Below are 136,380 nucleotides of genomic sequence, written 5' to 3'. Positions count from 1 at the left end.
GTATATGATGGTGAATTTAGTCGAAGGCTGCGGTGAAATCGGTGCAGATAGAGTCGACCTGTTGACGTTTTTGTAATGATTTCAAAATAAAAGAAGTGTATGATACTAGATTCGTGAAAGTTAATCCACAGATAACAGACGTTTAGGCTCGATTTGAATCGTGTGTGAATACCCGCTACTGAGATTCCGAATAAATCAGACGTCTGAAACACGTTTGGCAAACGTTTGTAGATGGCGCAGTGATCGATTCAATGCAGTTAGAGTGCAGCTGTCAAACACGTATAGCAAACAGTTGCGCAGATGGCAATAGTGAAACACGGATTTCCAACGTTTATCAATTTGAAAGTTTACACAGGTTTTTGAAAAAAAATTGTTCTAGCCTAAATGTCTGTTTTCTGTGGTTAATCGATTAGGCATAAAGCCGTGTTGAGTTTCTGATATGTAGTTCAAGCAATTATGGGCGATATTCGAAATATCGTATTTAATCCCCTTTTTGAAGACTGGGAAGATATACGATTTTTTCCACGAAACGGGGAAAGTTCGTGACTGTAGGGAGGTATTGAAGTGCATTGCTAATGGCACGAAAAGGCTACTTGAGCAGTTTTTCAGTACTACGGATGGAATACCTTCAGGTCCAGCGTTGTATCCGTTAAATGGCCTGCGTTAAGCCAAACCGAGCTAAGCGCCATAATTTTTTTCGTGTATTTTTCGTACCAAAATTAATTTTTCGATAACTTATCATTTACATAGAAAGTTAAAGAACACTGGCTTGCTTTCGTTTGCTATTTGGGTTCCCAAAACATAACAGATATTAGAGTTCCTGGTGCTACATTGGATGCTGGAGCGATTTTAGATAAAGTACCTCAAAATGGCGCTTGGTCCTCTTTGGCTTAACACAGGCCAAATATAAAAAAAAATAAAACCGATGTTAGATGAAACGGGTAAGATTGTCGTGACATCAGGTCAACTCTAGGGGCAGATCACTTGTGATGCATTTTTAAAAATCAGCGAAATTAAATGCATTTATTTCTATCAAAATAGAAATTCATAATGTATTTTGCGTTGCGTGCAATGTTGTTTGCGTTGCGTGTAAGACGTCAAAACCCTACAGAAAAACTAGCCCTACATTTAACAAAACGTCGAACAAAGTGGATCAGCGTTTGTTAAACAAACTTTTCTGCGAGGCAGTGGAAAGCTGATGCAAAAATGAAAATTAAATGCATTTTTTCAATTTGATGCAAATTTGTTAAACATTCTTAGAGTGATCTGCCCCTAGGGTCAACTCCTGTTCCTCTTTAAAAAAGCTAAGTAGCATGACATGACCCCCTACCCCCTATCGTCACATATCATCACAAAATACAAAACTCCCCCTCCCCCATATAATGCTAGTCATTTATAGATGGACCCATATGAGTCTCCAAAATTTAACTTCAAATGTTTTGGGTTTTTTTGTGGAAAATAAGATTTAAGAATACTTTTTAAATATCTTTTTATATCTCACTATATGACACACATAAAGCTTCCATATAAAAATAAAATACTAAATATTTTAACTTAGGGATCATTCATAAATTGCGTAGTGCATCTAGGGGAAGGGGTACGACCCAATGTCATATCGTCGCTGTTGTGCTATCTTATGACAAACGCCATTTTGGGGTAAACTGAGTTAGATATGCCACATTACTTGTCTAAAAAATCTCTACAAAGTGGTGTTTACAGAATTTTGAAATTCTGCTTGGTTACTGAGATATAGCGAGAAACGCGCTGAGAAATTTTTAATTTTTTGCTTCAAATGACTGTGTCTGGGGATTGGCTCTACTTATCTTTATGTATGAGATGTTTTTATATGTAAAACTATCTGATAAACACAATGGAATAATCATTTTCGAAACAAAAATGCACGAACTGTGAGAAAAATGCAATTTAAGTTTTAAACTGGAAATATAGCATAATTGACAACACTGTAAACAAAAATAGCTAATTTTTCTAGATTCCCTGACTCATTTCCTTCAAAATGCATCTCACCGATTGTTTATAGACCAAATGAAGCCAAAGAAATGAATAAGAGTTAATAATTGATGATTTTTTTCTATGGAAAATTTTCCATGCACGATTATGACATGCCAAACAAATTTTGTCATCAATACACACCTGACACGTGTGAGACCGACTTTTGTTTACATTTTTAAAGAAAACTCGCAATGTAGTTAACTGATTTTCGTAATATTTGAGAGATTAATGCAGAATAGATAGAAGCATTATTTGTCTTCTTTGAATTGTTTATACCATTTATAAGTTTCAAGATATTCAATCTCAAGCTTTAAAAATCGTTTTTCTCCAAATGTACAAAATGGCGCTTGTCATAAGATAGCACAACAGCGACGATATGTTGTGACCGGGGATAGTAAATAACGCTATGAAACGTAACATTATCGAAGCAAAATCGTTTAAAGAATTTGTTACGAAATTCCGACTGCAGCCACGGTTAACACGTTTCTCGAATTATTGTTTTCTGAAAAGCAGAACATCCGGAATCGAGGCAGCTATTGGTCTACCGTTTTTGTGCACAGATTGACTCAAAAGAGATTATAACCGCTAGAGGTCGCATGCCGCTGTCAACACTGATGATTTATCTCGCTCTTACATATACTAGCCCCATTATTTGACACATACTGCCCATATTGTACACACAAGTCAAAGTAATTGGATACAATATGCTAGAGCGAGACCCCAGGTTTCAGTCCGTTAATACATGAAGACAGTAGCGCTTAGCTCCCTCTAGTAGTTATAATCTCTTTCATTGACTCTCAAACGTGAAACTCATCAGCTCGACGCGCCGACTAGATTTCATTATTGGTACCAGTCAAATGATGACGAAAGTATTCTTGCGTTGTTGATGCACAATGGTTGTTCTATTTTAATTATGTTAGGAGAAACATTACAAAACACTCAGTCGAAAGCGATATTCTGTTGCGAATTATCGAGACCCGGAATTATTTTTGTGTTGTTGGAGTTAGGTTCCCAAGCAACCAAGAACTGCATAAGCTTCCCGTTTTAAGTAATTTTGCAATACATTTTATGTTATAATAGCGGCTTAAGCAGCTTTCAGGTTCCATTAAAGCTTAAGCAGCTTGAAAGTTCGCTATGAACTTTATGTGAACTTTAAAGTGTGCTTTTAAAGTATTCTCCGAACTTCTGGTTGCTTGGATTAGTTGTTTAAGATACGAAAAATGTTCACCTAGAATTTGGATTCATCCAAAGTCCTTATATGGGAAGGTCCTAACGTGCGTCAAAACGAAAACTGCCTCGTATGTGTGACAGGATCAAAGGGCGAATGGTAGCGTCTAAGCCATCAATACTACATTTGATAGGCTGTCTCTGTTCACAAAACTAACAGTTTTGACGCATGCTAGGACCTTGCTTAGAGCAACTTAGGGATTCAAAGGTGGACAACCTCGACTATCAACACCTTCACTCTTGAATACAGTGATTTCGGCCTACTATTGTGTTTTCTATCCCGATTTCAATCTCCGAATTTTAATTTAGTATAACGTGAAACCGAAAGAATGAATTCTTAGTGATGTAACAAGAAATTTACCTTCTATATATTTTTAGGAGTAGAAATCATATTTTCTTCATCGACATTATTTTTCATTAGAAGGGTAGCATTTTGTTATAATATTATTGAGTTCATAAGATTAAAAATCTGCTTTTCGATGCGTTTTGACAGATGTAAATAAAAGAATTATCACTTTACTCTTGTGCCATCTGACGGTCGACATCCAAGCGTTAGATCGCGAATACTTTTTCAGGCATCATGACACATTTTGCTGTGCACCCCAAAAACCTAATGCAAATATAATAAAAATAATTTGATTCTGTGTAGTTCGACACACAAAATCACCGAAAAAATGTGTGAAAACAGACGACCGCCTTAAGCAAATCTAGCAATTGGCGTAATTGTACCGATAAAAATATGCCGACATACGGAGGCCTATTTCAGTATAAATCAACCTCCCTAAATAAACAGAAACAAAAGGTGCAAGAGAAACAAGAAACGTACCGCCCGCGCCGCACTGACCCCAAGTATGAATGGAATGCGTCGGGTTTACATTCGTCTACCGGGAAAAGTACATAAGCACCTTAAAAATACAATAAAAAAATATGCACAAACACAGAAACACTGACAGCAGCTCTGCTTCGCAAGCAGTTTTACATACATTGCATATATATATATAGGTATCTACTACTCGGTGAACTATCCGTCGAGGAGGAACACGTTGTTCTCCCGGCTCCACCCTTTCGATTCTGTAAAGGCAAAAGTGTGCAACTGTGAAAATGTACGCTCATATATACATGATATGCTTCGGTTCCATAGGTCAGCAAGGATGAATTCTGGTAATCCGCTTTGCAGGTCTAACTTGTGGCACTTTGTTTTTATTTTGATCTTGTTTGCATTAAAAGTAGACAGTGCGAAAATAATATTTGAGTACAATAAGGAAAATCAGAAGAAAACCACAAGGGGCAGCCCTATGGGGTTGCACGAACTGTAGACGTAGGACTATAACGCTGCTGAATATACCCTAAGAAATTGAATTAATATAAAATACTAATGCTTGCAAACTAGTGACAACAATAAAAACCAATCAGTGCTTTATCTTGGTCAGATGGCATTACTTTTGGGTGGTCTACCAAGAATTGCTATAGATTAAATCGGCGACTTTTTCAAACAAACTGTAATTACCCTAACATAGCTCAGGCTCCACGCCTACAAAACTATCCAACTAACAACCGCCTTTCAGTGGTCGCAAATCCAGTTGTCAAATGCATTAGTGAAAAAACAAACACGCGCATGTCTATTCGTGAACTACCCGTATTTGATTGAGTCACTTAGGTGCAAGTGTGTGCAAATACCAACGCTACCGAAAGTACAGTCACCATGTTGCTCGTTTGGCAAGTAAGCATCGACTGATGCCAAAATGTAGAGCCGTAGCCCTTATAAATAACCTTCCCGTATGTGATACGCTTGGATGCTTCTTTTTAACTAAATAGGCTTGCAAAATTTGCATTTTCTTCGTCGTTTTCGAAGGATTTCATATACATATTTCTGATAAGATAGTGCAAAAATATTGCAATTTCGTTCAGTAGAATCGATGTTATTCGCATTTAAAAGCTAGGAAAATTTCACAGCAGAAATTTTTGAAGCGAGACCCCAGTATTTGAACGTCAGACGTATTCTACTTCAAAACATGACACAATATGCACGTACCGTTCGTTATTCATAGAATTATGTCTCATCATTTCTCTGATGAGATGGGAATGGGGAGGTTATAGGGAATGTAGAGAAATTGAAGATGGGTGCACAATACATAACCTGTGAAGAGCCTGGATCCTTCACAATAATGAAAACTACTGGCTTTGGAACAATAACACTCTTGGTATCATAAAAATGAAATATGGAAGACGATAAAAAATATCAAAATGTTCCAATGTTCAATTCACAACACTTCGTATGTAAACCCTGAGTGTACATGCTGAAAGTTTTGAACACATTTTTCTCGATAGGACATTCTAAACTGGCCAGAAATGTATCTCGAAATAAACTATTTTTCTCGCTCTAAAAATTTAACAGTATATTTAAAATGGTATTGGTATTCTTTAGCGAAGTACGCAGGAAATATTTTTTTTGTAATATAGTTTTTTTAATTAATAATTTTGCGCCAATTTTAATGACTGTCTACGTTCTTGCAAAGTATGTAGTTCTAATAGTCTGCAACGGTTCTCATATGGTGGCAGGTTCATTCCAAGGCAATTGACGTAAAGCATATCGTATAAATTTGCGCTGGACAGGTTCAGAACCTGCACTCCACGTTGTAATAATTAAAATTAACTTTCATGTGTCCATCAGGTCTTGTTGACACAGCTTGCTGCTGCATGTTGAGATCCTCTTCCGTGGTGGTGAAACATAAGGTGCGTTGCCTGCCGCACCTTGGGGTTCATTCGCTCCATTTTCTCTCGAATTTTCGGTCACGTCCATGTCGTCATCGGTACCGCATTCATGATGCTCACGGTCGGGTTGTTTGTTTCTTGTACTTACGGGTCCTTCTTCATCGGTATTTGATTCTTTATTGGTGGTGTCGGTTGTTGGTTTGGAGGTATTTAGTGTAATCGTTGTTACTAAGCTGTTGGTAATAGCAGTTGGTTTAGTGGTACTGGACCTGAAAGTTGAGCTGGTGTTTATTACTGTTTATCGTACGATGGTTGTATATCGGCCTTGGTCATAACAGATGGAATTTCCTAAGTAGACTCTGCGCAAGGTTTTCCGTGATGTAGCGGCTTATCACAATATTGGCACGTAGGAATCTGCTCTTGGTACGTGACCAGTGTTCGTTGAGACTATCCAATACCTTGAACTGACTTGCATGGGACAGTCAAGAGAGAATAGGTTTTGTCGGACATTCTCATTCAAATCACAAGAACGCCGTTGCTAAGTCCTTGAAAAAAGTTCCTGTAGGCAAGGATGTCAACGGTACTGGTAAACTACATTTTTTCGGTATGTTTACATTTGCACAAGCCGTACGCCCGCTATAGCGACGCATCACTTACGCTAAAAAACGCTCTTGCCAGAACTGTAGCCAAACCGAGTACATTTAGCAGTAGAATACATTTTTGTTTTGCTGCTGTACTCCGACTGCTCGGTGAGAGTGTGATGTAGTAAAGTTTGTTCTCCCGCTTTATACACTTTTCTCTACATAGTCAAAGGGAGAGGCCCGAACACGAAAGCGTTAATGCCGGTCGTGGCGTAAACGAACCGCATTCATTGTCGTCGTTTGTGATTAAAAATATTGAATAGATTAAAAATATTAAAAAGTGTAAAATAAGGAAAGAGAAACCTTTACCGCTCGCGTCTGGTGGATGTACCGGGGGCAGTATTTTTTGTCATGTTACTGTTTTGCTTACAGCCTGCCGTACAGCGCTGGGCGTCCTGCACTAGCGAACGACAGCAGCGTCGAAAGAGAAATGAGAATATAGGCAGAAAAATTACAGCCGCAGAAAAGGTAGGCATTTTGCATCCTTGCCTGTAAGTATCTTCCTTGACACTACCCAAGTAACAATTGAAGCATATAGCATGCTACAAGAGCAACCTAAGTTTTATGAGTCGCTATATAGCTACCATTAAATCTCAATTGTTACTAGGGTATCCACCTCTCCTTATTTAGACATGAGTTGTTCGATAGTGGCGGAACTAGTGCGTGGTGCTTTACATGTGGCTTTACTTCAATTCTGTCATTATGTAGGAATTCTGTATAAAATGTCATTACATTCAACAACGTGTTCCAAGTTGTTTTGCAAAGCAATGACTTCTGCTTGACTAACGTTTTTGAACATAATCAGTACCGCAAGACGTAGATGGTGGAATTGCACAGTATTACCACAGAGAACAGACATCCATGATCGAACAAAAATATTTAAAAAACATGTGTAAACATTTGAATTAATATACGATAAACACTAGCGCCGCCACATCAACTTATCCCAACGATCCGTCAAATCCATTCCGGAACCGGTTCGAAATCCTGAATGGATTCAGTATGGAATCTTGCTCAAAGAAAACAACCGATTCCGACTCTATCGATTGATGCATTTGAGCTGGAATTCATTTTAGAAGTCCGAATCGGTTCCGGACTAGTTTGACTGGGTAGAGGAATAACCGTTGTCAATTCTGTCGAACTCAGCCACAAAAAAACATGACGACAGTAGCGCAACTGGTTTGGATATCCCAACTACATTCGAAACCGTTAGAGATTTTACACAAGTTGAATGCTGAAGATGGACGTCTGTTCACTGTGTTATTACCTTCTGCTACGTTGAGTTTCATGTTCACCTTCAACATTTGCTCCATGAATCCGATGGTCTTACCGGACATTTCGAGAACTCGAAAGCCACAAAGTTTGCCCACAACGGGGTATAAACTTGCTTTGCATTCAACAAACATTGAGTGACTTGTTGACGTTTCACACACTAGGTAGAAGGAATCTATTTTGCTTTTGCAAATAGACCGGGACCGGTGCGCGGGAGAATTTGATTGGGTTTGAAATGGTAATCCACAGCAAACGTGTCCTTCCCAGCCAAATATTCGTGTCCCGATAACTGCTTAAAATCCGCTTTGATGTAGGTCTCATCATCAATCACAATCACTCTACTGGCGAACGCTTCGATTCGGCAAATTCTGCACCTTGCACGTTTTCAATCCGAATCGTTTCTTGACCCCCGAAACTTGTATGACCAACTCCCGCGTCGAAATGTTCGGATTCCGCTTGAAATATGTAATCAGCTCGAAGTTGTTACGCGTTGCTCCCGGTTTTCGTCCAACTCCTGCTTGTGGTCCACTTTCATTCGTTTCTGGAATCTATTGAGGACGTTTGAGATGATCGAATGATGTGTATTTATTAGTTTTCTCAAGGCTTGAAGCGACAACCCAGGATTTTAAAGCTGGTGAACAATATCTCACTGACAACAATAAACTCTGAAGAGAAACTGAGCAAATTATGGTTAATTTCGGTTAAGTACACTGCAAATAATTCGCACATTGAACTCAAGTGTTCTACACTTAATTTTGCCGCATCTGTCCTCACACTTAGATCTCATATGTTATACACTTCTCGACAAACATATGATTACGGCCTAAAAGCCAACTGTCAAAATCCACTTTGAATTGAAATTCCGGACAAACCGTTACTAGCCGAACATAGTTCACAGCAGTTTTTGAAAGAGAAAACTTTTCTCTTTCGTTTACTACCAACATCTGCGATTGGCGTGTAACGGTTTGTCCGGAATTTCCATTCAAAGTGGATTTTGACAGTTGGCTTTTAGGCCGTAATCATATGTTTGTTGAGACTTATTAACATACTTCTCTTGAAACACGTTATTTTCAATATACGCCACACTTTAGTTTCAAATGCATGGCGTATTAAAATCAAGTGCCTGACAAATGGTTATTGATTGTAATTCATATAGAGTTCAAGTTGGAATCAACATGAATGTTATATTATTTCCTATAAAACGCATGTGAAAAAAAGTTAATTTTAAACTGGAGAGAGAATTTTATCAAAATGACTGATACATTCAAGATTTAGCTTAAAATTGTTTTTTTAACAATTGGCGTGTTCTCGCTTGTATTTAGTTGGTCTAGTGCACTTCATTTAGCCAACGAATGTGGGAAGCTGTGGAATCGTGTGTAAGTATAGTGGAACAAGATCTCGGACCTGAAATCTGAAATGAAAGTCAGATTGTGGTAAGTTTTGGTGCGCAATACCAATTTCATCATTGATTCTTCCTATAGTGTGGTGGTGATTACCCAGTATATATACTGTTAAGTTTATGTAAGTAGATAGTGAATCCGAAAATAAGTGTTATTTGTAATGTTACATATTAGGCAATTAAGGGCGATTCAATGGCACGTTCCGTGGGCGATTGGCGGGTAGAGCGGCCTAAAAATGACGGCGGCAAATCCCTCAAATGTTGCATTTGAACTAACCCCCTAATTGCCAGCAATTTACTGCCAAATTGAAGGGCAATTAGCGCATCCGAGTTGGCAAATAGCCCTCCGTTAGTAAGCAACTTGTCCCTTTTGACTGGGAAGTTAACTATCGACCACTCTTTACGCTAAAAAATTAACGTTGGGTGTAAGAACAACACAAGCACATAGTTTTAATTGGCTGGTTTTAGCTCGTTTAGAAGATAACTCTTTTTCGCATTCCCTATTCCAATGAAGTAAAAGCATTCACTACCTTCTTTCACAGGATGTACAAAAAATAGGCCCGCAACTTGCAACGTGGCCGAAATATTATCTAAATGTGAATTCCAAATAAACCTTGAAAGCAAAAAAAAAGTATTATATTTTATATTTACCTTTACATTCAATTTCAATCTTCTTTAATTTATGTTTCCCATCCAGCTCATTAGCTAGGGAGAGAGAAAGAACGATAAACACAAGAAAAAGCATTCAAGTACAAGTTCCCACCATTATTCCCGCTTTCTCAAGCGGAAATGAAGAACTGGCAGAATAATGTTGTTATCATTCGACAACGACAGCGACAGCGAAGAAGTGTTTCATTTTGTAGCAGTTCTTGCATTTCCATTAAACTGTCAGTGAACTCACCCGCGCCGTTTGCCGGAATGGAACTTGGTCGATATAGCAGCAAACGCGGGCCGGGAGTGGGTTTTTCGAAATGGTTCATTCATTGAAACCGGCGCAGGCATTCCCGTTAACGGCGGAGGAGTATGCGGATCAAAAAACCCATCAAAGCCGCCTTCTTCGGGGCAGATTTTAGGACTTAATTAAGTTCTTCGTTTCTGTGCAAATGTGTGACTCTTATAATCAAGTTGAGAAAAGAAAACACGAAGCGCTACTGATTTGGAACTTTTCTCACAGAGTAACAGACCTGCCAATTGGTGCTTGGTGGTCACGTTCGTCACAGGGTGTATGTAAGAAGAGTGAAGACAACTGTCATAAATATCTGCCAGTGTTATTCCAAATGAACAAACAACCTCTCAAAATTCATGAGTTTGACTCATTCGGAATGCCACTGACAAATGATCATTGTTCTATTTTTGACAGCTGTCGTCACTCTCTTCATATTGTACACTCAGGTTCGTCAGTGTTCGTGAGATCCAGCGATGCCAGATTTGAAGATTTTTCTGTAGTTTTGAGAGTCTCGTAGAGACATTCTGTCGGATCCCAAAATCTACATACTTTTGAAACAGCGACAGACTGTTTCGCAGAGTATCACTACAATGGTTGAATTCGAACGTGAGTCATTCCTATACAATTTTATTCTGTTTTCATTCTACATTGTCCTAATTTAAGTAGAATTTGCACAACCATCTGCAGATTTTACAGTCATTGAGGTGTGAGTGTTTTGTCCAAATAATTCTGTGATTCATATAGTATGAAGTTTCGTTGGAAATAACTAGAAGCAGATTTTATGTGTCCATAAACCTGTTATTTTGAGTAGACCGTTCTTTCAGATCCATCCATGCATGGAAAGGCAGAGGGAGAGAGTGTACCTGTAGATTTAGGTTGAGCTGGACAACTGCGAGAACGTAACGGAATGTAATGAGATGCCATATGTCGTGGGTTGAGAGCACAACAGATTTTCTTCGACCAGGATTTTGGCAAAATATTGAGTGTGACTCATATTGGATCCTCTCATCATATTACCACAGAGAACAGACGTCAATCTTCAGTATTCAACTTGTGTAAAAATTTGTAACGGTTTCGAAGGTAGTTGGGATATCCAAACCAGGTGCGCTACTGTCGTCATGTTTTTTGTGGCTGAGTATCGACTGAATTGACAGCGGTTATTCCTCTACCCAGTCAAACTAGTCCGGAACCGGTTCGAACTTCCAGTATGAATTCCAGCTCAAATGCATCAACCGATAGAGTCAGAATCGGTTGTTTTCTTTGAACAAGGTTCCATACTGAATCCATTCAGGATTTCGAACCGGTTCCGGAATGGATTTGTCGGATAGTTGGGATAAGTTGATGTGGCGGCGCTAATGTTTATCGTGTGTTAATTCAAATGTTTACACACGTTTTTTAAATATTTTTGTTCGGTCATGGAGACATCCATGACATCCATCCATGTTCTCTGTGATATTACAGAGCAGTATTGACAGTTTGAATCAGGCAGGTGCTGCTACAAAAGAACGTAGCTGTTGCTGGTTGACAGAGCTCCTTTAACAGAACCAATCTGCCAAAGCGCGCGAGAATTGCAAAGATGTGCCAAAAAGTCTTACCCGTCAAAATTGTTAAGAAACCCTATAAGAACATCGTACAAAATGTTCCCAAATTTATATCTACCATTGATAGGTCAAATTTTCATTATACTGCTGACAGCACTGGATTTATAACATCCTCGTAGAAAATTTGACAGTTGTGAAATTTCCCAGTCGACCGACTAAATCGGGTGCTTCGAGGTCGACCGATTAATTACCCGACTACGTTGGGTTTCGTCGGTAAACAATTCCCGTCAGTATATTAATCGCCAGATTTAATCTGTTTAAATCTTGTTCCAGTTTTAAACTACCAACTAATCGACCTATTTAGTAGAAATAGACCGATTTCAACAGATTTCGTCGGTCGTATTTAATCGGTTGTCGCGTCGGCAGATGCCCATGTTAAACTCCCATAAGAGTTGGTGCAACAATCGATCGATTAATTGGGTGCATATTCGGCCAATCGCACCGACGCGAGCCGACTTAGTCGGTGGGAAAATCGGGACGATTTTCTATGGGGATATTATGACAATGGTATGTTTTATTATAGGTCGGTAAAGGCTGGGTAATGCGTGAGACAAAGCCTCTTCCCAGCAACTCCTATCCCTACCTCCCCGTGGTACTGGCCGGGAACTACGAGCAACCTTAGGGAAGATCGGGTAACCAACCCCGGTGTGAACTTTGGTCGTAGGCTGACAGGGAAGCGGGGGTTTGCTGCTGCAAGCCGCTCCAGGAGGAGCGGCTCAAAACAACGTCTGTTCCCCATGTTAGGGGCGGCTGATCATAGTCCGAGTGCCAGTGAAGGACTCTAAACTCAACTGTGCACTATGGTCCTCCGGAAAGTTAGGGGGTTGATGTCAGGCCCTGCGAGCCAGCCGTAAAAAACCAATTGCAGCGAAAAGTCAACAAGATAAGAATGCGAACCGATACCAATGGCGACTACCACTGCGACGAAAAGGGACTAGCGATTGGAAGCTCGGAACGTGGAACTGCAGATCTATCAACTTCATCGTGAGCACCCGCGCACTCGCCGATGTTCTCAAGGACCGCGGGTTCGGAATCGTAGCGCTGCATGAGGTGTGTTGGACAGGATCCATGGTGCGAACGTTCAGAGGTAATCATACCATCTACCGGAGCTGCGGCAACAACCATGAGCTAGGGACAGCTTTTATTGTGATGGGCGATATGCAAAGGCGCGTGATCGGTTGATGGCCGATCGACGAAAGAATGTGCAGGTTGAGGATCAAGGGCCGTTTCTTCAACATCAGCATAATAAACGTGCACAGCCCTCACTCCGGAAGCATCCATGATGACAAAGACGGTTTCTACGCGCAGATCGAACGAGAATACAACTGCTGCCCAAGCCATGACGTCAAGATCATCATTGAGGACTTAAACGCTCAGGTAGATCAGGAGGAGGAATTCAGACCGACGATTGGAAAGTTCAGCGCTCACCAGCTGACGAATGAAATCGGCCTTCGACTCATTGATTTCGCCGCCTCCAAGAACATGGCCATTCGTAGCACCTTCTTCTAGCACAGCCTCCCTTATCGTTACACCTGGATATCACCGCTACAGATGGAATCGCAAATCGACCACGTCCTGATCGATGGACGGCACTTCTCCGACATTATCAATGCTGGCAATGCTCTCATGATCTTGTGGCTATCTAAGCAAATAGAGAGGCCATGCTAGTGTTGACACTATCCTACATAGAAAGTAGCCCTATTAGCACATTTTCAAATTAGTTACGGAATTTGCATTTCGACTTCGTCTCGTCAGAACCTGACACTAACTTAGAACGCTGGATTGACGCTAGCTCAAAAAAACACTACCTATTTGTGTTTCTGAGCAAACCCCTAGTCCTGCGTGATATCCCGCAAGAAAAGGAGTACTTATTAAGCTGATGAGAATTAATGAAATCGGTTTGGCTTTTTGGTGACGAGCTACCAAAGTTTTACCCTAACGGAGTCAGCTGTACCATTAGATTTCTCATTATTTCAGGACGATGTCACCCTTCCCGATTGAGGGAGCAGGATAGCGCATCTATTACTCCCACATCGTTCATTTTTCTGTGTTTCGCGACCGTTGTACCATAATCAGGATCTTACTGGTTAGTTACTGGACAGGTTAGTTCAACTGTCTATGAGATTATTACCTCTACATTTAAAGTTTGAACATCTCTCAGTTTTCAGTAGCAGTCTGACTACTCGCACTTTGAAAGTGCGGATTCCAGGTTAGTGGAAGTAGGAAGGGCTCAAAAACAAATTTTATTTCTATGCCCCTTGAAATTTAAATTAAAAATTTGTAAAGTTTGCAGTATCTGGATCCAGAACTAAACCTTAACCCTTTTCGGGGTTTTCTCTAACCCTTCGGGGGTCAGAAAAATCAGAAAGGAGCTGCGTACAGGGCAATCGGCTTACAAACCACGTCATACTCGACCACTCTGTTACAAATCGAGATTTGTTGACAGTGAACTGAAAGTTGAATTATTTTTTAACTTCGAATATATTCAATTTAATTAAAAACGTTAGCTTAAAAAAAAATAACCTGATTTCGAATCTAAAAAGACATAACTTTACTCCTGCCTGATTCCCCTGCTGCTTCGCTTCGTTACGAAATCAAACTTTCCGCGTCAATCAGGGCCAACGAAAAACAAACATCATGTGTGTGGAAGGAACTGTGGACTCAATAAGCAATCTTCAACATTCCATTCTTATCAGTTTACAAACACCACCATTATCTCGGTCGCCGCAGCAGCGATAAAGAAACACGGAGGTTAGGTTGTCTATGGTATCACACCTTCGCGGCCTGCCTTTCGCTTCAAATTCAGCCGCGGTAAGGTGGATCGTAAACCCGTTCCATCCGGCACGGCAGCAGTCAGTGGATGGGGATGGATTGTCACATTTAAGCGAACGTGCAAATATTGACCCGCGTCAGTCATGATAATGATGGGGGTTATTGCGAAACTAAGACATTATTTGCGGTCATACACGTTCGCGACGGGAAAGGGATTACGCGCGGCCGCGTTTAATGGTATTTATGCGACCGGGAGATTACGTACAATGCAATACAATATTTCACTGCCAGAAGTGAGTTGCGCACTTGACACTTCTCTGGAATGTGTTTTTTTTTTCATGTAGAAGAAGTGTTCAATTCGAGTTCGACGTGAGACGGCGCACATACGTCAAACTTTTTGCGGCCGTTCTTTTTTCCATTGTCATTCCAGAGTTGAACCGCTGTGACGTTTTCCTTTATCAAAGGATTTGACACGAGTTTAGATATGAACTTTACGGAACCAGTGTGTCTTTTATATATTTGGAATATGTCTGTTAGTAATACAAATAACGAATGTGGGTTTATTAGATTTCAAGCAGGACATATTTTCACAGATATTGCTTGTGGCATTGAAAACTGGATTCTAACCTCACTACGCACTTACCGTTCTTCTCTTAAATGCTTCTTATAGACTGATTAGTTCGACCGGTCTGTCTATGAAAGTCCCATCTCTATCACATGAAATACATGTGTTTGACAGCTCGCACTTTTGAAATCACTCGGACTTGGCGGAGTCCAGGTTGGTGGGAAGTGCGCAACATATCGTACAGAATTATAATAAAACATTCATTCATTTATTTAGTTTAGAATCAACAATTTGCCTCCAAAATACTCGAATTGTAGATGCAGCTCTCCAACGTCAGTTACGCCCAACACTCGCCAAATCACGTTCCACCTGGTCCGCCCATCGTGCTCTCTGCGCTCCTCGCCTTTCTGTACCAACCGGATCATTAGCGAACACCATCTTTGCAGGATTGTTGTCCGGCATTCTTGCAACATGCCCTTCCCACCGTATCATTCCAGCTTTGGCCACCTTCTGGATACTGGGTTCGCCATAGAGTGCAGCGAGCTCGTGGTTCATCCTTCGCCGCCACACACCGTTCTCCTGCACACCACCGAAGATCGTCCTTAGCACCTGTCGCTCGAAAACTCCTAGCGCTTGCAGGTCCTCCTCGAGCATGGTTCAAGTCTCGTGCCCGTAGAGGACCACCGGTCTTATAAGCGTTTTGTACATGGTGCATTGGGTGCGGGGGTGAATCTTTCTTGACCGCAGTTTCTTCTGGAGCCCATAGTAGGCCCGACTTCCACTGATGATGCGTCTTCGGATTTCACGGCTCACATTATTGTCAGCCGTCAATAAGGATCCTAGGTAGACAAAATCCTCAACTACCTCGAAGGTATCCCCGTCGATCGTAACGCTGTTTCCTAGCCGGATCCTGTCGTTTTCGGTTCCGCATACCAGCATATACTTTGTTTGGGACGCATTTACCACCAGTCCGACCTTCGCGTTTCAGGCGGGTGTCTGCTACCGTTCCAAATGTTCGGGCGATAATGTCCATGTCGTCCCCGAAGCATACAAATTGGCCGGATTTCGTGAAGATCGTGCCGCGGCTGTTGAGCCCGGCTCGTCGCATCACACCTTCCAGAGCGATGTTGAATAGTAGACACGAGAGTTCATCACCTTGTCTCAGTCCCCGTCGAGATTCGAATGGACTGGAAAGTTCACCCGAAATCCTTACGCTGTTTTGTACACCGTCCATCGTTGCTTTGATCAGTCGAGTCAGCTTCCCGGGAAAGCTGTTTTCGTCCATGATTTTCCATAGCTCTAAGCGGTCGATACTGTCGTATGCCGCCTTGAAGTCGATGAACAGGTGATGCGTTGGGACCTGGTATTCACGGCATTTATGGAGGATTTGCCGTACGGTGAAGATCTGGTCCGTTATCGACCGGCCATCGATGAAGCTGGTTTGATAACTTCCCACGAACTCATTTGCTTTAGGTGATAGACGACGGAATGATCTGGGATAGCACTTTGTAGGCGGCATTCAAAATGGTGATCGCTCACACTCCAAATGGTCGCCTTTCTTGTGAATGGGGTAGATCACCCCTTCTTTCCACTACTCCGGTAGCTGTTCGGTTTCCCAGATCCTGACTACTAACCGGTGCAGATAAGTGGCCAACTTTTCCGGGCCCAACTTGATGAGTTCTGCTGTGATACCATCTTTGTCAGCTGCTTGTTGTTTGTTGTTCTTGAGCTGTTGGATGGCATCCTTAATTTCCCTCAACGTGGGAGTTGGTTCATTCCCGTCTTCAACTGCACTGACGTAGTAAAATCCTCCGTTGCCTTGGTCATCAGTACCTACATTCTCCTCGCCGTTCAGGTGCTCGTCGAAGCGCTGCTTCCACCTTTCGATCACCTCACGATTGTCCGTCAGCAGGCTCCCTTACTTATCCCTACATATTTCGGCTTGCGGCACGAAGCCTTTGCGGGATACGTTGAGCTTCTGGTAGCACTTCCGTGTATCTTGAGAACGGCACAGCAGTTCCATTTCCTCGCACTGCGCTTCTTTCAGGCGGCGTTTTTTCTCCGGAAGAGGCGTGTCTGCTGCCTCCACTTCTGTTTGTATCGTTCCACATTCTGTCGAGTTCCATGCTGCAGCATGACCGCTCGCGTTTCATTCTTCTCCTCCAAAACCGCTCTGCACTCCTCGTCGAACCAATCGTTTCGTCGTCTCCGTTCCTCGTACCCGACAATGTACTCAGCTACTTTTTTGATGGCTGCTTTTACTGTTCTCCAGCAGTCCTCTAGAGGGGCCACGTCGAGCTCTCCCTCGTCCGGCAACGCTGCCTCGAGGTGCTGCGCGTATGCAGTGGCGACATCTGGTTGCTTCAGTCGCTCCAGATCGTACCGAGGCGGTCGTCGATACCGTACATGATTGATGACGGATAGTTTTTGGCGCAATTTAACCATCACGAGTATCAGCATCATCATTGAGGAAGTCGACACTGGTGGCCCGAAAGGGGACAAAACGAAGATGAAATCAGATATTCGCGAACATGGACATGGCAGTTACCACGATAATAATACGGAAGTGTACGAGATAGAAATGAACGACCACCAAGACGCGTTTGGTTATGAAAAATATTTATCAGCCAGTAAACAGGTCAATCGCACGAGATCTGTTGGACAACCATTAACGTTTTATCATTTTTATTGTTTACATCATGGAAATATATTAAAGACTCAAAGCTTCATTTAGCTAATGCATTGAACCGACTCAAATAACCGAATTATATAATAAAAATTTAGAAGTTTCATAGAAAACTGAGTACAAAAACTGTCCCAAAATTAATATTTATCGCTAGTGATTGCATCTAACAAAACTCATTTTATGCTAGATATTGGCCTGAATAAAGAAAGTTAGTTAAATCATACGCAAATTGGATTTCTGTAATAGATTAGAGCACTGTACGCTTAATATAAACGTCAGGCATCTCACTCAAGCGTGCTAAACAAAAACATTTCAATTAGCTGATGACATAGTTGTAGCCGAGACGACAGTTTTTTTTTTATTTTCGCATCATTTTAATGCAATAGTATTTCTACTGACACTCAATTTCATTTTATGTGGGGAATGCGGTCCGTATTAAAACACTGTTAGTCTGGAAAATCGAACAATAAGCAAGAAAAACGTGAAAAAGTCAACAAACCAAAAAGTGGTAAACCAGCGGTTTTCCGGAGGTGTTCATCAACCCACGAATCGTATATTAATAATTTTGTTGATATACAGAAACGTACACAGTAGCGGTAGGACTGCCTGACGTGATTTTACACTTACTTTCCTTCGGATGTCAATTGATCAATTGATGCTAAACCACATAATGTTGCAACCACCAGCAGCATTTTAGTCGCTTTCAATGGTTTCTAGTTAATGCCTATGTAAGTTTGAAAACGACATGTCGATAGATTGATCAGACGTCAGTAGGTTATCACGGAGAGCGACTAAAATGTTGTAACTAGTTGAGTCTATAAGTCAATAAGGTGGGATTATTGTTTCGATTTCATGTTATCAGTATATGACAGTCTTTGGTTTAATTTTTTGTTTTTATGGAATAAAATGATAGGACATCACGGAGAAAAAAAAAACAAAAAGGAATCAATAAATTGAAATCGAGGGGAAGTAAGTGCGATGTATTCCTTTCCATGTGTCGAAATTAAGAGATGCTGAAATTATTGAGCTTGTTCACGTTTATAGTTTCTAGTTATGTTGTTGGTGTCAGCAATGAAGCATTTAGTAAAATTTTACGTAAATTAGATGATAGTAGTAATCAGTTTTAAGTGATTTTCATTCGATTTGTGGACAATTTTTTTGAATAGATTAAATTCCAGGCAGTTACCTTTAGTTGATTAAATCATTGAAATACATAAGTCATTCCACGTCAGATTTACAACCAGACTTTCAATTCCTTCTAAAATGTTTTCTTGCATTCTTTAGCTAAAAATAATTGACACGTATTTTTTGTTTTGGCTAAATAATATTTTTTTTTCAAGTTATTAGTTTTTGAACTTTTGAGGTCAATAAAATTGAACATTTTTCAATCACTGATAAATCGGAAACGACTCGATATATGGAAAGAATATTAAATAAAAAAGTTACGTTTTCAAATAAGCTTACCAAAAAAATCACATTTTTTTTGTATATAACTAATGAAATTTGTAATTACTTGAAACAAATTGATTTTTTTATAGTTGGACCAAATTTTTTATTTATTATTTTCTTTAAGTATTAAAAATCATGAAAACGACCGAGTTTTAGTGAAGTGGAATACCTTCTGAAGGTAAAAATGCAACTTAGGCTTGCGGCAGTCTTGTACCTTCAGTATCATCATCTTCGCAATGTAGTGTTAATATCATTCAACACGTTAGCACAAGCCGAGCGTTTCGTTTTGAAGAACAATTTAAAACACGTGGTTGAAAGTGACAACGTTGGAATTAAGATTCCCGTATACATTGAGAATGATTATATAGATGTAAGGTTATATGACCTATCACCTCGTACCCCTCCTGAGCCAATTGCAAAATGCATGTCGCAGTACGGAGAAGTAGAATCCGTTACACCTGATACTTGGAGAAACTTCTTCCCGGGTACTCCTAACGGCGTTTTTGTAGTGAGAATGCGGGTCGAAAGATCTATACCCTCCTACTTGGCAATAAAACTCAAAACTCACGGAACTACAATTATGCAAACTACGTTATGCACCCATGAGGGGCAAACTCCTGCGTGCAAGTATTGTAATCAGACAGCTCATCATGGACAACCTTGCGCGGAAGATGCAGAGGAAAATGCATCTCAACTGATTGCCAACTCATCTACGGCAAACCAACCTAAAACAGAATTTTCAATACCAATGCCTGAACCACAAACGGTGGCCACATTTGTGGCTGCTGTTCAGACCATCATGACAACCGCAAAAGAATCATCCAGCACCCCAAAAGCAACTGTAAGCAACATTGGCAACGAATCAGTAACAATGACGACGGATGTACACTGGTCAACAATAAGTGCAAGAAGCAAGGGAGAACATCTGATCCCGGACACCAAGCCAGCTTCGACCGAGACATGAAAAACAAGAGAGAATTAAATGACCCCCCTGACGCTGTTTGCCAACAGAACTCGCGAAAAAAGGTCTCCGCTCGCAATAAAAAGTTGCGCGCACGAGATCCAATTAATTAATTCTTGTTTGTATTTTTACTTTTACATGTATTGTAAACGAATAAGATCCACGGCTCCGTTAAGCTACCGCTATGAGCCGTGTCAAATAAACGAATTAAAAAAAAAACTATGTATATTTTTTTACGGCAATTGGTTAAGCCGTTTGGGAGTCCATAAATCACATACATACAACTATCGACTTTTAATAATATAGAGATTTTTAAAAGTTTTATAAATTTAATAGAATTGGACATTTTTCATTCCCTGATAACTGAGAAACTATTAGATTTCTGGAAAAAAGCATTAAATAATAAAAGCTGCGTTTTCGGATGATCACGCCGGATTTTTTTGTAATATTTGTTTATTTGTAATATTTGTTTATTTGTTTATTTGTTTATTTGTTTATTTGTTTATTTGTTTATTTGTTTATTTGTTTATTTGTTTATTTGTTTATTTGTTTATTTGTTTATTTGTTTATTTGTTTATTTGTTTATTTGTTTATTTGTTTATTTGTTTATTTGTTTATTTGTTTATTTGTTTATTTGTTTATTTGTTTATTTGTTTATTTGTTTATTTGCTTATTTGTTTATTTGTTTATTTGTTTATTTGTTTATTTGTTTATTTGTTTATTTGTTTATTTGTTTATTTGTTTATTTGTTTATTTGTTTATTTGTTTATTTGTTTATTTGTTTATTTGTTTATTTGTTTATTTGTTTATTTGTTTATTTGTTTATTTGTTTATTTGTTTATTTGGAGTAGGGAAAAGCCTCCTGGAGCTGAAATTCTTGCAACCTTCCAATCTCTCCAGGCGGCATAAAACCTCCTCATCTTTTGTATCAACAGATTACACATTTCCAAATGATACATTTCATTGACTAATACTATACAATTAACATTAACAGAACCTCATTTATATCTAAGGACTAGTACTAGAGCTATGACTATCGAGACAGGGAGTTTAGAAATAATTGTTTTACAGCACTACGTGACAGATTAAAATCGAAAACATTGGAGCAACGATTAAATAGACGGCACATGCTAATGAATGGCTGATTATAGCCGTAATTAGTTCTGGCTCGAGGGATTCTTAAAAATGAATAAAATCTAAGAATACGACGATGAATGTCAAAATCCACAAGTTGCAGAAGATCAGAACAATCGATTCTTGATTGAAGCAGATCAGCAATGAAAACTGCCTTAGCAACGTCTCGACGAACAGACAGCAAATCGAGGTCGATAAGTTAACAACGGTCTTGGTAACATGGTAGGTTTAGCGGGTCCCTCCATGGTAGCTTACGAAGAGCAAAGTGAACAAACTTTCGCTGAATAGTTTCAATGCGCTGGGCATCGATTTGGTAATGAGGTGACCAAACTACTGCTGCATATTCGAGAGTAGAGCGAACAAGAGCACAATAAAGTGCTTTCAAGCAATGTATATCGCTGAAGTTTTTAGTAACTCGAAAAATGAATCCAAGGAGCTTGGAGGCCTTTGAAATGACGTATTCCATATGATCCTTAAAATTTAGTTTGGGATCTAGAATAACTCCTAAGTCCTTTACAGAAGATTCACGCTTAATAATATTTTTCGAAATATTGTAGTCGTATGTAATTGTCGAGCGTTTGCGGGTGAACGAGATAACAGAACACTTTGAAGCATTCAAAACCATCCTATTCACTGTGCACCAATTGGTGAATATATCTAACTGTGATTGTAAGAATTCAGTGTCTTCGGCATTTTTGATTAGATGGTATAACTTAAAGTCATCGGCGAATGATAGTTTCAGACAATTTACTCAAAGGTTCAAATCGTTGAGGTAGAGCAGAAATATAAATGGCCCAAGATGACTGCCTTGAGGAACTCCAGAGCTGACAGCGAAATAAGCAGTGGTGCAGTCTCCAATTTTTACAGCCATTTCGCGACCGGTAAGGTAAGACTGAAGCCAATCCAATAAAGATCCACTGAATCCAAGCCTATCCAACTTGGCAACAGTTATTCTATGATTGATCTTATCAAAAGCTGCCGAGAAATCGGTGTATATAGCGTCAACCTGTTGACGATTTTCTAATGATCGAATAATGAATTATGTGTATGATATAAGGTTCGTGGAAGTTGATCGACGAGGCATAAATCCGTGTTGAGTCTCGGATATGTAATTAGAGCAGTTGTGAGTAATGAAATCTAGAACGATTATTTCAAAGAGCTTTGAAACAGCACACAATGAGGCAATCCCGCGATAATTAGAGATAAAGGATTTGTTGCCCTTTTTAAATACTGGGAAGATATACGACTTCTTCCATGTATCAGGGAAAGCTCCAGACTGTAGAGAGCTGTTGAACATGATTGATAATGGTATCAGTAGACTGCTAGAACAGTTCTTCAGTACTACAGATGGAATTCCATCGGGACCAGATTTTGACGATAATTTTAGCTTAGAACATGCTGTGCGTACCATGTCACATGTAATAATAGGATGGGATCCAATTGCAGAACGAACAGGGACGTTACTGGCAGCCTCAGAAACCTGTTCATTGGTTAATGTTTCTTCAGTGAAAACACTGCTGAAGTGCGTTCGGAATAAGCTGCACATGTCGGGCAAAGTAGATGATTGAACGTCATCGAGTATCATGTGAGTTGGTAGTCCAGTTTCATTTCTCTGTTCGTTGACGTGGTTCCAGAAGCTTTTAGGGTTAGTTTTCAGATTATTCTGGATGCGACGAAGGTAGGCAAAATAGAGGGCTTTATTCAATCGCTTGTAGCGGTTGTTAAGGTGCAAATAATGCGCTCTTAAATGAAGAGAGGGATGCTTCGTGAGTTTCTTAAGTGCGGACCGTTTGGCACGTTTATAGCCTTTCAGAGTTTGATTGGACCATTGGGGATGGATTGGTTCACGACGGGTTTTTTTGGTACGAACTGGTCGATAGCATATAATGTTATGTGCGTCCATAACATAGCTGCAGAGTTGTAGTCGCAGTTGGATAATAGAGAGCTCCAGTTTAGTGATGTCAGAAATTGATTCATGGCATCAAATTTTCCATTTCTGAAGTAGTATGTTGTCTCGTCGGCATTATTGAAAACGGCGGGAGTACCTTCCGAAATAGCCATTAGAAGGGGAGGATGATGACGACAAGTTTTAACTAGCGGGGAAGGAGCAACGGTTATGGTACAAGTATTCGATAACGCTTGACTGGTAAAGCATAGATCTAGCAAGCGATTGTTACTGTTTCTATTATCATTCAATTGAACTAGACCGCCAGTGTTGTAATCATCTAGGAGTTTTGAAGTAGCTGGTGCTTTTGTAGAACTATTTGCATCAGGATATAAATAATTTGAAGAGCTGCGGACCCACTTGATACCAGGAAGATTGAAGTCGCCTAATATAATTATCCTATCATTGAAACCAATTTGATCAGTAATCAATGAAAGAGAGTGCAAATGTTGATCAATTAGATCGGCATCGTTAACGCGATCGGGTGGAATGTAAAGCACACAAATATACAGCGTACAGTGTGTAAGTGTGAGAGCGATCCAGGTTTGCTCAACGCTACCGCAGTTAGAAAGAGACACCAGACGGGATTTGAATTTTGTGCTGCAGGCGATCAGTACGCCCCCACCACTCTGTTTGCTACTATTGTCATTGTTTCGATCTTGCCTGTATACCGAGTAGGAGCTACCAAAAATTTGTTTGGATAAAGTATTACTGTTTAGCCAAGTTTCAGTGAATACATACATGTCATAAACGTTGTCAGAAATTGCCAAATTGTATTCAGTAATAACGCCGTTCATGCCCCCGATATTCTGGTAATAGATGATTATTGATTGATTGTTTTTGATGATTTGTAATATTTGTTTTAATTGATGTATTACGCAAATATTAGTAACAAATAATTTTTTTCAGGGTGGAACCAAAAAATATTTTTATCTTTTTCAAATAATTTATAATTATATCGAGAAGATTGTGTACAAATTTCAGAAAAGAATTCGAAGTATTTTACGAGATATTTCAATTACAATAGACCTATCACTAAGCGTTTGGTGTAAAATTGCCTTGTTTTAAGTTTATGATTGTAATATCTCGCAAAGCATTTTGATATCCATGGCATGATTCTTAATATTTAAAGAAAATAATAAGTAAAAAATAGCCCAACTTTAAAAAAAATTAATTTGTTTCAAACAATTGCAAATTTTATAAGTTATATAACAAAAAGAAATTGCAATTTTTTTCAGTAAGCTCATTAGAGAACACAACCTTTTTATTTAATATTTTTTCCATATATCGAATCGTTTCCGAGTTATAAGTGATTGAAAAATTATCAATGTTATAAACTTCAAAAACTAATAACTTGAAAAAAAATCATATTCAGCCAAAATAAAAAATACGTGTCAATTATTTTTAGCTAATGAATGCAAGAAAAAAATGGAAGGAATTAAAATTTTGGTTGTAAATCTGACGTGGAATAACCCATATATTTTGATCCAATTGATCACCAAAGATCCTCCTTCCTAACAGGGGTTCTGACTAGGGACAGATCACTCTAGAAATGTATAACAAATTTGCATCAAATTAGAAAAAAATGCATTTAATTTCCATTTTTGCATCAACTTTGCACTCCCTCGCAGAAAAGTTTGCTTAACAAACGTCCTACGTTGATTCACTTTGTTCGACGTTTTGTTGAATGTAGGGCTAGTTTTTTGTAAGGTTTTGACGTCTTACACGCAACGCAAAATACATTATGAATTTCTATTTTGATGGAAAGATATGCATTTAATTTAGGCGATTTTTAAAAATGCATCACAAGTGATCTGCCCCTAGGGTTCTGATCTGCCAGGCCAAGGCCAGTCTCGAAAATAGTTTCATTTAAAAAGAATATGCCAAAAAATTATGTTAGCATGATGCATTAGAACTGGTAATAGTTACAGGACGCCAGATCAAGAAAATAGAAGTTGAACCAACTACAATTCGTTTGCTAAATCAGAAGATTTTGTGCAAATTTCGACATTCTCTTCGATCGAACATTTTATGGATATTTTTCTACTCATTTCGATTTAGCGTCTTCTACACCTTTTAAACGTGCAGCTCAGAACACCTTGCGTTTTCCAGCACCGTCAAGAATTGTCATATTCGGTTAGCGCATAAATACTGAGAACTCTAGAATATCCATTGTTGCAACGAGAGTAAATTGTAACTTGTAAATAAATAATAAAAATCAAATTAAACATCAATAATTCGTTGATGTATTATAGCCTTTCTTGTGACAATGAATATGGATTGTCTTAGATTTGGCATTGTTTTCATTAAGAACTTTTCAAAATTTCGTTTAGTTTCTAGTGACAATATCAAGTCATTAGAACTAAAAGCTTTATGCAGGGGGCGGGTAAAGCGTAGTTGGTAAATCGATTGCCTTGAACGCAGCTCATCAGGGTTCGTTCATCAATCCCGCACATATATGGTTAGAAGTTTTTCTAAAGAAATTTTCTAACCCGAAAAAAGGCGAATAACCATAAGGTTAAAACCTCTATAATCGAAATAAAAAAGCTGCAATAATTTTTTAAGCCCCTCCCGAAATAAACTCCCGGCTACGCGCCTGGGGAAAGTCTTATTTTTATGTTTTTTTTTAATCTTAGTCCCACCACATATCCCTGCAGAGATGTGATCTAAACTATTTATCTGGAGAATTTATATTTTGACACATGATAAAACCATTAAACAAAAACATAAAAGGGACGGTCCGATTTAAATCTAGCAGTAACACAAGGCAATTCAGAGAAATTCTTATCTGAGATGTGATTGATCAGGAATAGAACCCGAGGTCTTGTTACATATTTTAAAGTAAAAGATCTCCCAACATTGAAATGCAAGCAGTTCAGTGCCTCGAAACAAATAATCAATAACTTTGAAGTTCTCGAATATCTTGATTTTGCGAAAAACCAAAACTGTAAAAATTATATGAAAGATGTTTTAAGGAACTTTGTTGAAGATAGTATAGCAGTATAGCTTATCCCGAAACACAAAAAAAAAATTTCAAATCTTGTAACCTTTAAACCATCCTAGTTATTTTTACATTTCTTATATTTTAAACAATAATTGCCTTTCTAGCTACAAAAACCTTTTTTGTAGCTTTTTAACATTTTTAAAATCACGTAATTTCAGTGAAAAAAATAAATCATTGTTATTTTGGCATTCTGGATCATTGCGAGTTGGTTCCAACATAACATTTGCTGATCGCGGTTTGTTTTCATCGCTCCGTTTGCCTTTCTTCTCTATTTTCCTCTTTCGCTCAAGAATCTCTAAATTATGTTGTGCTGTCCTGCTGCGCAGAATATGTAGGTAGGTAGGCATGTACCGTGTCTGCAGGCGGTGTTTCCGCTTCTTCCAGTTCTTTGCCATCCGAGCCTTTGATGGTGCGACCGGTTAGCAAAAAGCGGCGGCAGCACCGCACACAACCAACGATCAACAGGCCGGGAAGGAAATATAAATTCCTTCCAAGTTATTGACCCGTTTGTTTGGAATATTTTCCAAGTGATGGGATATCAATGACATAGTGCTAAGAATGTACAAGCGAAGACAACGAGGAGTTTAATAGGTAAAGATATATAGCGTGCGCATAAGTGAAAGAGAGAGACCAAAGCAAAACTGCCGATGACGAGCAACGGAAACGTTGGAACGGTGAACCCTTGGAAAAGTATATTATGGATTGTTGAACTTTGCGGAATTCTAATTAGACTCGTTGTGTAACCGGGCGACCGTAAAATATCTTCATACTGGAAAAGTATGGAATGGCGTATTATAATTAGAGGCAACGCTGTAGAATGTGGTTTTGATTGCTATCACACATTTCTGGCTCTGATCGGTTAAAGTTTCATCCGGTTGAGGGATTTATTTCTGGTGGGAAGTGTTCCCTAATACTAGGACAGAGCAAACGGACATTTATGTTCGAACAAAGTCCTTAATACTTTTTTGCGTTTGAACGAATGTTTGTTGAAACACTAGCGCCGCCATGCTAACATATTCCAAACTATAGAGGTATAACTATGTCGGCCATTTTTAAATGTATGTAAAGTAATTCACCATTAAGTCACTCAGTAGCGCACTTGGTGGTGATTTTCCAATTTATTTTAAACGGATTAATTTTTAACCATTTTTAACGCTCGAGATGGACGTCTGTTCTCTGTGACTAGGGTGAATGTGTAAGAAAAGTCACATGAAAAACCTATATAAACGTTATTTAGCATATCTAAGATGCAGTTTTTTTGTTGTTGTCATAGACCTGTAGTGTCGTCCGGTATTGGAAATAGAAACCATAGAATTGGAAATAGAAGTTCCATCAGTATCGGTACGATCAGGCTCTCTGAGTCAGAGCTTTTCGGTAACAGGAGGTTTCCGGTAGCTGATATTCCAAATAATATCGGGTGCCAATAGACGAAGGCTTATTCGTTGGCTTCAAGAACTCTATCTGGCAAGTTTACAACGGCATTGCTTTCCCGCTAGAATTACCTGCAGTTTAACTTTCGACGGAATAAGTAGATAACGCAATTAACACTACACACTACTCCGCAAAATTTGGTGCATTTATTCGAGATAATTAAATAAAATGTAATGACATCAAGCTTCCGATGCAACCGTTAATTGGGCCATTAAACCAGCTGACGCTACAGATACATAATCGAACTTTTCTCACTTTTTTGTAGGCAAAATAACAAATCCAAATTATTTTATAAAATTGAATTATTGCAACCACACTTTCCATTGAACCACCATGATCCTACAGCAAAAGGGCTGTGATAGCTGTCAAAAAGTTGGATTCTAATTTTGCTCGATAGGTAGACTTTTTTCGGCTTCGCTTTCTGCACACGCTTTGCATACCTTTATACTACAGACACTACAGACTAGCGGAGAGAAAAACAGTAAAACTAGCAACCATGAATGTAAACTGGCATCACGGAAGCTCCCATAAGCTTTACATTGGCTTCCTCTTCTCGACAAACATATGATTACGGCCTAAAAGCCAACTGTCAAAATCCACTTTGAATGGAAATTCCAGACAAACCGTTATTAGTCGAACACAGTTCACAACAGTTTATGAAAGACAAATCTTTTCTCTTTCGTTTACTACCAACATCTGTGATTGGCGTGTAACGGTTTGTCCGGAATTTCCATTCAAAGTGGATTTTGACAGTTGGCTTTTAGGCCGTAATCATATGTTTGTCGAGTCTTGTACTTCCCCTCTCAAAACCATCATGCTCGTTTGGCTGCACTTTTTGACACTTCGCTATTCTGTGTGTGAAGTGTCTGTACTTTATACTAAGGCCTTTGGCTCGATAGTGTCAAACGAGGACTTGTTTACATTTTTTTAGAAAATCAATTAAAACCATTCTGCACGCAACCATAAAATAACCTACAGAATAAGTTCTTTTAACTTAAATTTAGGTACTTTTGAGCTGTGCTTTGCTTTCGCACTTATTAGTGTTGTCAAAAACAAAACGTGAGATTCGACTCAGTCGAGGTCTTCCGTGCAGTAAGGTACTTTTGAGTTGTTTGGGGTATACACAAAATTAGGTAAATTCAACTTAAATTTAAGTAAATTAATTTTCAACGCGGTTTACCTAATTTTACCTTCCGGCACGATACCACGAGATTGAGTCAAAAGTACTGAATTTTAGGTAGTTTTTCGGTGGCGTGTAGAGTTTTGAAGGTTGAACACAAAGAGAATAGGGAAAGAGACGAATAGTGTGAAGCCAAAAATACCTTATTGAGCAGACCAATCGTGCAATGTAAATAAACATTACTCATGTCTGAGTTAGAGGAGATAAGTATTGTACATCTATCAAAAAAGAAATTTGAGTTTTCGTCAGAATTTAGTTCAATCGTGATTGTAAGGTACATTCTAGAGTATATGTATGAGTAAAAACAAGCTTTAGAATTATTTCATCTCTTTGTTTCGGAATGCACATCTTTTGATAAACAAAACCAACGATCGACGTACGGTTTGTTTTCAAAATATAATAGGAGTCATTTAAAGTACTGCCTGTGGAAGCGGTTGCCAAAATTCTAGTGTTAAAATCATCATAAAGGGAGTGTTGCCGTTTTGACTGATTTTCACTCTTCGTCTCTTTCCCTATTCTCTTTGGTTGAACATAATGTTCATCTTTAGATTTATATATTGTCATCTTTAGAAAGATGAGCTCTATCGGTTTATGAAATAAAAGAAGAATTTTATTCCTCATTTAATGACCCAATTGTAAACGGAACACGATGCGTTGCGCACCGCTGCGATGGTTGATCCAATCGATGAATGAAATGGTGGTCGATTTTGGAAGATCGAGAAACAGAGAAGGATAGCAATAAGGCCAGCGCAAGTTGGTACGTAGTAGGTACATCACAGCAGGCTAGCCGGCCAGCCAGCCAGGCAAAAAGATGCTGTGGTATGCCAAGGTCATTAGCAAATATATTTTGACTGACGTGAGCGCTCTCCATCTCGTATGTTGTGCGTGTGCTGTTGCTCGGCTTGCTGCAAGGAGGGAGAGGAAGCGGCAGTAGGAGAATTTTGTAAACATATCGCAGCACAACCGGTCCCCTCGACCGACCGGCGGCGGTGATGGTAGCCGCGGCATGTGCGCATTCTTCTACGGCAGTTGTTATTGCGTATATTTTGATGGGTGAGTATGTGCGCCGAAGTACGTGGAGTCAATTATTATGAATCAGCTTTTCGAGGATTCCCAAATTGAAATTCGGTCTGAGGTTCGGCATCGCAAGGGAATGTTGGTTAATGCGTTATAATTTAGCAAAGCAGAAATAAAACTAGCTTTGCTAATCTGGTGGGATGTAAACAGTGTTTTAGCTGCCGTGTCTGTACGCATAAACATTGGCAAAGGCCCGATGAACCGGTCGAACAAAAGTTGCAATTCAAAATGACTGTTTTTCTATGGATCAGGTGGAACAAAATAGATTAACACCGACTTACGTAGTCATAATGGTTGAAAACTTTAAAATAAGGAGTGACGGTGCAGTGGAGACAAGGCCGTTGGGAAGAGCAGTATTTCGTCCGAACTTATAAAAGTCTTGAGTGACAATCTGTACGAATTAGTCAACCACATGTTTGGGATGATCCTGATGAACAAAGAAATACCTTCGAATTGTTTGAATGGTCTTAATAGACCTATTTACAAGAGGGGGGATAACGATCTTCAATACCGCCTATAAGATACTCTTCCGTAATATGTTTAGCACTACACCCACTAGCTGAATTGGAATGTCTCAAAAGAACGAATCAGCTTTTTTCCTGAGACAATGCCTGAATTAATTTTGGAAATAATATCATTGGGTTCACCATTTGTTGCGTTCTCCAAAGACAGTGTACGATCCAGTAAAACGAAATGTATATGGCTTACCGACAACACTATTCAATCTTATTCTTAGGACGCTGCAGGGCCATCTTAAGACCACTCGGGACTATTGAACGAAGGAGCCCCCGTAGTTGAAGAGACATGAATATAATGAGCGTCACATGGCAGAGAAATGCCAATCTTCATTTATAGATGAGCGAACATTACTAGTTTAGAAATATATCGCTGTAGTATAACAATGGAATATACTAAAATCACCGGCTACGTTTACGCATACTAAAACACCATGATTACTAAGTCGCATATAAAAGAGAACACTCTGAAAGACCTCTTGGGCATCCTTATAGACATTATTCCGGTCGATCAAAAATCGAGGATCTACCAAATCCCCTGCAGAGACTGCCAATCATCGGTCTAATCCGCCGAAAATCTAAAGTTCGCCTTCGAGAACACAAGTATGCTGTTGACAACAACAAACCCAACAACTTCAGTATGGCAGCACACACTGTAGCCCTCAACCCAGCCCGGGGTCAATTTGACAGATAATGCTTGTTTCATATAAGTACCACTGATTTGATGGTGGCGCTAGTATACCTTCTCCCTACGAGTACCTACCACGAACAACGAACCGAAATAGTTTCAAGAGAAAAGCGTGTTTCGTTACGTGTATTATTGTGTTTTTCACGGAAGATTAGTATGCGACGGAATCAATTCAAAATAGCGAAAGAATTGAAAATATACCCTGTTAGCTCCATCTGCCCAGTTTAGAACAAACATCTAGTAATATATAAGCCCTTTTGGTCAGGTATCGGACGGTCATGAATTGACAATTCATGAATTAATTCACCCGTTCACTACCTGTTGAGCGAAAATCGGAAATTATTTGTAACTATTTTTTGGTACCCATTTAATTTATTGTTTAGTGTGCCTTTGATTCCTAACTCGATTCCTTTGCATCCTCCTAAGTTTTTTCTTGGTTCAAGACCAATAGTCGCTCGAACACTTTATATAAAAATCAATTCAAATTACATTTTTGTAGCCTTGCGGAATTGAAAAGGTCAAATCTTAAAAATGGCGGTTTCGCAATCTTGTCGCTATCTTGTTTTTCTCTATTTTTGCTAATTTCCAGTGATAACCACAATATGAACGCCGTCAATGCAGCTAGAACTACATTTAGAAAAAGCATATTCGAAAATGTGGATAAAGAAAACTATCATTAGAAAATAAATTTACCACTAACTAGAAACCGTCAGCAAAGTTACATAAATCTTATTATAAATTGAGCTGGAAGTCATTGTTTTTGGCAACCGGCTCTCTTCCATCCTAATTTTTTTTTTTTTTTGTTATCTTGTTATGTGTAGTCAGTAAATCGATGGTGCTTTTTTATCGAGAAATATAAAAGAAAAACATTTTGGCCAATGAAAGTAAATCACCTAGCTTAACAATTCGTGAACCTATGACAACTTGTTTCAAGTCAAGACTTCCAGCAGGAGCCGAACAAAATTGTACATTCCTAGCAGCATTCTTGCTTAAGCCGGTAACAGACGGTTTGCTGCCAAAATTCTGGTAAAATGCACACAAATTCGGTCCAAAATCAATTTTGCTAAATAGGTAGAAAATCCTATATTTCTTGTTTGTATTCCCGACCAAATGCAAACAAGAAATATAGGAATACAAACAAGAAATATAGAATTTTCCACCTATTTAGCAAAATTGATTTCGGACAGAATTGGTGTGCATTTTACCAGAATTCTGGCAGCAAACCGGTCAGTGACCGGTTTTAGCAAGAATGCTGCCAGGAATGTACAATTTTGTTCGACTCCTGCTTGGGTTTTGTTCAACTTTTGCAATAATTCTGTCCGGAAGATATTGCGATGGTTTTGGTACGGATCCCTTCAGAATTCTTCTCGCGTTTTACTCTGCTCCAGTCTGATAGAAACCTGTCAGAACGGCTTCCGCCGGAGGATATCATATCCGGGGAGATGGTAATTCGATTTTGTTGTATTTCCGAAAATCGATTTATTTTATTTTGAACTTTTTAGATTCAAAATGGAATAAATGTTTCTGTTTAGGTATGGTGCAACGAGGACAGTTTCTAATTTGAACAGCGAAATAAATTTGGTGATATAAATGTTTAAATTGTCGATTTTTTACAGATATGGAAAATAATAAATGGGATGCGCCTTTTTTAAATTTTGCTGCATTCGAGCCGCCATGACACCACCAAATCACCACAAAATTTGCTTTTGAGTTCAATATATGGGAGCTGTCAAGTTGTCCCCGGGGTGCCTCAACCTTACTATTCACTGGGACAACGCAAAACTCGTGAAAAGTTATACACTATTAATTCCCACTTAATCACTCATTTTAAATAAAAATTTCTATTTTTCACGAAAAACTCCGCCTTTTCATGAAAAAACACCCCCTTAAGCGAAAAATTATCCCAAGAATTCAACGTAAGGGCTAGATATTTTTTACGTAGAATGTGTATGCAAAGTTTGAAAGAAATCGGTTCAGTAGTTTTTGAATAGCAGATAAAACCGCAAATCATGTTTTTATAGAGACGTTCGACATCGACATGTCAATATTTTTGCATAAAAAATTACAGCATGTTTTTGAAATGACACACTATAATGTACAAAAGTTTTAATAAATTCGCTTCACGCAAAGTTTGAAGAAGTAAAATGAGTTAGACATGCGCGCCATTCTGCAAAATGTTTATTAAGGTTTCATCTATAAAATCAAAATTTTTGAATGTAAGGTGCAAAAATGGCGTCCAAAATGGCGGCTCCAGAAGAAGGTGTTTTCGAAACCAACCTCATCTGCGGGCACGATACAGATCGCAATTTTTCGTCTACAAGCAGAAAATCAAAACGATCTTGAAGATTACATTTCATAGAGGTGCCTTAACCTAATAAACATGAAAAAATTTGTTATAGAAACAAAATGGCGGCCACTTGAAAATAAAGTACCGTTTTTTCGCACGATTTGTCCAATATGGTCGGCTGTAAAAAATCGTTTATGATCAAAATATTGCGATTTTGGAGGATACAGCGCCGGAGAATGTTGTCTTCGTTTTGGCGGGTAAAACGCGAAGTTGATTGGTTGAATGGTGAATGTCCTCAGATTCGAAAAATCTTGTTTCGAGAAAACGCGTGTCAAAGTTTGCGAACAGTTTTTCGTTTACAATTTAAGTTACACGATCTATTTATCTAAGAATAAGTGAATTTACAGGTTTCTAAGGTCACTAAACACGAATTTCAGGTTAGATTTGAAATATTTATAATGGCGGATACAATATGGCGAACTAAAAAAGTAAAATATTTATCAATTTGAATGAAACTTTGTATATATGGGTTCCCGGGGTCGCTGGACACAAATTTGTAGTCAAATTTGACAAATTCAAAATGGCTGAACCAATATGACGGGCTAAAAAGTGAAATATTTTTTTTATCATCAATGAAACTTTGAATAATTATATTTGGGGTCGCTGAGCACGAATTTGAGGTGAGATTTGAAAACATTTAAATATCGGATCCAATATAGCGGCCAAAAAGTGATCTTGAATAATGTTCATGAAATTTCAATCAAAACAAGCGTTTTCGAACAACAAAAAGTGACAAATCACATAAATGCAACTTACGTCGACGATAGCTTCCATGTCCTCGGCTGTTTTCAGTTTATTCGCTGACGTGCTGACGAACTCCGTATCCGTTTCGGCAGTAAATTGATTTCCCTTGAACCGATCTTTTTCCTTCCTCGAAGAACGTTCAGTATCCGGGCGACCATATTTGTGCGGTCTTCCTTTTTTTTTCTTCGAAGACCCTACTCTGCTTTCATAAGATCACTAAATTATTGGTAACTTGTAAACACACCAATAAAAATTACTACCACCTATAGAATTAATGTGGACTACCAGAGTTATCTTCGGTCGGTATAGTAGCTTGTTTTAGAGAGCGCGGCTAACTTTTTTCTGAGCGTCCGGCTTTTTTGCAAAAGTTATCTTGTGAGAATATTTCCTTGTAGTGAAAATTGGCGGCACACCCCGACACCTACCTGTCGGCTCGTTGTGAAGGCTACCGCAACCGCCGATAACTACAACGAATAAATCGCGGCGAAGGGAGGAGCTAAATGGCTCCTGGTATCGTGACAAAACTGGGAGCTTATTGGTTCACGAAATGGATATAACGGTACCGAGAGAAATTTCGTCCCATTCTGTAGTCCTTGACTGACGGCGAACATGGACTGGAGAGTGTGTGAGAAGTATCCCCATAGCGACCACCAGGCGATTCGCTACCGCAACGGCCAATGGAACCCTGCTGCAGTACGGAGAAGGACGACCGGCAAGCTTAAGTGGAAGATGAAAGTCTCTTTGTTGAGTCACTTTGGCGAACAGCGGAATCAAGTACGTTGATGCGGCTAATCTAACAGGAACGATTGTGACGGCTTGTGACGTTACAATGCCACGACAACTGGAGCCATGCAGTAGACGGCATGCAGCTTACTGGTTAAATGAGTAGCTCAGTACGCTACACGCTGCTTGTCTTAAAGCCAGAAGGCGGGCTCAGAGCGCAAGATCGGAGAGTGAGAAAGGAGCGCAAGCAAAGTTTCGAGAAGCTAGGGACGCTTTAAAGCGGGAGATCAAGCTTAGCAAGCCAATAGCCATAAGTAGCTGTGCTGAGAAGTAGGCGCCAATCCCTGGGGGACACATACTGAGTCCTCATGACGAAGATGAGAGCCCGTCGATATCTGCTGAAATATGCCCGGATAAGCTAAAGATAATCGTTGAGGGTCTCTTCCCGAAGCCCGATTCAATTACCTGGCCACCGACACCGTACGGCGAAGAAGAAGGAGGTAACACAGCTGAGTGGCAAGCGACTAATGACGAGCTCAAAGAAGCGTCGATGTGACTAAAATCAAAGAAAACCCCCATTCCGGATGGTATACCAATCGTGGCGCTGAACGTTGCGATCCTGGCATATCCGGACATGTTCAGAATGTTACTGCTGATGTCTTTAGAAGATGGCAATTTCCCCGAAATGAAGAAGGTGCAGAAGTTGATCTTGCCGCCAATGTCAGGGTGTACCCGGGCCATCCAGCCTCGTATAGACCAATGCCGCTACGCTGCACAGAAGAATGAGCTAGATCCTGAAGAGCTACTTCCAGAGTATTGTACTACTGTACCAGACGAACAAAGGACAGAAGGCGAGTCGCAGCGGGCGCTCCTCAGGGCTCCATTCTCTGTCCAACTCAACGAGATGTACGATGGGGTCTTAAGACTGCGGCTGCCCGGAGAAACGAAAATCGTGTGTTTTGTGGACGACGTGTCACTAACGATGATGAGTGAGACACTTGAAGAAATGGAGGTGTCGGTGACGGAGACAATAGATGCGATCGAGAGCTGGATCGACGGGGTTAAGCTGCTAATAGCTCACCACAAAACGGATGTGTTGTTGGTCAGCAACTGCAAAGCGATTCAGCAGATACAGATCACCGTCGAAGGGCATGTGATTGCATCGAAGCGTGCACTGAAGCTATTGGGAGTGATAATCGATGACTGGTTGAGCTTTAACAACCACGTTGATTACACCTAAATGTCACCTAAATGGCCGAAATGTCGGTCTATTATCTAGTGTTTCGTCATCGACTGAGATATGGGGCTCCTGCCTGGGGTGCGGCGCTGAAAACCAAGTGGAACCGCGAAAAGCTGAACAGGATGTTCCGGCTGGTGGTCGTACGAGTTACGATTGCGTACTGGAGGCAGTATGCGTTATCGCCAAGATGATCCCCATCTGCATCGCCCTGGCGAAGGATATCAAGTGCTACAATCAATAAACCGTCAAAAACGTGAGGAAGATGATGAGAGTCGATTCGATGGTGATGTGGCAGCTGGAATGGGACAATACGGAGAAGCGAAAGTGGACCTACTGGCTCATCCAAACCTGTCGACGTGGGTCAATAGAAAGCACGGAGAGATTACCTTCCACCTGAAACAGCTCCTATCGAGCCACGGCTGCTTCAGGAAGTATTTTCATCGATTCGAGTACACAACGTCATCACTGTGCCCGGAGTGTGAGAACGTCGAAGAGACGGACGCATTTGGTCTTTTAATGTCTGAGGTTTGAAGTGACGTGCAATTAGCTACTTAAAGCGGGAGGACCTGATATCAACCCGGATAATGTAGCCTACAGAATGCCAAGCGAGTTATAATGTAGATCATGACCGTCTTATAGCAGAAACGGCGTAGTGAACAGGAATAAGCTAGATCCACCGCCGAGGACTAGTCGAGTAGACTGCAACAGAGCACCGAGTATGAATCGTCAAAACGCCAGCGAACCGGACGTCACGCTCCATCCGGAATCGCCAGACCGCGGCACCCCACCGGTTATTCCGATAGAAAAATAGCGAAAACCAAAGAAGAATCGATATTGGGAGAACTTTTTTCGCCAGGGAACTCTCCGTCAACGTAAGCTAGATTCACCGCTGAGAACTGGACTGAGTAGACCAACGAGACACCACCAGTCGCGGGTCATCGGGGCAGCAGTGAATCGGACGCCCTGCTTCACCACAATCGCCACACTGACCTCGGAATCTAGCTGATTGGCTCGGTTTCGGTAGAACTTCTCTCGCCGGGGAACTCTCTGTTGGAGTAGGCCAGGTCCATCGTCGGAGACTAGACTGAGTAGTTCGCGAACATGTCGAGGAGTTGAATGGCTCATCAAGGAAGTAGTTCCAAATGGCCCAAGAAAAGAACTAATGGGCTTAAAGGAGTTGCGGCACTAAATGGCACCGGTCATGGAGCCAAAGAGCTCAAGAAGTTGTGGTACTGAAACCAAATAAGAATATGTATTGGGAGAACTTCTTTCGCCGGGGAACTCTCCGTCAGCGTACAGTCAGATTCACCGCCGGGAACTAGACTGCGTAGACCGCGACGAAACACAGTCGCGCCGGGGCTCCAACAAACCAGACGCCCTACTCTACTGCAATCACCGAACCGACCTCGGCACCTGACTGGTTGGCTTGCTTTCGAACTTCTCTCACCGGGGAACTCTTCGTCGGAGTTGATTAGATCCATCGTCGGGGACTAAACCGAGTACACCAGTCGGAAGCTCAACGAGGAAGTGGTACTAAATGGCACAAGGGAACTGAAGGGCTCAGTAAATTAGACAGTCTGAAGCTTGCCGCCCAGATTGTCCTCGTAGGGGAAGAGCACTAATTCTAGACCCACAGCTAGCTTTCTCCGGGCAAAAAGGGGCAATATGAGACCTTGAAATTCGAAAAGTAGAGATGATTTCCCATAGAATGTATAATAAGTGATCGTTCACAACTGTTGCACCTGACTGTACAGAATACATTTGTGAAAAAAGAATTTGCAATCAACCCACTTAAAATATATTTGTAATAATATTACATTGTTAGAATCAAATTTAGCAAACATGTTGAAATGATCAACAAAATTCTTTAAATGCCCTTTGAAATAAAAACTAGTGCTCAAATCGGATTAAAATTGAAAGAGTAACAGGTTTTTGAAGTGAACATAGATACTGCGATTTAGAAAATGAATTTCATTAAAATTGTCTGACACAGCAATGTTTAAATTGCCATTAAAAATCTAATTCTCATTTAGTTCTCACAAAAGAAAAATAAAAACATCAATATTTGAAACATAGGTTTTGTCCGGTCTCCGGTCACTGTGTGCCAGGGAGGAATCAGGTTCCGTGCAAGATTAGTTATATTAGCGGGTCGGGTTGTTGGTTTTTGTATATTTTTTTCTTGCTCAAAATGTTTTTGAAATTTTTTCATATATGTACAAAAAATATTCATATCCCCCCCGAAAAATTTTCTTACTACGCCACTGGAATGAGCTAAATAAAATCAGAAGTGTATATGCTGAGAGTTCGTTTGTCTATTCCGTTTTGCCATACATAGTAATAGGCCTGACATAACACTATGACAACCTATGAAAACCAAAAAAACAGCTTTGTAACGAAAGTATTTCACAAAAATTTATCTCTATATTTAGACTACGGTTCTTACAAAAATGTTATTCTTTACATATTGAATGTGTACTGATCACGTTCCTGATGTGATGAAACTGGACATAATGTGGCTTCAGGAAAGTCACATTCTATTTTTCAATAAGCGTTCCACTTCACTACCAGGAGGCTTAGAAATCAATCAATATTGTGATGATGTAAAATCAGTATGATTCATTTCCGAGCATCGCGTCTCTTGCTGCAGGATAAGGTATAGGCACAGGATTAGGATTCTTTGGTTGGTCGAGTGTATGTTGCCGTGACTCATAATTCATCTTTGCGTTCGACATTAATCCAAAACCAAAACTGAAATCAGCAGCCTAAGAATGTTCTACTTGTGATTGGTATATTAATCCAAGAATGATCATTTTATTATTACAGACATAGTGTCTTTAGTGTGTTGAGTGTGACATTCCACTAAAACGCTCAAAACAGTTGTTCAAAATTGAAATCTCACGTTCGAAGGAACGGAATCATAATTACGTTATCACAAATCTTTCTTAGCTTCGTTTATCTGACCACAGTACGGTGCGATGTCCCCGATAAATTCATGTTGATCGATTTTTCCAGAAATAAAATAGAAATAAGAAAAAAAGGAATTTGCAGTTGCGGACTCAAAACCCAGCTTTCCATCCTCAAGAAAACAAGAAAAACCTAAACTGTATACGCAAGAAAGCCCGTGGAAATGTATTGTACCTTTTATTAGGGCTCTCAGAAGCTTAATGCAGCTCTGGCAAGATTTGGCAAGCTACCACAACAGTTGGGAGGTGCTACAGTGGTACCGTGACAATAAAGTGGATTTCGTCCACAATCCACCCAACTGCGCGCAGTTCTGTCCAATCGAAAAGTATTGGACAATGATCAAAAGGAATTTAAAGAAAACTGGAAAGACGACTCAAGATGCTGCCCAAATAGCTTGATGTTGGGGAATGAAATTCCGCTGAAGTTGACCAGTCCAATGTAGGGATTTCCACGTGGATCTGCAAGATGAATTTCTCTTGTCTTTCATCTAGCACACCTTTTTCGAATTTACATTGAAATTTACTGAAGAAACGTTAAAGTTTATTGTTTTTGTATTGTGGCGTAAAATTAGACTTTGTTGTAAATTATAGCAAAATTACTGTACTGTCACAGTGAAATTTGTGGTTGAGTTACTGTACATTTCTATTTTAGGAAACATTTGACCACATTATGCGATGGTTATGCACGATTATCGCTGATGATTTCATACGATTTCCCAACCTTTCTTTATACTCCATAAATTCCATTCCAAGGTAATTTTTGCACCAGTGACACAAAGAATTATCATTGCTCTTTTTTTATCGCACGCTAATCACCTGAGGAATTTTTATTATCTCCGCACATACACGCACAAATTCGATAAGTAAACAAATTGTGCTGTATACGGGTTAAAGCGGGAATCGGTTGCGGCACTAACCAACATACATACAATATCGGTTGCCTGCTGTGTCGGCTCGACTTTCATTGCGACAAGTATATAAGGTACACGAAACAAAAAACACATTGCTCATCAATTTTACCAACAGCTACTTGCACACCAGACCGATGTGGTAGTGTTCGAAAAGGGCACATCTACTAAGTCAGTCACTCGCATGCCTCTACTAGTACAACTACTACTACTACTACCACCACTAGACAAACGAGCAGCGGTAATAAAATGCTTGCGCATAAATATTCCAATTCTGGTTCCTTTAGTTTTTTTTTCTTGCCCACCGCCAACTCCTCGACGTCGTCGTCGTCATCGTCGTTGTTCCACAATTTACCATATGTGCTGAAAGTATGGTGCGGCGAAGGGCCTTTTCTTGCATCTTGCATATCTTGTGTTGTAGGTACATACATGTACATATGTTTGCCCTCTTAAATCATCCGGTAAACCGTTCACTCGCGTCTGTCGGGGGCCTTTTGCCTTCGCCTTTCTCGCTCGCTACGTGTAACTGTTCTTCGGTGGTGAAAATTGCAACGATTGCTGCTGCTGGAACATTGCGAATTGGCGGGAGATCAGAGCTTAGCAATTTCTTGATGGAAGGGTAGTTATATGCACAACAAGTGCAGTACGGTCGGACCATCATCATCACCATCGAAGTAGTAACTTTTTAATGTAGCCTTGGCTAATTTCTTTGATTGAATATACAGTGATTGCTAAATGTTTCGCTCTCATCGTGGGTATCAAAGTTCATAGGTGGATTGAACGAATCGTAACGAGTACGCCAATTTTTTTCGTCGAGGGTTAGCAAAATATTACTGAATTTTGATTTGCTGAAAAGTTCAGCAATTAAAGATTTGAGTTCATCCCATTCGACAGACTAGCTGTGCTGAAAATTAGTAGGTTAGGTGTCAAATCGATAGTGGAATTTCCGAATTAACAGTATTCTTGGTTGGATTACTGTAAATCTGGTAATGAACCTGCCAGTTTGACAAATGCTGAATTTCCAGCAAAGGTCAATTGAATTGAATTGTCAATTGAAGATCTGTGTTCCAAAAGGAGATAACCCACATTTTTTTCCGAAATTGGCTTTTTTACAGTTTTCAACAGTTCTAAGTAATCCATGTAATTTGAAAATAGTTTTCGATTTTTTGCTATTAGCAGTCAAAGTTGACCATGGAGTACTAACTGGCGTCCAAAAGGGGGTAACCCCACGTTGTGTATTATGGAAATTCGAGTTTTCGCGTACGTTTTCTGAAGTTTTAAGAAAAACTCTCTTGATTCGCCATTTGTAAATGTCATGTTGTAGCTCACATATCGGTGAACTCGATACAATACTGATTTTAGTTGTAGTACCTTGTACGTTGACGTTTCGGCCCAAACCGTCGTTCTTGAAGGGGAGTGCTGCTCACATACTGGCTATGTATGGTTATTTTCTATCAAATATATATTTCTTGCTCGAATGTATATTGTTGAGCGTATTTTTTCGACAATTCCAGTGAAAGTGTCATGGCTCTAAATTGAAAGTTGGCCGAGAAATATGGGAACAAGGAAAAACGGTACATTGCGGTCGGAAAATGAAAAAAAGCATGAAATCTTTCGTTATAGAGTTATCGCGGTATAGCACTTAACACTTTTTTTAGTTGAATCACACTAGTTCGGAATTCAGTCGCTAGGGTGGCGCTGTTATCAACTTTTGAATAATGCTAGATAGAAATGTGGTGTCTTCGAGAATGTTGGAAGTCCTATCGTTTTAAATATATCTTCTAAAGATGCAAACTTTGTAGGTCCTCTATGTTTCGAAATAGAGCATGCTTTTGTTGAAAAATTAACTTGCAGATTATGCTTTCAAAAATGCGCCATATTTCAAAACTTGTAGGACCTACAGAGTTAGTATCTTTACAAGATATACTTATAATTGCCTGACATACAATTTTGTCGTAGACGCCACCTTTTTTCTCGTTTCATTAAAAAGTTGATAACAGTGCCGCCTAGCGACTGAAATTCGAGCTAATATGAAATGATCAAAGAAAGTGCTATATGCTATGTAATAAGACACCAAATCTCTGAAACGAAAGATAAGGAAAGAACGTGTAAATTCAGGGTTACTTCCTTTTGGACGCTAAGTAAAAATGGGCGATGCCGTTGCGATTTTTTCAACATCATTTTTTTAATGAAAGATCGTTTTTTGCATCCGATCTTTTGGGTTCGATGTTTGACTACATCGATTTTAATGATTCAATAAAATCGATTTGTCAAAATCGATTTTTATTTCGAAATTCCAATTGAAAAAGACGCGATTTTTTCCACAATCGATATTTTACCTCAAAGGTCGATTTTTTGCAACGATTTTTCTCGGATTTTTTCGAATAAAAAAGATCGATGTAGCAAAATCGCTTTCATTTTTCATAATGCTCATAACTAACGCCAAGTACTCCCGGGGTTAACGTCCTGTATTGCTCGTGAATTGATAAGTAGTACATGTAATATTTTGATGAAATTTGTTTGTGTATTCCTACCGATTAGTTGTTTACATAAATCGCTCCAACTATTTTTACTTTTTGACGAGATTTGTGACGTTTTTATCGTTGTTTGTCGTGTTAATCGACTGAGAATTTTGTTTTTAACATTGATATTGTGCAATGTGAAAGTGTCTCCTGTTTGCTTTTGTGTTGCGAAAAAACCAGCGAAGAACGCAATTGAGTGAACTTCTGTGACTTAACCACCAAAACTTTCCACTGAACGCAGCGCCATCTATATTTCATTGTTCGCATTCTCAGATCGGCGCGCATTATGGCAAGTGCATGCGATCACTGCGCGAAAACCGTCAAATCGGATGACGACTTTATTGAATGTATGGGTTTTTGCAAAAATATGGTACATATGCAATGTGGGAAACAACTTAACAAGCCGTTTTTGAAAAAAACTTGCGGAGAACCCAATTTTTTTTGGATGTGCAATGAATGTGTCAAGCTGATGAAGTTTGCTCGCTTTCGCGACACCATTTCTTCACTTGGATGTGTTATCGCTGGGAAAACGGATGACGTCTGTGCTGAACTAAAGGCCGACTTATCCAAAAATAACCAGCAAATTTTGCGCCTCGCTAGAAAGGTTTCAACATCTACTCCAGTCCGGCCAAACTCCGGTACCTCTCGACCACCTCAGAAACGTCGTCGCGAGGATGGCCCTAATCCGAGCAATATTCTTGTTGGTGGTCGAAAGCTAGTCGATAATAGCAACATTGTTACGGTTTCACCTCCCGCGCCGTTGCTCTGGATGTATCTTTCCCGCTTTCATCCTAGCGTTAGCAAAGAGACTGTCGAAAAAATGTTTAAAGAAGGGCTAAATTGTAACGAGGAGATAAAGGTTATTCCGCTTGTTAAAAAAGGCATAGACGTCAGTACTTTGAAATTCATATCGTTCAAAGTTGGTGTTCACCTAAAGTACCGTAATGCAGCTCTTAACCCTGACACATGGCCGCAAGGCATACTGTTCAGGGATTTTGAAGACAGCCGTACCCAGAACATTTGGAGCCCGCCGACTGATTTTGCACCATGTACATCTCTAATGCAACCCGGCCCATCAATGGTCCTGCAGAGGACGCCGCAACGATTGGCCATGCCACTATATCAAGTTAAACCGCCCTTGTGAAGGAGTATCGATGCCGATCGCATACTGGGATGCAACGCAGTTGGTACTATGGAAGCCCTCGATCCCCCCGCTACAGTCGAGCCCTTGCCGCCAGCGTTCAGCAGTCGTCCCGGTCCTGCATCTATGGGTGGAGAAAGGGTCTTCCAAGCCGCCTTTCTCGGCAAGTATTAAGCCAATTCTAACGATACAACGGTTGAACCGATTCACGCTTCTAGCTCATCGTACGACTCTCGCCGTAAGCTGCTACCACCCCGTTCCTGTTCTCCGCATTCCGCCATCGGGTTTCAACGCATACTGGGACGCACCGCAGTTGGCACTATGGAAGCCCTCGATCCCCCCGCCACAGTCGAGCACTTGCAGCCAGCGATCATCAGTCGTCCCGGTCCTGTGTGTGGGATCGGTGAAAGGGTCTTCCAACCTGCCGCAAATGGCAAGTATACATCTGTTCCGAACACTTCAAGCGCTGATGCATTCTTCGCTTCCAGTTTTTTGCCTTTTACTCCGACATCTTGTTATCAGATGCCAACCATTTACCTCGACGACGACGATAGTCGTATTTTGTGGCGCGACGCAGTTGATTCGGGATGCCTCGATTCCCTCACTACAGCCGACCAAGCGACCGTGAACCGTTCCGATACTGTTCGTGGGATTGACGAAAGGATCTTCCTACACGACAACGTGGCTTCGCTCTCTGCTGTACCCGATCCGTCCTCCAACAACATAGTGGTTTACTACCAGAATGTTGGTGGCTTAAATTCATCAACGGACAGCTATTTGCTCGCGACCACGGATTGCTGTTACGACGTTATCGTCTTGACCGAAACGTGGCTCGACAACCGTACTCTGTCTCGCCAGGTCTTTGGTTCAACATTCGATGTCTACCGCTGTGACCACAATGCTCTCAACAGCCACAAAACATCAGGCGGTGGTGTGCTTATCGCCGTGGTATAAAAGCCCGAGTGATCAACGATGACCGGTGGGCGAGCTCCGAGCAAGTGTGGATATCAGTGAAACTTGCCGATCGCAATCTGTTCCTGTGTGTTGTGTATTTTCCACCTGACAGAATTCGTGATTCCAGCCTGATCGATGTACATCTTTCCTCCGTTTCTTTTATCGCCTCGATCGCCGCCCCGTCTGATGATATTGACTTCAACTTACCTGGCTTGACGTGGTGCCAGGCAAGTAATGGTTTTCTACGATTGGATATCGAAAAATCTGCGCTTATTAACAATGCCAGTTGTATTTTGGACAACTACAGCAGCGCAACTCTTCGGCAAATTAATAATGTCACCAACGAGAATGGACGTACATTGGACCTCTGCTTTGTAAGTGGCCGAGACTGCGCTCCGTACTGCTGCATTGCACCGACTCCTTTAGTCAAGCAAGTGCGTCATCATCCCCCACTGCATCTTGTATTCGCTGGTAAGCTAGGAGTGAATTTTGAAGACGTCTCAAGTTCTATCGTCTACGATTTTAAAAACGCTGACTACGACAGCATCGTTAGCACGCTGTTGGATATAAACTGGGACAAAAATCAATGACAACGCGACGACGCGAACGAAGCAGCGATGACGTTTTCTAATATTCTTAACTACCTTATCGACCACCATGTGCCAAAACGAACAATTAGTACCGATGAACACCCTCCACTGGCAATAAACCATCCTTAGACGTTTAAAATCTGCCAAAAGAGCTGCATTTAAAAAATTCTCGAAGCATAAGACACTTGCATTACGAGATCACTACTTTCAACTCAATCACGAATACAAACAACAAAGCAGACGCGCCTTTTTTAGACACCAGCGAAACGTTGAGCGTCAACTGAAATCCAAGCCCAAGTCGTTCTGGAAGTATGTTAACGAGCAGCGAAAAGAATCCGGTTACCATCTTATATGTCGTTTAATGGAGTTTTAGGCACCGACACTAAGGAAATTTGCCAATTGTGCTCCGACAATTTAACTCCTTCTCTAGGACGAACCATCAACCGAATTTGTGTCGATAATGCTGCCATTCTTGCAGCAAATGCCAAACTGAAAGCATCTTGTTCCCCGGGTCCAGATGGTGTTCCCTCGATTTTTGTCAAAAAGCGCATCAGCGGGCTTCTTGAACCACTTCGGCGAGTCTTCGAGCTATCACTCACTACTGATACATTCCCTTCGTGCTGGAAAGCAGCGCACATGTTTCCAGTTCATAAAAAAGTAAACAAATCTAACATTGATAATTATCGGGGAATCTCGTATTTAAGTGCAGTATCAAAACTGTTCGAGCTGGTTGTGTTAGATCCTATTTTCTTTCACTGTAAACACTACATTGCAGATGAGCAACAAGGTTTCATGCCTAAACGATCGACAACGACAAACCTGCTCTCGTTCACAACATATGTAATGGATGCATTCGCTGACGGATTGCAAATCGATGCTATTTACATGGATCTATCTTCGGCCTTCGACAAAATCAATCATGATATCGTAATAGCAAAGCTGGACAAACTCGGCATTCATGGACAACTTCTGCGCTGGTTTCGTTCCTACCTCGGTGGAAGGCAACTCCAAATTAGCATTAAGGACTGTCTATCTGCACCATTCTTCGTTACATCCGGCATACCACAAGGAAGCCATCTCGGTCCAATAATATTCCTCCTCTACTTTAATGACGTCAATTTCACATTACAAGGGCCCCGCCTTTCTTTCGCCGACGACATGAAATTTTTTCAACAAATACGGGATAAAACCGATGCCGAGCTTCTTTCGAGGGAACTGGACAGCTTTAGTACGTGGTGTGATCTAAACAGAATGGTTTTAAACCCGAGCAAATGCTCAATCGTTACGTTGTAACGGACGCGGAAACGCCATCCGACTCAGTTTAACTACCATTTCTTCGGCTCGAGTATTCCAAGACACTCTCACATCGAAGATCTCGGAGTCATCATGGATTCGGCACTAACATTCAAACCACATACCAGCTGGGCGTAATGATTGATGACACGCATATCGATTATGCCTGCGAGAAGGCAGCCAAAGCTATAAACACTTTTACCATAATCATGCCGAACAACGCCAGACCAAGCTATAGTAAGAGGCGTCTTCTGGCTAGCGTATCATCGTCGATACTGAGGTACGGAGGCCAGGTCTAGGTTGCGGCACAGGAGACACAACGGAATCGATTAAAGCTGAGTGGTAGGTTCAGACTCATAGCCATGCGGGTCGCAAGAGCGTACTGGAAGATAATGAATGCTATAAGCGAAAGGGGACCAGGAGAATACGAAACCCAATGAGAGCTGACTCGATGGCCAAATGGCAACATGATTCTGTACTCTGGACTCACAGAATCATACCGATTCTCTTGACCAGAGTAAATAGTCAGCGAAAGAGGTGAATAGAACAGCAAGCTGGCAACACTAGCTAGCAAGGTATGGGCGAGTGGTTCAAGTCTGTTATAAACCCTGCGAATGTGGCCGCGAAGGGACGCGAGCCAGGTCTTGGGTCCTTCAGATCGGCTCACGTCCTGGCGGGTTCCAACGCGGGCTATGGTCGTATGTGAATCGGCTACGCAGCCAGGGCCTGCCAGGAAGCTAGGGAGGGGGTAATTGGCTCACGTTTCATTCAGGTTTCATCGAAAGCGGTGAAACGAGCAGCAAGTTAACCAATGCAAACTGGTAGTTTCAAGTCGGTGAAAATCCTCCGAGGATTGCTGTGAAGGGATGCAGTCAAGTTTTTCGACATCTCCGGATCGGTTCACGTTTCGACGAGTTCGGAAGTTGGCGACGGTTCCGGGGTCGCTCTGGTACTCAGCGAGGCTTGTATAGCAACCTGGCCTAACGTACTCAACGGACGCAGAGGGCTCTACGGGCTCAAGAGCAGCTGGGAACTGATGGCAGTGGCACTAATTCGGTCGGAACTTCAGCGCAGCGGAGAAACGAGCACTAAGTTAGCAACAGCAACATCAGTTTCAAAATCCTGCAACGGTGGCTGTGAAGGGATGCGAGTTAGATTTTCGGTATCTCTGAATCGGTTCACGTCTCGACTGGTCCCGACGACAGTCGCCGAAGAACCGGTAGCGCAGCAAGCTGTACGTGGGTAGGAAGAATATCAAAGAAAAAAAATAAGAAAGGAAGAAAAACTACCCGCACATGTGCAATCGAGGAGCCAAGGGACTTTTTAAAAGAAGAGGTGCAAGAGCACAATTCCCACTCAAAGTAATACCCAGCGGTGGTCTCGGGAGGAAGAGAATACGGAGATACGAGAGATTAAGGATTAGTCGGTAGGTTTGCTGGAGAAACAGCTGCAGTTAGAATCCGACAGTATCATGGCCGAGTCGGAAGTTGTCTCTTTTGAACATTCCATTTTGAACACACAGACATTTTCCGATCTCGACGAACTGAATCGAGTGAATCATATGAATCTCGACTCTCCGAGCATCGATTAAAACGTCGATTTTTAGAGTGATTGCATAGCCTTTCTTTACAAAAGAAAGGCAAAAAATTACATATTCTTAGAAAATAAAAACTAGTTTTAAAGGTTGGACATGAATATTTTGACACACAGAAAGTTGAGTTCTATCAATCTATGTAATAAAAGAACAATCTTATTCTTTATTTAATGAACCAATTCAGTGCAACATATTTTTTCACAAGCTTTTTCGGAACCGTCGTAAGAGGCTAAAGCCATATTTATATCTATGATCTGAAGTACATAGTGTTTTGCAAACACTTTGATGGCGATTGGTTACGTTGGCGACATTACCCAGAACCGTCAGAGTTAGTCTGTTTGGGCAAAAATTATTTTTTTGTAAGCAATGCAAAGCATGCAAAATGAAAAGAATGATGAAATTTGGATCAAATATTTCACCATTCTTTTAATTTTTAGTCGCAACGGTGACTGTTTAAAGGAATTTCTTTTTTGCGTCTCCACACTTTTCAACCCGATAACTTAGAATAAAAAAAATCAATATCAGTCTGTGGTCTTTTGTTTGAATCTAATAGCGTTTACGTTTTTACATAGCACCAAAGGTGTAGTGTTATAAGAGACAAACTGATTACACCCCAGTTTGAATGAGTGTCTGACCAATTACACCGATGTAGCGCATAATCAAAAACGAAAGTGTCATAAGTGTATGATGCTAATCGGATATCCGTGAATGTATTTGCAAAATAGTAACATTGATTGACATTTGCCAAATTCGACGAAAAAAATTGTATGGTATATGAAACTCGGCACTGCGGCTAGAAAGCCATTTCAAGGATAACTTGTGTTGGATATAATTGGATTAATTGGACATGAAATGGTTAACGAAATTTGCTATAGGTTCAATTTTATCAAAGATATAAATTATTAATTAAAAAACAAATTTTAGGCAACCTCTGTGTGGAGGACAATTTTTGACGCAATCGTCTCCATCATATCTTTCGACGTACAATCGCGCAGCCATATTTTAAACCAAGTTGCACGAATCGGGTGACTCAGTTCGGAACTATAGCCTATCTGATACACACTATAGTCAAGCACCATGTCGGTGACAGTAAATAATGTAATTATAAAACAGGCCAGGCCGCGTCGTAATTGCAGGTCTATGGCGGTGGTGCAGTGAAAGCCTGTTCGAACCACTTGTCAAGTTCAAAATCTCGCCGACTGATTGACCGAGAGCAGAAATGGATCACGAGCGGTTTATGAAAAGATCTGATCCTTAACACCAAGCAGCTTGTCTGAAAATAATATTAATCCTAGTTGGAGGATTTAGTTCAATTTCTACTAGAATTGTGTCAGATTTGTTTATTAATTCCTACTACATTTCTACCAGAAAGATATTTACTGCCAAGGTTTTCGCTCGCGTAAAACCTACTAAGATTCCCTGACTTGCATGGTTCATGTTAGACTTTTGAGCGAAATCAAATTCGTCCTAGTTTCACCGGAGGTCCAAGATTTTAAAGAAAACTGGTAGAACAGTTTCTGTCAGTGGATTTGTTATCTCTGGAGCTGTCGAAGCATTCATTTTGCGTCGTATGTTCTAAGGATCACAACCCAGATAATCAATAAGCATACAAAATGCATCTTAACGGCTACCTGATAAGCATTTAAGTCGTTTTAAATGCTATTTAAAAGTCGCTTTTGGCAAAATATACGGCTACATTACTGCTGTGCCATGAAAATGTCTTTTTACTGCTGTTCCCAAGTAACCAATATGCATTATAACGTAGCCTAGTATCTGCTTTAGATCTGCATAGAGGGCAGTCTTAAAGAGCCGCTAAGCCCTATATCCTGATATAATGCCAGTATTATGCCAGAAAAGGCAAAATATTGAGCTATTACTGTGCAGAAATTGACAGCCTGTTATTGCGGTACTAATGCTATTATATAGCACCAGTGCACAAATGTCATGCTATTAGAAAGCTTAAATTGGCTGTCATTTTCCGCAATGTCGTTTTGCAACGATTTTTTATATTTCCTTTTCGGTATGATGAACAAAAAGGAAAAACATAAAAATATTGTTTGGAACTATAATTTATTCCCTTCTAATGCACTGCAATGAATATCCTTATCGGAATTTCTTTATCAGACCACATGAATAATGCTTTATGAAAATTGACTTTGACTTCAGTAAGTCTTCAACAGAGGTACCTTTCCTAGTCCCTCATGGCATGAATATGCCGAATATAATCTTCAAGAAAAGTTACATAACGAATAAACCCACAGTATTATGATAACATTATATCGGCTTTATATTTGCTATATAGTGGCACTAAATTCACATGTTAAGCATACATGCTTTAAAGATCCTTGAAGCATGTACGCCTTATATCAGCTTCATATACGTATACAAAGCAAGCGATAATGCTATATTTAGGCCGTGCATGTATGCATTTACGATGCTAATATAGAACTTGATTGCATTGTTGATGCTATAATTGAGTTTCAATGCAACATTAGTGCAAATGTATAGCCAATATAGTGCAATGAGTTAATGCTTATGGTTACTTGGGTTGTGCATTCAGAATGCTACTTAATGAAGAGAAGTTTTTAAACAGTTTTTTGAATGTTGATTAACAACTGTTATCCATAAGAATGCTAATATACTGCAAGAGGCATCTGAAATGCAAATTCTATGCTATTTTACTGCATACATTAATGCTTGTTGATTACCTGGGAATGATCAAAGACCATTTCAGTGAATCGTCACCCTGTTGAATGAAATTGTGGTTCATTCACTCTTTTTAAGAGCTGACTCTTTTGATTGATTCATGAGTTAATCGCCCATCATTAGTCAAAACTATTTCGTGGATAAATGTTGCTGCAAATTCAACGAAATCTGACATTTTTTCAATGTCGTTGTCAACGAATCCATAATTATAAGTTAGCTATAAAGATTTATCGCACAAACTAGACCGCAAGACCTGGTTTTATGTAATCCGTACGGTTGTCACCCGTCAAGGTAACAATTTAGCACTGAGTGTATTTGTTTACGCAACATTATGCTCACCACTGCTCTGCTGTACCAAGGGCACTGTTTATGTTTAAAGACGCTGAATCCCTCTGCATAAAGACTCACAATCCAAAGTCCCTCTAAACAAGGTCCTAGCATCCGTCAAAACTGTTAGTGGTAGTGAACAGAGGTACACACTAACCCAGCCCAAACCTGTTCAGTAATTTCTTTTGACGACTTGCTCAGTAAAGTGATATTTTTAAGGAGCTGTCAGCAAATTGTTTAAAAATTTGCAGAATAGTTTTCATTTTTTAGCGATTTTCAGTAATTTTTCGAATAATTTACTGAAATCCGCAATATTTTTCACTGAATTTATCAGCTCTTCTGTTTTTTTCGGTACATAAACATTATCCAGTAAAATACTGACTGATTGTTCGTCAAAATTGTACCAACGTTACCGAGCCTCGTCAAAAACTTGCAAAACAGGTACAGCAAATCATCTGTCAAGTCGCCATTTTCAGAGGAAACTGCTGACTGACCAGTGTTTTTTGACGTTTGGATAGAACGTATTGCGGAGAGTTCGGTACCAAATTGTTTTACTGAATTGATTACCGAACGGTTTGCTGTTCAAAACCCCAGCAAAATTTTACTGTACCCAGTAATTTAAATTAAGTGTGTAGCCTATAAAACATGGTGTTGATGACGTAGACGCAACTATTTGCCGCAGAAACTGACATACATACGAACACAGAGGTTTCCGTTTAACGCATGCTAGGACCTTTCTATATAAGGAGTTTACTCGCCATCTCTATTGTTTGTTTACCATTTATCTGTCAGTGTTATTCCAATCGAACAGACGCCTGGAAAATAGTAATTTTCGGGGCAGTTTCCCATCACGACAAATAAGACCAACAAGGTGAAGTGCGCGCATGCGACAGTAAAAATATATCTTGTAAAGTGCTGGCGCGTGGTCCAGGCACTCTATAAAGTGGGGTGCTGGATCGCTGAAGTGGGACTGCGAAGTGCCATGGAGTTTTCGCTTCCTTGGCTATTCGTCAGTAATCCTTAGCACTCGCCCCTCTCGCAGTAGAGGATGAGCCGAACGAGCTTTGCTCTCCTCTACAGCTAACAGCCAAGGAGAGGAAATCAGGTAGGACAAGGGTTCCGCCTGGAAAGATTCCTTGTGGGGAGCAAGCGAATCCGACGATATTTCGTCACTGTCGCTAGGGAGATTCCAACAAAGAAGCCTAGCTCACCTCCTTAGCTAAACGCCAAGGACCGCTGCCATAGCAACCAACGAAGATACAACCGAAGCCGTTGTTGACCCGGTCGGTCGGAAGATACTGCTCGTCGCCAGTAGCAGCAGATCAAGTATCAGCGCGCAGCGCAGTGAAGAGGGAGTGGACGTGATGAATAAAAGTCGGTAAATTTATAAATTTATTTTGTTTACTTTTTTGTTTTTGTTCTATTCGGCTTCTCTATTCTGACATACATGGTACGGTAGAGGATAATACTACGGTTACGGTACCTTAGAGAGTAGAATAATATTATACCATGTTCACACTACAGAGTTTAAACATGTTATAATAATTAGCAACAAGAAAAACATCATCAAGATAGCGTTAAAACACGTTTTAACTCGTAGTGTGAACGTAGTATTAGGGTAGTACCGGTATCAAAAAAACAGGCAATATCAACCCATTTCTGTTACCGAAGCAGAGGTTATTATTATTTGTCTGCTATTCTTCAAAACCATGCTCTTCAGAATTTCCAGAAAAGTTTGTAGACAGGGCATGCAGGATGATATTGTGACAGGGGCGCAAAATTGAAAGGACAATGAACTCATGTATGGCAAATGTAATGATTGCGCTGTTTGATCAATTATGTGCACTGTCAGGCTCTCTATACATGCCTTTGTAGCATATAGTTAAAAGTTCGAATACTATGAACTGAAAACCAACTTGACCGCACAGTTTTACTCTTTAATGGAAACATATTTCACCCATGATCAAACCTTTCCACCCATTTCAAAATATCGAGCTGCAAGGCGGCACAGACTAACAGACATAACACTATAAGGAAATTTCCTTAAAAATATCGATCCGGCTATTTTCCCAGAACACTAGCTCCACCTTTTTTCACGGTCCCAAACACTCATTTGTTGGTGGGTTACCCCTCAGGATTGGGAACAATTTTTCACTAGTGGTCTATCCCCCATATGTTTGTTCATATGTCAGTGGCACCATAAATCCAAATGCGACCACAATCCCAACTACAAACATATTTAAAATGACCGTTAAAACGGGCGAAGCATTGTTTTCGAGTGTTATGTCTGTTAGTCTATGTTATAAGTCTAACGATTATGTAAAATTTCCGAAGTACTAAATGGAATATTTTAACTATTTGGTCGAAAATAATTATGGTGATCTTGTATCAAAGTTCAAAGTATATACAACAAACGGAAGATAACAGAAACACGATTTTTTGAGAATGTGTCATAAGCGAGGTTCTGATTAGTTGCCATTATTCGCTGTGGCGTCACTCTTGTTACTGGTTTGCTGTTAAATCTTTATTTGTAGAAGAACCTACACCGAATAACAAATTATTTTGGATTTGGTACCCGCATGAATCGCATCGAATGGCGAGAATTGTGATGGAACGAGTGGAAAAAGCGGTAGTCACAGCGTACAAAAGAGGAAAGAGATACGGAGTGCAACGGAGAGGATCAAGTACTGTTGCATTAACCCTAGAACTTTGCACTGGGGTACAAATGTACCCCACGCCTTGTTTGAAGCCGTGTGAAGTCGAGGATTCGGCATTTACCAACCTGAAACCCTAACCATAATTCAATTCAGAATTCCTAGTAAGCGTAGGAAAAGGTGGTATAGCCAGTTTGCTTATAGCCTTCGTGGAAGCAGGTGTCAAAGTTGGCGTGGGGTACATTTGTACCCCAGTGTACGGTTGCCGTTAGTGTTTCGTCAGGTTTCGTGATGTCAGTGGAAATGTGATTCGTGACAATACCAGTTTAAATACTGGTTGTTTTAATACGTAAGTAACAATTAGTATTATATAATCGTTTGTAATCATTAATTTAATTAATTTAATTTAATTTTGAAGCGGAACAAAAAATCGTTTTCATTTTTGCTGATTTTTATTGTTTATTTTTTATAGTTTTTCAAAGCAATGGCTCGTAAGTATAATTTGCGCACAATGACTGCTATAACAGTAGCGTTGCGTGTTACCAATCTATTACTGGTCAGAAATATTTTTTTTCATTTCAATTTCCACCCCATTTCGTGGTATTTTCCAAAACCCGATTTTTAAACTTTCACTCTTCCAAATAATTGCACTTTTTGAAAGATATTGAAATCCGACTTTATAACGTTTCAAGTCCATTCTTTCAACTCATTTGATTTTTTTCAAATTGGTTAAAAATTCGCAAAGTTATAGTAATTTTTGTAAAAAAAGTCAAAATCGCGATATTTTCACTTCTTATTTTGTTCAAACCAATTTATGTATCATTGATTCAATAAATTCCGTACTTTTACTTACACAGCTGTTTTCGTAATTGAAAAACGAAGAAAATGATGCATTATACATTTCTTTTTTTTTTAATTTTTACCTGCGAAAATGACGATCAAACGCGTGGGGTACGTTTGTACCCCAGTGCAACGTTTTTTGAAAAGCGCCAATAAGCATACTGTCAAAATTCACTTTGAGAGGAAATTCTGGACAAACCATTAATCGCCGATTATAAATCACAACAGCGGACGAAAGAGAAAACTTTTCTCTTTCATAAAATGTTAACATCCATTCTCGGCGAGCTACGATTTATCCAGAATTTTCTCTCAAAGTGAATTTTGACAGCATGCTTATTGGCCGTTTACCAAAAACATGCGAGAATTGTACTCGTGATATGGTTGAAAGACTATCCAAATTACACAACAGAGAATGCTTTGTCAATTTTTTGCTGAAAATGGGTTTCTAATATCTAGCAGCCATCGAATTCGAAGAAAAAACTAATAGAATCCTGAAGCGAACCAAATCTCGGAATCAAAAAAGGTGCCGCATTAAAAAAACTTATATGTGACATACTGTTCAAAAGCAAGTGATACATTAAATTTGCTTTGGTGGTCAGAATATTTGTTAATCATACCAAATCTGGTCTATAAAATCATGATTTTTAACATACGATTTCATTATGCAGTATTTCTCGATTTTCTTAAAAATATTCGAGTACCGGTACTGAAGGTTTCAGCACCGGCACTCGAATAGCGAATGGAATTGATTGTTATCGAATACTCCAAAAATCATGAAACGATCTTATAATTTTTTCTATTTCTCTGGGTTTAGCGCCAGAAGCTAGGGGGCTCTAGATAAATTGTAGAAAAGGGTTTCGGTTACTAAATAAAAATCTTCGGGTTCTCAATGAAAAACATCTTGGATACAAAACGAGTTTTAGAAATTTTATATTATCTGATTGGTGTTACGAGTTCATTAATTTGAATATTCTCGGGTCTCTTAAATTTTAAAAATTTGGTTCGGGTTTTACAAATTTGAACTCCACGGATTCGGATTGTATTTGGGTTTTCCAAATTTGGCATCGTCAGATTCGGGGAGGAAAAAATGAAACCCGACGATCTCTATTAAAAGGATAGTATTTTCAAGTGGTGGAGCAGTCTAAGCTTCGATTCAAGCCTTTTCTCATGTTTATAGCTAGTAAAAAGTCTTTGATAAGTAGTAGCGCACCGTCGTAGGCAATGGTTACTACGGAGAAAACCTAACTTTATCAAGCTATATTTTGATAGCTTTGGAGTTTTTCACGACACCATCAAATTAATTGTTTAAAATTGCTCTGCATATTCGTGATACTGATTGAATGACAATTACATATTTTTTTCTTAAATCAATATTATTTAAAAATACCCCTTGTATTGAATTTATCGCAAAAACTCCGAAATTTAATTTGAGAGTTACGAACATATAAAACGCGTTTTCGGTTTCTTCCCGGACATCACATAAAACCTTATCAATATATACTGCTTTTCGAAGACTAGTACTGTTCAAAAATTTGACTCCGCGAGAAGCATGTCATCAACAATTTCAGATTACGTTGATTGTTTTACGATGACCCTAGATATGACATAAATTACCAAAAATAAGAGATATTTCTTGGTTGCAATATAAGTCTTAATTCAATCGATCTTTCGAACACCATAAAAGACTTGTTTGTACTTACTTGTCACGAGGATCGATCCAAGTGGTTTTCTTGTTAATATGATCAATAAAATAAACCTTCCCATCATAGTCGGTATTAATCTCCCAGCCGAGTGGTAAATCTGCATTGCTGGAACTTTTTGGCATAATTTATTCTCTGCTCCAGTGCGGGTTGCCCCTCGAACGCGGTGAACAAGATCAGGAACCTATTTTTCTTTTTTTTTCTGCTGTTTTCTTCCAGCGCTCACTCGCACGCTCCGCGCTCCACAAACACTTTCTTATTAGCTATTTCGCGCTTCTTTATTGCTTCTTACTGCTTGCTTCGACTTTTTTTTCTCCTAATTTCACGATTAGCCACTTTCTTCACATTACCTGGCGCTTCGATTGATTCGATCCACTTGGGAAGATTTTACCTTCCTGGAGCCTAACCGTGACACCAGACACTCAACTCTTTGATTTCGATGAATCGGACTGGCTTTCCTCTAGTAGCACACTTTTCTTTTCAGCTAACTTTTCACAAGATAATTTCCACTAACGGTGACAATGCTAGCGCTGAGACTCGATCTATTATTGCCACAGTGGAAAACTGTAAACCCTGCACTTATGCTCCATCGCAGATTTTCTCCAAACAACTGGATATTCTTTCTATCTCACTCTTCCAAAGGCACTGGAACTCTGCCCGATGTTTCGATCCCGATAAATAATACACGCACTCCAGTACCTTACCAGGCTTACGTTTCCTGTCAGGATGTGTGGAAAATTTCAGAGCTACCCTGCGGGGAATGCAAACGAATAACCGCACAAATCCACTTATCCTTCTACCGCTCTCTTCTGGCTTCAATTGTGCGCATACCTAAGTTGCTTGCTCTTATTTCACGGAATAACTTTGCTTTTCCAATAACACACACTCGACGACGGCTGTAACTTTTCCTTTAGCTAACTCTGCACACACCGAGTATTTCTTCCTTCTTGTACCAACGGCCCTCGCGTACTTCACGTAAACAGCAACTGGAGAGGCAATATTTTCATTCTGTGGAAGAAAGAAACCATTTTCAGCATTTGAAACTTAAAACTTTTAGACTTCAGAGATCCGCGAATTGGTCAATCACTAAACACGTCTTGTGAACGATTAGTAGATACCGTATAGAGTCGCAATGCCCCGTTCTGCGGTCTGGAAATAGCGCAATCGCCGAAGAAAACCTTCCACTTTGGAACTCTCACATTTAATCAACTATTTCAGAGCGCAGTGCCAGCCATATTGAATTAAATTGAAATTCCAATGTTTTTCCTTCACTGCTTCTACGAAGGATGAACTGGTGTGCGCGTGTGCCTATATTCGACTGTACAAGTAGTCGGACCCAATCGTTCGTTGAGAGCTTATTGGATTCTGCCCAGCAAACAAGCAAGCAAGCAACAGTTTGATCGTGTGTTGCGCGCCCCAAGCAGGTACACTACGCGCGTGTGGTCGTGTGAGGCGCATCACGCTTGACTGTTTGAGTTCGCGCAGCAAAGCCGCGGCGGCCTCTGTCTGTTGCCAGGCGTTTGTGCAGATGGTAGTGCGGCTTAAGTCGCTGCCAATGGGCTACACTGACTTTCGAAAGTGTGAACACTGTAAGTGAAAATTAGACCGGTAACAGAATGTAGCTGGTTTTTTACATGTCAAGTGGGGCAATAAATGAAGAATAATTTGTTTTCTTAATTATATTCATCGATAGAGCTTTACTTTCTAAATGTGACCATATATTTTTCCAACCGTTCAAACCTCCCAACAAAAAATGAAAGCTGAACAAGCTTTTGGTCCGCGAGATTAAGCTGAACAATAACTGTTCAAACCAATATCCAGCAAAATTGTTTGTTGGGCTCAGTGTGGTTTAAATTGGTTTTCTACGATAGTTTGAACTAGTCCTAGATTGGCACTGTCGGTCGTACTTGACAACTATTTAAGCTACATTGGTTAGCTTCTTTGACACTTAACCCAGTAAAAGCATAGCAAAGGTGATAGAATGAAGACAATAGACGTGATAATTTAATTTCACAAAGCAATTCTTTTTTATCATTTTGCAGCGCTATGGATTTGCACGAACTGTTGACATAGGACTGTATCGTTTGTTACTATATTAGGACCATCTTTGCAAAAATTTCGAAAACTTTTCGTTGAATGGTTGAATTATAAGAGTTCAAAACCAAACCAGTTTTCGTTACACATAACTTTTGGTTCAACTTCAAAGTGCACCTTCATAATGAAAACAAAGAAGTCAAACCTAAGAAAGAGCACCAAATTAGAAAAAAAAGTTCAAGGGTGAATGTTTTCCTTTAATCGCATTTTGTATGTCGTTTGCAGCAGAGTGTATGTAAGGAGAGTGAAGACAACTGTCATGATTATCTGTCAGTAATATTCCAAACGAACAAACGACTTCTCAAAATACATGGATTTGACTCGTTTGGAATGACACTGACAAATAAACATTGTTCCAATTTTGACAGTGTCGTCACTCTCCTTATATGCACTCAGGTTTGCAGTAAGCTCTTAATATAGTGTTTAAAAAGAAACATTTTGAAAGCTAAATAATTTGATACGGATGTTAAAATATTATCCACTACAAAGTATTGAACGGTCCTTTTTTATTTCTCAATTAGTGAGATTTTCAGACGGAACTGAAAGAAAAGCTAATCTCCAATAACATTACCTGAAACACAAACAGTTGCCAAAATTGTGGCTGCTGTTCAACCAATTATGACAACTGCAAAAGTCGCCTCAAGCACCACAAACTCAACAGCCAATACCATCAATGAGCAAGCAACTACCAATGACGGGGGGTTCAAACTCGTGACTCGTACCGGGAGGAAGTTAGGAAGAACTAGGGATAGCTGGGGTCGAAGTTTTTGAGCCCGAAACCGATGCGTTCCCGACGGGTGTCGGGTTCCATAAATTAAAAATTCTCAGGTACCGGTCGGGCCCGGGTTTTTTCAAGTTTGAAAATTTCGAGCATGGGCCGAGTTTGAATTTTGAAATTTTAAACTTTCACGTCTTCAGGTCGGGCCGAGTTTTTCAAATTTGGAATTCTCGGGTTCGAGTCAGGTGATGATACATAAAACCGTACAAAAAAAATTTTACCCCAAGTTGTACATTAGGGTTAAAGTATGTATATTCTTGGCTTAGCTGCGATCTCCGAGATACAAATATTTGTGCATTTAAACCATTGTCTATGAAAGACATGGCACGATCCGGGTTCCCTTGTGAAAAATACCCTACTTTCCACTTTTTTAAAGAATTGATTAAAAAAGCTATGTCCTGTCCACCCAGCGGATTTACGGAGGTTTAGAGTAGCTCCGGAAACTACATTGGAGATGTCGGAGCAGCTCTCCTGGCGCGAATACCATACCATCAGACGCGTAAAAGAGATTATATACCCCATCACACGACGATTCCAACTCTGATGATCTAACAACAAGAACACGTCAAATAAAGCTCTGTCACGACCTTGACCGTACCAAACCGTAACGCGGGTGGTGTCGTGCAAACTGTCAAATTTGAGCTGACTACAGCTTAAATCTTAAAATGTGTATATTATGTTTTATAAATTAATATCCTTGCAATCAGAAGTTGAAAAACTCGTGTAATAAAGTATACAAAATTGTTATTCTACGAATCTAAAAACAGAAAGATTGGTTTCGACGCTTTAGGTCGATTCAAGCTGCCATCCTAAAGCTTTCGTTTGCTTACAAGTTAGCAATCGATATTCCCACCTTTCCGGGTAAGACGTCTACGATTCGATGATACGAATGTATACGACGAAGAGAGAGAGATATGAATGACCCCCCAGATGCAGTTGCGGAGGAAGCAAATATTACACCGTTGCTAAAAAAAGATTACCACTCGCAATGGCAAGTCACGCGTATGCGGTCAGGTCAGGTCAGGTTCTCATGATAAAGAGCGACAAATATGTCTTTACTGTGAGACATTCTGGTAAACTTGAGTGTAACACCGCCTAAGCTCAACTCCTGCCAGTAGAAAACAAAAGATTAGTCCGCCAGATTTTAAGCCTGTTTCTAATGATCCAGCCACTTCTAGTTTTCCGATCTGTATATTTCACATCCTTGCTCTCAATTGAGTACTATGGCTCAAAAATGTTCATAACTTTCCTTACTTAGTAATCTCTAGCTAGTTGCATGTCGTTAAAAAATAAAAAGAAAGTTCAGCTACGTAAATCGAAATAAAAAATGAAAAACGAATAAAAAAGTATTTTGCATTGTAGCTTCATGGTTTTACTATAATTATTTGTCGGCTTTGTGCGCAGGCCATATCATGGACCACATTCACGTCTTGATTTTTTTGATATTACCTGTCCGTAGCTAGGTTCTTTATAGATCATCATCGTAGCCGAACAATGCGTGTTCTCCGAATCATGACCGAATACATTTTACATTTTCAGGATGCTCGAACTTTGGCCACCATTCTCTAATTTCATCGGACGCTCACCGCATGCGTATCGTCTGCGATTGCATATAACCTGCTAGTGCGGGGTCATTCGCACTACATGTCCAGCCCAGAGCTCAGAAATATTGACATGCTCGAGTCATGTCTCATTCGTTGCCATTAATTCATTCGATGCAGTGCATTAGGTTCAAATTTAACTTCAGTTGAAAACCCCTCGGCATGATACCTTCACACTTATGTAGTTGAGCTCGGCAATTTCTCAGCGAAAAATTAATTTGCCGAGTGCTATGCTGTTCAAATCTCGCCAAAAGTTGCAAAAAATGCTGAAATTCGGCAGAAAAAATTAAGAGTGTTGACGTAGTCCGGGAGCTTTCCACTATGGCAGTATTACAGTGATTATCACTTAGAAACATTGGTTACGAATTCTTTCTGTATAGTTAAACTACATTGTAATCAAATTTAGTAATAAACTTGGAGACCTTTATTATCCACTTTCGCCATGGTGGAAATAATGTACAAAGTGGTTTTAGAGCCATGTTCTCTCTGGAGGTGCTCTGGCCTTAGCGACGATTTGAGGATTGTTAAAACTGTGTCCCGTATTTACGAACACGGTCTCAAACGTAAACCTTTAAATGCCCGTATTCGTGCGACCATGGATCAATTACGTCTGGAAGCCTCTACCCTAGGTCCTAGTAACCTAAGCCCATGCATTCAGTTGGATCAATCAAAAAAATGTCGCTCATATCCACACGTTCCGTGGCGACATGACCAAGGACTGTAGTTATATAGGGGAACTTACTCTCCTCTAGAATCCGAGCCGCAAACTGAGAATCATTTTTCATATTTACCGTCCGCGCAATAATTCAAAAATACACGCGAATATGCAAATGGCCAAACGGTTACAAAATCAACTTCATAAACGCATAACCAAATGGAATGTATACACGCGATGTTGCATACATGCTATCACACGCGACGTACAAAACCCCACGCGATCGTACACGTTAACATACAAACGCTAGTGACCCTCACCACGATACACAAAGGCGCCCACAACTGCGCCCAAGATTTCAAAAACCCTTATGTCATAGTGGACATAATGTACAATGAGGGTTTAGGGCCAAACTCCCTCTGGAAGTGCCTTGGTCCACGCGATGAGCCCTGGATTGGGACTCCTTAAAACATGGAGTGTCTGAAGCCGGGACTCCTGAAGAAGACAATCTACCAGATGATCTTTGACAGCCCTTTGTAATCATCCACGAATATCTAGGTCCGTGTTCTCCCAAACACGATAACACGGGGTGATGATAAAGTGAAATGTTTTCTCTAAAACACATCGAGCAATCGATATTCTACTTCTTTTCTATACCTCATGGCCGTACAGGGCAACATGGAGTATCAGCGATTTATATGAGCAAGTTTTGTGCGCATCTTTTGGCTGCGGAACTTTAGCTGACTACGCTAACCTGACCATCGAAACTCCTAAGGTATAACGAATGCAGTAGAAAAATGAACTGATAGAGATTTTTCATTTTTGCACCCTGGTGGTGAATCCATCGCTAATTGTACTAACTTTGTTATAGCAGAAAAAAATGATTACGCTAACAATTGATTTGTAGCAGTTAGGCAACTACGTTCGCACTGCAAGCTCCACCTCTGAGAGAAGAAATTGCATATCGTAAGGCACTACATGTTCACCAGATATAGCCGATCCAGAATTTACAACTTTCTAGAAGCATGGTTCCGCTCGTTCAATGTTGCTGCGACCGTATCCCCGGTATTACTTCGGGAAGAGGTTTTTTATGTGCACAGCATACAATCCTATCTAACTATTTAGTAGTTAGTTCTTTCAGTAGGGTTACAGCACTCATGCTTGACACACTACCAGTTTTCGATCATTTACACAATGTGGCCTTTTCTGTATGGTATTAGGAAAGCTAGTTGTGGGTCGAGAATTAGCGCTCTTCCCCTACGAGAACAATCTGGGCGGCAAACTTCAGACTTTCTAATTTACTGAGCCCTTCGGTTCCCTTGTGTCATTTAGTATCACTTCCTCGTTGAGCTTCCGACTTGTGACGGTGAATCTTACTATACGCTAACGGAGAGTGCTTTGTTGCAGTCTACTCGACTAGTCCTCGGAGATGGATCTAGCTTTTTCCTGCGGAGAGTTCCCTGGCGGTGATTGCTCTCCCGAAACCGTTGCTCGACGTTCATCACGCCGTTTCCGCTGTAAAACGGTCATGATGTACATCATAACTCTATTTACTGTGTTCCACGTCTCTACATAGCTTGTCATTCTGTAGGCTACATTATCCGGGTTGATGCGCGATCCTCCCGTATTAAGTAACTCCCTGCACGCCTTTTCAAATCTTGAATATTCAAAGACCGGTGTCTCCTCGACGACCGGTATCTCACACTCCGGGCACAATGGTGACGTTGCGGAGCTATTTCAGGTGGAAGGTCATTTCTCCGTGCTTTCTATTGACCCACGTCGACAGGTTTCTTATGAGCCGCTAGGTCCACTTTCCTTTCTCCGTATTGTCCCATTCCTGCTGCCACATCACCATCGAATCGATTCTCATTATCTTTCTCACGTCTCTTGCGTTTCATTGATTGTAGCACTTGATATCCTCCGCCAGGGTGATGCAGATGGGGATCATCTTGTCGATAACGCATACTGCCTTCGAAGATATTATTATGTTCGCTATCGTACAACCATACCCTACGGAACATCCTGTTCAACTTTTCGAGGTTCCGTTTGGTTTTCAGCGCCGCACCCCAGGTTGGAACCCCACATCGCAGTATCGATGACGAAACACTAGATAACAGACCAACTTTTCGCAGGTGTAATCAACGTGGTTGTTAAAGCTCAACCGGTCGTCGATTATCACTCCCAATTGCTTCAGTGCATGCTTCGATGCAATCACATGCCGTTCGATGGTTATCTGTAGCCGCTGAACCGCTTTTCAATCGATAACCGACAACACATCCGTCTTGTGGTGAGCTATTTGCAGCTTGACCCCGTTCATCCAACTCTCGATCGTGTCTATTGTCTCCGTCACCTCCACTTCTCCAAGTGTCTCACTCATCACGGTTATCCGCGAAACGCACGATTTTCACTTTCCCAGGCAGCCGCAGTGTTAAGAGCCCATCGTACATCCCGTTTCAAAGAGTTGGACCGAGAATGAAGCCCTGAGGAACGCCCGCTGCGACTCGCATTAACTTCTGCCCTTCGTTCGCCTCGTACAGCAGTACTCTATTCTGGAAGTAGCTCTCCAGGATCTGGCTCATTCCTCTGTGTAGCGATGGTGCAGCGGCCTATACGAGGCTGAATGGCCCGGTGATTTCCCCGACTTTGGCAGCAACACCAGCTTATGTACCTTCCACTTTTCGTGGAAATTGCCATCATCTAAACTGTTTAGCATCCTGAACATGTCCGGATATGCCAGGATCGCAGCTTTCAGCGCCACGTTTGGTATTCCATCCGGACCGGGGGCTTTCTTTTATTTTAGTCGCATCGACACTTCTTTGAGCTCGTCGTTTGTCGCTTTAGGTTTCCGGGGCATATTTCAGCTGGTGCCGACGGGCTCTCATCTTTGTTATGACAACTCAGCACGCGTTCCCCAGGGATAGGCGTCTACTCTTCAGCATTGCTACTTATGGAAAAACTGGCTTGCTAAGCTTTTTAAAGCGTCCCTTCTCGAAACGTCGTTTGCACTCCTCTCGAACTCTCCGATCTTGCTCTCAAAGCCCGCCTTCTGGCTCTAAGACTAGCAGCGTCTACTGCATGACTCCAGTTATCGTGGCATTTTAACATTACAAGCCGTCACAATCCTTCTTGTTAGATCAACTGGGACCATCATCATCATCAGTTGCATCAACGTACTTGATTCCGCTGTTTGCCGAAGTGACTCAACAAAAAGTTTTTTGTTTAAGACATTCGTCTTCCACATTAGCTTGCCGGTCGTCCTTCTCCGTGCTGTAGCAGGGTTCCTTTGACCGATGCGGTAGCGAATTTACTGGTGGTCGCCATGGGGATACTTCTCGCACACTCTCCAGTCCATGTTCGCCGTCAGTCAAGGACTACAGAATGTGGCGGAATTTCTCTCGATACCGATGTCCGTTTCGTGAAGCAATAAGTTCCCAGTTTTGTCACGATACAATCAGCCACTTAGCTCCCAACTTCGCCGCGATCTACTCGTTGTAGTCCTCGGCGGTATGTGTCAAGGTCACTACAAAGAAATGTTCTCACAAGATAAAACACAAATGAAACTTTGAGAAAAAAAATTAGGCATATTATTGTTGAACATATTCAATTTTTTCAAGTTTCTTCAAAATATCTCGGGGGAGTGGGGTTTCAATACAATTTTGAATTTAATTGAATTCTAAATTAAATTCATTTTATTTCAGCAATTCAAGCATAATTTGTTTATGAATCCCTCATATAATCCAAGAATGGTCAAAAGCATATTCTTCGTGACAGAATGGATGATGCAAGATGCAAGCCCCTTTTGACATCACCCATGTGAACACCTGTGCAGACAGCTGTATTCGATATGAATTGGACACATGATATAGGACGCCAAAAGCCCGATCTTCATCGAAAATTCTGAAAATATAGTGCTACATCGGTAACTGCGATTTTGGAAATATGATAACGTTAGACGCGTCGGAACTAGAAGAGGTCCTCTGAGGCACAATTGGGTCTGTACTTTCTAAACATTCTCTAATGTCGATGTTTATTTTGGTTACCACTCTAAAAAAATTAACACCGCAAAGAAAACACAAAACCAGTTAGAATCATCCAACCGGCAGTGTACCAATCCGAAGTTTATGCAAACAGTGCAGTGGCGGGTGGTTGCGTTGCTCGATTGGAATTTAAATAAAAAAAAACTGTGCGGTAAATTCTCATCCGATGGAATTTTGCGACCAACGAGAAATAAAAAAAAATACGACGACCGTCACTGAAAAGAACACGGAAGAAAGAAGTGATGCGAGGTCAGTCTACAGCATCAACCCGGTGTGGACGGCGGGGGTGAAGCTGTGTTATACATAGTGAAATGGTCAGTCGCTGGGGACGCGGGGAGGGGGACTTGAAGCTTGCTGCAAAAAATGAACCTCTGTTTAGTGCGAAAATATAGCTACAGAGCAAGTATACTGCAAAAATGTCAAAATCACATTGGAATGTGGCGTACGTCGCTTGCGTCGCCGCGTCGTCAAGCGTGAGATCGGTGTGTGGCAGCCAGCAGCGTGCCATTTAGCACGTCTTTGGGACGTTTCGTAAAGTACACAGGCTTTTCCGAAAAGATACTTATACGGTGTAATGTAGGGTAGCTCGCCCACCACCCCCGCACCCGAAGCGTCTGTAGGGCAGCTTTAAACTTAGCTCCAAATAAAATGGATCAATATTCGCAACGTGTTTACGATATGTTGCTTTTCGCAGCACCATAAAATTCATTGGTATGTTTGTGTTCTAATAGGTGGTAGCAATCATCATCAAGGTTTTTAACGATGCTGGAAATTAATTCTTTTTTCGAAAATTATATGGCAGAATATGTAGAGTTCGTTTGAAAACAGCGGCAGCGGCACAGTGTTTCAAAATTGAGTCGATTTCTGTTATTTTTTATAATTACTCCGAAATAATACATTGATTGGTGCTCGGAATACTTAATTTTTTCTATATTAACAGTGTAATAGTTGACGCAGTGTGGTCAATAAGGTATTTAAAACCAATAATTCAACCTCATTACAAAATATTTGCTTGGTAAACAACTTTGCGCGATTATTTAGCAGAAAAGATCATCTATCTTCAATTTCAAAACAGTATAAAACGTCACATGGAAGTAGTAACCCGAAAGAAGAAGAAGCAAATCAGCATGGCAACACTTCACTCACCTATTTCAAGTATAAAAGCGAGTTCTGTTTCTTTCGTTGTACAAAACTCATCTATTTCGCAGTGTCGTTGCTGATCGCATGTCCCCTCTCTCTCTTTCTCCCTCGCACGATTCCCTCTCCCCCTTCCCACTCTATCTATCTCATTATTTTTCTTTCCCGCCGAGAAGCAGTAAAACTGTAGAAATATTTAAATTATTTACAGCTATTTTATAATCATCATTCCATGGCATTTATATTTCGTTTCTTTCCTCCATTTTTACCATCCAATCCAGCTAATCCGCACGACCGACCGAGAGCGACCAGCTACGATCAAGTTTCACTTCGCAGACCAGATTTAGCTCCCTGTCCAGTCTGTTCGCTGCACTGCCCTGTGTTGTACCTGATGCCGGACCCCGGACAGGGTCCACTGCACTACTCAACTCTCGCAAAGTTCTTGAGGCATGATGATAGCGAGGATTTAGCTTGGAGCTCTCGATCACGAGCTGACGGTATATCGGTATTTCACTCCATGGATGTGACATGATGAAGCTACATACACCGTCACACATATTATAGTTTCGAACTTAGGATTAGTAAAAATCATCGAACAAATGGTGGTCATTAGAATACTAAGAAGAAATAAAGAAGAAAACTTTGAACAATCACAAGGTTAATCTAATGATACGAAGAATCACTCGAAAAAATGACATTTACAGTACTGACAGAAACAATAAATTTCTGCAATTAATTTGACCCTTCTATCTCGTAAAATCGTCATAACATTTTCATAAGAAAACTTGTAGCAAATTACTGTTTTCGGAAAAATTTATAATTAAATTTTGAACTATACATTGGTCTTTCAATTTGAGTATAATAATGTTCTGTATGAGCAGTGATGTAAAAAGTATTTTCTTATGCAAATTCCATACAAATTTGAAATACGGTACGCAAAGTCTGGAAATAACCAATTGCCTTCAAAATTTGCACCCTCATTTTACTACAAATAGTATGCACGGGAAGCTGTGCTTATTACTATCATATCAATTACTATCAATTCAACCACAAGACAGTCTAATGTGTGAATGCGTGTGTATATGGTCAAGGCTCCGAAAATGGCAACCACAGGCAAATTTTTTTAAATCAAATTTTGCGCCAAACTGTTTGTTTTGCGTATGTATATAACCTCTAATATTAAAAATCCAGAAAACAATTCCATGTCTGTCATTTATAAAAGTTTGTTGATGCTACTTGCGTGACCTGAAAATGACTAAAAGACCGTAAGGAGATAAAAAGGTAAACAAAATCCATATTGTCAACTTTTTGCTTGCTACCACATATTTTCATCGTAGTCTAATTTAAATTTGATGATATTGCTTGAAAAATTTAGATGAATATGGATTATTGCTTATTTTCAGTTGTGAAGTAATGGAAACCAAATAACTTGTAACGTGACAGATCAAAAATTCGAAAAAGTTTTGTGGACTACACCAACAGCATGCATACAATGTCTATCCTGCATTTTTTCTTACTACTTTGAGTCTACTTCTTGAAACTGTATTGTGAAAAGCTTAAAGTTTCATTCATTTTTAAGAAAAACCATCTTTGATTCTGATGAAACCTTTTACGTTTCATCTATATGGAGACTAAGTATTTTACAATATTATAAAAACCATTTTTATTCAAGAGTAGTATTTAAAAAGGACGTATGAGATCTTGAATGCATTACTTTCAATATATATTGTTCGAAAATCGCAATTTGTGCAGCAAAACAATATGATAGCGATTCTGGGGAATTATTTCTTCTGTGTGAATATTTTTTGGTGAAATTTTTCAAAAAAAAAAAACAAAAAAATGTTAAAAACTACAACAAAAATGTTAAAAATTCAAATACATTGTTAAAAAAAATAATGAAAAAAATAATAAAAACACAATTCAGCCTTGAGCAAAAGCTAAAAATCGACCCGGACAAGTGAAACAGTCAATTCTACCTACAAGCCGATCGGTGCCTATCGCACAAGCAGTCCATATAATATCAGTGCACAAACAATATTGTATTGTTACCCCCGGCTGCGGAGTGAAATGAGTTTGCCAAATGAAACAAAACTGCCCGTGCTACGGGATAACACGATTTCGATCAACTTTAATAAAACTCGTGTTAGACCCACAGTTCAGGAAGTGGAGCAATTAGTTTAAGTTAAAATGGAGTTTAATCTCGCTGAAGTTATGTACCTTCAGCTACATCACGTTAAAAACTGTGTTTTGATCACGTTTAGAAGTTTAGCACAGGCAGAAAACTTCATTGAAAAGAACAACATGCAACACGAGGTCGAGTTTAATAACACCAGAATCAAGATCCCGGTGTATATGGAAAACGGCATGGTGGACGTACGTATCCATGATTTGGCCCCGCGCACTAAGAAAGATTACATCAAACAAATCATGTCGCAATATGGAGAAGTAGAATCTATTACGAATGACACCTGGAGAAATTTTTTCACCGGCATTCCCAACGGCGTTCGTATTGTGAGGATGCGAGTGACTAAACCAATACCTTCTTACATGACTATCGAATGCAAATCACCGAAGGATAGCATGACCTATAAGCAAACAACACTTATCACATATCCCGGGCAGACCCCAACATGCCAATTCTGTAACCATACAGCCCACTACGGAAAACATGCACCGAAGCAACTAGCCAAAACTCATCTACTACAGCCAACTCTAACAAGCAGCCACTGACACCTTGAGTTAAACCAAAAACAACGATCCAATTAACCAAAAATGCAGGTACAACGACTACGACAACCGCTCCCAAACCAACAAATAGCATCGCCAATAAAGAAGCAAATACCGATGAAGATGGATTTACAACAGCGACCCGTAAGAACAAGAAACAAATAAGAACCTCTGATCCTGAACAGCAAGAAAGCAGTACCGATGATGACATTGACGGAAACGTTAACGCGAGAGAAGGCAGACTGAATGACCCCCAAGCGGCTTCACCGCCAAGGAAAAGGATCTCAACACGCAGCAGCAAACTGCGTCAACAAGATCTGGAAGACCGACATTCATAGCATTTTATTTTAGATTTTTACTTATTGTGAAAAATTAAAAGTCCCGCGGCTCAGTCGTGCTAACGCATTGAGCCGTTTCAAATAAATCCTTAGATGAAAAAAATAAATAAAACACAATTACAGAAAAACAATGTTTTTTTTTGTTAACGAAAGCCTAAAAACTGAAGGAACTGTAATTGTACTAATAGAAAGTTATTAGTAAGAAAGCATTTTTAACTTAAGTTTTTTTCTAAATTTCTTAGTATTTGTCAGCCGTAAATATAATTTTCTTATACAATATGAATACCAAATATAATTTCGAAGTCAAATGCTCTTAAGAAAAATTTTCCAAAACATTTTGATTTTTTTTCAACAAAAATATCTAGTAGTGAAAATACGCCCTTTTAATAAATTATTCACAAATACCTAACGCAAAAACATAAATTAAGTTTAAAATTTAATTGCAAATAAAAAAAACTGCATCGTAGAGAAAATAACAATAGTTACCGTTGATAAACCAGTCACAATTTCACAAGATCCACGGACAAGAAATTCTTGTAACTTATAGTTAGATTTATATAAATGCATAGTTTTTTGTCGTCTCATATCATTAGTGTATGAAGGCTCATAAAAATACTATAAATTAGAAATGTTTTCCTTTCCAAATTAAAATTTACTATGATTCAATGTTAGCATTAAGTTAGGCCACCTAAGAAGCCTTACCCTAAACCACACGTCTAGCATCCCGTCGATGAGGCACTGTGGCAAACTTGACAGAATGCGGCGAAAAATTTTGACACGCAACACCACTACATCCGGTCGAGAGAGAGAGAGAGAGAGAGAGAGAGAGAGAGAGCACGAGGGAAAGAGAGAGAGCGAGAAGAGGTTAAAGAGGAGTTTGAAAAAAGAGGCGAAGGCAGTTGGTAGAAGACAGTTGTCAGATATAGACGTTTTTGGAGAGTGACAACCACCAACCGAAAGCAAGTGCGAAGTGCGATCCAGGGATAGTCCCCGGAAGATACGGATCCCAGTACTGTGGGTCGACGACGAAGACAGCCCGTCCGAAGTGAGCACAGTCGGTCCGGAATATATACACCGTTCATCCGGAACTTTCCATCAACTTTAGTCCGGATCCAAGCAGCATCCGTTCGATATACGCTCCGTCCGTTCGGAGCCAGTCCGGATCGGAATATACACTCTCCGTCACTGTTAGCCCGGACTAAGGCACCATCCGGTCGGTAGGCACTACACGCTACACCCGCACGGAAACAGTCCTCTTCGTCCAGAATTCTCACGGTTCGTCCAACATCAAGCAGAACCATCCGATATTTATCACGTCATCAGCGACTCACATAACCACGTGACGGATCTACACGCAGCGATGTCTCCATTCATCTGCCTCGAGTGGTGCTGGTGGCCGGTGAGCCCATTTACGATATTGCTGAGTCACACGTGTGCGTCGATTGGTGGGAACGAACGTTTTTAAGGCTTGAGTCCGGTGAGGTCTGGTTGAGCCTGGCCCCCGCTCATCGACACTTGGGCCGATGAGTTCCTCCTCCGCACATGAACACCAGGGATAGAGTCAACAACATCGGCTACTGTGGCGGAAGCAACCCACCGAACCCCTAAAACCCGGCGTGGTCCCGTATAGCCCACGGCTCTATTCCCCAACGAAGATCATCGAACCATCGGTTTATCGTTTTTGCTGACTTATTTTATGAAATATGCGTAAAAATGTAACGTGACAGAAAGAAGCCTTTACCACATGCGGACATGTTAGAAAAATGTCCACATTTCGCGGAGATGGCTTAAACAATTTTCTTAAAATCTCAATAAAAAGATACCATATCCCACTTTGCTATTTGTAGCCCTTTAGGGTAACAATTTAGCTCTATATGGAAATATACCAGTTTTTACGTACTCTCTCCGTAAAGTATATTTGTTTTTTCGACTTGCTCACCGCTGTTCTAGACCGTATCATTTAGTTGTAAATTTTTGTTTACTTTCGCGTTTGTTCGTGTAGACAGACTAGATAAATCTATAGAAAAATTTCAATAGGACGTTAATAACAATGAGAGATTCTCTTTGGGGTCTTTCTCTTCTGTTCATTACTCGGCCATTTCAACATTTACTACTCTACTCTTTGCATAATATTCTAGTAAAAATCGTCGGCTTTCGATATGTACTGGAAAATTAGTGCAAAGTGTTGTAATGACGTCGTAATAAACGAAAGAGAAAGTAAACAAAGAGAGGCTCTCAATGTTACTTACGTCCTATTGAAAATTTTCTCTAGAAATTTTGATTTATATTTGTGAATAAGTAACATAAAGTAAGATATGCCACAATTCTCTCTTGCTGTCAAAAAGTGTGCTGAATTCGTGGAACGGAGAGTGACAACGGCGACAGTGGTGGAAGGCGAACAGCGAGTTTTGGAGCAGTTTACCATCACCTGATCCTGGAGTGAGCGTGTGCAACGAAAAGTGAATCCATCGAAAAGTGCCGTGGTTTTGGGTACTAGTAATTGTGGTGCTGGATCGCCGTCAGGGGAAGCTAATCATCAAGCAGTTTTCCCTTCCCCGGCTAACCGCAAACGATCCAAAACGCCCGCCCCTCTAGCTGTAGAGGATAAACCGAACGAGCCTTGCTCTACTCTACAGCTAACAGCCAAGAGGAGGGAAGATGGTGAGACATCGGATCCATCTGGAAAGAACGCTACGGTGTCTTCCAGGATTCCTTCCGGGCAGCAGGGGAGATATTTCGTAACCATCACTAGGGAGGTTCCAACAAATGAACCAAGTTCACCTCACTTGCTAAACGTCAAGAACCACTGCCGGAGCAGCCAACAGAAACCATCAGGGAGAATGCGACCGTTGTATCCGGAAATACAGTCGGAAGAAACCGCCTGCTTTCCCGCCAACAGATCGACAAGCAGCGTAGAGTGCACAGTGCAGCAAGAGGAATTGGAGGAAATAAATAAATCCGTAAATTAATATTTGTTTGTTTACCTTTTTGTTATACGAAAATCCGAAATTCTTGCTGACGAAGACATTATGGCTGCCATAAGCAAGTTAAAGTCCTCTACATCGGTGGGGTTGGATGGGATTCCTTCCATTATAGTGAAAAAATGCACAAGCGCATTGTGTACACCTTTACGACTAATCTTCAACCAATCACTGTCGCAATCAGTGTTTCCCGTGTGTTGGAAAAAATCAGTAATGTTTCCCGTTTTTAAAAAAGGTGATAAGCAAAATGTTGCGAACTATCGTGGCATAACCTCGCTCTGCGCTGGATCAAAGTTATTTGAGATCCTAGTAGGAAATATGCTCTTTCTTGAGACCAAAGCATACATATCGAAGGATTAACATGGCTTTTTTGCAGGCAGGTCAACAACCACCAATCTAGCCCAATTTACATCGTACAGTATTAAAAACATCGAAGATGGATCACAAGTAGACACTATATACACTGATCTTAAAGCTGCCTTCGATCGTGTAGACCACTCTCTTCTTCTGGCAAAGATCGAGCGGCTGGGTGCTCAGCCCCGTGAAAACTGTTCGTTGCATGAAGCTACCACTAAATGCTAGTAGCGCTAGCTGCGCTTCAAATGTTCAAGGTCCGTTCATATGAACTGTACAACACTGTTTAAAAGTTGGATTCAAAACAAGTAATTATTAACAATATATGAAAATAACGCTTTCTCTTGCATCGCTTCAGCCCCACAAAATCCGAATGCTTTTATCACCTGAAGTCCAGTTAAACACATCAAACTGAAGTTTGTTTGCATTCGATAAGTCTCAGGTCGAGTTAGCAACATTGGCTCGTAGCGATGTGAACGTTGCTTAAAGCGCGTTCGCTGTCATTTTTGGCAACTAGCCGACCCAGGAAGCCAGCTTATGTTGGCTTCACTCATTTTTCAAAGAAACGTCAAAACATTCACCCTCTTGTGGGTGCTCCATCAAATTTTACAGGATGGCTTAAATCATATCTCGTAGATCGTTCTCTGTCTGTGAAATTAGGAAGTAACGTGTCATATAGCTTCATCAACTTGTCGGGTGTACCTCAAGGGAGCAATCTCGGACCGTTGCTTTTTTCTTTATTCTTCAACGACGTCTGCTATGTTATACCCCCAGGGTGCAAACTCATATATGCTGATGATCTCAAACTCTTCCTCATTGTGCGGTCAATAGAGGACTGCATCGAACTTCAGCGACATCTAGATGCTTTCTGTAACTGGTGTAATCGCAACTTGTTGGTTCTCAGTGTGTCCAAATGCTCTATAATATCTTTCACGCGCAGAAAAAATCCAATTCTCTGGAGCTACAACATCGCCGGCCAATTGCTAGAGAGAGTGTCAGTTATCAGAGACCTTGGTGTACTCCTGGACTCGCAACTGACATTCAGAAACCATTACTCTCACGTTATAGCACAGAGAAATAGAAACCTTGGCTTCATAATAAGAATTGCCAACGAGTATACTGATCCATATTGTCTACGGGCATTGTATTTTTCACTTGTTCGGTTTGTCCTGGAAGCTTCCGCTGCCATTTGGTGTCCTTATACGAGCATTTGGACTAACAGAATTGAAGCAGTACAAGCAAGATTCCTCCGCTTTTCTCTTAGAACTTTGCCGTGGCGTAACCCAACAGAGCTACCACCATACATTGTTCGCTGTCGTCTGCTCGATATGGAAACTCTGGCAAAAAGGCGAAATACATTCAGAGCGGTATTTGCTGGGAAAATATTGACTGGCGAAATGGATGCCCCAGATATTCTCTCAAAAATCAACATTAAGGTACCCCCCAGAAACCTTAGATCACGTAACTTTTTAAGACTAGACTTTCAGCGCACCGATTACGGTCAGAACGAACCCGTAAGGGCGATGTGTAATGTTTTCAATAGTGTGTATGACCATTTCGATTTTTATGTTTCTAGTGATGTTTTCAAGAATAGACTTAGGAGATTGACTTAACTTATAAGATTATGTGAAAATATTTCTGTAATGTTATTGAAATGTTGTATACCTTGTATGTAATTTTGTCAATTTGTAATGTCAGATCATTGTAATTGTAGAAAAAACGTGCGAAAAGATTATGGGTTTTACGCGCATTCTAGGTCTGCTTCTGAAGTGAACCTTGAAATGGGCTTTTCCCATACAACAACATTAAATTTCATGTAGACCAACATAGGTCAGATGAAAAATGAAAATAAATAACTTCAAGATTGTTGTTCATTTCATCGATTATTATCCCATGTCATATTAGTATTCCGAACGTTCAAATAGCCACTTCATAACTTGGGCGATGCTTCTGGGGTAGATTTCCTACTTTTTTGAAAAAAATCGTCCCCGTTTGCAAAAAAAAACATTTGTTTTCAGTGAATCTTTCAAAGACACCGCAGACCCATATACCAATGAATTTTTCTTGGCTTTATGATTTTCAAACTTCTTTCAAAAAAATCTGTATAAATCCACCTAGTAGTGCGATTGTGCCTTTCTTATTTATCCAAACTATGATTCATTACATTCTTATTCTATTCTATTCTATTCTAACCCTTACACAGCCAATATTGAAAAGCATCCTGGAAAACACTGCAGTTATTCTGTAGTGTTTTTCTTGTCAATATTAATATTTGAAGCATATTTTTATATGTCGCAAATATTAAAACGGCCAGGCCTACTGTGCAGAGTTGGGTTTGAAGATGTTTCAAAAATAGACGGCAATAAAATTATTCATTTAATGAATAATTTAATTAACGAATTGTTTTGAATCTTAAAGGAGGAAGAAACGAGGACAACCGTACCGACCGTTTCAGTTTGAAGGGGATATGTATAATAAATCGTTGGGAGTGACCTTGCTAAGAAGGTTAATGTCACTCCTTTGGTCCTTTGGGATGGGACAGAGGTATTTACACCTTGCCCTGGCTAATAAGCCTAGGTTATAGCGCCTTTACTCGCTCTAGAAATGTCCATTACATTCTTATTACACTTAACACGTATCCCACGACTACCACGAAAATCGACGCTTACTAACTTTCCCTGGGGGCATAATGAACCATCATAGGTGGCCAATGTTGTTAAAGCTGCTTTGAGTGATCATTAGTGATCTAGACCCGCAAATCCAAGTGACCCATTTTAATTTGTATTACATCATTTGGACATCATGGTGGTACCAGTTTATATGGGAATTTGCTGTGTGACCGCACTCTTCAACCCGTAACTCCGGAATCGGAAGTCGAATCAATTAAAAATTCAATAGCAGCTTATGGGAGCGTTATACCTTGCAGTTTAAACTAAGTTTGTGTAAATCGGTTCAGCCATCTCTGCGCTTGTGTGAGTTTAAATGATATACACTCACATACGCACACATACACACACAGAAGGCGTTCGGCGGTACGCAGACGGTGTCGATACGGTGTTCACTTGAGGCTGTCCCAAGAGTTTCCAGACAAATGCTTCAAATACCAGGCGAGAAATTGCAAACTCCCGGATAGATCTGATCTGTGCAGAAAATGTGGGGAGAAGGGACACTTTTCAAGAGATTGCACGAAGCAACCGATGTGCATGCTTTGCGCAAAGGAGGGTGGGAAAGACCACGTGACGGGAGGCTTAATATGCCCAGCGCACAAAATGGCGATGGAGTGCCAGAAGTGATGGAAGTGACCCAGTTAAACCTCAATCATTGCGAAACTGCACAGCAACAGAAACGAAATGCGATGTTGCAATTATTGCTGAGCCATATCGAATCCCTATCGACAACGGTAACTTGGCGGCGGATAGAAAAGGAACGGCCACATACAGAAAGTGGTCTGAAACTCATACGAAGGCTTCGTGATTGCCAAAGTTAAAGAGATTTTTATATGTAGCTACTACACACCCCCTAGATGGACAGTAGAGCAGTTCCATCGGATGCTTGATGAACTTACTGGAGAGCTAACCGGACGAAGACCAATTGTCATTGGAGGAGATTTCAATGCTTGGGCAGTGGAGTGGGGAAGCAGACATACCAACACAAGAGGGTATGCTATGAGGGCACCAGCACAACTTTCCGCAGAAATGGACGGGAATCTATTACCTTTTGAAGCCCGTCATTAGTGTCATTAGCAAACATGAACTGAAGAGTTTGCGAAGACTACACGCACAGTGATCACCTGGCAATCCGGTACAGTTTTGGTCAACGATACCAAGCGTCAATATAGAGAGCGAGAGTTCACGAATGGAAGTGGAATGTGAAGCCATTTAACAACGATCTCTTTGTGGAAGCATTTCAAGCAGCGAGCGACTCCTCTGACATGAACGCGGAAGAGTTAACAGAAACGCTAGCAAAAGCATGCGACATCACAATGCCAAGAAAACTAGAGCCAAGGAACAGACGGCGTCCAGCATACTGGTGGAGCGAGGAGTACAGAACCCTTCGCGCAAGCTGCCTTAGAGCCAGAAGAAGCGCCCAGAGAGCGAGCACCGAAGCGGACAGAGAGGTGCGTAAAATAGTATTCAGCACCGCAAAGGGCAGCATTGAAACGTGAGATAAAGCGTAGAAAAACGGTTTCCTTTAAAGAGTTGTGCCAGAGGGCTGACGCCAACACCTGGGGTGACGCATGCCGTGTGACGATGGCGAAGACATGACACCTCTGGAAATGTGGCTTGGTAATCTGCAGGGCTCTTTCCGGAGCACGATCCAATGATATGGCCGATTATACCGTATGGCTAGGTAGAGCAGGACAATTCCGAAGTGATACAAGTCTCCAATGAGGAACTCATCGCGTTAGCAAAGGGTTTAAAAGTGAAGAAAGCGCCCGTACCAGATAGAATCCCCAACCTTTTTTCAATATTACCTTTTTTTAAACTTTTTTCGCATCTCAAAATATATAACCCCTCAAATGAGATTGACTCTCTACTACTGATTGAGTGAGGAGGCTTAGATTGGGAAAGTTGCGCACTAGGTTGTGAACCCTTTAACCTATGTTTTTGCACGGAAACTAGATGCAATAGTTTCCGTGCAAAACCCTGAGTTGAAAGGTCGAGGTTTGACATGATTGTCTTTTTACACTCCACACAGAAAAATTCCCGGAAGACTTACAATCCGTGTAAGAAATTCTTTCGTCAATTCTAAAATTGGTTTTTAGAGAAAATGGGAAAGAATTGCAAAACATTTTCTAGAATCCTTACACCACGCACTATTTCTAAACCTAACCTAAAGTTCAGATTATTCTGTACAATTACTCCGTAACCCGAGGCCCTTGAATCACATATTGCTTCTTACGTTGCGTAGAAATTGTGACAAAAGAGATAGCGAAAGCTTTAAACACATTTTTCTTCAAGGTGCACTGTCTCAGCAACTGGGTTAGGTGTGGAAGAGCGAGAGGGTGATAGGCGGGAAACGGTTGGCATAGGGTTACTTACCGATTTAAACCCTATTGGGCCAGGTTGCCGCACGATTTCTTTAATTATTCGGGCTTCTATCTTGGCTCTACATCCTCTTCATGACCATGTTTTTATAAAATAAACGTTTATAAACAGCTATATCTCTGTACGTAGAGACTACTACCTTCCATTTCAGTACTTACTGACCATTTTTAGTATTATTGGAAAACTCGGTTTTGAAATAACTGGACTGTCTGGAAATATTGATTACGATTTTCTTATAAAATATATCACTTTACACTGGCCTAGATTACGGTATTTGGTACAATTGAACTATTGTAATGAGGTTATGAGAACTGAAACGAGTATCGGGATGAAAAAATGAGGAACCTCCGTCATTGCGATAGAACCATCTTTTATGGGCGAAACAAACGCTTTGAGTTTCTTAATAGAGCTGTTAATTCCAATGACTTTTCATTTCAAAGAGTGTTACGGTCAATTTTTTTTCGTTTATTTTCCGTCGGTCTCTGTCCGCACTGTGTGCCTATCACCGACACCAGAGAAGTGACTCCACAACCATATATCGGTTTATCAACATATGGACCAGGATCAACAATTCTACTTCCCTTGCGAAGAAAGACGACCACTCAACCACCGACGTCGTCTATGATCAAAATTTGGTCTAACAACAATGATTAATTTTTTAATTAATTTTTTTTTTCAAAAGTTCAAATAGCATAAAATACAGAAAAATATTCAACTAAGCTTTCAGTTGAGCGTCTTTTAGTGACTGCCATCAAGTTCTGTACAGCCACCTCGTCCACATATTGTTGTACTTGAATAGGTTTGGGTCTTATTCAGGCTCCGCTTGACGATGGACCAATGGTCCTCGATTGGGCCGAGCGCTAGTGTGTTGAGAGGGTTCCTTTCCTTGGGCGCCAACAGAACCTTATAGGCGTTATACCACTACATGTCCTTTTTCCGTAATGGCAGTATTCAAATCAAAATGGCGTGGAATAATCGTATTGCTTCATGAAAGGCAGCAGACGTTTTTTCATGCACTCTTTCATATAAATTTCCTTATTGATGGGCTCGGTCGCAATGAAAATGTCGCTTTTCAAACCACAGGTACAGGAAGCCTGCCAAACCAGATATTTCTGTGTAAACTTCGACAGCTTCATATGCTTGAAAATATCAACCACTGTTCGGCCCGGTTGCCATTACGCTGGTGACAGTTGATTAGGTCACTTTAAACGGTTTCGCTAACTTGGCGTGCAAGTAATTTGGATTCAGGCTATTGGCGATTCTACGTTGCAACAGCTCACAGATAGCGCTGGAAGCAAAGTGTTACTGGTTTGATTCTGTTCTGTCATAGTGCATATATTTTCTGTAAACATTGGTGAAAAATAACTTTTAAACATCAAATCACCGATCAATTTGTTGATAATTGTTTACGAAAATGGAGGAAAACCATCATTTTATAAGATGATGAGTAAACATCTTGCGAAAATGGTGTAAAACATAGTGGTTTCTAATATTATTCGCAGAGCTATATGTGTGCTGTTCCGAAATGTAATTTGTTGAGCACCGTAGCCGCCGCAACATCATTTCCCGTTCCTCCTAAGTTAATCTAAACCTTCATGAGATGGTGTAAATACACGAAACTCTCCAGATCACTCGAGGAAAGAATATATCCGGCTAATAGGAAAGTGTCAGCTTTGTATCATACACAGCCGATCCTTCTCTCTGATAGTCTTCACTGAATCTCCTACGTAGTCCAAAATATGAAGGAATTGGACATTGGTACTGGTTGGGTCTCGGTTTCGAGTTGGAACTTCATTTATGGAACGATTTTTTATAACCACAATAATACCCCGATAACATTTCGAAGAAATGTATGAGCCAAATAGTTGCAAATGGCTGTAATTTCAGAATAATTGCAAATAAAACTAAATTTCTTATTCGTTTCATTCATATTTTGGCAATGGTAAGCTTTTTGCGAGAAGAAAATGAAGTTTTTGTTGTAAGCTACGACTCACTTTCCGATGAAAAAAAGCAAACTATATCACTTTGCCAGTTCATGAGCTGAATCATAGGTGTCGCATGACGAATTTTGGTTTTGCCGCAACTCGCCAATACGCGAGCAAAATATCTTTGTGTTATTCCTTTTGTTTGGTTGACACTTTTATAACAAATGTCAAATAGAAAAAGCATTTTTCTGCGCGCAGGAGGTTGAGGGGTTTACGGATTTGTTAAATAACGTACAAAGAAATGCGATCACAACTTTTAAATATCTACGAAATTTGTAGTGGCTTTGAAAGTAGCCGATTTATCAATATTTCCATATTTATCAGGGTCTAGGTATTGCATAGTTTTATTCAAATCTTTGTCTGGTTTTACCTAGAATTCGTTAAAGAAACAACACATTTGGCAAAGTCGGGACGCTACAACATAGTCTTTGAAAATACAACTTTTGATATTGTTGGCTTTTTTATTTCAGGGAAAACTGGTCCAGGTGATTTTTACGATTTCTTTATTTATATATTTGGTAAAATATTATTGAACAACTTATAATTTAAGCTTTTCACAAATTGCGAGAGAACAACAAAAAAAGTAACAAACGGAGAAAAACTGAAAAATAGATAAAATGGAACAAATCAAGAAAGCTACAAAATGTCACTCAAAATAATGGAAAAAGATTAATAATATGCAAATAGTCAAAAATCTACCTAATAGAAAAATACCTAATTTCAAAACGGAGAAACAACAGAAATTGGAAAAATATGACAATGGAAAAATTAAAACTATAGTAAAAAAATAAACTATTTGAAGACATAACATAAAAACAGATTGAATAATTGAAACAATCTAATTAAATGAAGAAAATTAAACAAATATTAAAGAAATAGAAAAATATTTCAAAATAGGTAAAATAATGAAAAACGGGTAAATAACAAAATGAAAAATAAAAATCATGGACATGAAAAACAATAAAAATGGCAAAAGAAAAAAAAATAATACAACAAACAATATAAAAACAAGATTACAATAAACAAATATAGAAATGATCGAAATGGAGTTAAATTTAAAAATAAAAATTAAACGAAATGTTTGAAATATAAAAATTAGTAGCAAATTCAAAAAATTGAAAGCATGAAAACAAGAAAATGGGGAAAAGTTAAAAAATGTTTCAAAATAGAAGAAATGGAAATGGAATGAAAAGATAAAAATAAAATAGCAACGAAAAATCTAAACATGGCCAAGTTATTTTTTAAAGAACTAATAGAAATGAAAACAAATGGAAGCAATCGAACGGAATGGATTGAAGAAAAAATAGAAAACAGGAACAAGTGGAAATAGCCCAAAAAGTGACAATAGTGAAATCATAGAAAACATGTAAAAGCAAAATGGGTAAAAATGAAAATCCTAGAAGAAATGAATAAACAAAAATATTTTCACAAAGAAAAACAAGAGAAAATTTAAAAAATAAATGGGTTAAAATGAATTAAATCAGTAAAAAGTAACAATGGAGAAAATTTAAAATGTGATGAAATGGAAAACCGAAAACATTCTAAAAATAAAAATCAAAATAAAATAATAGAAAAAATATTCAAATGAAGTAACAAAATAGAAAACATTGAATTTAAAATTGTTTAAATGGGTAAAAGATGAAAATACTAAAGGTAATGAAACATACCAAAAATGGGAGAATATTAAAAATCCATACTAAAGAAAAGCATATATTTCAAAACTAGTAAATGGAGAACAGAAAATTTTACAACACGAAAAAAAATTGACCTAAAGAAATAGAAAAATATTCATTTAGCTAATGAGAGAAACCTAAAATGAAAAAGGCGGATAGAGAAATACTAGAATAAGCTTATTGGAAGCTATGAAAAAATGCAAAGAAATTTATTGAAATCAGTTAAAAAAATAATAAAACGATAGATAAAATGGGAAAAAATGAAACGAATAAAAAATGGGACATCTTTTAAAAGGGAAGCAAAAATTGGTAAAAATAGAAAAAGGAAAATATGGTGCAAAATATACAAAAAAGTAATATAAGATTGAATAAATATACAAAAAAGTAATATAAGATTGAATGAAGAAAATAGAAAGAATACAAAAGCTGGATGAAATGCAAAAGAAACAAAAAAGCAAATATGAAACAAGAGAAAAAAATGAAAAAAATCATTTAAATCAAGAAAGTCAGTTAAAGATGCCAAAAATTTCCGGGTTCACGCATTTAAATAGAAAATTTCAAGTGAATACGAAAAATTACGATGGGTTGTTTTCTTCGTGGAATTTCATGTTCTCAATAAGTTGGACTAATGATTAGAAACCAGTTTTGTTTTGAAACTCATCCACCGATTGAAAGTTTCCAAAATAATTAGTAAAATACGAATCAAAATCAATTTCGGGAACACAGAACCTTCAACTTTTGCCAGCTCAATTTTTTAAATTGTCTAAATCCATTAAAAAAAGTTGTATAATATGAAATAGAAAATAAATTTTAGTTTTTTAATGAACAATTTACAAAAAAAGATCATATGTCTTTTTGCACACTGCGCGGTTAAACCGTTTTTGATTCCTAAGTTTCAACGTTTTCTTTTGATTGGTCTTTCACGCAGAAAAACTTTATAATGTAATGTACGATTAGCTTTATGATAGAAATTGGAAGAAATTAAATCATACCAATATTGAAACTCTTATTGAATTTTCAAATAAATTGTTATTGAAATAATATTTAACAGAATCATTCCTTCTGTTCGAAGTCTAGGCCCCCTCCACAACTCCGGGCCCGGTGGGAAACACCCCGTCCCCCTCCCCTCTCGGCTGCCCTTAAATGTCATGAAAAATACACGCTAATCTACATCTTTATCTTTCGTGAAAGTAATTGCAAATTGTTCTGCTCTGAAATCACAATAAATTTGGAGAAATCAGCAAAACAGTTTGCAGAATATGGATGTTCATGTGATATAGCGACATACTCGAGTAAGAATCAAGCGTCCCAATTAAGTCATTAAGCCATATACTGTTTTCTATTTTTCCGGTGCAGTTGACGTTAAAGATACGTAATCGTACTTTTTTCACTTTTTAGTGCGCAAAATTACAATTTTTTCACAAAATTGGATTTTTACGACCACACTTTGCATTGAACTACCTTGATCCCAATCCTTTTGCTCGGATAACTGTCAAAAATGTGACTAAATTCACTGTCAATGAAAATCGAACGTGTCAAACAAGAACGTGTTTACATTTTGTGTCAAAAATCAATTAACAATAATTCTGTAGTTCTAAAGGTCAAACATATATATCGTTATATTTAAGAAGATGAGCTCTATCGGTTTCCGAAATAAAAGGAGAACTTTATTCTTCATTCAATAACCCAATTGTTCACATTTTATTGAACCCAAACGCATCGGGAAAAGATAGCAGACTCTAACCAACAGTTCCAAACAGTAACAAGGTGAAAATAGGCTCAAAACCGCATGCCTAGGCGAAGAAAGAATGTTGAACATTCCACCTTTTTGCGGTTGCTGCTGCTGATATTGTTTATGTTATCGTTGCTGGTTTTCTCTCGCTTATTTGTTGTTGTTGCAACTGTTGGTACAACGGGAGCTTGTCTCAGAAGGTATAGACACCGAGGCGAAATTACGCTGAGCACTCGATTCTTCGCATTCTTGCAGATGCTAGGCTATATCAAATTTCAACTGTCGCGAGTTTGAAAGTGAGAAATATTTTCAAATCGTTAGGTGAACTACATTTAATACGCTTCGCAGAGACGTCATGTTTAGTAGATTGAGTTAAACATTGCATTCGCAAACCTTAACCAGATATGAAAACGGTTTTAAACCTCGCATAGACAGACGCACTCACTCGCTTCGGTATTTGGTGCATCTGATAGAGCTTTGTCCATCTAGGCTGACCGGTTGAGGCTGTTGCTTGTTCAAAAGTATGCAAACGGGCAGTACCTACCCGTAGTGCAAGACTGGAAGAAAACAAGTTTTTCACCTAAATATGCGATCCAGCGCTCTGCCGCCACCGAGTCACCACCACCACCGCTGCGATTGCGAATCGTCACCAAAGAGGGACAACTCAGCGCATTCACTATCAACCTTCTCCGTGCAGAGTCTCATCAGATGTCGCACTGATCGTTGCACCACACTGACACTCGACTGGTTTCGGTCTCCTACGGTTACGAACGAGGCTTAAAACTCGGTAGGTATGCCTATGTGGCTCGAGATTGAAACTGCAGTGTGTCCGCGGAGGCGCGATTATCAACTCAAGCGACAAATCACATTCTTTGCCAAGCGACGATCAAAAGTCAACTGACAACGCGAAACTGCACACACCAAGACGAGACCCGTTCGTAGTAGAGCCGCAATGTCGGAAAGGGGACCCACTTAACCAACAACAACCGCACCGTGCCCCGGGCACCACGCACCGCACCGCTTCAGCCGCGAACGAAGCAGCCATCGGGAACAGCGCGGTTACTACGACTACGAAAGAGGCTTGCATACGTTTAAAATGTGAGAGGGCACCATACTTGTTTGCACTGGCCGTACGGTTGGTTCGGGGGTATTGTAGACCTACGACTACACTGGTTCTAGTAGGTCCGTCTGTCTGCAAGTACATGTTGTATACATTGGATTGGAGTAATTTAACTCTTACTGTGCTTATGGAAATGGAAAACAAAACGAACCAACCAACAAACAGTGCCTTGGCCTGGCGGCTTCGCGTTCCAATCCGCCGTCGTCAGGCGCAATTCAGAAAAAAATGGAAATTATATTACTATTTGCTCAATTGTCAGAATTGCAACCTGTGCATATCGAGGATGGTCAATTTCTCAATAGATTTTGGCAATCACTAGGTAAACAAATTTCGATGTCGCGGAGTGGGGAATGCATCAATGATAAATAATAACTAAATAAACAACGTTTGATGAACGTCAAACGATTACTTGTAAACATATACTGAAATTTGACTCGAATGCGTGGCGTATCCATGTGAGATTTATGTAGGGGTCGTTCCACGTCAGATTTACAACCAAAATTTTAATTCCTTCCCAATTTTTTCATAAGAAAATTATGTGAAAAATTCAGAATGAAACTCGAAGTATTTTACGAGATATTTCAATAGGTCTATCACGGGGCGTTTAGTGTAAAATTACCTTGCTTTAAGTTTATAATTGTAATATCTCGCAAAGTATTTTGATATCCACTCCCAAATGTTTACACAATCTTTTTAACTTGATTCTTAATATTTAATGAAAATATTTAGTAAAAAAATTGGTCCACAAATTCAATTTCTTTCTAATAATGGCAGATTTCATAAGTTATATAACAACATTTTTTGTAATTTTTTTTTCGGTGAGCTGATTTGAAAACGAAACTTTTTTATTTTATTTAATGTTTTTTTCCATATATCGAATCGTTTCCGAGTTGCATTGATTGGAAAATATTCTATTTTATAAACTTCAAAAGTTCAAAAACTAATAGCTTGAAAAAATATCATATTCAGCCAAAGCAAAAATACGTGTCAATTATTTTTAGCTTAAGAATGCAAGAAAAAAAAAATTGGAAGGAATCAAAATTTTGGTTTTAAATATGACGTGGAATGACCCGGAGGATAGTTCCCTTCTCATCGCTTATGTTCCGATTGTTTTCGCCTAGGAACATGTTTTTTTTTGCTTTCGATATATATCTGTCAAGGTATCGAAAGTCTATCTAGAGAAAGTCTTTGGTCCGCACTTTTGGTACACACAGAAAAATATGGCCTGCTTATAACCACAAAGCGTTTAGTTGAACTTCTATGTGGCATACTATTATAATTTCATTAGTTTTCACATGATATTTATGCGTGACAGATAATTTTAATGTGTTACTACAAATTGCAAAAAATTATGTGTGAAATCAATATAATCAATATAACGAATTTCCTGGGTGTAAATTTTCGACTGTTATTGTTATGAAATGAAAAAGTTTGTATATACCGCACAAGGAAATGAAAATTTATCAAAATTCAGTACAGGTTTAGACAATTTGTGAATTCTAATTAGTGAAAATACATCAGCCAAGAATGGCCCAAGTAACAATTAAAATGCCTCGGGGATTTATCATTGTTTTATCCTGGTTTTATGAAGGAATCCTTGAAACCGGTGATTTTATTATGGTTTTATGCAGCTGTCATTTCATTTGTTCCTAAATTTCACTATAAAACTATGTTATGATTTCCACGATAAAGCTTTAGGTTACAAGTTTATATAGTGGTTGTGAAACGGTTCTATATACTTTGTTAAAACTGGAATAAAACTAACATACAACAAGAAATTAAGTTATAAGACAGTTTTATCGGAGATTAGTGCACGTATTCAGGTTTTGGAATATCTATATTAAAACCTCTTTAAAATAATTACTCTTATGAAAGGCATACTAAGGAGTTATAAAATTGTCATCAGAAGCTCGAATCTTATTGTTCATTTGCATGTAATATAGTAACTGTAGTGCAACTAAGTTACTTCGAAAATTCAATTTGGAAATGGAATTCTTCCTCAATTTCTTTTGACCCAAAGCAGAAGACGAACCAAGTCAGAATTATTTCGTCTTTGCAGGTTAATAAGAATTTCTGAACAACCGCTGACAGGAGGATTGGTTTGTTTTTCTCGTTTTTCCAGGATGATTATCAAGATGGTAAATAAAGGTGAGAGCTTTTTTGTGCGTGCTGTTGCAGTTGTCAATCACGAGAGGGTTGCAATGATTTGTTTTTTGGCTGTTTACAAAAATTGACTTTGCCGACAAAAACAGCCGTTGCAACAATTTTAAGAACCACTTCTCACATTATATTACAAAAAAATGAAGCCCATCTGCGTTTTAGTACTATAAACAATAAGCTCATACAAATGCATTTCGGTCTAGGGTCAGATCACTCTAGAAATGCATAACAAATTTGAATCCAATTTGAAAAAACGCATTTCATTTCCATTATTGCATCAACTTTCACTCTTTTGCCGAAACATTTGTTCAACAAGCGTCTTACGCTGATCTACTTCGTTCGAAACTTTGTTGGAGTAGAATTAGTTTGTGGCAGGGCTTTGACGTCTTACACGCAACACAAAATGCATTTCAAATTCCTATTTCGATGGAAAGTAAATGTTTAATTTCGTTGTTTCTTAAAAATGCATCTCAAGATCTGTCCCTAGATTTCGGAACATAATTTAAAGAAAATATCTGCGAATCTTTATCGAACGAGGACTATTGACAAATCTCGTGCTCGATTGGAATGACACTGACAGTAAATGGTGAACACACTATAGAGATGGCGAGTATTCAGTGTGTGTATTTTAATCTATTGCGCTACTCAAATTTGACAAGCGCACCGTTACATAGTAAAAACCCCCACCTTCGATATACCATCTTGGACAAAGTCACTGTCAAAATAATCAAAACCAGCAAGCTGTGATTTAGTCCAGCATAAAACTTGTCACTCTCAACATAGATGCAGAAGTGCCATGATAATAACGCTTGCTATATGAATTGCTCAGTTATGACCGTTTTAGGAGAAATTGTCTTATGAAAGAATTATTCAAGTATACCAAGTTTTATTAAAAAAAATGTCGCCATGAAGCAAAAATAGCAAATTGCGAAGTAAAATTTCTCAAATATACACCTTCTTGTTCGTATGAAGGGTGGAATCAAACGTTTTGAGACATTTTTTTGAAAGAATCTGCACTTTTTAACAAAACATTTAACATTTTTTACTAAAACTTGGTTAAGTGTTGTTTCAATATTTGCAGAAAAATATTACCGAATGCTCTTTTTAGTAGAATTCATGGGGCGCATTTATTTTGCGTTGCTCTTTCATGATGTTTCACCATAAATCCTTAACGGCATGCCTTCAAACACGCATGGGTGTGTTATGAACAATAATAAATTTCTTTTAATCACTATTCTGAAAAAATAACAATATGGCATTTTGTTCGATGATTGGCATCATGCGATGTTAAGGGATAAAACCACGATAAAATTTTATTGAATACATCTCATCAGTGTAAAAATTCAGGTTAAAACTGAAAGTTCTAACATGGATAGCATACGAAGTTTTATGGACTTCTTCAGGAAGACTTTACAGTTTTATGATGGTTAAATAGCGCTCATATAGTGGTTTTGCACACTGCTAGGTCAGGAGAAGGTTTTATGCTGTTGGTTTAATATCACACCTAAAGAGTAGAATAGAACTGTAATAAAACTATTACTCCTATGATAGTTTGCATAACAAGTTCTACTGATTACAATAAAACTGGGCCAATTTGTCATAACATGGGTTTATAGCATCCTCCAGGAAGTACATAAGACCATAAAGTTAGCATGGGAGGTTTTAAATGTTAGTTTTATTAAACGCTATAAAACTTCAATATAACCAAAATTGTTACTTGGGGGCCATTGTTTTGCTGGCTAAAAGAAACGAAAATGATTAGTCACTATGAAACGACGATAGAGGATTATTTTTTTCTGCTTTTTTTTATTTGGCCCGTTTGACAGATATATCCCGGAATCAAAACAATGATGTGCCTACCACTGATGCCAGCGACAATCCTAATCTAGTTTTCTGTATCGAATGTGCCTGTGGGCATTCGATTGACAGACAGTTCGACAAGAGTCCAAGTTCCATTTTGCACAAGTGAATCATATTCCTCCATCATAGCCGCATACCACAAATCCTTTTCCGGACCATTAACCGCTTCATCATAACTAACTGGATCCCCTTCCTCTGGTAAGGTACCTCTAGTTGAACGCCCATCTAGCAGCGGGTTATTTGACGCGGCAACCGATCCTTCTTCTTCTTCCCAATCGTAAACGGACTCTGATTCAGCCATTAAAGAACCATTTCGTTGTTTAATGAATCTGACATTGCGACTAATTGTTATTTCATTTGTCTCTGGATTCAAGACTGAAACGCCTTACGATCCTCGCAGTACCCAACAAATATAAGTTTCTGCGATTTACTATCCAATTTTGTTCTTTTAACGTCCGGTATGTGGACATACGCCGGACTTCCAAACACACGAAAATGACCTAAAGCAGGTACTTTGCTATTTCTTGCAAGGTGAGGTTTTTGCGCTCAGCTACCCCGTTCTGCTGAGGAGAGTACGCAGCGGTGTACTGAGCCTCCGTCAGATCTGATGACACACGGTGCCCTTCCGAATCTTGTTTCAACATGGGCTACGTATGGTTGGACGCAGCTAAACACATCAGATTTCTGCCGTAAGAGGCACACGACTGTATATCGACTAAAGTCGTCAATAAGCGTCATTAAATAACGGTTTCTTACTGGGGTTACATTCGCCGTAGGGCCACATACGTCAGTATGAACTAAGTCTAGGATTCTGCTGGCTCTATGAACAGAAGCACTAGGAAAAGATGTACGAGGAAGTTTACCTTTAAGGCAGTGCTCACAAACTTGCCCCAAATCACAGTCCTGCATCTGAAAACCCGAGCCAAGATTGTCAGCTTTCAACTTCTCCAACACTGCCGGATCTCTATGACCAAAAATGCCGGTGCCAAGTATACTGGCGATTCGGTAGATGATGCATCTCTCCACTCAGCTTTGCGTATTCAACGGTTTTCAACACGAAAAGGTTTCCGTTTAATTCCCCGAACGCCATTGCTTTACCGGTGTCACTAATAATCGAACAACTCGACCCAGAGAAATTTACAGCAAACCCGTTTTTGGGGCAGCTTACGAGCTGATATCAGGCCGGAACATATAGCACTTCACTTAGCTTCACATCTAGGGCTTTCGCCTCTTTACTTACACATTTTACAAAGCCTACTCCATGCGGCTGTGAAATAGATCCATCTGCCAGAATCACTTCAGCACGTTTGCTTTCGTCCAAGTTAACGAAGAATGACCGATTGTTCGTCATATGGCTCGAACAACCACTATGAATGTACCATCTTTTCGGCAACCACATCCAACCATGAAACAAATTGACACTTCTTTTCCGCTAGCCTGCTTCACTTTCACTTCATCCTTCTTCAGTTTCGCCTGCTCCACTTTTCCACTCTTTTCATCATCGCCTTTCTTCTGCAAAAGCAGGCGACAGTTCCTGCGGAAATGGTCAGGCTTCTGGCAGTAAAAATACACTTTTTTCTTCTTTTGCTCCTTCGAATAAAAAATAAAATCTTCATTACCGTCGCTCCGGTATCCGAACGCTCGACTCGCCGTTGATGTTCGTCCAATAACTTTTATTTGACGAGCGTCATCGTCAAATCCGCTTCAGGCCGTCACCAGGCCACCAAACGACTCCAGCAAACTCCGAAGTACCATGGCAATTTTCAACGAATCTTCCAGTGCCTGACCTGCACACGCTAGGCGGTCAAAAAGCTCTTCCAGATCGAATATGTGCTTCTCAACATCTGCGCTATCGGTCGAGACGTCACGGTTGTTTTTTCGTAGTAGTTTTTTAAACAGTTTCAGACATCTTTGGCCGTGTTGGCCTCTTTCTTTAAGTTGAGCTGATTATCTTCCACATACAACACAATCGTGGCATGGCACTTTTGGTCCGCTTTGTTTCATGCATTCGTCACCGGTTCTGGTTTTTCACATGCCACAATTCTTCTCTCTTGAGTAACATTTCCATCCGGGTTTTCGAAATGGAGTTGTTTAAACGGGTAAGCATGAACTTCAGCCATCTTCAACAGGCTCACTTTTGATTCCGTATAAATCAACCACAGACTCGCTGTGTTTATATTTTGCTCACATGCGAAATCTCACGCACGTCGATTCTGAACAATCGATACAACGCGTCGTCAGAGAAGAACCGTTATTCCACCGAAAGTGTTCACATCCGACAGTCACACACACCACCAGTCAATCGACCTCATGCCACTGCAACGGGCAAGACACAGCCGAATGCCAAAAGTATCCAAGTCGCCAATCAGCACAAAACGCATGCACTCTGACCACTTTTCTCGCCCAAAAAATCCTTGCTCTGGGCCCATAACCTGAGGGCTGGAACACAGCCCGACGAACAAACTATGCAGCGGACGGATCACGACGAGTATAACCCGGATATCGAGCGGAACTACCGTAAAACTTTCAAATTACTACGCGACGAATAATGACTAACGAGCGAATGTATTTTAGTACCTTTATTGTCAAGCGTGTACAGTGGAATGAAAGTAAAAAATACATGAGCACCGCGGCTCTCTACTATGATCTCTCTCTCTCTCTCTCTCTCTCTCTCTCTCTCTCTCTCTCTCTGTTTATTGTTTACTTCGCTAGGAGTTTCACGCGGAACTTGGCACAGAATTTCGCACGTATTTTTTCACGCAATTTTGCACAGAATTTCGCGTGGAATTTCATGTGGAATATCGCACGGAATTCCGCACAGAATTTCGTAAGGAATATCGCACGGAGCTTCTCACGGAATTTCACACGAAATTTCGCGAAGAGTTTCACGGAGAATTTCGCACGGATTTACTACGGAATTTTTCACGGAATTTACGCGGAATTTCGCACGGAATAACGCGTGGAATTTCGGGCGAAATATCACACGGAATTTAAAGAAATATTTCGCGCGGAATAGAAAGTAGGGAGGCGGGTCTGAGAGGAAGGAGGAGGAGGGGTTTATAAAAATCGATATAGAGTTAGCTCAGGAACTTAACGAGTTCCCCGGAGGCATCAACAACCGTCATAGGTGGCAAGTGTGGTCTAAGCTACTTTGATGGGTCATTAGTGATCTAGACCTGCAAATCCAAGTAATGTTGAACCCATTTGAATATGTATTCAATCATTCGGACACCATAGGGATATCAGTTTACATGGGGATTTGCTGTATGACCACACACTTCAACCCGTAACTCCGGAACTGGAAGTCCGTTTAACAAAAAATTCAATAGCGTCTTATGGAAGCATTATATCGGTCATTTGAAACTAAGCTTGTGTAAATCTGGTCCGCCATCTGAGAACATTGAGTGACATTATTTTACTTAGTTCTGTCTTAGTATTTTATAAGTTATTCGCAATAAGTTTATAAAGAAAATCAATATTTTAGTGATCTTCTCAGCCCGGCGTCCTTGGCTATTGCCAGCTCGAACAGCTGTATCTTACGGGCCTGTACAGGTGAAATGAAATTGTGGAAAGTTGTGGTATTCGAAGATAAGCGCAGAATTGTAATATCCTATGAAAAGTAAACAAATGACATTACTAGCGTCAAATATTTTATAAAAGACTATCGGATCTACATGCTCGCCCACGAAGTTGAGATCGGCGGTGTGGTCATCGATTCGAGTTCGTTTGGTGTTGGTCTACTGAAGCATGGGGTTTGCTATTGCAAGAACCGCTTGCATCAGGGAGCAAAGATTTTTAATGTCGAGTGCGCAAAGAATATTTAGGATGATATAAGGATTAGGAATGCTAAACACGTGCCTATTGTAGGGAGAATCTTCATGAGATAAAGAGAGCTCAATTTGAAGCTTTCGTGCCGTGCAACTCAAACATGTTCGATATTTATTGTTTTATCCGATTCACATTTGAGAACAACGCCATATATTGTGAATAAATTTGGATGAAACTGATAGGGCCGTAGCGTGGTCTTCTGACGTTTTTGATGTAGTCTCAGTTTTCCACCACTTTTGTTTTTGCATTGGCTATGTTTTCAGTTCATTTTTGAGCAATAATTTAGTGAGTACCTGGAAATTGCTCACTGATTTTTACTTATTTTATGGCTTATTCCAATTAATGTATAATGTAGTGTAAGTGAATTCAACGTTAGCAAACCTGGTGGCGAACTGTCCAATGTACACGCTTATATCCCAAATGGTACAATTCCCCTCGTTGATCCATTATGCATATTCCATCAAATGGTTTGTGATTTAAATGCAAATTTTCTAAATTTTGCAGTTTTAATGTGATACGAAACCCGCATACAACTTTTAAGTCCCGTTTTTCTTCCTTGATTGAAAGACCCGCTTCGATGCATCTTTATACAAGTGGGAAGAACGGCCGCACAATACTCTTCATGTACACGAAGCACAATAACAACCCAGCCCCACTTGTTGATTTCAGTCAGATCATGGAATGTTTTAATAGCACATGATCTTTCTCTCTGTCTCCATCTATCTCGCTCTCGTCACATTTGCGCAAACCTTCAACAACCAGCCATTTTCTAGCAATTGGCGACAGTTATTGTGCCGCAACGATTCAATCATACAATTAGAGCCCTCGTCAGCGTAATTTAGTCGTTCTTCGAATTCGATTATACCGACTCTCGAGATTCCAGCACCGCGCCACGACTCGGCCGGGCCAGGGTCCAGGGATATTTAAAATCACATTCACATAGTCGAAAACGCATATATGGAAATTGCTGTCGTTGTGCTTTCTTAATATGTAGGTACCTACATACTAGCCATTCTCACCCGCTTCGAATGGTTTGTACAGCTGGAATCCGCCACTACACCCCCGCAGGCCTAAGCCTACCCGTGATGTTTATGTATTGCTCTCGCAAGCGATACGGCGGCATGCGAACTATAAACATATACATACATATATTTATAAATTTTCTCAATAATACATACAAACCTGCATATACGTATTACACCGTGGCAATGTGCGACTACTACTGTAATACTTGTTGAATGTAGGCAAATGTGTGCACAGTATGCTTAGTTGACATATTTGCCGCGTGGAGGAGCCATCAGATAAAAAACAAGCACAACCCCATTGCCGCCGCACCGCACTCATTTGGCATACCTTCTTTTCCTTGTCCCCCTCCCTCCCGCTAGATGTGCTAAGACGCGCTGTCACGATAAATAAATACCTACATTGTGATCACTTTTTTAATTTGTTTTTGAACGTGCGACATTTGGAAATTAGAATTAGTCTGACATATGTAAATATAAAAGGCTTTTAAACAGTATCTATACTATTACACTAGTATTAGCTATTAAGATTAATTAATTGCTTGCATCAAAGGATCAACAAAAGTTTGTCGAATGGGGGACACATATTTCGATTTGCTTGAAAAAGACGACTTTTTTGCAGTGATGGCCGTTCAGCAGCTTACATAAAATGCTTTCAGGATGGAGAACATACCTACATATGTCGCAACCCTAGGCTGTACTGCGGGGCGGCTCGCGGTGAACTGGTATTCGAAGGTGATTCCGATGGATTGCTAACGTTTCGAGGGCGCACCGACACTGACAAAATTGGGCCGTGTGGGCGATGAAATCCGATCGCCGCTGTATGAAGCTAACTTAAATAAAGTGTTTTTTTTCGACAAAACATTTAACATCAGTGTATGTGTGGCAGCATGAAGTATATGTCTAAAGTTATGTCGAAAGCGAACTCGGGTTGTAGTTTTTCGAAAGCGGTATTGAATACAACGTTGAATGCAAGTTTCTCGAAACTAAGAACTGCACGTGTATGGATAAATCGGTTGTAAGTCGATGCCTCGTAAAGCATGTTTATGGAGTCGCACCATGATTTATAGGAAACTTCTATGACACGGCATATCGTCTTATCCAGATACATTGGTATTGAACCATTCTGATGATTTAGTTGAGAAGAAAAATCGTTTACACAGGAGTTAACGAATGCTGTGCTCCAAACCCTTAAAGCTTCAGAACGTTGTCGTTTTTTCAATTCGTCTTTTGACACAACTCGTTAATATACTTATCAAAGATAAATAATAAAAGATAAAAATAATAATATTATTTTTCATGCTCAATCTGTTTATTTGATAAGATACGTTACCATTATAGCATAAAGGTTATTTTTGTATATTTCATTATAAGTTTCTTAAAACTAAAATATTTCAGTATGATTTTTTTAAACCGCATTTAAACAGTAAGGCGCAATTTTTAGACTATCTTACCTAGGAATACAGCTCAATGCACATGATGAATTACTCACTAAAACTAAAAAGGAAAGAGGGGGGGGATGGTGGGTAACTACATATTATACCATAAATACACGCATCGGGACGTCGGGTGGTCCTCGACGGACCCGTGCGTAACCCTCCAAATTGGGTTCAGGTCAGGTCAGGTCATTCAGGTGAGAATGAAGACAATCACGTAGTAGCACTCTCATGCGAGTCGGCGCCATAAAGCAGTGCAAGAGACTTCTGAGAACGAGAAAAAGAGAAAAAATGGGCTAAATTATTATATGGATTGATTTGAGGAAGAAATAGATGAGGGACATATAGGGAAGATAGCGGCTTGCCATAACATTTCGAACCGGGACATTGGGTGGTCTTGCTCGGGACCGGGTATCCATTAGCAGAGACCTGGCAGACCTGTACTCGGTGCACGCCAAACAATGTGTTCGATATCGTGATAGCCGTCGACAAAAGCACAGATATCACTATCCACAAGCCCAATAAGCAAGAGATATACATCAAGCTAGACATGTGCGCCGATGTATTTTTGATCGGCGGCGGCGTAAGCGACATTTTTGGCCGGCGGCGGCAGCGTTGGCGGCGTCTCGCCGTTGGACCCAATCGGCGGCAGCGCGCCGGCGTGTGTCGGCGTGCGAATACTGACGCGGACGCCTGCGTAACTAAAAAAATTCTTGGCGGTACAATTCCTTTCCCAAATTTGCGGTTTCTTTTGTAACGGACTTCGCAGCATACAGCCACATACAAACTGTCCTGACAGCTTGAAGAGAATTCTGAAAAAAGTCATCGCCCGCGGTATAATAGCGTCATCTGTTGAATACATTACACAAAAGGTGATTCTTGCAACCATGTCAAATGATTTTTTAACCGAAGCTCTAACAGTGCACACCCTGCTAGCCAAATCATAAATGGAAGGCGGGATTATTTTTACAGTTGTCAAATTTAAAGAGCGAAATAGAAAAATCGTCGATGTCGCATACTACGACTTCCCATGGAATAATGGATGCAATGGGCAAATTTAAAGAATGCAGAGTAACGACTGCATATTTACGTCCCATCATAATAATTTCTTGTTCTATATTTAGGAAATTAAGCAATGGTAAAATAGTTTTTGTTTTGTTTGAGGAAATCGATTCCTGTTATCGTTTCATTGTTTTTTGTTTCCATTTAGTATTCTATGCCGTCGCTCTTTTAAAATCCTGCAGACATCAGGTACCATAACACGAAGCGTTAATAATGGCATTACTGCGCAGAAATGTCACTTTTAATGATCGTGTAAGGACACTTATATTTCAACGGAAGATTTGTTTCTATCTTGAGTGCAAAGTATGCTCGATCTGCTGGTATCATACAGATCTGCATCCTGACGAAACTCAAATATACAGTTAATATCATTCATAATAATTCCAAGACTTGATGTTTAACCTCCTGTTGGGTTGAAACGGTTCACTAAACATGTCTGATTGAAAATGGTCTGAGCGTATCTTTAGTTTTCGCAGCTCCTCTGTCAGTTCCGACTAGATTCGATATAATGAATCAAATAAATTAGTAACATCCTATTATGTTCTTACTCACCGATCGGCATCCTGTTGTAACCTATGAAATGATTTTGAACAACTCTGCCTTGGGCACTTCGACAAGAATGCTTTTCGCATTTCCGGTCCATTTTGTTTGTTTTGGTTTGCATGAGATTAAAAAGGCGGTAACATTTTCGGGTTGGTGCGGAAACTAATGTCGCTTTTACTTGAAGCGAAACTGAGTCAGGTTCTAACCCCAACTGCTGTCAAAATGTATAAGCTGACAGCGGTTGGGGCTAGAACCTGACTCAGTTCCGGGGTCAAGCAAAAATGCTATTAGTAACGCATTTAGCTCTGTGTCAAAATTAGACACTTTATACAAAGACTAGCGAAGTGTCAAAAATTATGATGAAAATTCATCTCGTATTGCGTCTATTTGTCTGTGATACCGGGCTGGTGCAACTGACACTGAAAATCTTTCCTAAGTTAAGCTCAACCACGCGACGGTTAATTTATGAGACCAGAAATCTAACCCTCTGCATCGCCACTTCTGTGCACCAGTGTTGCGAAAAGTCAAAATCATTCTGCCCAACAATTTTTTGAGAAAAAAAATTAAGGTCACGAAAAAATGAACTTTGTATTGAAAACATTTTTTGTGTTTTAACAAAACTAGTGCACACGAAAAAAGAAACAAAAATGGCTGATTAGTAATAAATTTATCAACTAAAATAGACCACAAATTCTCTTCGTGGTATCGTGATATTTTAGTGTTGAGCTTACCATCGAGATTTTTTACACAGAGTAACGTGTCTAAGGGACCATTCATAAATTACGTAACGCGTTTAGGGTGAGGAGGGGGTACGAGTAGTTGTGACATGTTGTGACATATGGGGGAGGGGGAGTAAGCTAGATCGTTACGTAACATGTTTTTACTGAACAAAAAAATTTTTTTCGAGGAATTTGTTACGTAATAGGGGAGGTGGGGGGATAGAGAAATTTGTGACAATTTGTTACATGGAGGAAGGAGGAGTCAATTTTGGGCACTTTTTGCGTTACGTAATTTATGAATGGTCCCTAAGAGTTTTCTTAATTATTTCACGGACATGAATTGTGGCTATGTAATGGATTTTTGGTGCTCAGTGCAGTTTCACTTTATTATGAACATTACACTGAATCTTAACAAGACTATAACAATCCTTGTATCTAATGCTCGCGCCTATTAGACTGATTGCTAGCAGTTGTGCACAATAGATCACCTAGAAATTTTAAGACCAGAGAGCAGGGTGGCATTCGGAAGCGCACAAGAAACAGTTTTCGAATCCATGAATAGTTTGAGTTCCTTGAAATTTTTATTTTTTTTGGTTTCGATTATAGAAGTTTTAACCTTAAGGTCATTCGCCTCTTCGAGTTAGAAAAATCTCTTATGAAAAATTTCTAACCCTATGTGCGGGGTCGGGACTCGAACCCAGGTGCACTGCGTACAAGGCAATCGATTTACCAACTACGCCACGCTCACTCCCTTCCTTGAAATTGTTTACGTAAATATATTAAGATCATGCAGAAAATTAATTACTTCGTGAACTATACCATGAACTGTTTCACGAGCTCGACTGGTGAATCGTGACTAGCATAGCAGTTCAACATTAATCAAGCACAAAACCGAAAATTTCATTAACTATATTTTGAAAGTGTTTTTTGAATTTGTGCACTATTTCACGCACACGAATGGTGAATTTTAACTTATATGCTCGGAATCATATCCAGTTCACGAAACAAGAATGAATCCATGAATAATATTCCGAGCGTCGTGTAATGGTCATGGAGAAAATATCAAGACTATTTTAATTTTGTAATCCAAATGACAACCACTAATACCAAATAATGATCAAGATGTGATAAAACATGAATCAGTCAACGTCGTATATTCGGTACATAGATAATGTTGCTAGATTTGTGGATAAAATTATGAGTCAACAATTTTCGAGTTCGCGAATTGTCGGCGTGGTTACAAACTACCGGCGGCGGCGTGGCGCGCCGGCGCACAGGTCTAGTGAAGACCCGAGTGATAGTTTAACCCATTAATAAAATCTGTAGTTGTGCTGGTTCACGCTTCCTAGAAAATACATCTAGATTAGAAAAACTCTAGAAAGAGAACTGCGGAGACTCCATTTTGGATCGATTGAATTCGCGTTTAGCTGTCAAAAAACGAATCCACTCGAACATTGCCTATCCTTATAACATTGGACGTGTTGTCATACAATGCCGGGGCATACGTTGCCAAAAATGCTGTTTTTCTCTCCGTAGTTCTCTTACTAGAGTTTTTCTAATCTAGATCGGTTTTATTCGTGGACCATTCGATACCCAGTTTAATAGCCCAAGCAGACAAATTTCTGTCTGTAATAGTCGACTTGTCTCTCGCTTTGTTTTTGACAACACTAATAAGTGCGAAAGCGATGCAAAACTCAAAAGCACCTAAATTTAAGTTAAAATAACTTATTCTGTGGGTTGTTTTATCTTTCCGTGTACCCTGCCATCGTGTAGGCAGAACACTATTCCTATTATACTGTTGATCATATTTTAAGATTCCATTTTTTTATTAAATTGTTTTAACGTTAAATTTGAATTAATTGCTAGACCTTTAAAATCATTTGACATTAGTGTCAAATTAAAGAACTTGGTGGTGGTATCGCAATTACCAATAAATAGACCGATAATTTTTACACAACTCTTACGCTTCATGTGGATGTCTGATCTCCGCGATATAATAAATGAAAACGGTTGAAAATATTTCATTTTCCATACATATTTCTCCAAGCTTCTCTATAACTCCAAATGAAAAGCATACCAACCCGAAGAAAACATGGGGCGACGCGTCGCTTTTCCTTAGATTCCTTGCTGACGTTTGTATAATACGGCCCAGGTGTATGTGTGATATCCCTTTTTCAGCACACCAGACACACGTACAGTTGTTTTCCTCTGATTTTCCACTGTGTCGTCGCGACGCGTATTTTCTCGTATCGGCAAACAGAAACGTCCCGTCGCCTCCTTCGCACGCAGTACTGTCGCGATTTTAGCTGCTGGTTTGCTTAGTTTTCTCCTCCACCATAAATCGCATATCATACCGCATACAAATTGACCATTGACGAGTGATTTAGTGACCGTGGTGAATTTACAGATAGTTGTGATTTGGTATAATTATAGAAGAAGAAAAAACGAGTGTACGATTTTCACAATTGGTTTTACCGCATTTCACCTGCACTTCCAGAAAAAAAACCATAAATCTTCGCTAAGCAAGCAGCTTTCTTTTTCGTAAACGCTTTCGCCCAAGGCTTCGCTTTTGCACCTGCAGCACATAACTCCTGGTCGGTTGAAAGTTTCGGCCAAAAATCACCAACGCTAGGGGGTGAAGATAATTAGAAGAAAAACTTAATTTACAATGTCAAGGCTCATCGTGAATACGGTAAATGCTTGCTTCCAGAATCTTTTTTTTTCATTTTTGTCATCGATTCTGCATGTGTCCGTATTATAGTTTCATAGAAGGTGCTTACTATTTATATGTTGTTCCGTCCGATGCTATCGTGGCTGCGTAGTTTCCATATACAGGCGAAAAATGCTCGACAATTCGTGCTGAAACCTTGGAAACGGATGCACATGTTTGTAGTTTTAGGAGTAGTTGAACTGCACTTGTCCTGCTATAATGTATAGATAAAAAAAAACAAATGCAATCGTATGTTGCCCTTCATTACCATTATTGAAGCGTATGTCGTTATTGATTACTTTTTATTATTGAGCTGTGTAAACCATTTGCCCAATATTAAATATAAACTTTTTTCTCGAATGATTAAAAGTCAAAATAAAAATATTTAAACGAAATTATTGGAATGCGTATGCAAAATTAACCAATGAAGATGATTTCAGAAGAAAATGTTTATCTTATGCATGCAAAATAAAAATTAAAAAGTTTATGGTACAAATATTTGCGCATTTTTGTTACCAGTTTTCTAAACATTTTTTGCGTCGTAGTAATGAAAATAAAGCAAATATTTTTACTAGTTTAATGCAAATAATTTTATTGCGAAAAACTCGCAATAAAAATAATTTGTACCAAAAACTATTTAATATTTTTAAAATAAGACCGAGTAATGATTTCTATTAATCGATTTAGTTTAGTTTAGTATACACTGCACAAAATGCAACATGCATATCAGTGTGGGAATCCACGATCACTCTGCTTCACGATGTTGTTTACAACATTAAAAAGGCCTCCACGCTCAAGCAGCTTAGGTGTATTCCTAGATATTGAAGGTACTTATGACAATGTGTCCTTCCAGTCCATTCTGGAAACGACGCGCGGTCATGAAGTAAGTGCATGCATCTCGGGTTGAATAAACGCAATGCTTAGTAACCTCATTCTTTGCTCGACACTGAAACCAGCAGAGAGTTGGAGGAAGTTGAGTATTTGCGGCAGTCCTTATGGTAGCGTTCTGTCACCTTTGCTGTGGAACCTGGTTGCCGAAGGCTTGTTGAGTAAACTCAATGAGCTTGGATTTACAACCGACGGGTTTGCTGACGTTTACCATATACTAATTACTGGACTTTGCATCGGAACAATCTTTGACTTAATGCAACAAGCATTAAGGGCAGTCGAGCAGTGGTGTCGACAAGTTAAATTATCGGTTAACAAAAGTTTAACTATTCTTTTCACAAAGAAGCAAATAACAACTGGGGTTAACTGGACTGCTCACATTGAGTTTAATGACAAGAAAGCGTGCAGTGGTAGTGCAGACGAACTTTTGGAAAGATATGGGGTCTCAAACCCAAATACATCTATTGGACTTACACGACAATTGTAATCAAATACTGCCATATGGATGCCTTGTATGGTGTCAGAGTAGAGAGGTGGAAACGGATCCAGTAGAAGCTAAACCATTCGCCAATAAAGGCGTTCATGGAGTTAACCGGCACATTCACGACAACTCCGACTGCGGCTCTTGAGGCGCTTCTAAATGTTGAACTTCTACACAGAGATTTATCGTGGCTCTCTTGCGCACTTGACGGAGTCGCAGTTTAGTGCCCCTTTCATGTCTATTTTTTTTTCAGTTCGACTTTCGAGCAACAATGTTGTGTGTGCTTGGAAATGGCGCACATATCCTGACCTATTTTGTGATCTATCTTCACTTACTCTATGAAGCAATGCAAGAATTCAGCGTTTTGCTAAGACTAGCGTCCTTGGCGGAAAATTGTTTAACGTTGCGGCATTTGTTTGAACTAGCAGCATTTTCAGTGAATATGGAGTAGTGGATGTACAGTAAGGTGTCTGTAAGGCAATCCAACCAGATAGTAATGTTTAATACAATGTCCCCGAAAAAAGGCTTCATTAAGGAGCTCCAAGAAAATACTACAGGTTTTATTTGTAATATAATTCGTAACCAGGTGTTTGAAGCCGACTGACAAGGCGTTTTTTTCGGGAGACTTCGTGAAATCAGTTGACGCTAGATGCATAAAGACGACGGATGATTTTTTTTCGGGAGACTATACGTGAATATCGGTTGACTGAGCAGACAATTTAACAGGAAAATAGGAAACCCGCCTCTATCTATCGCCCAGATTCGACCGAAAATCGTTCGTGTTTGACTGTCGTTCATTTTATGTAAATTCTAGCCGCAAATCTTGAACTGTGAAATAATTTTACGGATGGTATTTGATGGCGACGGACCGGGCATCTATTCCGGGAACTGCATATCAAGACCAGTGTACTGAAGAGACAATTTTCAGGAGCCGTCGGTGTATTATTGAGTATGGTGCTCATCATTAGATTGGGATTAACATGAATTAGCATCCAGCCATACATCGATTAAAGATAACCGACTACACTTTTGCACACACTATTATCCCCTGACTCGTCTTTAAATTTCTTGTATCTCCCGTAATTTCTGTCTCACCATTCGTATTCTTCATGTTTTTACTCCGCGCTGGGTTCTAGGCCCGCGTATCAATGAGTTCTGCTGAGAAAAACCCAGTGAGTGAAAGGAATGTCGAACTAGAGTCCGTTTCTCATTCAAAAAACACATTGCCCTTCGGTCGTACAATATCCGATCTTCTTTCGGATCAAAGATAAGTTTTCTAAAACTTTCGAAAGAAATATTCAGCCGTTACAGATATCTCGAATGTTTTACCAGATAAACTCTGAATAGAATCCACTGTCTAATGACATTACTTACGACAAGCATTTTATGAAAGACTACCGTGTCTACATGTCTGTTCACATAGTTGAGATCGACGGTGTAGTTACCGATTCGGTCTGATTATGCGCGAGGTGACTGGGCTTGACTGTTTCAAGGACACTTTTCTCCAGTGAGTGAACAGGATGGGACAAAATTGTATGTCCTTTCAAACTCGTATCGGGTGACCTTTAGCGCAATTGTTTTACATAATTACATGTTCTTCAGTAAGGTTCACCTGCGTGTTCGTACCGCGCGTGATGTTTTGCACTAAATATTAAAAAATCCCCTGTTATTGCCCCCAAATACTATAGCAAATTGAGATTCCTTGTAAAGGCTGATTTTTTTTTTTGGAGGCTTGAAACAAGCAGCTTATATGGTTTCTAGAAACAACAAAAATCCCAAGAGGTTCAACATTTCAACCAGAGATGCATCTTAGTACAAGACTGGTCAGGCCTAGGTTAGTTACCGAGAACTTTATGACATTGGGTAACCTCTCCCAACACTGAAAATATTTCAATTCTCACGGTACAGCATAAAGTTTTCTTCACGATGATGAACGATCTAACTTTATTCGCAATCGTTAAAGAAATTGCCAAGTTTCGAACAATAATTTATTATTATACTCATTTAGGGCAAGGTGGGGCAAATCCGACCTAGTAAATGGTTTTGGCTGTAAAATGCTCATTTTACATCAGATGAAGTCGTTTTATATACCAAATTAAAGGTTAGACTCCTGGGCAACTTTCTGTATATAGAATAATATTTGGATCTTGGGAATATCTTGTGATACAAACGTTTTACAAAAATGTTCATTTTTGCTGTTTTCAAAAATGGTGGGGTAAACCCGACCCTCTATGTTTTTGGTTGATTTAGTGCAGATATTATCCATATTTTATGGTTTTTCAATTATAAATCAATGAATGTTGTGTTATTGAATTGAAACATGCAGAAAATGGAGTTCAATGTCAATCTAAAATGCTAAAATCACGAGCAGTAGCACGTTATGATATTCCCATTTGCATCGGACCAATACTATAATCATCACGTTTTTGTGATAATAATAACAATAAAAATATATTTCAATTTGAAAAATAAAAATTTTCTTAGCAAAAAAGCGGTTGGATTTACCCCAATATTTAGTGGTCGGATTTGGCCCACAATTACTTTAAGAATCAGAAATATCCTGTAGTCAATGATGCACAAAAGTCAAATCAAAAGTTATAAAAACACACTTTTTGTCGTTTGAGCATCTCAATGTAGATTAATGAAATGCTGTCATACCACTATTATGATTATTTTCGATGCTCTACACGACAACATTAACATTAGTTCGCGTAGTGCTTCTGATTTTCGGTAAAAGAGGGAGGTCGGGTTTACCCAACGGTCGGATTTGCCCCACCTTACCCTATTGTATAAAGCAGATCAAGATTTCAGCGCCCCTCTAAGGTTGACGCCCTTGACGGGGCCAACCGCACACTACGGTCCTGCCTCTACATATACACATTAAACAAGGAAGACTATCATGTGCAAACAAACTACAAAGAGCGGGTATAGTGTAGTTGGTAAATCAATTGCCTTGTATGCAGCTCTTCTGGGTTGGATTCTCAACCCCCCACAAAGCGCTGACGATTGTTCTAAGAAAAAATCTATAACTCGAAAAAGAGGAGAATGATCCTAAGGTTAAAACCTCTATAATCGAAACAGACTGCAGGTTACTGATCTTTGGAACGGTATTGCGCACTTCCCATAAACCTGGACTCCGCACTTTCAAAGAGTGATTTCAAGTGATAGAAATGGTATTTTCATAAACAGACCAGTCGAACTAACCAGTCTATGAGAAGAATTTAATAGAAGAATCGTAATTGCCCAGTGCGGTATCCAGGTTTAAGTGCCACAAGAAATAATGATCTTGCTACCAGTCATATACGACTGTGGGCACAAACGGTTAAATCGGGTGAGGAAATTTTCCAAGTAACAATGGAAGCTTTATAGCACGCTACAAGTGCAATCTAAGTTTTATAAGTGGTATAGTCACTCATAAAACTACTATAAAACCTATTGTTACTATGGTCTTGCTCCCAGCAAGACACATGTAGCTCACATGTATTATTACACTCACATGTAGCTTTCCTTACAGGACATTCCATGTAAAGTTTCTCTCGAGAGAGGAGTGATTGTCTGGCTATATCGAGAGACAACAGCAAACGCAAGTGGTCTGTTACACTGATGGCTCTCTAATGAAGGAACGTGCTAGTGCTAGTGGCTACTGTCGTGAAATGAGATAGAAACAGCCTCACTCGCTAGGTAGATACTGTACTGCATTACAAGCAGAAATCTTCGTGATTATTTGCGAGGTATAATAAGCTCTTCAACAGAGCTCTGCTCCGATAGTCAGGCTGAAATCAAGGCTCCTTGCTCGGACAAATTACGGTCCAATCTAGTGATCGCGGGCCGAAGCCAAATCGAAGATCTAAGCATTGTCAACACTATCTACTTTTTCCCGGATATTCCTGTTTTACTAGAAATAAATGGGCTGACGAATTGGCTAGGGCGTGTACAGCGTTGGTCCTGAGTCCGCCCTGCCAATTTCGACAAAATTGAATAAGAGAAAAATCCGGTCCTGGGCTTCATCCGAGCACTGCGGTTATTGAAGAAATTTACAAACGTGTCGCCAAACAAAAGCGTTTCCAGAACCACCATCCCCAGTGATTTCGAAAAATCTCCTACATTTTTTGAAACTCCACTGCGGCCTGCAGACCATGGCATTAACCGGCCACTGCAAACTCAATTATCACATAGCAACTAGTCAGCGCGCTGAGTCTGTTTCATGTGATCTTTGTGAATCCGACTACGGACCTCATATCAACTGATCTGCAACTGCCTAGCAATTGCGATTTCGAGTTTTCGGCCGTCCTGACATAGACGACAGCTGGTTTGGGCTACTGAAACTCAGAGATATCCTAAAGTTTCTTATCCAATGTAGTAAAGAGCTTTAGGCTAACTCGCAGGCGATTTGAACTACTTGTGAGTTTAACTTACCCGCTGTTTATTTTTATGCTGTTAATTTTCTCACCCTTACAATCCTCCCTCCTCCTTCTCCTTTCCTTCCGCTCAGAAAATGATAAGAAGACACGGCATGGCACAAATCCCCGACTACATACGAGGAGCGTGCCATTTTGGCCAATATATTCTGATTTTTTTTTATGAAATAGCACTTTCAGCATGGGTTTGTTGACCTGTAAACGCAAAAGGCAATTAAGAATATCTGATCGTGAGCACGAACACACTGCTATTGATTAGAGCTGAATATTATAGTTCTGTGAAAAAACTAGTTCACATAAACCATTCTTCCTCTTAACTGATTTTTTAATTGTATATAGTAAATGATTGTCAAAATAGTCTGATCTGGGAAAATCGGAAAAGTGAAAGAAAGATGCAGTATAATTTCGGAGCAAACACTCTCATTGAGCGTTTGCCACCTGAACTGTTGCACAGTTTCGACGAAGAGTGGCCTGCTGTTCATGAGATAAGGGCACCAATAAAGAATAAGAGGAATATTTCTATTCTTCTTGCGTGTCGTTCTTCGTCCAGTTCCAAACTGAGATAGCATCCAAAACGGTTTATGGGACGGTAAGTCAGTTCATTATCATTCGTTTGCCTAAAAATTGGTCCCTTAAATTTGGCGACCGGTGTTAGATGTGTATCAGTTCATTCGTTTCTAAAATTATTGAGAACAATTCCGATTTCTCTTTTAAGAACCATTTCTTCGATAGCAAGGCTCGTTCGGCACACCAAGAGCGGATAAGCGTCTTTTGGGTCCTTTATACTCAGCCGGAAAAGCAAGTGGCTCCTTGACACTTACCTTCCCTTTTAGGTAACCCGACCCCGAAACGAAGTTCTCGAACCTCGGAGCAGAACCGTACCAACATAGGGGGCAAGGGAGGGCTTTGCCTCACCACGAACTTTTCTCATATAAGGATTACATACTGTAGGGGAAGGAAAGAAATTAAAGAATATAATCAAATAAAAAAGGCAATTAAGAGATCTATTTATTATAGTTTTCACTGTATTAATTAGTATCGGCCCGAAATTCCACCACCGCAAACTGTCACAACATAAAGCTATGCGGCGCATGTATGTGTTAGTGCCAACACATAAATAGGCGCGCCGCATTTTGTTATTACAATTTGCGGCCATACAATTCGAAGCGTTATCGAGTGAACTCTCTCAGATCGTTCTGAGAGAGTATTTCGCTGATATTGGCAATTAGGATATTCGCTGAAACAGTTAACCTCACTTTGCTTGACAGTTTACTTGTACTGTTTACATGGACTTAAAAAAAATTGAGGACGACTAGATTCGCTCCAAGCAAATCGCAAAGCATTTTTCTAAGTCCATGTAAACAGTACAAACGAACTGCCAAAAATGAGTACCCGAGTCCTGTTGTAACGTCAGTGTAAAGTATTCAATTGAAACCTGCTCAGAAATGAATCTGAAACCGCTCTCAGAGTGATGTGAGAGGGTTCACTCGCAAACGCTATCAGTGAGTGACGTTCGTGTGCGCAATATGTCGGTGCTGAGTATCACCGACTGCTGGATAGCAGCCAGCTCATTCTCCAACTTTAGCTCCTTCTCGAAACGACTCCAGTCGTCGAAAGTACAACAGGAACCACTCTCAAAGCCTCACCCAACCTCCACATTTCCTTCAAATCTACCGCCAGTGGCCGATATCGGGCAATTTTTTCACCGTGAGTATCTAACAGATTGTTTTCCAACGAAACGACGATGTCGATTATGCTAACTTGGCGTCGTCCCTTGTTATATCTGGGTGGTGTGGTGTAGGAATTGGTCCGATAAAACAGTGCGATCCCAGTACAGCTTGAAACGGGCATTTTCCGGAACAGGTACAAGCAAATAATGGTAGTTCAGCACAATCTCTTCCAAAGGGCCAAGTTGCAGCGCCCATTGCTGGTGCAGAATCTTAGTAACACTGTTGTGACGCTCGGTATAGGCTGCGTTGGCTAGTATGCGGCAGCCTACCATTTATGTCGATGATCTCAAGCGGCGAATCCACATCCAGGATATATCCTCGACATTTTGGTGCCAAACATTCCTCCTGTCATTCCTCGTCGATATTATCCTGTCCTGGATGGCTATCATGTCGGCCTCAATCACTAAAGAGAGTTCAGCTCGATTGAGCTACAGGTTAGAAGCAGCCTTGTCGACATACGGCTCCTCCAACTGGTAGGAATGGGCGCCGTGGACAGCTTTCTGCGTCCACTCGGCAATCTTCCCCTCCACGGTATGTTAGGGTTGTAGTTAGCTTGCGCCAGGTAAAGTGCGCTATAGTTGCGGTCATCAGCACAAACTACTTGATATACTCCGTGTTTGTTGGCATTTTCCTCAAAGTATTCTTGCAGTCGTGGCACCTACGCTACTCATAGTGCCTGGATGTCGACTATTCGTTCACCCGGTGGCAATGTGAATATCTCCAGCGCCGACTAAGAATGGCGCATTCCTGCCTTCTTCAAGCTTCTCTCAAGATCTTCCAGGTCTGTCCGGATTTATTTGATGATGCCAAAACTGTAGGTCAACACATGTTCATTGCTGTGACCTTATTCCCCGCGTTCAGGAAAGACTTCCAGACACAATTCATTCAACTCAAGAACTTATCTTGGGGCTGAAGTAGCTGAACAGATCGGGATATCTCTAAACCAAACTCCATGCTGATAGCGTCACTAATCCTATCGACTAGTTGGCTGACTACACCCTGCCGTTCCGTCAAGTAAGCATAGATCTTGGGATCGTTCATGTAGAAGGTATGGGTCACATCCTCCGGTGAACTTTCTCCATTCCTTAACTGATAGATATGCCCGTTTCGATTGAGTGTCCTAGTGAGGGGGTTCATCGCCAAACAAAAACAACGCGGGCCAAAGGAATCGACTTAGAATGTCCCCCGAAGATGCAGAGTGTTCCAGACCGCAACACGTCTTCCTCTATTCTGTGCTTCAGTGTTGTCAACTACGTCTCCATCGTCTGCTGCAAGTACCTCACAACTGCAGTCTCAATTTTATATATCTCCAATACCTTGATGAGGAATGAGTACGGTATGGAGTCGTTCTTGTAATCCATGTAGGCCATACTAAGGTTCTGTTGAATACACACTGCTAGTTCAACAATGATTCCATGGCTTGATTTTTGCAGGTGATGATGGTGCTCAGGATCTTGTTCAGATTTACTAGACAGGTAATTGGTCTGTAGTTTGATGGGTTGAACATTGTAAGTGTCGATGAAAACACCGCACGGCTAGCTCACCTGCAGTATCTCTCAGGGTCGGCAACCGCTCTCGGGAGGACTAACAGTAACCAAAATCAATCGACGTTAATTTAATACAAAGTGAAGCGAAACAATAAAAGACCATCCAATGGAAATATACTCTCTATGAAAAAACGACTACATGCGAATTTTACATTTATTGAATGGCCACACATGCGGTTCGTTTCGGCGCCGATCGACGTTCGTTGGGGCCCTGGACGATCTCCGACGATGGATGGAGAGAGAGAAAGAGGTAGGAGTTGACGTACCTTGGCACTCTTCACGGACGACAGCGGCAACAGCCTTTTAGCTCTGCTATATTCCGGGCGGCTGGCGGCGGTTGATACGGTGACGCAGGCGAGTTCGTGGTCGAAAAGATGTGAACCGCCTTCAAAGCGGTGTCGGTAGGCACCACGTGGGTATTACCGTTGTTGGTCGCAACTTTGGACGGTTTTTCTCGACGATTCTGGGGCCGTCTATTTCTTGGCATCCGTCCCGGTGCAGGCAGCGGTGATTATTTAGGACCGTTAACGAGTGCGGTGCGAGATCACCGACATTTATCACGAAGCACTGCTCGACGGTTCTTTTGACTCTTGGCACACGCTGAGGGTAATACTATTTTTCTTGCTGATAGCTTGATTGCCTAAACCAGACTGATCTCGATCGATATTAGTCGTTTCCCAGGGACTCCTTTCGCTCTCTATCCATCTCTCTCTTAATCTTCCTCTCTCTCTTCCTAATTTCCGGATACAGTGGTGCTGTTGGTAATTTAATCCTTCTTACCCAGCTCGAATAAAAACAAGCAATTAATACAATGTAGTACTAGATTTAAGGTTGGTTTTTTTTCTTATCGGTTGCGTATATTAGGGTGGCTCCCTATGCCTTTGCTTTAATTTTCTATAGTTATGTACAGATTACCACTGTTCAGGGAATACGGTTGCTTGGCGGGTTTATTTTACTGCTCCTGAAGGGAGCATGTACTAAGCCCCAACGTCTGGTCTGCACGTTCCGGGGTGGGCGCAAAAGACCTCTTTTTCCCGTCGTTCAATCTACATACTCGGCATCTCCATGAACAGTGACAAGTTGGACATATTTTTAAGCTTTTGGTGTAAGTTAGGGTATATATTTGCAGGTCAATCAGGGTTAGTGTATACTTATTCTAGGTTAAACAAAAAGTACATTCCTATGTAAAAATTTATAAACTAACGACAATGCAAAGCGAGTCTAACAGGAGCAAAACCAAATTATCTTATGGACTAGAAACACTAAGGTACTAGTATACTAAAGTGGATGGACAAATATTGTTACGAAAAAAGTTGTTCAGTAACAATATGTTGCTGTCCTTGGGAAGGAAAATTGTATTACCACGGGTGATGAAATCCGGCAATAAGCGAGGTTCGCGTAACGCCCTGTTGAAACATACAGCCATCGTGGAATGTGCAACGGCCAGCTTCTTGTACCAAAACATTCGGACAACCTATGGTCTAGATGCCGCCCAATTCCTAAAGTTCCGTCTAGCCCCGTGCACATCATTGGTTTCGACGGAGACAGTTGACATCTCGTCAATTTCTTCGAGTGCTCATTTCTCCTCGCACCTTAGCCACAGTTACCCCCCGCGATGTTGTACGAGGGCTCCCAAATACTGGTTTAAAAGCTAGTGGCTTCTCGTCACTGATTTGGTCATAGAATACTAGCTCGATATCAATGAACACTCAATTGATACACTCAATTGATGTACTAGTGTGTCGAGTTTTTCCGTCAGCTGGTGAGCTCCCAGCATGCGAAACTCAGTAGGTGCAATGATCGCAGCATCATGACAACATAATCAATTAAGAGATTAATAAAGGACAGTTAGAAGATCAACTGCCTTCTCTGAATTGTTTCTACCATTTACAAGTTTTAAAATATTCAATCTCCATTTTTATCAACATGTGCTAAATGGCGCTTGTCATAACGTAGCACAACGTGACGAAATAAACTAAGCTAATATCTAATATACTATCAGTATTTCGGCTAATGCAGGTGAAACCAGAAATTCAAATTTGGTTATAGTATTAAGTAACATTTAAAGGTAATTAAAGGTAACATTTTTGGGTAGTTAAAATTGTGAAACGATCTCACCGGCGTCAAGTAAGAAGAATCCGTCCAATATCCTGCACTGTTTAACTGTTTTAATGCCGCTTCCATGCGTTGTTGGTTGCTTGGTCTTCGTGAATTCAGACCGATTCGAGACACTACTTACTGCGTACCAGGTGATTTCATGAAATCTTGACAAATTCTGCATTACATGACGTCGCTGTACTAAAGCCTGTTGTTGTCCCTTGGGACAAATGCTTCGGATATTAAACGCTGTCAAATGAACGATTGGGTAGTTATTCGTTGTGCCTCGGCATCAGGTAGATGACCTCTAGTTTGAGTTGGAGAATTTCCATTTTTTCTTGATATGATCCACGTTAATAGCGGGAACGACCGCTAGGACCACCTAACTGACATTTCTATCTCGCCCATCTTGAAGAATATCTTCACTGATTGCAACTGCGATACAACTTCTTACTGACAACTTGTAATTTTGCCTCAATTTTTCCAATATTCCGAAGTCCTCGGGCAACGCAAAATCGCCTCGTTCTTTGAAGATTTACTTCGTTCCATTCCTATTTGTTCAGCGTACAAACTGAGTTATTGTGTACCGTCACTGCACTTCTGATACAAGTCTACGATTAATCACTCCATGAATTGGGAGTTTTTTTTGAAATCCATTGCCGCAATCAAGAAAAAACACCTCCTTCGTCAAAGGTTGCTGTGATCGTTTTCCTATCTGCACGAACAAAACCGTTCACAAACGTGAAAACGAACAAAAATTTGCATCTAAATGTCAACGGTACAGAACAGCGGCCCAGTTGAACTCATTCTGGAACCGGTTCGGATTACTGAATGGAATCAGTATGGATACCAACTCAAATACAACAACCGATTCGAATTGGTCGTTGCATTTGAGCTGGAATCCGTACTGACCCCACTCAGGATTCCGAATCAAATTCCGAATGGTTTGACCGAAGGTGAGCATATAATGTTGCGTAAACAAATACACTCTACGGATTGTATAGACAAAAATAGGTATATTTCCACCCAGTGCTAAATTGTTACTCTGACGGGTTGCAAAAATAAACAAACGTCGCTAGCGGGTTTTATTTACTTTTACTTGCAATCTTAACCATTAATTTCACAAAAATGATGTAATAGATTAGTTAATTCATTCATTTCGATTATTAATAAGTTTTGAACTCTATCAATAAACTAAGATCACAAGCAGAATTGTTGAAACACAAAAACAACCTTCCTAGTTGCGCATTTTAATCTGTTTAAAAAAATCCACTGCATGAATTCAGTAGGACAAAACTAGTTAGTTCCTTTTGTATGACGTCGTACATGTATGTATTACATATCCCGTAACAGGCTTATCTGGACGAAGCGAACGGCAACACGCTACTGAGCAATCCGGTAATTACACCGACGGTAGATCACACCGTTGCCGGACCCACGGAAACCCTAATCATTCAATCGCCATCGAACGATGACCTCAGCCAGAGCCTTTCCGAGTACACGGATGCCGACGAGAGCATTTCAGCACCAACCGAGCTGTTGGCGGAGGTGCCTATTAAATTTTACTGCATTTTTTGTTGTGAATTATATTGATTAAATAATTAATTTCCTTCCAGTTTCTGTCGGCGGTGATGTTGCGTGATTACGTGAATGCCCTGAAATATTGCAAATTAAGTAAGTCAGCAGGTACGTGAAAGCAACAATCGATTCCAACCTCCTCTCCATTTTTCCAGTTCTGCAGTATGAGCCCAATAACAGCACGGCCAGAGATTTCTATCCACATATCCTGTCGAAGCTCGCCTCGGAAGCCGGAACCGAGCAACAGTCGGGGGAGAGTGACGAAAATTACAACTTCAACTGTAGCACCTCGTCGTCCAACTCGGAAGGGGACATCGACATCGACGAGGTAGTGATGATCTGTAGCAGTGACAGTGAACAATCCTCCAACTGTAGCTCCTTTCTGGACTATTCTAACGAGAGCAGTAGTGCCAGCGATGAGGAACTGATGAACGAGAAGGTCCTAAATCAGATGAACTGCAACAGTACTACCGACCAGTCCGATCAGCTGCCGCCGTCGCAATCAGCAACCGATAACAACACTTCGCACTCGTATTCGAGTTTACTGTTGGAGGAGGAGGAAAAGGATCTTTCGCTCTCCGATGTCTCCAATTTAAACATTGAGGAGGACGAGAATGGTGATGGTAAGTTGTGGTTAGATTATATATTCCTACGATCTTACCAGCTTTACTTACAAAAAAATCTATTGCAGATTCAGGAGATGGTCCACAAAATGCTCACCCAGCCTCGACATTTGCAACCCAATCATCAGCTCAAACAGTAAAAGCTCAACCCCAGCCCCAATCCCAGCAGCATGCTCAGAAGCAACCGCAGACGACCAGTACGCCGCTTGCTTCCAAGCTGGTGGCCATGTTGCGGGCCCGAGTTATACCCTCGAAATCCACTAACAACGACTAGACAACCTCGGGCTAACCTCCCGATGGATGTTTTGTCGTTTTTTCGCAGTAGACATTCGCGTATACAAATGCCACGCGGTACCTGTAGGCCTTACTGAGAAACAGTTATTTATCGTCCTTTTACTTCTAAACTCTGATATCATATAGTCATATAGATGATTGGTTATTGCCGAAAAGTCCTATGCTATAATGACCTAAAGGATATGCTTTTCTGTATCAGTTCGAAGAGATGGCCTGTGTTAAGCCAAAGAGGACCAAGCGCCATTTTGAGGTACTTTATCTAAAATCGCTCCATCATCCAATGTAACACCAGGAACTCTAATATCTATTATGTTTTGGGAACCCAAATAGCAAACGAAACCAAGCAAGTGTTCTCTAACTTTCTATGTAAATGATAAGTTATCGAAAAATTAATTTTGGTACGAAAAATACACGAAAAAAATTATGGCGCTTAGCTCGGTTTGGCTTAACGCAGGCCAGATAATCAACGAGAGACCAACTTCTTACGCCGATTGTAGAACCATTTTTAGGTGCGTTTACAGGAATTATCCCTACTCAGAATGAATACTGAGTGAGATGATAGAAACATGACTGACTTAACCCCGTTTGCTGTTTGCAATTGGGAGGAAAACCCTAGAAACCGTATGATACACGAACCCTGATTCTAATTGTCATTGTACAGATCCCGCCGGGAAATCTGCGGCTCAGCGAAAAAGCTATTAACCGCGTAGATTAGGACCAGTGTATAATGAAACCATTCAAAAAAAAATTTGCACTATGTTTTGTCGGTAGTGACTGTTAGAAAGTAAGATCGATCACTTTGATTTTTGATCGCACATATCTAGAGTAACTGATTCCTTGAGTGAGTTTACGCTGTTGGGAGAATACCATCCTACATACACACCAACACACATACAAACACACACATTTTAAAAACCCAACATTTCGGACACTAACGAAAGCAGGATAACTTAATTGGTTCTGATTCTTTTCTTCTCTTTATCATTCCTTTGGATTCCCAGATAAGGTCCAGTGTTAGATAAATTCAAGCAGAATTGTTCCAACGTCTAAAATGTACAAACCGTTGGCAAACAAAATAATAAAATAGCATAGGAGCGGTTGTTTGCTTATTTGGATACAAAGATAAAGCATTAACGATAACGACCTAACAACAAGTTCCACGTTGTAAACTGTATGTGTGTAAAATCAAAGTGTGCAATAAAGCAGTTGATAACAGCATGTATTTGATTTAATTGGGTCCGGTAGATGTAGTGGCCCTTGTTGTGCCTCTTGGTATCTCTATATGGGGCATCCCACGCAAAATTTACCAGCCCAAATTTTTGCCAAATTTTTTTTCGGCTCAGCTGTCAAAAATATTCGATACTTATTGTTTATTTCAATATTGTAGGCGGCATTTTAGAGATATTGCAAAAAATACTTTTTCAAAAAAATCTTTCAATCGGCTGTGCTGTTATAACTTGTTACAGTAAGATTGTTTTTTCAGTACGCGAATTTATTTCAGTCTTTCTATTGCACGCGCTTCGTTAACCCCTTCGTTAAGTTTTGTCTCACACTTGCTTGATCACACTGCCGAACAACGAATTTGCTATAAACAAAGCAGCTGTCAACCGCCCTTCCGCTCAGACTGAAAATTGCTTTCGTAGTGGAATAAACGACACGACTGGTCGATCACCCGGAACATCATTTCGCTCTATTCATCGCCACGTTTCAAAATGCCACCGTCTTTCCCAGATTCGAACAGAGTGTGGAGCACGCGGAACCACTCGCATTACCCGAAGGAAGCGTACATAAATGCAAGGCATTTTTGCGGCAAAAAACAAGGAGTAGATCAGCAAAAAATATCGTGGCGTGGTGAGTACCAGCGATGCCAAATGTGAAGACATGTCTTCATTTTAAAGACATTTGAAAGGCTGTGAAGACGGGTTTTTCATTATTGAGATATCTGACGTTTAAAATACGCACACTGAGATCTTGCATTTTTATACTACCGCCCTCCCCTTAAGCCATCAAGCGGTTTGTTTTCCTCCCAATTCGCAGTGCAAATGATTTGTTTTCCTCCCAATTTAAACGTCAAAACGGCACAATACCAACGCAGCTGGATAAGTCTATGAAGACAAATTTGTTTCGGTTATCTGACCGATTTCTGGCAGAACTCTGGCTCAAAATCTAAAACCGATTCAAAATCCTGGTGAGTGAAGACAAATGAAGACATTTTTTCATGAAATGTGAAGACATTTGAAAAATATGCCTGGTATCCCTGGTGAGTACACACGCCGGCGAGATCAATTTCCCTTGTTGACGTCTTTCATTTAGTAGGAGAGAAAAGATCTGCATCGAAGGAGCCAAAAGATTTGCGCTAAACGACGGAAATGCACGGAAGAAACGACTCCGGGTTCCAGAGAAGCGTACCCACTGGAAGACGGGAATACCGAACAGGCGGTTAGGGGAGTCGAAACACTTTAAAGAAGGGTAAATTGCTAGCTAACTCGATTCAAGCGAGAGGTTGCTAATGACATTGCTTTTAGGGCTTTGTTTCGGAAGCTGGTTCTTTGTTCTGGAGCGGAGTAGTTTTACTTTTGGGAGACCCGACGCCCTGACCCGACCGACACTTCCGCGCGTGACGAGTAATGGTTCGGAAGCAGTGGCGGATCCAAAGGGAGGGTCCCGGGGTCCGGACCCCTCCTGAAAACTTTATACTTGTTGACAAATTTTAAATTAGTTTGGATTTTATATTAGTTTCAAACTCACAATCTTTTCAAACCAAATTTGACCACCAACACTGATTTTCATTGAATGAGGTTTTTATGTATTACGTATTCTACAATATTCATTTTAGAATCGAAATTTTGAACCCCTCCCGAATTTTTTTTCTGGATCCGCTCCTATTCGAAAGCATACGGGGTCGACTTCGCGCGACTGGGATTGCACACGACGAAGGTGTGCGGGAAGTGCTGAACTTGAGAGCATGACTTAGTGCGAGTGCAAGTAAACTAGTGTAATGAAGAGATGGCTGATTGGGGATAGAAGGCTACGTTCAGGAAGGAGAAAAGGAAGAGAAAGCGGAGCGGGGTGCAACATGACAGGGATATAGAAGTGAGAAGGAAAATGCGGTGGAGGAAGTTTGTAACAACTGACTAGCTCAATCGGTGCTACTTCTCAAGGTCGGCTTTCCCACTGCTGCTTTAGGAGGACTCACAACCAATTACTTACCACGAACCAGACAACAATGCAGATCGACAAAGATGAAATAGACTTGTAGGCTCAGTAAGAAAGAGTGTACCACCAAGAATAATTCATTTTATATATTTATTAAAGGAAACAATGTGTGGGAAATAAGGGAAAAAGGGTAACGATGCGGTTAAATTGGAACCGATGAGGCACGTGCGACAGGATCACACTGGTGTGGAGAAAGAGCGAGAGGGTATTTATATCTTAAGCGTTGCGACGGTACGATGGTCGTCGGAGAATAGAGCCATTGGTTATACAGGTGACGTTGACTCTACTCCTGGTACTCATGTACGGAAGGGAAACGCATCGGCCCCAGTCCTGAATGGATTCAGTATGAAATCTTGCTCAAAGAAATCAACCGATTCCGACTCTATCGGTTTATGCATTTGAGCTGGAATTCATGCTGGAAGTCTGAACCAGTTCCATACTAGTTTTACTGGGTAGAGGAATAACCGCTGTCAATTCAGTCGAGCTCAGCCACAAAAACCTGTTTTAATCCACCTAGCGGTGCAATTGTGCCTTTCTCATTTCTCTAAACTATGGCACGGAGGCTTTTTATGTTCAACATAATTGTGGAAATGTCCATTACATTCTTAGTACACTTTGCACTTATACACAATGGCTTGACAGCCACGAACTTGATGAGCTACGCGTCGACGGTGAAATACTTGAAACAAAAAAATATCGTACTTCATTAGCCTAATCAGCATTAGATCAATATTATCTTCTTGTTAACTCATTTTGTCATGCGGGGGTGGGTATGTGAGGAGGGCGAAAGTCCCATGAACGAACGACTCCCCAGCTTAAATTGGTATGCTTTGTGATTTAGTGGTGGTTTAAAGATGATGGGGTTGAAGGGGAGGGGTATGAGGGCTGGATGGGATGGTGGTCTGAGGGGTGATTTAAAAAGTTTTTTAAGGGAGGGGAGTGAACAGTAGAGGGGGGGGGGTGTAACCCCTCTCCTTAAACCATCAACTACGCCCCTGTTAGAATCCAGAAACCTTATGCGAGTCAAAAGAAAAATTGGTCCTCCGGGATTAGGTTGACGTTTTTAAGAGTGATTGCATAACCTTTCTATATGAGAAAGGCAAAAAGTGCCAAAATCCAAAATCGTCGTCAAATTTTTTTTCGAGTTTGCATCAAATCTCTCATGCTCCTTGAAGACATTTAGCATCAAAAATAAAAATTCTATTTTTAATTTTTCCTATAGTTTATATGAGAAATTTCTGCGTGGCCGCACTCTTAAACCCGTAATTCCGGAACCAGAATTCCGATCGATCCAAAATTCAATAGCAGCCAATGGGAAGGTTGTACCTTTCATTTGAGACCAAGTTTGGGTAAATCGGTCCAGCCATCTCTGAGAAAAATGAGTGACATTATTTGACACATACGCACACACATACAGACTTTTCCAATCTCGACGAACTGAGTCGAATGGGATATGACACTCGGCCCTCCGGGCCGGGATTAGGTTGACGTTTTTCAGAGTGATTGCATAACCTTTCTATATGAGAAAGGCAAAAGCATGACGACAGTAGCGCACCTGGTTTGGATATCCCAACTACCTTCGAAACCGTTAGAGATTTTATACAAGTTCAATGCTGAAGATGGACGTCTGTTCTCTGTGTTAACACCATTCAAATTTTGGAATGAGCATTTGAATATTTTCGGAGCTTCGAAATTTTCAGCTCTTCGCTCACACACAGGTTTAGCTGCGTGGCAGGCGCGATTTTAATGGTGTTAAGAAAAATGTTTTTACTACCTAATCCAAAAAAATCGTGCCCATGTTTGAAGAAATATTATTTGTTTATAACTTCTCGACATTTTTCAGAAGATCCTAAAAGTAAAGGCATTCCAATTAAAAGCCAAATGTGTATTTCTACTTCACTCCAGTTATGACCCTAACATTATCAACCCATCTATTTTTCCAAGTGTATACTACTGTGTACCCATCGGAAATAAAAATAATAGTTCGTAAACGAAAAGAATTTCAAATTTAATTCTTTCTACTAGTTTGATATGCAGATAATATAGATTATAGATTTTTGTTGCAATTGTGGCCAATACTAGCACAGAGCTGCTAAAAACTGATATATGCTGTCAGACCACGGAGGTGACCACATCCTAATAAACACCTTCTCTCCCGGTGTTAATATGCAGTCTACGGGCAGTCGACTGGAATCATAATTCTTTCTGTTCAAGATTTTCGGCTCGATGCAAGAAGTTAGTGGGAACAAATTCGTTCGTGGTTGGGCTTCGGTCGACGCTTTAAAATCGGGTTTTCCATGTATATGCTACTTTCAACCCATTGAAAAAAACATAATGGTTGATAAACGAATAGATTTCAATTTTTGACTGATTTGATAACGCTGATAAGGGCTAATTTGTTTGCCGAAGGTCAAAGAATCTCTGACCAAAAATTGTTAAGTAAATCTGTGACATTTACAGAAAAATCTATCAATGTGGTAACCATGGTGCGAGCAAATGTGAACACTTCCGAAAATTTATATCGTCTACCGCCCCGACATTATAATAAACATGTTGCTCGTTTGGCGTGCGAACAACGAATGCTATAATATGGACACTTGTGAGCTTCCGGTATTTGATTGTTTCCCTTAGGGCTAGTAATTTTCGGATTTTCCTCGTCGCTTCACACGCTTGTTGAGCTCGATAATTTCCCGAACAACTGAGTAGTCAGTATATGTTTATACTGATAACTCAGAAAAGTGTCATTTGTTTGCTGATTTTCAGCGAAACATTTCCCGAGTCTCAGCAAACTATTGTAGCTTTTACGTAGTTCGCAGAAAAAAATGAATTTGCCGATTGCTCGGCTGTTTAAATCTCGGCAAAAGTAGCCGAATTCTGATAATCGGTAGAAAAAAGTCGGCGAGTAAGTTGTCGTGATTTCAGAAGGTCATAAGCTCTTCGTTTGAACGTCTATTCGCGTGAAACTTAGTCGAGTGAATGAAGAACGACGCCGAAATTCTTTCACTAATCGATCCACATACATCGGACAGTCCCACACACATGCATGGGTAAGCCATTACTCCAACGCCAGCTTCAGGCGCTTGCAACCGCTCAACCGAATATTGCTCTCGCTCAATCTACCGCGATTCTTAAGCAGCCCTTACATGTTCAATATTTTTGTCAATACACAGTATTGACGATTTTGTTGCGATATTTCAATCCCATTTGAAATCCACATCGTCAATACTACTTTTTCCATCACACGCACAATACTTTTGTCAATACTCTCTAGTATTGTCAAAAATATTGAACATGTAAGGGCCGCTTTACACACACACATGCACTCCCAGGTAGGAAAATAAGCGAAAAACAGATTGTAAACTCGAATGTTATTTTATCGTTTTTTATGTCTGCAGCTTGACATTTTCGTACCCGTTCGCTTAATGTGATTATTTAACGCATACATACATTTGCAGGTCCGAAACCAAGCGGCGATATATTCGGCGTTTAGAGAAACCATTGAAATGATGCAAGTGTCGGAAACCTCGCAGGTATTAGTTTCTGCTCGTTTATTCATTCGCTTCATAATCGTATGCTCAGTTCTCAGTGAGATTTATTTAATAAAAGAATATACAAATACAAATACAGAAGAGAAACGTAATGCCGATATTCACCAAGCTTCAAATTAAATATAATTACGCCAACATGTAATGCGTTTCGCTTTCTTTCGTATATCCGGGCTTTATACCCCACAGCATGACGCGCTACAGGTTAGGCTTTCGTCGAGGTGAAAAACTGATTGACATACGCTGAGTTCCTTCGGAAAGTGACACTTGTGGGAGAATGTGGTAGAAACCCACCGCATTCAGAAAGACGAGGTGCTCTTCGAACTGAAGAAAGATCCAACGGTCAAGAGCTTAACCTTTAAGACATTCGTTGAAAAGTCGCTAAGCGAGGAAGCAATCACAAGGACTCTTTCCCACAAAACAGTCATTGAGTGCGCTGGAACAAACGACGAGCTTAGAAGCGCGCTGAAATGTGAGGAGATGCACCAATGGTAATCCAGATGAGGTAAGCGTACGATGGTACGCAGACGGTGGCAATACGGCTCTCAGCGACGCATTGAAACAAATTATTGAAAACAGGTTCAATCAAGGGTTGTTGGTCAGTGTGATACACACAAATGAAGAGATTCTTTAAATGTATGGGCTTTGGAGACCAGGCAACAAACTGCCAAGGATTTTTCTCGACAGTCACACCAAGGATTTTTGGCTTCTTCCGCAATAGATTTGCGTTTCCAGCACGTTTGACCGGCTTGCCAGCGGCTACATGATAAGAGTTACAGCAGTGCGAAATGTCGCATTCTGGAGCTGAGATACGAAACCGACCAACTCGGTGCACTAATCAACGGCATCTACAGCTGCCTGCAGCTTCAGTCGTGTGCGAACAGTTGTTTTCCTGCTAGCTACAAGTATTACGTCGTCGGCGTAAACAAACACGAATATGCCTTTCCCAAGATAGCGTTTACGCTGACTACGAACAATATGTCTGCCAGCACCGAACATTGGAGGATTCAGTTAGACTTCCGAAACAGATTCAATTGGTTTACTCCAATGCCTACCCTGAAACCTCGGTTACTTTGGTACCTTTTCATAAAGCAGCAAACCGCCAACAACCTAACTCCAGGCCGTGTTGTAGGCCTTGGCGAGATCTAGGATGGCGATGTCCGCATGTCAGTCGTTGGCTATAGCATCACTTACTGTTTCGGTGAAGCCGCCTAGCTGGATACCTATGCCGATTCTCTCCCGGAATGCGAAATGGCGATGACGGTCGAGGAGATCTTGTTCCCCGAGAAGGATCGTCAGACGGCAGTGTCTTCCCAATGCAGGGGACGAGATTGATGAGTCGGAAACCCTTCGGGCTGCTGATTACCAAGAATTTCTTCTAGATGGGAATCGTGAGTGCGGTTCTCCAGTTGTCTGGGAAGAGCCCACATCCCCAGATTTTGTTGAATCCAACTCATAGTGCTCTTTTGCCAACCGGAGGTAAATGCCTTAACACGGGATAGCCAACGTTATCGAGTTCGGCTGAATTGCTCCAGCTGTATTCAGCGCACTGGCTAGTTCAACATCAGAAAAAGAGTTGCTGTTATTCTGGTTCGCACCCTAGTTCGCACCGAGCGTGAATCTTTTAATGGTGGATTCTATGGACCTCTTCGTTTTGAGGAAGGCGAGTGGGAGGCGGATTCTCTAGAGAGAAGGGCAAAGTGTTTTCGGATTTCATTGGTAATTCCGTAAGGCTTGACTTCCGTAGTCGACTAGTCGGAACTTATACCCGCCGATCTCTTATTCCATTGATGCTGGTCAAGGGGGATTTTTCGTCGTTTGCACTACTTGAAGAGTTTTTCATCGATTTTTGATTGTTTTCGCTACACGCTCGTAAAAAGTTACTCAGACTCTGAGTACTTTTTAACTCAGTTTTGAATGATGTTCGTAAACGTCAAAAATTGAGTTGTCATGTATAATATCTCTGAGTAACTCTGACTCTATTTTTGGGTATTACACAAGAAACCGTTTTGGAGTTACCAAACGGAAAAGCCGTTTCTCGCCAAGTTAAAAATTCCAAGCGTCATCCGCCATTTTCCATTAGTAGGTACACGCTCGTTTAGTTATCGCTCATCACTTTTTCACAAATAAAAATTTGTTCAAATATTTATAATAGTTGAAGCTAGAGTTGTAGTGTGTAAAATACATTTTAATTGAAAGAGTGGATTTGAACAACCAGAATGTAGAAGATTTCGGAAGAGGTGGATGCTGAAACGGCAATGAAGTTGCGAGGTAATATTCACGTTATATTATATATATATATATATATATATATATATATATATATATATATATATATATATATATATATATATATATATATATATATATATATATATATATATATATATATATATATATATATATATATATATATATATATATATATAAATATATATATATATATATATATATATATATATATATATATATATATATATATATATATATATATATATATATATATATATATATATATATATATATATATATATATATATATATATATATATATATATACTGGAAAAAAGTGTAAGGTTTCAGGTTTCTCATGCCATGTGCCAAATTGTGGGAAGATGATTCCTGGACACGTGGATGAATTGAAGGAACACTTCCGGTTGGTACACAATTTGAACACCAGCAAAGCAGCCGCTCAACCTTTCCTTTGTTCAGAATGTGGTTCACTGTACCAGAGGTTTAAGAGCTTGAAACGGCACATAGAGAGTGTCCACTAATTACAGAAAATTCTACAAATATTTCATACGACCATGACGCTGTTGAACAAATTCAAAATAATCATCCGGAAAATATGCGCGTAGATGATGATTATCTGTTGAGAATAAAATACCATATTCTTTAAAACGGCGCCGTCGTTGGATGAAACTACTAAGAAAATTAGTAAATTCGCCACAGATTTGCGAAAAGATGTATCTCTTCCCGAGACAAAAATCAAAAAGTTCTTACAGGTTACCTCGAATCTTATAGAAGATTACGAGTGTTACATGTTGAATCTATTCAGAGAATTTTTGAAATTGAAGTCGATCCCATTAAACGATACCGACGCTTTGAAATTTATAAACGACGCATCTTTGGATGGAATTTTTGCAGACGTAGCTTCTCCAAAAGACAACCTAGCATATTTGTCTGGAGTTGCGGGTTGTGCTGTGCCAAACCCTAGGGAAGAAGTCTTGGGAAGAACTAGAATCACTAAAACTGTCCCTGCGATTACCAAACTAGGCAAAAGAAAAAGTGTACAAATAGTGAAAGACGTTGCTCACTATATTCCACTAACCAGCATTTTAGCACTGGTTATGAAGAATCCCGGAGCTCGCAAGATGATAGCAGAAGAAGCAGTGAATGACGATATCTTGTGCGGTTTCAAAGATGGTCAACGTTTCAAAACACACCCGTTCCTGACACGGTTTCCCGATGCATTACGACTCTCGCTTCATCTGGACGATGTCGAATATCTGAACCCTTTGGGATCACGCAAATCAAAAAAAAAACTTACCAATTTCAGTGTTAAAATTGAGAATCTTCACCCCGCAATTAATTCATCCTCCAACAGGATATATCTAACGCTTACAGTTCGCTCAAGAGATGTAAAAAAATATGGCTACAATAACGTTATGAAACCGCTGATTCAAGATTTGCGTGAGCTTGAATCAGATGATGGTGTTGTAGTACAATATGGGAGTGAAAAGTTTACGATGAGGGCAGTTCTAGTGCATGTTTTGGGGGACACGCTGGCAATTCATGAAATTTTCGAGTTAATGGGGCCCCAATCAAGTCTATTCTGTAGAATGTGCTATGCGACGCGTACTGCCCTTCACTGTGGAAACATTCCCTCATCGCACTGAAGAAAGCATACAAGGTGATTTAAATGCTCTTCAAAGTGGAACTAAAACACCTTCACAATGCGGAATCATTCGAAAATCAGCACTGAATGAAGTTAAATATTTCAACATAGCGGAAAATAACACGTTTGATCCAATGCATGATCTTTTGGAAGGCGTCGTCATGGTCGTAATCAAATGTGTTTTGAACGAAGCTGTAAATATCCATAAAGTGATAACGATTAGTCAAGTCAACCAAATTATACAGCATTACGAATACGGTATAACTGAATCAGCTGATAAACCTACCGCTAATTTTACTTGCGAGAAGTTAGAAGCACGTGGACATGCTATTCCTCAGTCAGCTTCGCAATGTTGGCTTCTCCTTCGAGCATTCCCTTTTATGTTCAACCAGATTCTCGGATTTAATTCAAATTTATCATCATTGCTTAGAGCTCTCATGAAAATAACTTATTATAGTTTCTCCAATAAGCTAACATTGAATCAGATTAACGATCTGGAAAACGAAATCGAATGTTTTTACAAGTTGTTCAAATCCTGCTTCCCTGCCATCAACCCTACCAATAAATTCCATCACATCTCTCATTATCCCTACATAATTCGTCAGGATGGGCCAGTTGTTAATCATAGTTGCTTACGCTTCGAAGCGAAATTCAAGGAGTCGAAATCCCAAGCGAAGACATGCAACAATTTCATCAATTTAACAAACAGCTTTGCTAAGCTCCTGAATCTAGCACAGATAACCACTATCCTTGACCATTCATACGAAATTGGTACGGTAGATATCGTTTCGTCAAAGCACATACACAAAAAATCTCTAAGTAATTTACTCCTGATCCGGGATCTACCAGATTCAATCAAATATATAAACCATATGAAAATAAATAACACAAGCTTTCGGCCGGGACTGATAGCGAAATACCAAGTATGCAACGAAATGTCCTATGGTTTGATAATAGATATATTGCAATCGGATAATCAAATTGTTTGCCTAATACAGCATCTCGAATGCGAATATTGTTTACAATACAACAGTTACAAACTCAAAACTGACAGTCAAGTTATTCGCATATCACACAAGAACTTGCAAACGAAAAAAACATACAACTTATGGAGTATATGCGGAGATTCAGAAGAAAACTACTATATAAGTTTGAAATATGTAGATAGTTAGTAGGGAAATAAACTTGGAAATAAATTTATAATAAAATAAACAACAATCAAGAAGGTAGTGCAAACAACTTGAGATGTCACTTTAAACCTTTATATATAGGGTAGACGAGCCCTTATTCATCTCATTAGTCAGTATGTCACACTATTTCGTTGATAACTCGACTTAGAGTGACTGGATTGCGGTTAAATAGGTGTCATCATCTTTGCTACGTTCCTACACTGAAAAAAATCCAAACGTTGATTCTATTTGCTACAAACCGCTTAAAATTCATATGAAGAAGAAATGCTATTGTTATCACGCTCACACATACCTTCTATGTGTCAACTGTATAAACTATGTATGCACACACATAAGTTATATGTGCATATTGTTATAAAATGGGGTTTTATGTGCCTAATAGTTATGGAATGTGAATGTAAGACTAATATTTCTTGTAAATACACACATTAGGTTTATGTGTTAGCAAATAGTGTCTATATGCCTCCGTCAATTGCAAAAATCTATGTGTAAAATCAATAGGCATAACGTTTACTTTTTTTTGAGTGTAAGAAGCAGAACAGTTAAAATTTTTGCCTGGAAAATGCGAAATGCTCGTGTTTGAGCGAAGTAAAAAGTCGAGTACAACGTACCCTTATTCATCCTACCATTTGAGCTAATGCGTTGAATAGAGATAGCAGATACTGTTCTAACTAATGTGTTCAAATGGGTGAGATGAATAGAGGAGCTAAGATGAATTAGGGAGCAGTTACCCTACTTATTCGCTCTTTTCAGCTCAAAAAATAAACGATCAGAACCTAGTTCTGCTCAACGATGCCGACCTAGTTGAAATGGGGATAATCGAAAAAGGATCCCGTCTAACAATTCTTAACATAATAAAAAACTATAGTTTTGAAGCTAATCCGACCAAAGATAAAATTGATGAGACTTCCACTAATGTTCAAAATTTGGTAAATTTTCTACTATAATTACTGTAAGCGCTTGTCGTACTATACATATTTAACGTTTTCAGATTAACCGTTCGACATTCGAAGATGACGCAAAATTCCGAATGAAAATTTTGTATCCAATTTTGGATCAAGGGATCGTACCAGATAAGGACGGTTTAAATCATCTTACACGAGTTGCATGCAAGCAAATGGAGACTCAAATAATGGATGGTCAAAGGCAAGTAGAAAGTTTTATTTGTTACTCTACTAGTGCATCAAACTATGAACACTCCTAAAGTGTGATAGAATGAATTGTTTACATTAAACCGCGCGAGTCTCTCCGCTAGAGCAACCTTGCGGTGAAATGCGCAATGCCTATACATATTTATAGGGCTTACGGCCGATTTCTTTATCCCCGCTTAAATTTTAAACCGGGTTCACCAGTACGTTTAAACCTGGTTAAGACGTTAAGCGAGAATGAAGAAATCGGCCCTTAGTAGTCCTTCGAGCAAATATGCAGGTGATCTAACACTGTCTATGAGCAGAGAAAAGCAATGCCTTTCGTTGTGAAGCTTCTATTTCAAAAAACATCGTAGTCAATCAGTATCATGCATTATTACTTCATTGAGCCTATGAAATTATGAAGTATGCATAGTAATGAAGCACGGCCAAACAACTTCACTTCTGATTATAAATGTAAAGAAATGTATGAAACACAGTACAAACTGCTAGAGGAAACCACATAGTTATCAGTTCTTCGCATCCTGATTTCAATATTGACCATTCTTTTCACATCTTCAATCTGGTTCGATTTATAAACTTCGGCATAAGAACGTACATGCGTCTTTGACGGTGGTACTTAGAAAGCGTAATTCGTCATGTTCCGGCACAAAATTATAAAGACGACCGACGACGACCGACGACGACGAATTATAATAACTTAAACATTTAAAACAACAGAATTTAAAGGTATACAATTTCTGTTTATAGCGAGCGTGTTTATTTGTTTACATATACAGTTCAATCGTAAATCGACCAAAGGGTCTAACCAGGGTGGCCAGATAGAATTCCTTAATATCGGTAGGGTCACTAAAAGTTTAACGGTAGTTATCGGTAGGCCGGGTTGTTGTCCCAAAAACGTAGTATTGACATAGAATTGTAAAAGACTGACAACACAGATCTCAGACCAAATCCAACCCAAAAAATGAATGTTGAGTAGGATGTGTCCAAAATCAACAAAAATCGGTAGTTTTCGGTAGGAATAACAACATATCGGTAGTTTTGCCTTGGTTGTCTGTGAATCGGTAGGGAAGACCAAAATCGGTAGGACTACCGATAAATCGGTAGGTCTGGCCACCCTGGGTCTAACTAAGCCGCAATGTCGTTGAATCGAGCAACAGCGATGCCAGATTTACAAACTGTGGACAGATTTGCTGCACTGAGAAACAAAAATATGCAGAATTAGCATACTTTCATTCCCGTCCCTCCCGGTCAAACCATTCGGAATTTGATTCGGAATCCTGAATGGAGTCAGTATGGATTCCAAATCAAATGCAACAACCGATTCTGAGTCGGAATCGGTTGTTGCATTTGATTTGGAATCCATAATGATTCCATTCAGAAATCCGAACCGGTTCCGGAATGAGTTTAACTGGGCTTTTGCTGTAATTCTCGACGAACATATGATTACGGCCTAAAAGCCAACCGTCAAAATCCACTTTGAATGGAAATTCCAGACAAACCGTTACTAGTCGAACACAGCTCACAACAGTTTATGAAAGAGAAAACTTTTCTCTTTCGTTTACTACCAACATCTGTGATTGGCATGTAACGGTTTGTCCGGAATTTCCATTCAAAGTGGATTTTGACAGTTGGCTTTTAGGCCGTAATCATATGTTTGTTGAGAATTTTCATGCATTTTCTAGCATATACTTCTAGTAAATATTCAATGAGTGGATAGACCGAATACGTCCAATGCACAAAATTCGCAGCAGAAGAAACGAGAGGCAGATCAAAAAGTATGATATCGGTGATTAAAAAAAAGTTCTGCGTATGCCTGGTCCAGACATTTACAGACTTTTAAAACAGTAATAAACTGACCGATTTTCTTCAGAAAATAATAGATGTGTCCCAGCATGCAAAGAATTACGAATCAAATACCGTTCATACTTTTACCATTTAGATTTTTTAAAGAAATTTAGAACTTAATCTTTCACGGAATCTTTTTGGTCTTTTTCGGAGTAACGAACCAATGATCTCTAAATGCGCAGGTATCCTTCTGTTGATCAACAGCATGCGGCAGATGTTCAAATCGTAAAATTATTTCCACAACTTAGTAATACGCGAGTCACACCAACTGTTCCTGATGAGGTTTGTTATTCTATGCTTATTTAATTTCTCTAATATAATTATAATTATTTTCATGCTAGTCATTTTTCTTTTGGCGCAACGGAGGCAAGGTAAAGGGTGCTCATTAGGGTGCACTGAAAAAAATCCAAACGTTAATTCTATTTGCTTCAAACCGCTTAAAATTCATATGAAGAAGAAATGCTATTGTTATCACGCGCCCACATATCTTCTATGTGTCAACTGTATAAACTATGTATGTATACACATAAGTTATATGTGCATATTGTTATAGAATGGGGTTTTATGTGCCTAATAGTTATGAAATGTGAATGTAAGATTAATATTTCTTGTAAATACACACATTAGGTTTATGTGCCAGCAAATAATGTCTATATGTCTCCGTTAATTGCAAAAATCTATGTGTAAAATCAATAGGCATAACGTTTACTTTTTTTTGAGTGTGGGACAAAAATAGATTCCAGCTCCGAGCAACTTTTTAGGTACCATTTGGGTCCTAGAACAACTGTACAAATTCTCAGCTCGATCGGTGAAACTATATTTTTGCGCCCACTGTTTAAAGTTTACATGGGATTTTGTATGGGAAGTCAACTTTTACAAAATAATTCCTCCAGGAGCCGCCCATTACTTCCTAAAAATAAATCGTTATGTCGTTTGTATAGGAAATTTTACAAAGAAACAAAGTCTCGAAAACCACGAAACGATCTGATGCTTGACAAAAAAGTTATTAAGCAGAAACCGATTGATGCTCTGACGATTGATAAAATATTCATTTTTTCTTGCACCACTGCTGTTGGTTCTCCAATTGAGTTCTACAAGATGACGACACGAATGAACTCATAATGAATGAAGTTCATGTTTGACAATTCTCGGTGGTTTGTTTACTTTGTCAGATGCGTGAGTGCGAGCGCAACGGTTGCTCATCTGTTACATTCGAACTCACGTAACTTCCATGTAAACAAACCACCGAGAATTGTCAAAAGAAGTTCATCCGGCTCGTTTTGCGGGGTTATGTCGGTTGGTGTAAAACCTAATTATACGCAATTTTGTTTTAATCCTCTCTTAACGTATCTAAATCGTTTATCTATACTATTTCGTCACTTCGAAAGGTTTTGAGGCATAAATTGAGGCTTCTTTTTACATAATAAGAGAAAGTTAAAAATTTTGTATATAATTAGACCGTCAGAAGCAGTGATGCTATGAAAACTGAAATTTTCATCAATCTTCAGGGCATCAATCGGTTTTTGCTTAATAACTTTTTCCACAAGCATCAGATCGTTTTGCAGTCTTCTAGACTATGTTTGCTTGATAAATTTTCTATAAAAATCAGACATCTGTTTATTTTTAGGAGATAACGGGCGACTCTTGGAAGAATTAATTTGCAACAATTTTCCTATACGAAATCCCATGTAAACTTTAAACCGTGGGCGCAAAAATATAGTTTCACCGATCGAGCTAAAAATTTGCAGAGTTGTTCTGGGAGCTAAATGGGACCCAAAAAGCTACTCGGAGCCAAATTTTATTTTTTTCATATAACCATGTCCCACTCTAGTGCTCATACTGACATGATATTTCATCGCATCCGGAATGTCATCAAACAGCTACCTGCAGAAAAACATAAATATAATCGAGGAACTATGCCTGTAGAAGAGTCCGTTTCAACTGAACTTGTAGAGCGGGCTCAATTGCTCCGAGTAATACTTGCGTCGGCATCAGTAGCAGAACATATTTGTGATGAAATGGACCGATGCTTTCCAGTCCTCAAACTGTTATTAAAAGAAAAGAAACCCGTTAATGATATCTTGGATATGTTTCCACACCTGTGTTCATATGAAGGATTGGTGGTAACATGTTTATTTTTTATTATTTACTATTTCACTTTATGGTATTCACGGAACATATGAATATTTATATCATATCACTTTTTCTAGATTCGTCAAATGTTTGAGAGATTGTATCCTAACAGAACAGAAGGTCTCAAAATCGAGGATGTCTTCTCTCAGTGTCTATCTTATTCACCGTCCAGATTCTCTAGAGTAGAAGATGCTGAGATATAATTTTTTTTAAATTAGCCCAAAGGTCTGTCATCATAAAATTTTAAATTTGTAAAACTATTCACAGATCACATTCGAGGATGCTTGAGAATAATTTCTCATATGCCAATTCGCGGACAGAAAAGAACGCTGGTAGGCTGTCCAACTGTAGGCGAAGAACATTCGGCTTCAATTTTAATTGGTTGGATTGGGGTAAATGCAATATAATATACATAAGGTTAGATGTAATGATTTTTATATCATCATTAGGAGTGCTTAGATACATACGTGGCATCCCCCGCAACTGATTCCAAACTACACATGGTGTGCATAGCAAGCCCGATGAAAAGAGGAAATTATGCCGTCATTTGTGAGAAAAAAGTTATATTCGAGACTAACAATTCTATTCATGCAGTGGAAATTTTATTCAAATGCCACGCAGTTCTCGGAGTGGAGGTGCCACCCAATTTTAGAATGTTTTGGGACTTTCTGGCATGTGCCATATTTAATATAATTCCGCACAGTCAGAGGACAACTGTGAATAGACTCGTCCAAACTTTTATTGAAGTTTCCCGCGCACGTATTGACAACAAATAAAAGGACAATTTTTTATACAATACTTACTAAAAACCATAAAATTTAATAAACAGAAGTTTCTTTAATTATTATTGTAAAAATATTCCATAAGAAAAGAAAGACTGCATTGTGTTGTATCCAAAACAAAATTTTGACGGCCAATTTCTGCACTGGATGTAAACCGGTTTAGTTCCAGTTCAAATGCAACAATCGATCATGAACCAATTTAAATTCGCGTCATCGAAGGTACGGTGTCGCCATCTACAAAAGTTGTGCCTGTGGGTGATGGAAATTTAAACAAATGAAGCTAATTTTTAGTCAGTTTTCAAATGGACCATTTTCAAATTTTCAAGAATATTGAGTTAAGTAAATAAGTGAAAGTGGTTAAATAGACTTCCGCTAAACCTTTCTACTAAGCCACCAAACCTTTGTCAAAGCTTTTTCGCAGAAAATATGGAATAAGAATTTCACGTTTTAGCATAGCTTTTCCTCTTGGTTAATTGTAAATTGTGATTTTTAATGTACAAATATATTAAAACGTGATTTTAATGGTATGAGCCAATATAGCATTAGCCCAATAAAGCATAACAGATATAGTTTGGTAGTTTTTTGCTACAGAACGTGAAGAAAATTTCTAATAAACTGGTCGAATTTCACTGAAAGTATAACTATTAAAGGCACTCGTGGTTCTGAACAGAAGTATTAAAAATCGGAATCGACCGAATTTTTACCGGTGTGTATTGCTCCTGATGACAAGCGGAAACATCTGCCCAGCCAAAAACTATCTAGATAAGGTTCAACTGCTCAAAACCCACCCGTGTTTCTTTCAAGCAAACTATATGCATGTATATAGTCCTAAAATGTTATTCGCCATTACTGTGATATCCTATTCGTGGTTAAAGACATCCGTCTGCGTGGTTAAAAACTGCAGATAACCTGCACATCAGTATATTTTTCATTTTGTTCCATATACATTGATAGCTCCTGGCGGTATAAATATGGCCAACAAAAAAAAACACATTTCACCATAACAAACTAATTGTATTGAGAGAAATTTTTACCATAACTTGGATACATATTGCCTTTCAATCTGTAAATAAAATCTTGGGCGAAAAGGTGAATTTTCAATACTTTTTATCATTTTGAAAACTTGTTTGTTTTTTGATTCACAAAAATGCGTCATGTTGAGGACGCAAAATAAACATGTTCTACGACATTTTTTACTCGTTTCTTTACTAAATTAGCTCGTTTAATGATTTTTGTATTGATTTGTACTAACAATTTCATATATTTACGAAAAAACCGTTGAAAACGGCACGTTTAAAATTATTCATTTTCCATCATCCTTTTGTTTACATGAACTTCACGCACACAAGCTGTCAAACTCAGCTTCGTAGTCGCGAATAGGAATCGGTTGTTGCATTTCTTCTTACAGAAACCATTCAGAATTGCAAGTCATAATCCGGATGTTTCTCAGTAAAGTTCAGTTAGAAATGAGCCGGATTTCCGGCTGGCTCCAGTCAGTATTCCGGCTCCAGTGACATAACCTATTCTAACTAGAATCGGTTTTGTCACTGGAGCCGGAATACTGACTGGAAACAGCTGGAATTCCGGCTCATTTCCGGCTGAACTTTACTGGGTTTTAATGAAATATTGCACTCATAAATTGGGTAATATTCTACCCAAAAACTGAGGAATTACAACTCAATTTTTGGCTTTGTTGTCTACTCAAAAATTGGGTAAGCTTCTGCTCATAATATGAGTAAAAATCGATCAATTTTTGGTTTTGTTGAAGTTCTTCTGAACCCAAAATTTGAGTAATGTTCAACTCAAAGTCTGCGTAATAATTACTTAATTTTTGGTTTTGTTAAATTTGTACTGAACTCAAAATTTGAGCAATGTTGAACTCAAAATCTGAGTACTAGTGAAGCACTTTTGGGTTTAGTGTAGATAATATTGTACTCAAAAACCGAGTAATAATTACTCAGTTTTTGGTTCAGGCTGGCTTACTCAAATTTGAGTAACTCCGGAATTACTCAATTTAAGGGTTGTTCCACTTTATCTGGAAATGGGTGGGATTAAACTCATTTTTGAGTAACTTTTTACGAGCGTGTACGTCTGGATTCTACTTCCGGCGAGTAATTACCATATCCATGGATAGGTAGTCCATTCCGCCCGATCGCCACAACGTCGTCGTTGGATCATGAGATACTACAACAGGGAAGCAAAAGCTGTTTCGGCTAGAACGCTCTGGCGATGGATATGGTCAAATCTGAGGCGTTTATGAATCGACCCCGAAGCAAGATGGGGCTGCTGTCATTTAGCATGACAGCATTGCTGATACCGCGATGGCAACATCTCCTTAACCCTTTATAAGACAGTGGCAACTATATTGTCACCTTTTCGTTTCGTTCATCACGCAGAAACAAAAAGTAAGAACTCTTCTTATTATTTTTTATTGAGATACAGTGAAAAGTGTCAGATTGGTGGAGTTTTTTGATAAAAATACGACAATTTCCTTTTGGATAGTAAATTTAGCTCGTTTTTGAAAAAAACACTCTAGACCCTATAAGTTAGTGATGCAAATTTGTAAAAACAACTATTTTTAATCCGAAAATTTGGTTTGAGTGGCAAAAATTACAAAGAAAAAAATTAAATGAACAAATGAACGTCTGTAATCTGTGTTCTCATTTTTCAATTTATCCTCAGAATTCAGGGGTTAATCAGGTAATAACCAGTAACTCACCTTAAATTCTTTAAAAAAATTCCAGTCTAGCTCGATTTGTCTATTTCCACCAATCTCGTTGGAAATACATCAAACATTAAAAAGACTGACGTTTTCTAACAGCGGCACGGGCGGTACCAAGTATACTTTCAAAACATTATTTTATTACAAAATAAATGTAAATATTATATTCTAAACTAAGTGAAAAAACCGTGTTTCTATTAATATAACATCCATTAATAGCCCCAAACTCTGGGCCTTATAAAGGGTTAAACCCCACTCTGTGTAATGGGCGTTTTTGTCACCCATTAATAGGAAAGGTTTGACAGTGGCTTGGAGAGACCCGCAAATTATTTCCGATGTCGCTGACTTCCTCAGGGATATACATAGATGTTAGTGTACATCTAGTCTAGTCTAGTCTAAACATACACAACCAATACATGTAGGGATCCTGGAAAATTGCAGACGTTCGTCCACAACTTTTCTTGTCATTATTAATGTTTGTGGCACATATTGAATATGACACAAGCATTAAAGCGGCCAGGCCAACTGTGCAGCGTACAAAATAAAGATGATTCAAAATTATACGGCAATCAAGTCATTCATTCAATGAATAATTTATTTAACGGATTATTTTGAACCTTGAATAAGGAAGAAACGTGGACAACCGTACACAACCGTTTCAATTTGATGGGTGTTTGATAAATCGTTGGGAGTGACTTTGCTAAGAGGGTTAATGTCACTCCTTTGGTCATAGGTTCCTGGGATGGGACAGAAGTATTTAGCCCTGCCCTGGCTAATGAGCCAGGGTTATAGCGCCCTTGCTCGCTAACACAGATGTTAGTGTACATCTTACGGAAAAGTTCTTTTTGCGACCAGTTTCAGGTAAGCTCAGGCTCCTAGGCGAATTGTCTGGTACATGTTCGACCGTTCAGTTAATGTCAAAGTGTACCTGTAACCGAATCATTGTTGGAGGTTTCCTAGGTTTGCTTTCAGGCCATTGGTATTCCACTGGGTAGCCAGTGTGCAGATTATTCCGTCGGGTAGCGGAACTGGGTTAGGGCTGGAGCTACTACATATTCCTTGCAGTTCTGCTACTAGATCTTGAGGAAGTCGGTTGGACGGGTGGCGACGAATCAACCATGGGAGTGTGTTCAGAGGGCTTTTGCCCTGGTGCTTCTGTAGAGAGAATAGACGCTGCAGCAATTGAGTTCTGGTGAATTCTAAAATGAAAAGGATTACCCAGGATGGTACCGGGTTCCCCGCACAGGCAACCGTCCAGTACTTTTGGGATTTATCTGGTACTTTCTGAATCGGAGGCAATGCCGGAAAGGAAGCTTTTCAATTTCGGAGAGCAAACTTTGTCGTAGGAGGGTTGGCATCTGGGGCCCTATTCTGACAGCCACGTCACTAAGTGACTACAAGAAAATTAGTAACTAGGTGAAGTGACTATGAAAATAGGACCCTGATGTTTTCTTTGTCTGAGGTTTGGCGGCTGCTCTTGTACCGTTGGGGTCAATAAGAAGATGGAGTGTGAGTCAAATGGGACCGATCGAGTTATGAGGTTGGTTGAACTTACCTGGGGAAGCCCTGAATTTCTCGTGCTAGCAACCACCGGGAACTCATCGGGTGTGTCTGACATTTCCCAAGTTGTGAGCGACGCGGTTTAGCGGTTTATATTCGGCCTTATTCTGTGCGACGCGTGGCGTGAGACCACTAATCTCACCTCACTCTACGTGGCTTTTCTCCGCAAGTTCTGATGCGTCACTTCGGGTGACGTGAGACGCCCATTTAACGGCAATAGGAAATCTCATCTCGCCCGAGTGGACTTTGTTAATTTTGCTGATGAATGATTACCACCGAGCGAAATTCCGTTTAAACCATATTCAGCAATCCATCGTCGGATTGTTCGTTATGATTGTGGCCATTCGTGAGTCGGTCAGTAACGCTTCCATGCAGTTGGTATTTCAAACAAATCTTCTGAGCTGCTCCATGGCTTACTCCGTGCTTTTCGACTATTTTGTTAGTTATTAAAAATTGCATTTCGATTTTGTTTCCTCAGAATCCGACACTAACTTAGTACTAAGGACTAAGCTACCGCCAGTTTAACGCTAGCTCCCAAGAACGAAAGCACAATTTGTGTTCTTGAGCAAACCCCGCAATCGTGATGTCCCGCGAGAAAGGGAGTTCGGTTAACTAATGAGA

The 136,380-nt window shown here is 39.8% G+C and overlaps 1 protein-coding gene and 1 long non-coding RNA gene across 3 annotated transcripts; one reads left to right on the top strand and one right to left on the bottom strand.

The window, feature by feature from the left end:
* Positions 1-56,681: 56,681 nt before the first annotated feature.
* Positions 56,682-84,558, bottom strand: LOC131679789 (uncharacterized). Of its 2 annotated transcripts, none has more exons than XR_009303851.1 (2): positions 84,047-84,558; positions 56,682-57,469 (listed from the first exon to the last, which is right to left on the bottom strand). It is a non-coding gene; the product is annotated as an uncharacterized LOC131679789 (long non-coding RNA). The 2 variants fall into 2 exon arrangements; XR_009303850.1 differs by lacking the exon at positions 84,047-84,558 and adding an exon at positions 57,580-57,782.
* Positions 84,559-99,587: 15,029 nt separating this feature from the next.
* Positions 99,588-114,935, top strand: LOC131679782 (uncharacterized). The gene is made up of 6 exons (XM_058960527.1): positions 99,588-99,772; positions 99,849-100,043; positions 112,576-112,770; positions 112,839-112,896; positions 112,956-113,423; positions 113,492-114,935. The coding sequence occupies exons 2-6, from the start codon at positions 100,020-100,022 to the stop codon at positions 113,695-113,697; spliced, it is 951 nt and encodes a 316-aa protein (XP_058816510.1). The 5' UTR covers positions 99,588-99,772; positions 99,849-100,019; the 3' UTR covers positions 113,698-114,935.
* The last annotated feature ends 21,445 nt before the right edge of the window (positions 114,936-136,380 follow it).

The sequence above is a fragment of the Topomyia yanbarensis genome, chromosome 1 (assembly GCF_030247195.1).
Source record: "Topomyia yanbarensis strain Yona2022 chromosome 1, ASM3024719v1, whole genome shotgun sequence".
NCBI lineage: Eukaryota > Metazoa > Arthropoda > Insecta > Diptera > Culicidae > Topomyia > Topomyia yanbarensis.
This window is presented reverse-complemented; position numbering and strand designations above follow the sequence as displayed.

Bases quoted from the DNA above. Each gene is read 5' to 3' on its own strand.
- LOC131679782 (XM_058960527.1), top strand. From the start codon at position 100,020: ATGTCAAGGCTCATCGTGAATACG. The intron at 100,044-112,575 runs GTAAATGCTTGC...ATCCCGTAACAG, and splicing joins CAAGGCTCATCGTGAATACG to GCTTATCTGGACGAAGCGAA. The intron at 113,424-113,491 runs GTAAGTTGTGGT...AATCTATTGCAG, and splicing joins GGAGGACGAGAATGGTGATG to ATTCAGGAGATGGTCCACAA.